This window comes from Vipera berus (assembly GCF_964194415.1).
Source record: "Vipera berus genome assembly, chromosome: 3".
NCBI classification, from domain to species: domain Eukaryota; kingdom Metazoa; phylum Chordata; class Lepidosauria; order Squamata; family Viperidae; genus Vipera; species Vipera berus.
The window spans coordinates 127,788,987-127,910,882 of record NC_138204.1 but is presented as its reverse complement, the minus strand read 5'-3'; the positions used below and the strand labels follow the sequence as shown (position 1 = coordinate 127,910,882).

The 121,896-nt window shown below is 38.9% G+C and overlaps 1 protein-coding gene across 1 annotated transcript; it reads right to left on the bottom strand.

Moving 5' to 3' along the window:
• Window positions 1-2,150: 2,150 nt before the first annotated feature.
• LPCAT1 (lysophosphatidylcholine acyltransferase 1) lies at window positions 2,151-48,808 on the bottom strand (the record flags this gene model as incomplete). The annotated part of the gene is made up of 14 exons (XM_081322154.1): window positions 2,151-2,326; window positions 4,467-4,605; window positions 10,350-10,448; window positions 11,714-11,867; window positions 12,591-12,716; window positions 14,519-14,601; window positions 17,955-18,009; window positions 19,432-19,466; window positions 22,962-23,020; window positions 25,079-25,139; window positions 29,302-29,414; window positions 34,544-34,758; window positions 37,272-37,414; window positions 48,659-48,808. The coding sequence occupies 14 exons, from the start codon at window positions 48,806-48,808 to the stop codon at window positions 2,151-2,153; spliced, it is 1,608 nt and encodes a 535-aa protein (XP_081178280.1).
• Window positions 48,809-121,896: the final 73,088 nt, after the last annotated feature.

The window sequence follows — 121,896 nt, the reverse complement described above, 5'->3', positions numbered from 1 at the left end:
GGCACCACACTGCCAGAAAAGCTGTAATAAAACATGTCTCAAAATAGAATTAGTTTTTTTTTAAAAAATATATATGATATTTTTATTCTTCTTCATCTATGTGTGAGATATACTGTATACTGGTGTTTTTAAAAAAACTTTAATTGGTCTATAATTATATTAAAATATAAATTTAGTCATTTCGCCAAATTAAACGCTTCCATTAAAATGTTTTTGTGGATGTAAATTTACAGAATAGCCATTTATAATGGAAGCATCCAGAGCAGAGGCAAAGTACTGTGCGGCTGATAAATTACAGAATTGCCTTGGTAAAATTGTGACTGAATTCCCGGAAAATAAACTAAATTAGTGGGAAGAATAAATAGTGATAAGCATATCCCATAGACTAGATTAAGAGAGAAGGAAAATTTTTATGAAGTTTTTTTAAGACTAGGTGAAAGCAATGTATATGTATTTTTCAGGATTTGATAAAAATATGATCACATTAAAAAAGGAAGGTTTATAATCAAAATTATATAATCCTTTTGGTTATGGAAGGAAAGAGATTCATATACAAAAGGTAATAAGCCAGTAAGCCAACTTTTATGTAACATTGTAGTAAACAGCACTAACATTAGTGTCTTGTGATAACCAGGAAACTAGGTTTTCACTAGAGGTATTGAGTGCAAAGTTAACTTGAATTTGAAATCTTTTTAGCTTAAACTCTATTCTGAGTTTGAAACAGTTGCTCTGACTCTGAAACAGGCCATTCTGACCTTATCACACTTCCATTTTGAGACTGAAATTCATTCCTAGAATAGCTGAACATCCCACTTCGAAACTGAAACAACTGTTTTGTATTATTATTTTTTTGCAAACCTGCAATTTTTCAATGAAAAGTAGCTTCAAAGTCAGGAATTATATAAAAAAAACAAATCCAGTACCAAAAAAGAAAATACTTTCACTCAAAATTATATAGCTAAAACTGGTGGCCTGTAAGAAGCCATATGACAAATATTAAGAAATTATAATACAGCAAGTTTATTTTATGCCTGTTCAGTCTAATACAAAATTTCATTCTGTGCAAAAAGCCATTAAAACTGCTTTTTAAAATGACCCTTGTTTAATTATCATTGCCCAGAACACGCAAATGCAGCAGTGACAGAGAAGACAGGGAAATAGCAAGGCTGTGTGTATTCCATGACCCACCCAGAAATATAGAAATTCTAATTTAAGTGCAGATTTTGCTATCCTGAGAATTTTAAACTTTAAAAAGGCATGTTTCTAGATCTTAAGGCTGAGAACTGTCTGAATTTCCAATTGTCAGAGGCAGTGTTTCTTAGGTCTGCACCCATTTTTTTACCTTTGTTCACCTACTTTTACCCATGAGCCAATTAACATGAAATACAGAAATATAACCAATTCATAAGATTGAGAAAGACTTTGGAATTCAGCTTTTCTAAAGTATAAAATCTGTGTTTCTGTGCTAAAATCTGGGGTTTTAGCACAAAATGCACACAATCCTGATAACTTCCCTTATTCTTTTTGATATCGAGATGGATTGAAAAGTTCAAAAGAGGTCATCCTACAAGGAAACACAATAAAAACAATTCCCTAGGTAAAAATATTTTTGCATACTTTTTTCCTCTTTAGCTACCTACTAGATTACAATGAAAAAGGTGAAACTGAGCTTGCCTTGCTCTGAAGGCCATTGACAGTAGCAGTCAATGTTGCCTTGTAAAACAGGAAAGCAGAATCTGGCCCACAAAGAATTCCCTAAATAGGGATAACACTAATCACCGAAGTGCACTTGACACCATAGGAGCTACAGTATTTTTTTTTTCACATGCACACTTTGTAGGACAGTTTGTACATGAACTCAAACAATGAATATAAATATGCAAGCATCTTGTTTTAAATATACCAATTAAAGTTTGTTTACATTCTTTACTTTCCAAGTTGCTGATGGAAAAAGTGATCTTTCCAATAGGAAGCCAAAGATGCTCATTAATGCAGTAAAATATTCATACACGCCTTTCTTTCCTTTCTTTCTTCACACATCCACACATCCAGCCTTCTCACACACTTCAGGTTATATAGCTGCATGACTATGAAAAGCCCTAGATAGGACATACTCCTCTCACCACAAGAGGATGACAAAATTATTAATATTAATTCATTTTTTTCTGTAGGGAATTTCTTCTATTTTCAGTAATTTCTGGGCTGAAATCTGCACAGAAGCCATTAGGAGCAGCAATTTCCAAATAACTTTTAGACTCCACTTGATCAGGATATAGGTACTCTTCAGCAAAGTTTGGGAATGTTTCAGTAAAATAATGGAAATCATCTAGAAATGGAAAAAGACAGTTTCAACAATCATTTTAATTACTATCATAAGTAGGATTTTTTCTGCATTATAAGTCATATTAAAAGTACTGTGTATAATTAGCTGAATGAAAATTTAGTTATGCTTTAGGTCTTCTGAAATCAATGGAAACTAAGTTGAACTGATTTCAGTAGGTTTTCCCTCAGCATGGCTAAGTTATGGTTTATCTATCTTTAGGAAACATGTTTAAGGTGGAGTTAACTTAATAATTGTTTAGAATTGTAGAATAATTGGAGCAATACATTGTAGAGTGCATAACAGGGCCTTGTAGACATCATCATCATCATTCTGAAGGAATCAAAGTTAAAGAACAACAGTAGTGTAAGAGTGCTTTACAAACTATTTTTGTTTTCCATGTTATACATCGCTTCTCTTGATCCACAATACCTTCCAAAAAGATACATACATAAACAGCCTTATCTTTCATCAAAGGCAACTCTCATTTCTATTGCTTATAAGATTTCAAATTTTCTCTTCTCGGACGACTACTCTTTATCTCAAGTTAGAGTATACACCCTAAGATTACATTATATTTCCATAATTGCATGCTGCAGAAAATTGTGAAAAAAATTATTAACAAATGTTCAGCAATTATATTTATTCACTACTGCCTATCTTTCTAGCAAGAAATCCCAAGATGCTTCAGAACTCTTTAGAAAGCAATTCAAAATCTCAATTTATGCATATCACCCCCATCATACTTAAGGGTAATTTTCAAAATCAGAGAGGTGGTTAAAAACAGTGGCAAAAGAAATTATTATTTTTTTATTTTAAGAACAGAAAAAATAAATACTATGTACTTTTTCTATATTAAATTAAAGACCAGGGTAGTAGTTTTTTTATTTTTGTATAAATAGTATAGATTTCTGTATAGCCCATATAAGAAACTAGTGTCTAAGCAGCATGGATATATGTTAATTGTTTTAGCAGGGACTAAAAGAACTTGCAACTAAGGAAGATATAGAGAAACTTAGGAAATGTGGTAGCTGGACTGACCAGGAGTCACAGTACTGGTTTTGCAATATTAATTGCAGGACTGCCATAAATGATTCTCTCTCAAGAACACCTCTTTATTTCATTGATATGGAATGTGGGCAATTAAAAGCAATGGGTAACACTGCAAAGTAGTTGCATTCCATCTTTTAGTATCAGTCAAAATGTAGTAAGGCTTCAATATGAATGAATAACACCAAACAGCATGCAGTGCAGTATATTTTGTATGCTATCTATTTATTTACAGGGCATAAATAATCAACCCATAGTCTAGTGATGGCGAACCTTTTAGAGACTGAGTGCCCAAACTGCAACCCAAAACCCACTTATGTATCATCGGGTGCCGGGTGGGCGTGGCCCTTTGGGTGGGCGTGGCCCATTGGGTGAGTGTGGCTGCAGTGGTAACGGCAGACTGGGTGGGACTAAAAAGTTCAATCAATCAATTCCAATTTTGCGAGATCTTTTTTTTTTCCGGGAGAAGTTGAAATTGATTGATTTATTTTTATTTATTTTTATTTTATTTTAATTCCATTTATATCCCGCCCTTCTCCAAAGACTCAGGGCGGCTTACAAGCTTAGCAGATTGAACGAACCTTTTTTTTTCTTGCACATGGTGGCGGAGGCCTAAAGCGAAAAGGTTTTATAAAACCCAGCTACAGCCTAGGACTAGGGCAACGGCACATGTGCCCACAGAGAGGGCTCTGTGTGCCACCCATGCCATAGGTTTGCCACCATGGCCATAGTCTATACAAACAAACAAGCAAATGCAGGCTCCAAATGCAATTATAACAAAAGAAGGAAAGGCACAGTAGCTTTGAAGTTGTTCCTTCCCTTTCTGGCTCTAGTATTGAGCCTCAATATTTATTCAGGTACCGCTAGAAGAGTATAGATTCATTCAGGGTTCAACTGTAGAGTTCTTGTTGCTGTCTTGAGATTAGCTGTTCATTTGCAGACCTTTTATTACCTGACTAGCTAACATCTTTAGATTGCCTTGCCTGCTTTGATGAAGGCATTGTCTCCTCGATTTGGACAGGGTTCATTTCCAGATGCCCCGCCCCCGTCTGATTTCCTTTCACAAAAATCTTTGGAAATTGGTTCATAGACTTACCATATGCAATTTCCCCTTTTTCTTTATCATCTATAGCTTTAAATAGATTTGACACATTAAGGTCTGAAACACCCATGACGCTCTTCAGAATGGAAGTTAAATCTTGTTCTGTTATACCACCAGTTTCTCTTTGATACATCTGTAAAATATGGACACCTATTATTTGATGTTCCAGAAAAGAACCATGTTTATTACTAAACATGAGACATGAACTAAAATATTAAGTTTACCACATGAAAACTATAAAGCCTCACTTCATTTCCAAGTACACAGGTTCCTTCTGCCCCAGGATGGTGTGATTTTTTTTCCTACCACTCAATATAAACTGTCTAATTAATTTAAGTGCAAATATGCACTTTCTTTGCTCTCTGGAATTGAGAATGTTTATAAATTTCTCTGCAGATTGAGAACCATTTATTTAATAATTTATTAGATGTCTTCATATTGCAGGTAGTGCTTAAGACAGTACAATTAAGAACTATACTGCCTAAACCAGGGGTAGGCAACCTTGTTTCTTTTATGACTCATCGACTTCAACTTCCAGAATTCCTGAGCCAGCATGGCTGGCTCAGGAATTCTGGGAGTTGAAGTCCACAAGTCATAAAAGAGCCAAGGTTGCCTACCCCTGCCCTAAACATACTAAAGCTAATGCAATACTAAATGTCACATAAAATGTTGCTCCTTTAAGGCACTTGGAGGAGATGCTGGTAAATGTAATCTTAAGTTTGTAACCAAGTGTGACAATGCACAACCATGGAAGAAGCAGACTTGGAGGCACAGTGGGTACGATGGTAAGCCCGCACCAACTTACTGCTTTGCTGTATATGTAGTTTCTGATGGAAGGCTTGCATCAATAGCTTTTTACTGATCATGCAACCTTGTCCCAAGGGATGTGCTGGTACTTTTGACAGAATACTAGGGAGTCATCCCTTTGTATCAAGCTTCATGCTTTCTCTAGATAGGCATGAAGTATCTAGACTGATGGAACAGAAACTGGCAATTGTTAGTCCAAATCTGCATTAGTTCTTAGTGTGGCATCAGACTACAGGATCCTTTCTCAAGCATGTCTGAAGGTGTGCTGAGGGTTCCTTTCCCTTCATTCCCTTCCCAGCAGGCAGGTAAGTGGCTGCCACTAGGTTGGGGAGGAAGGGAGGCACTGCAAGAGCAGCTGGAGACTGTCACAATATTTTCCATATGAGCATCACATGGCTGCAACTGCAACCCAGCAGCACTGAAGCAACCACAACTTTCCCAAATTTCATTCCCTCAGGAGTTATATGTCTCAGATTCTGTAAGTTAGCTCATTAGATTAGGACACGGGTGGTCTTGTCAATGTTATCTGGGAGGAGTTCGATCCTGTGACTCTGGAGGAAGTGGACAGGATTATGGGGAGGCTGAGCTCCACCACATGTTTATTGGACCCGTGCCCTTCCTGGCTGGTTTATGCGGCCTGGGAGGGGACACGAGGCTGGTTCCAGGCGGTTATATCTGCATCTTTGAGTGAGGGTAGTTTCCCCGCCGTCTTGAAGGAGGCGGTGGTGAGACCTCTCCTCAAGAAGCCTGCCTTGGACCCATCTGTGTTAAATAATTTTCGTCCGGTCTCCAACCTTCGCTTTCTTGCGAAGGTTGTTGAGAGCATGGTGGCGCATCAGCTCCCTCTGGTTCTGGATGAAGCGGATTATCTAGACCCGTACCAATCGGGCTTCAGGCCCGGGTACAGCACGGAGACGGCATTGGTCACTCTGGTGAATGATCTCTGGAGGGCTCGGGACAGGGGATATTCCTCTGTCCTAGTCCTATTAGACCTCTCAGCGGCTTTCGATACCATCGACCATGGTATCCTGCTGCGGCGTCTCAGGGGATTGGGAGGCACAGTTTTTCAGTGGTTCTCCTCCTATCTCCTGGGACGTTCGCAGTCGGTGTTGGCAGGGGGGCAGAGGTCGACCTCGAGGCCTCTCGCTTGTGGAGCCCCTCAGGGGTCGGTCCTCTCGCCTCTCCTGTTCAACATCTACATGAAACCGCTGGGTGAGATCATTCGTGGTTTTGGAGTTGGTTATCATCAGTATGCTGATGATACCCAGCTTTTTATTTCGACCCCAAACCACCCCAGTGATGCCCTCGACGTGATGTCCCGCTGCCTGGAGGCGGTTCGGGTCTGGATGGGGAGGAACAGGCTTTGACTCAACCCCGACAAGACTGAGTGGCTGTGCGTACCAGCATCTCGGGATATTCAGGATATCCCATCTCTTTCTATGGGGGGTGAGTTATTACCCCCCCGTAGATAGGGCTCGCAACTTGGGAGTCCTCCTAGACTCACAGCTTTCTTTAGAAGACCATATAGTAACTGTGACTAGGGGGGCCTTCACCCAGGTTCGCCTGGTGCGCCAGTTGCGGCCCTATCCAGACTGGGATGCCTTGCATACGGTCACTCATGCACTCGTGACCTCTCGTTTGGACTACTGCAACACTCTCTACATGGGGCTGCCCTTGAGGACCACTCGGAGGCTCCAACTGGTACAGAATGCAGCCGCGAGAGTTGTGTTGGGAGTTTCCCGATACTCTCATGTTACACCTCTGCTCCGCGAGCTGCATTGGCTTCCAGTTGTCTTCCGGGTGAGATTCAAGGTGCTGGTAATGACCTACAAAGCCCTACATGACATGGGTCCGGAATACCTTAGGGAGCACCTGCGGCCGGCATCAACTTCCCTCCGCCCAGTACGCTCCCACAGAGAGGGCCTCCTCAGGGTGCCACCGGTCAAAGAATGCCGACTGATGGCCCCCAGGGGGAGGGCGTTCTCTGTGGGCACGCCAGATTTATGGAACCATCTTCCGGTTGAGCTCCGGATGGCGCCCAACCTTCGCTCCTTCCGGCGCGATCTAAAGACTTATTTGTTCGAACAAGCTGGCCTGGCCTGATGGGATGGGGTCGGGTTTTATTACTGTTCAATGTATTTTAACCTATTGTTATAGTTCTTGGGCACCTTGTTTAATATCTTTTAATTTTTGTATTTTTGTCTTTTAACATGTATTGCCCTGTTCACCGCCCTGAGTCCTTCAGGAGAAGGGCGGTATACAAATAAAATTATTATTATTATTATTATTATTATTATTATTATTATTATTATTATTATTATTATTATTATTATTATTATTATTATTATTATTATTTGAGGTACCCTTGGTTCAAAAATCATCTTCCTATGATACATTGTTTCGCCCAGTTAAAGATTATGGGAATAAGTGTTTTAGTAGTACAAAGATGAATGAAGGAATCAGGAAATTGCGCCTTAGTTACATGCTCAAGAAAAAAAGAGGAAATCATTGCATTGTTGATTCTGCCTTCAAAACAACTACGCTTAACTTCTATTATGTAACTAAACATAGGCAGAGGCCAGAGCTAGCCTATGCAAAATCACCAAGAGTCTTCTGTTCCGTTAGAGTAAATGCTCTAATGCTTAAAGGCTTGAACCAAAGAGACAATAGTATATGTGTTATAGAGGCATATTTGCTGACAAAAGGCCTTCAGATGTAAAGCTCCTCTGACAGAATAGATTATGAATATGGGAGAAAGAAGTAGGTGTGCTAACTGAGAAAGCCAGAGTAATAGATACTATGAGGAAACTCGCAATCCTGCTCAAGATTCATTATTAGACAAAAAACAACAAAATGCTTTATATTTCACAAAAGTATCTAGAAAAGCCCTGTTTTTGCTTTGGATTCATGGATCAGCCATGTCTGGAAATTTACCATTTTTAGTTTTTGAGGTGGTGACAGTTTTTGGATGGAATAAGTATAAATTTGAGCTTCCTCCTGGATTTATGACTCTCCTTTGATGATCAAGTGGCAGTCAGGACCAGGAGGGCTTTTGTGCAGATTCCTCTTTTATGACATTTTTGTCTTTTTCTGAATTGCTTATAGTCACTTCTCATTTAGACTACTGCATTGTGTTTTATGTGGCTTGAAAACTTCTCAGAGCTGGCTCACAATAGAGTTCCATGAGTAAATTATATGACACTATGGGACATCTCTACTGCACAAATTACTTGATTTCTGAGATAATCAAATTCAAAAGTGAACATCTACCAAGAGAACAGTGGCAGTCTGCCAGGTAAACAAAGAATAAGGAGAATGCCAAAATATATTTCTCAAAATATGAACACCAGAAACAGGAGATAAAGAGAAGGCAATTCAGAGATGTAAAGTACTACAGATTACGAGCCAATATCCCCGTTAATTGGGCTGCAAAGCACTGGAAGCACAGAAATTAAAGCAGGAGCTCCAGAACAGCAACAAGCCAATGGAAATGAAAAAAAAGAGCTGAATCCATGGCTAAGGTATAAAAACAGTAACTATAGATACAATTTGAAGGAAGGAACAACCATCTTGAGGGAAGGGAGCCAATGGGATAGATAAGAGGTACTGGAACAGTTATTCAAATTAGCATTTGGAAACTGTAGAAACTTGAGATTTATGGGTAAGCCTGAGAGGGTATTAATGATCAATATGGATAACTGAATACAGAACACATGGCCATGAAGAGTGGAACCAAAGAGAGTCTACATATGAGGAGGACAGGTTCTATGTGAATACTATGAATCCTAAACAAAGTGTTGATATTGGTTGATACATGGAGTATGTGGAAACTTCCAACTGTGAAATGGTAGCACTATGCATATTCAAACAGTAATTGCGATGAAGTTAACTTGGCCTGAGAGAAGGAACCATCAGGTTTTTTTAAAGATATACAGAATCACACCTGAGGATCAAGAACGGGGAGCCTTGAAAAGTATGGTGATGGAGTTGGGAATTTCAAAGATGGTAACCAATGGCATAGTGCCAATCACTGGAGCTGAAGGAGAAGGAACAGAGGTCAAAATTGGTTGATTTGTTGCAGTCAGGCAATTTGATGAATCAAAATTTTGAATTATGTAAAACATATAATGCATTCAAACCTCCACAATATCAGCAGTGTTTAAATTCCCATAACTGACTTCCCTGGTTTCAAGAGCTCTCCAAAAGTCACTGGAGTATTTGGCTTGGAGTGAGAGAGAGGCGATATAGTGCAATAGAACATCAATGTTACTTCCATCAGTAATACAGCAAAAGTTCAGCAAGGAAGCATCTGGAACTAGCACTGCTAGATCAGCCTGAAGTCTAAACGTGTAGGTTTATTAAGAGTCATAACATGAAACACTTTGTGATCTATGAAACTTTAAGAAGTGCAGCTCTACCTATAAACACAAAAGTCAATGGAGATGGCATAAAGAATGTAAAGCTCCCCCTCCCTCTTGAAAGATGGGACTTGAGGCCATTGGCTAAGAAAACTTTGGCAACATATACTGTATTAAAGTAAAAATGTAGGGGGAAAAAGAGATGCAATGGTAGTAGAAAGAAAAAGAGAAATACAACAAGATCGAAACCAATAAACAGGGAAATGTGATTAACAATGGCCAAAAGGAAATAGAGATGGGGATTATTTCTCATTGTGTGCTGCTAGAGACAAAAAAAAAGAACCAATTTGTTTGATATGTCTCTTGATATAGATCTGCACATTACGAAGTACAATTCTGCCCCAATGCTCAGCTTTAAAATACTGTGGACTGAAGGCCTGTCCAGATACAAAGCCATGTTGTCATGCAAACAAACCTCCCCCCATCCCTTCTCATTTTGCTTGCACAGACAAAAATGCCATCGTGTTTCTACAATCCAGATTGCTGCTATGATTTTTAGCATATGGTAACATTTAAGAACAGTTGTAGTCAGTACTGAGTTCTAGATATAATGATATTGCAGTATGTGACCTAATGTCTACCTATGTTGGAAAAATAACTTGGTTTTTAAATAGCCATTAATTAAGCATTTTAAATAAAAACTGTTACTTGCCTTAAAAGCCAACTGCATTGTTTGCAATGTTTTCGAAGGTCTACAGACTACCGACAAAGCTGTTATATATTCTCGTATATCAATTAGGCCATCTTCCTTCTGTTGAAAAAATAAAGGAACGTGCAGAAATTCTTATCTAGAGAATATATGAAATTTCTGCACTTACAGACACATTTTTTCTAAAACGGATTAATGCCACTGCTATTTAAATGGGGGCCAATCCTTTGAATTTCTGAAAATCTTATGTAATTTTCTCTTTTTCTTTATCAGAATGGGACTTAGAAAGTTTGAAGAGTGTATTTATTTATGGTTTCATTTTTCAGCAACTTACCCTCTAAAGATGCGATTATATAAATATAGGCAATTTGATTAGCATATCTCTGCAATTTTTTTTACTGCAGAGTGAAAAATTTTGTAGTGCAGGGATGAAATTTTCTCCAGAAAATATATGTAACAGGACTAGTAGGTGAGATCATCTCATACCCACACACCTATTTCCAGTTTCCAAATACACTCTCTCTTATATGCATCCTCAGGGAGTCCTCAACTTACAACTAATCACTTAACAACTGCTTGAAGTTACACTGGACTTTAAAAAGCTACTTACAACTCATCTTCAAACTTATAATTGCTGCACCTCCCCATAATTACACAATTGTATTTCGGGCATTTGGTATTTATAACTGGTTGCAGTGATTTGCAATGGTTTTGTTGCTTCCAGCAGGAAATGGCAAAAAACGCCCCTTGTGTATGCTGGATTCACTTAATGACTAGGTACTTCACTTTACAACCTTAATATTGTGCTTTATGACCATCATAAAAATTGGTTGTAAAATCGAGTCCAGTCATGTGGTCCTTTGACTTACAAATGCAACAGCTCATGACCAGAATCCTGGGCGCCACTGTGCAGAGGTCTATCTGCACATTCTCACTCATTAACTAAACAAATCAGGAGGAAGAGGCTTCAATCTTGCCACTGAAGGAAGAGGATAGCTAATAGGCTGACTGTAAACCGCTTAGAGAGCTGTAAAGCACTGTGAAGTGGTATATAAGTCTGGGTGCTATTGCTACTGCTATTTCTAACTGCTGTTCGTAACAATAAACTTATTCTCTATTAATAAACTGATTGTTGTATCAGCTGAAAATTGGCATGGCTTCCAGGATGTGGATAAAATGATCAAGGGTGACAAATTGTTTTTATGTGCTGAGGCAAAGCAAAGCTATTTCCTCCTCCAGCAATTTGTGTGATACCACCCATTCCCATTCTTTCGGCACATGGACACAAGTTGATTTTACTCACAGTAACATTTTGTACCATACGATAACTTTGGGGCATTGCATTTCTGGTCATAATGAATACTTACCTCTTCAAAAAGTGCAAAGATGTTTCCTAACATATCTGAAACTTGGATTTCCAAATACTCTGCAAATTCCTTGAGAGTGACTTTTTTGTTTTTCAATTTCCTAGCTCTGTCTGAGTATGCATCAAATTCCTTTTCAAGTTTTTCTGGCTTTAACCTTAAAATGGTAAGGAAAACAAATTATTACTTTTTGAAAATAATTGTTTAAGCAAAAAAAGAGAGGATTCCTCTCTATTCTTTATACTAGCCTAAAAACCCATAAAAATGAAAACTCAGTTTCAATTGAAATTGTTTAGGAAAAAAACCCCTGATTTCAGTTAAAATTTATTTTCAACTGAGCAATTTATGTTCTCTTTTACAAAATACTAGATCAAGGCTGAGATCTTTATACTGTCTATCTTTTCTTCCTGCAATACTCCCCTACATATTTTTGTTCTCAATGGAAGTGCCTTACAAATTCTGTATCCTGAATTGTATATATTGTATATAAAAACTTTAGCTATAAAAAAATTAAAGTGTATTTCAACAGAATTCTTATTTTGTAAAAAAAATTAAATACTTTTAGTAGAGAAAATAATTTTATTCCAACAAGCATAAATTCTTAGGTTATAGTAAGTGATGTGTATACAGCTATATAAAATCTCTATGATATACTAAATCTGCCATTTTTTTAAAAAAAATCACATTTTAAATCACACTTTTTTTGCATCTAAGAGCATGAAGAAAATAAGTGGTCTTTCATTTGTATCTGAATCAAAAGAGCTCAGAAAAGCAGTGGCATGCATTTTATAATCAGTTTGCCACACAATTCTGAAAAGTATTACAAAAGGTTTTTTTTTTGTTAAAAATGTGCTTTATTATGTATTGATAATTTACTTACCCAAGATTTCTTACAAGTTTTGCAAATTCTAAGAGACAGGTATTTGATGGGAGATGGAGTTGTCCTTCAGCCAAAGCCAGCTGGCAATCTTCAAAAGTATAGTCTGTTACTGAAATTCCTAAAGCCCTTAAATAGATAAAAAATATGTACATGTATACATATATAAACATACACACACACAATTTCATAAAGCATCTATTTGATGCACAGTTGAAAAGTTCAATCATGGCATGGCATGGCGGTACTGGTGAGAGAAGTTTTCTTATTTTACAAACCTTTTGGATATTAGAAGTGGAGGCTAAGAATTGAAGCAGCGGTAATGAATTGAGGATACTATGTTGGATTTGCATTGAAGAGACTACAACCCAATTCTATTTAACATTTTCATTTCTTGCAATCTCCAGATTGCATCTTAATTTATAACTGAAGCACAGTAGGTTGCCATATTTGGTTATTTTGTAATTTCAGTCTTTTTTGTCCAATGAGATCCAAGAAGTGGTTACTCAGAATGCTGCCTCAGCACCTTGCATAGTGTAAATTTCCACAGGATTCATAGTGGGACTATTAAATTTAACATCTGAGTCAGGATTTGGCAGCTTGGTTTTCTGATCTCAGCAAATCCATGCAACGAGTACTGTAAAACCATTTTCCCATTGCAAGATCTTGGTGACTTCTTAAAGTATATTAGTTTACCCACAAAGGTAGTTAGCAGTTAAGCGTCCTGAAGCATGTGACAACACTCATTTCTATATTTATCAAACACTTGGGTGATGTATCTATTCTCAGACAGTACTTGGAAACTATAATCAGATGGATAAGGATTAACAGATTGAAACTAAATCCACTGCAAGCAAGATTTGACAGTAAAATATTCTCGGGTTCTAGAAGGCACAGGTCTTGCTACAACTGACAATATGGGTTTAAAAGGTTTAAAATGGGTTTTAAATACAGAATAGCAATTTTATAAAGTAGCTGTAATCCATGGAACTCTTTTTCAGCCATGCATGATAGCAATAGCACTTAAGATTTATATACTACTCCATAGTGATTATAGCACTCTCTGAGCAATTTACAATGTCAGCATATTGTCCCCAACTATCTGGGTCCTCATTTTACCAATCTCAGAAGAATGGAAGGCTGAGGCAACCTTGAGTGGGTCACGATCAAACTCCTGGCTGTGGGCAGAGTCAGCCTGCAATACTGCATTCTAACCACTGCACCACCATGACTCATGATGTACAGTTTCTATCTTCTCTTGAATAGAAACTTTTGCAGTGCTAATTTTCATCTCTAAAAAAAATAATCTCATGCTTGACTATTAAAATATATTCTCTTCGGTAGGGACCAAAGATTCTGACACTTCAGTTATTTAAAAAGAACTACTGTGCAACATTTAGACAGTTTTGCTCTTAATGTATTAGTAAAATGTTTCTGAATTAGCACTATAAAAATATTTTACTCCTAGATATGTGCTTGAGGAGCACCTCTTTTTATAGGACTTTATTAGCCTTCTTCTCACCTTCTAGTCTGAACCTGATTTTTACATGAAATATAAACTGTCAATGAGACAGAGGACCTTAACAACAAGAAGTCTGACACTATGGGGGAAATAAAATCTTATCTGCAGTTTTTCACAACCACTTAATTTTATTAATATAGCATAATTACCCATATTTCCGATCTCTCTCTCTGTTACAAGCATGCAAATATTTAGTTAGGTCCTTGGTTGCCTCTACAATATTCCCAATTTGTTTTTGTTTGTTTGAAACACAGCAGTAATTATTTCCTACTCCTAATATTTTCTCTATCTTCTGACATCAAGGCACAGAAAAAATATTTTTCTTACAGTATTTCATACATAAGTAAAAATGTTGCTACTATTTGAAACTATGCAGTCATTGTGCTATTTGAAACCTTAGTTTACTCACTCTGCCATTAAACGTCTCACATTGTTTGCATATAAAGATGGGTTTTTCTTTTCCTCTTCAGATGGTACGTACACAGGTAGGAACTATACACAGGAAAATAGATTTTAATGCAAAGTCATTATCACATTGCACAAACACATAATAATTGTGTTTTGAAGATGAAGAAATGTGATGAGAACAAGCATTTAAAAAAACCTAACAACCTGAAGCCTGAATAGCTCTCATTGAAAAGAAACCAGAATGACAAGTATTTGGTTTTCATTTCCTCCATTAGCATGTTCTAAGAACAAATGTAACCCTTCAGAAAACAAATGACCATTTTTGCTCAAATTATGTCTCTATCTTTGTACTAAGATTTCCTGTCACTACAGTTATTCTACTTTCCCCATCATTCAAGCCTTTAAACTGGGAAAACCCCTTTTATTTAAAAGAGCACTCAGATGTGAAATGACTTTCTTTCCTGCCTCTGGGTACAGAACACCACTTTTAAGGTACACAAAAAAATAAAACATTGCAATAAAAATCAAAAACCAAAAGCATTCCCTAAAAGCAAGCCAAAATAATGTTATCATGTTTGCGATAGTGGTAAATATCTGTAAGTTGGGTGTAGGATGAGTGTGGAGGTTCATTCTCTGAGCTTGTGGGTTGGTTTCCGAACATTTTGTTACCAGAATAGGTAACATTTTCAGCAAAATTTAGGGGCTTTCAACCCTCCAACAACCCATGCAACTTCTCCAACCAGCATTTCACCTCCCAATGACCCTCACCGGACATGACCCAAACCTGACCCACTATGAGACCCTCACCTGATGTGACTTTCACCTGACATGACAAGACCCACTGACCACACAAAGTCCTTATAAGAAGAACGCCGACACGAATGAACCTCCACCCTCAATATTATCATGTATCAAATCCCTGACAAACTAATTTGTTTCTGCATATCTTAAGCCAGTAAAAGTTGATATCACTCTGGAAATCCATAGTTGGATACTGCTACAGAAAATAACTTCTCTCATGTACTCATCAATTTAACTCCCTTTTATGAGACATACACTAGGAAACATACAACAGGAACTCTAAGAAACATGTAAATGATGGCCAGGCTTGTGGCAATAGACGAACAGCAACCGGTATTTTGGCCCAAGGTAATTTAGGCTCAATTCTTAATAACGGTTGATTCAAACATAGTTTGTAAAAGAAACTTCTGCCTGCCAAATTTTATAGAAGCTAAAATTGCTGATCACTTTTCAAAGGCAACCCCGAGGTGAATATTGTAATTAAGACAAGGATCACTTTGGCTTGATATTTTCCTCTCAAGAAATGTAGCTATGCAGAACTGGACAACGTCACTCTGAATATAATAGCTGTCTGATCCTTCCAGATCAATACAGCATCTAAGAACACTGTTTAGATGTGAATCGCTTGCACTACAGGCAGAACAAATTCATCCAGAATAGGCAGAATCCAATTTAAAATGAGTTTATAAATTGATCAATAAAGCCTCCACTTTTTTGGGATTAAGTCTCAATTCATTTGTCCATTTCCAAACAGTATTTCAAAACTTTCAGAATTTTCTTGGCACTCACTAATGGGACTTGGAAGAAAAATCTCTGGATTTCTTCTCCTTATTTCATATTAAAAAGTGCAGGGAACAATACCGAAGCCTGTGCAATTCCATAAGCCAAGAGTAATGTGATTTAAAGGATGTTTTTTCCCCATTTCTTCTTACAAAAGTTAGCAATAAAGGCCAGAGATATCATACAATAATGACTCAAATCCAATATCAGTTAAACATTTCAGAATATTACTTTGTTATTGCTTAAGCTGAACTTAGATTGGAAAGCTTTCAAATGATAAACTTCATCCAAAATCATCACAATCAAGAAAGCCACCACTTTCACTACTCATTCTAAGATCTTGTTTATAAACAAAGATGGGAAATTAGCTGAGTAGTAGTATTTAAGAGGACTTCTTTGACAAAGGTCTCAAAATATTACTTTAGAAAGGATTTTTCAAAAGAAGCTCTTACAAAACTCATTTCCCCAGCAGCCTTCTCTTGTCAGCCAGAAACATTATGTAAGTTATCAAACATTTGCTGGCCTTTAAACATCTTGTCCTCCTCCAAATAGTTTACTTATCAGAATTAGCTAAGTGATTGCTTCCATTGCCTTTCCAATATCTATCCAAAATGTAGAGATGAAATTCAAGTGATGCAAAATAATTTCCTTAGCAATATTTTTTAAAAATTAGAATAGTGGTTTTTTCCCCCTTATTATCTCAGATTCAAAATATAATAGACATCTGAACTAACCCCAGTGAATGTTTGCAAATACATTGGAGACACAGAAGAATATCTCCACTACTTTACTATCAGTCTAAATTGTCACATATGCTAAGAAATAGCTACACAGAAAGTCTATAAATTACTAATTTGCTTCAAATTACAATAAAATTTGTTATGAATTTAGTGCAGAACTGAAAATATTTAATACAGAATAATTAACTATTTTAAAAGCTATAGTCTAAAGAAAAAAACACAGTTTTGCAAAAAATATTTCCATATTGTAGGGACTCTACCATGATAAAATAATTAATAAAGCAGAACATAAGGAATATTTCTTTGAGAAAAAATCAAAAGCAACTGTTCTTTCTGAGAATCATTAATTCATATCATGAAATTGGAGTAAAAGAAAGTCAAACAAAATTTATTACTTTTATATTTTGGTGTTAAGAATTGTAAACAATTCAGGGATAAATGAATAATTAAAATTCCATTAGTTAAGCGTGTAATGACAAAAATGACATTAAAAAGTTATCTGCAGATAGACAATGTTAGTTATAAATGCACCATTTTACCAAGAATATGGTTTAGATTCCATTAGCATGGGAAGTATGTTAATTTATAACATATATGACCATGATGTTTCACTTTGTTCTATCTTAATATTAACAAAATTACATCCTGAACAGGTATGAACAATTAGTATTTAGAAGTGTGTTGCTGCATATTTTGACAGAAAAAATATTTGCTTCATTTTCATGAAAAGAAATATTCCTTGAAAATAACTCTATTGGATATTGAAGAAGTCACATGTCTCAGAAAAATCTGATAGAAGAAAGCCAAATGTTAAATGTAAAGCTTTGGCTTAGCTACAGTAATGTTAACTTTATTAAGTAGGAATTCATCCCTACCAACAAAACTCTTCAGTTCCTTACCCCATCCATAGATCAGTTTCATATCTGATGAAACTGATTTTATTACTCCTCTGATGTTGAGTAAAAATACTTATTATACAAAAAAGTCATAAACATTATGATGCTGTGCTGCACATAAATGCACTCTACTGCAAGGAAGTTGTGTGTTTTTTATTTCTCTCTTCCAATATCTATGCAGTAAAGTGCAGATTAAATACACTTGTGTTATTATACTTACCTCTATTTCCACAAAATTATGAAACTGACATAAGGTAAGCCACAAAATCGTTAACCTTAAGAAGAAGAAAACATCTTGTCATTTCATAAATTCATATACTATGATCGGTTTTGTTGTTAACACTAACATTTTTTGATCTTGAAACAACTAGTGTTCCACTGTTTTTGTTTTGTCTATTCTTGAAACAAAATTCACGACCTTTCAAATCTATGGGTTCTTTATGTCTCATGATTGGTACATTTTGTGACTCATTATTGGGTTACTTTCTTTCTACCCTAGCAAATACATCAACAGGCACTGTCACGCACCTAATGCAACTGATCAGGCGTAGGCAGCCTTGGCTCTTTTATGACTCGTGGACTTCAACTCCCAGAATTCCTGAGCCAGCCATGCTGAGGGGAAAGAGAGAGGTTTCCAAGCTGAGCCATGGTGGCTCAGGAATTCTGGGAGTTGAAGTCCTTGAGTCATAAAAGAGCCAAGGTTGCCTACCCCTGGGTTACAGGCATCTCATGAGGTGGCATGTTAGAGAAACTGTTTTCTAAACTACATGGTTTAGCACATGAAAAGCCATGTTGGGCTCTGTTCTGTTGCTGGAGAGAAAATTACTACCAATAATTTATTATGACTAGAATAGACTGCTACTGCAGCTTTGCGGAAAAGTATTCTGATATCTGAGTTAGGCAATCTTGTCTATTTCCCTGCATTCCATTCTAATATTGTGCTTTCATTTTAGTTCCAAATTAAAAAAAATCAATTTAAATCTTTAAAAATTCTCCCATTACAGATAAAAACATCTCTCCAAACTTCCTCAATCTTTGTACCATGAACCTGCTTTTAAGGAGAAATTAATTATTTCAGCTGGATGCATACTAATATTGCTATCTCTGCTATACACATTTTAAGGAGAGCCTTTCAAACACAGATGTACAAAGCTCATGTAGTACCTTTGTATTTTCAACTTCCAGTCTCAAACAGCATTAGTGACCCTTATTAAAATATTACCATAGCCAATTCTAATGAAAACTGTGTAGCAAACAGCAGTCAGCAGTGAATATCACCCCCTCCCCCATTGTAATATTAGAATAAGGAATGAGGGAGCAGTTCCAAGGTCCCATTTTTCCTATGGTTGGGATATTTGAAATATTTCAATGAAAGATAGACAGTTCAGGAAACTGAGATGAGATTTTCAAGTTGCGATACTTTCTCTGTGGTTAAAGCAAATTGCATTTTTCATTTCATATACAATCCTACAGGTATTAACAATGCATTCTATTTGTTTTAAAAGTTATTTCACAGAGAACACGCCTCAAACAATATTAACAGAATAATCAGATCAGTTTGGGTCCCAATTGTTAGTTTTTATTTTAAAAATATTAAGTCACTGCCATTTACATCTGAGCAAAAAGTAATTTAGAGGGTTAATGTCACACTAAATCTTAGAGTAATAAATAATTCAAATAGTATGTCACTGACTTACGCTCCTGGACCTTGCCATGTCCATGTAATTGTATCCTATAAACAAAATAATTGTTTTAAATATAGGTATACAGTTTCTTATTGCCCGACTCTCAACATATTAACAGGCTTCTTTTTAACAGTAGATATATATGATACATTAATCACAGTATGTGTCATTCAGTTTAAAGATTTTGAAAATGATTTATTTTTTGTAATTATAAATATAAAGCCAGGAGTTAAACTTCACATGATAATTTTATGTCTTCCATGAGTAACATTTCTATTACTGTAGTGGAAGTAAAAATTTAATCTATACTCTCAGAAATAAGACTTTAAGGTAGATAAAATAATGAAACATTACAATGGATATCTACTCCAAAAAATGTGGGGCCCAAGTCCAGGACCCGTCAAATGGGAGACCCACAGAAAATGCCACAGGCAGTAACGGCATGTCAGCATATTATCTAACAGAAAATTGTCCTGACTGGATTAATTCTGCAGTCATGGGCTATTTTAATCTGAGGTATCTCTTTCCAGTGTGGAAGACTGGCAGCACTGGTATATGGTGCTAGCATAATATAGGCTAATTCCATCACCGCTCCTATGTTCTTATTGGGGCCTTCTTCCCAGGCTGGAATGAATATTTCAAAGACACTTTTTTAATACTATGTAATCATCCACAAGGAAAAATGTTGAATGGGCTAGCAGAGGATCAGAGGAGGAGGAAAAATTAAGAAGGAAATTGAGGGATGTGAATGAAAAGTAGACGTCAACAGCAAAAATGAAATATAGTGCTCAATAAGAAACTGAAGAGTCAGCCAAGCAGTTATGGAAGAAGACACCTTGCCTAGTTCTGTTCAAAGGCACTGTACCCCTCTACAATTCTGATTACCACTGGAAACATCCACCCCTTTTTTTTCTACTCGGGTTAAAAAAGTGTGAAGAAATTCTGCCCAAATTACAATCCCATTTTTAATTTTTCTTGCTCTATGCTTGACTGCTATTCTTGGAATATGAAGTGAACATCCCTTAATTTAGATTAAAATATCAGCTGTACTTACACCAAAACAATTCTCTTTAGCCATCACAATAAATGTTATCCGCTACCCAATGTGGCTTCCCTAAGACTGACTATTGCTTAGAAAAAGTGCTAAACTGGTATGAACAGGACTTCTGATTGCCCATCACAGATAAAAGCTAATATTTTGTTTCACTTTTTTTTTTACAAAAGTCCCAGTCTTAGAAGGGATTTAACTCTGGCTTGTTGCAGTGTTCCCTTTAGCTGTCTTACAACAATTTTTTCAGAATGATTGTGCTTTTGTAATACTGGGCAAGTTGAAAGCACTTCACTTGCTCTGTTTACAGTAATATTTCTCAACCTTAGCAACTTTCAGATGTCTGTACTTCAAATCCCAGAACTGCCTATCCATGAGTAGAAATCTAAATATCTTTGAGTTATCAAAGTTGAAAAACACTGATTGACATTACTTATTTTATAAAGATATTCAAATTCCTCTTCTTTTCCATCATCTTCTAGGCTGCTTGGCTATATAAGCAGCTATAAGTCCATGAATATAATTTTCTTAAATAATACAGCTAAACCTTGTGCAGCCAAATGCAAAATTAACTGAGATCTAATTGTTAACTTATACCCACACTGGTGTTCTCAACCTATAGTACTACAGGTTTTGCTATTAGCAAGTGCTATTTTATGTTACTATTATATAAGTATCATTTAAATCTTAATTATAATTAAGCTGATAATGTCTAAAAGATGTTAGCTTAATTATTTTTCCAATAATTTTTAATTTTGCATCACTATTTTTTAAATTTATAGTTACTATTTTCAAACTTTGCAGGCAGATTGTTTTTAATGGCATAATTATAACTGAATTATAATTATGTAGTTATATAACTATAACTGAAATCGATTAATGGCCAAAAATATTATTAACTTTGTAAAATGCCTTATTTCAGGGGTGTCAAACTCAATTTCATTGAGGGCCGCATCAGCATTGCAGTTGCCCTCAGGGGGCCAGGTGGGCATGGCCTGGGTGGGCGTGGCCTACTGGGTGGGCGTGGCTAGAGTGCGTTTGGCCTACTGGGTGGGCATGGCCAGCTCTACATCGTTCGCATCAAGGGTGCCTATGGGGGCCTGGGCAGGAGTTGGACAGATCTGGGGGGTCTCTGGCAGAAGGAGGGTCTCTGGGCCAGGGCCAAGGCAGTGGGGGCCATTCCCTCACTGTTTCCAGGATGGCTTTGCGGGCCGCATGAAACCACTTCGCGGGCCGGATCTGGCCCCCGGGCCTTGTGTTTGACATGTCTGCCTTATTTGCTCTCTCACACTGAAGAATTAAGCCAGTTCATGATGTACTGTTGAGTATTTGTCTTGCAATAGAACATTTTAAAAAAATTCAACACTTATCTAGTCAAAGTATTGGTCCCTTACTTTTCAAGGAACAACAACAACAACAACAATAATACTAAGTTGGAAGGGACCTTGGAGGTCATCTAGTCCAACCCCCTGCTCAGGCAGGAAACCCTATACCCATTCAGACAAATGGCTGTCCAGTCTCTTCTTAAAAACTTCCAGTGTTGCAGCATTCACCGCTTCTGGAGGCAGGTTGTTCCACTGGTTAATTGTTCTGTCAGGAAGTTTCTCCTTAGTTCTAGGTTGCTTCTCTCCTTGATTAGTTTCCATCCGTTGCTTCTTGTCCTGCCTTCAGGCTTGACTCCCTCTTCTTTGTGGCAACCCGAGATATTGGAATACTGCTATCATGTCACCCCTAGTCCTTCTTTTCATTTAACTAGACATACCCAATTCCAGCAACCATTCCTTATGTTTTAGCCTCCAGTCCCCTAGTCATCTTTGTTCCTCTTCTCTGTACACTTTCTAGAGCAGACATGTCAAACACAAGGCCCGGGGGCCGGATCCGGCCCGCAAAGTGGTTTCATGTGTCCCACGAAGCCATCCTGGAAACAGTGAGGGAACGGCCCCCTCTGCCTTGCCCCTGGCCCAGAGACCCTCCTTCTGCCAGAGACCCTCAGATCTGTCCCACTCCTGCTCAGGCCCCCATAGGCACCCTTGATGCGAACGATGTAGAGCTGGCCATGCCCACCCAGTAGGCCATACGCACTCTAGCCACGCCCACCCAGTAGGCCACGCCCACCCTGGCCATACCCACCCGGCCCCCTGAGGGCAACTGCAATGCTGATGCGTCCCTCAGTGAAATTGAGTTTGACACCCGTGTTCTAGAGTTTCAACATCTTTTTTACATCATGGTGACCAAAACTGGATACAGTATTCCAAGTGTGGCCTTATCAAGGCATTGTAAAGTGGTATTAATACTTCACATGATCTTGGTTCTAACCCTCTGTTAATGCATCCTAGCACTGTGTTGGCTTTTTTTGGCAGCTGCAGCACACTGCTGGCTCATATTTAAGTGACTGTCCACTAGGATTCCAAGATCCCTCTAATACCTTCCAATAATTCCTCTAACACACAGTATTATTTCAGATATTAATATATAAGATCAGTACAATACATACCAGCTTGTTTGGATAGCGTAAGATCACTGGTTGCACAGGTACTCCAGGGATAAATGCTCCTACAATATGCATGGGGTACATTTCATTATAACACTCTCTCACTGTAAGCTATTATGGTCTTAAAGAAAACTGAATGGATCTAAATCCAAAGAAAACCCACTAAAATCAATGACCATTAAATTACTTACATCTTACTTAAGTACCGCTGATTCCACTGTGTTCTAAGCCTGAATATGCCTGGACTTTGAATTGCATGAGCAATAGAGTATCTGTGTTAACTAATACTTTAACAGTGTTTATTTTCTAGACCAGGGGTCAGCAACCTGAAACAGTGAAAGAGCCACTCGGAACTGGTTGCCTCACAAAAGGAAAAACTGGGAGCCGCAAAAAATGTGTGCGCATGCGCGTACATGCGTGCATGTGCAGAACAGGGTTTGACTGAAGAGTGGAGCCAAGGCGAGATATGCATGTACCCTGCATATTTGAATTGATTGGTTGAACTTTTTTAGTCCCACTTTTTTTTTTGGACTGCACATAGCAGAGGACTGGGAGCCGCAGGAGACGGCTGAAAGAGCCACATGTGGCTCCGGAGCCGCGGGTTGCAGACCTGTGTTCTAGACAATATAAACAATTGTCTACTGACAGCAATATTTCTCCTGCCAATATAATCCCTTGATGTTGATATATGTCTGTGGAGATTTTTAGTCCTCCAGGTTATGGTTGTTCCAAAAGTGCTTTTTTTCTTTCTTGTTCTCCAAAAGGCAACTAACTGGACTTTGTTTTTTCCCCTGAAGACATCTTTCCTTGATGTTGATATATATTTTCCAGAATGGACAGAGCAAAAGTTCTATTACAAGCCTGTTCATTGGAATATACATAATGTTTTGAATAAAATACATTACAAGATGAAACAGGTGCTTCTGCCCTTTTTAGAAGAGTTTTGAGTTTTAAAGAATTCTGATTTGAGTCTGAAATAAACATTTTGGATTCAAATTAGGGCCATTGCAATGCAAGAATACTTCCAGAATGGATGAAATAATCCATTTTATGCTCAATGTTTTTTGAATTTGAAATATGTTGCATATCTTGATATTTGTTTGCCAACAATACTTTTTTTTTAAAAAAAGGAAAAGAAATCTGCTTTATATAAGTTTTCCACATAGATTTTATGTTTATGGCTTAAATATTTATGTGAGTATAACTGACATTATTACTGATCTCAATGGAACAGATATTAGATGGAAAAAATGCATTATAAATCAAAGTAAAACTGGAAAACCAGAAAGACATCACAAGTGAACAAATCAAGACTGTTTTATGTGTTTTTCAGTTTCTCCAATGCAGAAATTAACATCACCTTTGAAAGATTGCTAGTGCCCTTCTAGATTTGTATTATTAACATTCATATTTTGGTTCATTATTTTACCTTTCCCTAGAGTTCATCAATTTACCTATAGGAATACAAAACTCTTTGAAGTCCTCTTTCCAAGTTCCAATGAAAGAGGACTTAAGACTTTTACAATAAACTTTAATTTCATCTGTATGTTATCCGGTTCTTGAAACTGTTAATGAAATCTGTTAAACGAACATTTCTCCTTAATTAAGAAGTTTCCAAATTTTACTTTTACTTTTCTTTTTCTGTGAGAGCTTTAGGTCATGCCATTGGGGAAAAGACCAGAAATTGGTAGTATTAGGAAAGATTAATGCAATGCAGTCAATTATTAACAATACACAATCACAAGAACCTGGATTATAAATTCAAATTCAAATATATTTCACAAGTTATTTTAAGATATTTTCTTGAACGTCATACCGGTAAGTAAACACAAAAGCATGTACATCAAGAACAGCCTTTGTATTTTGCCAAGGAACAGTCATAACAGAATATTTAAATTTCTTAAACAGGCCAAGCATTTCTGGTCAATTAAATTCTACAAGGCATAATATTTGCATATGTATAAGTGTTACAAAAATACTCTCTAGGTACCCTGCAAAAGAAGGAAACAGAAAAGGGCATATTTGTTGTAATGTAGGAAGTGAAACTAAGCAATAACAAATACTGAATTTCATGTTTCAATATCCAAAATCCTTAAAAGAAAGTTGTACAAAATACATACCAGGTTTGAATGTAATTAGGCAGGATCGATTAGTGCAGGTTCCTTCTGGGAATATCATTATCTTAAAAAAATAAAAATGTCTGGTTAATATTTTCTAGGCATCTGGTACATCCTCTTAGGAAACATATTTCAAATGCAGAATTTATAGTCTTGAATTTGCTACTCAAGGCACTTATAAAGGGAAAGTAGTAATCTCTGAAAGAATTCATGGAATGAGGTCTAGTGTCCATATAAGCACTCTCATCTTTGGCACTCTGAAAGGCAGGAAGTACAATGAAATGTTTTCTCTCCATACACCCATTCCTTCTTATCTAAGAAGACAGCTCTTTACTTCTTAAGAAGAAAATACACTGGCATAGCAGCCACTAATCTATCTCCTCAGAGCCCATGTTTGGAATTCCTCAAACTGCTTCCAGTTCAGGGAACTGACTTCTAGGAATGGCTGAAGCACCCTTGCAAAGACATAGTCTGGAAAAGGAACAGAACATTCAAGAGTGTTGCAAAAAGTTCTCTTCCCAAATCACTGAATTTTGCAGAAAGGACCCAAATTTAAGCAAGAGATCTATATATGAAAAAAGTTGGGTATATTGAAAATATAACTGAATGACAATATTAAATATTATTAGAACTTCAAAATGCATGGTTACTTTTCAATATTTAATTCAGGTCTAGTTGTTCAATCTCAAAAATGATATTACAGATAGCCCTCAACTTACAATAATTCATTTAGTGACTGTTCGAAGTTACAACCGCACTGGGGGGAAAAATGAAATTTTGGGTTCGTTTGAGGTTTTAAGTTGAGGACTACCTGTATTAAATTGGAGAATATTGAGAAAAAGAGGGTACAATGATCACTATATAAGAAAATGCTAAATTGCTGGTTCATTCAATTCAGAGAAAAAGATAGTTGATTAAGAGACATAATTGTATGAATCAGTAAGGAGATCTTGGGGAAAAATAGTCGTATTTTCTAAGCTCACTTTACTTAGAAATGAATAAATGCTGAGACCTTTCCCTTTTGAAACACACAATTGCTCTAAAATCATTCAAATATTAACTATGTTTATATTATACTAAACAAAAATGTTCATTGTTATAATTGCAGAAATGGGAGGCCTTTGTAAAGTCATGGATATTTTATTACTAGGCTCTACGTACATTCCATAAGCAAAGTGGTGCCATTAAAAAGCACAACATGCGATTACAGACTTCTTTTACAAAAGGTAAATACCGTTTTTCAGTTACAACCTTTGTAGCATCCCCATGATCTTGTGATCAAAATTCAGATGCTTGGCAACTGGTTCATAGTTATAACTGTTGCAGTGTCACGGGGTCATGTGATCGCCTTTGGTAACTTTCTGATAAGCAAAGTCAATGGGGAAGCCAGATCCACTTAACAACCAGGTTACTAACTTAACAACTGCAGGGATTCACTTAACAATTCTGGCAAGAAAGGTCGTAAAATGGGGCAAAACTCACTTAACAAATGTCTCACTTAACAGCAGAAATGTCAAGTTCGAGGATTACCTGTATAGGAATACCTCTCCAGTGATCAGCAAATTCTGGTTCATTTCACAAGCTGGATAAGACAACCCCAGCCCTCCTTCCAAGGGCTCAATGAATACCGTTGAAAATACTGCTGACAAAGAACTATACCAGTTTGCCACACTGACCTCACTCATATGTCACATTCAGATACGCTTATGACTGGAGAACATGCCAGCTATATGTCTTCTGTAAACAGATGTAGTTAATGCCTAGGCTTTGTTAGCGAATATATTATAGTGCCCAAATAAAGAATCCTGGTTTTGATAGTAAGAAAACAGAGAATTAAGCTATTAAGCAAACCAAAACTTCACTTCTAGATTTCCTTTCAACTGATAAAGTCCTATGTTCTAAATCCTGATAATTCTGATTAATCAAATGACTAATCAAACCAGAGAGTATTAATTTAGGTTGGTTTATGAGAAAAATCAGTAGCCTGAACTAATGGATCCACCGATAATGCAAACTCAGAAAAGCACAGAAAAAATCAAGTGACCATATATGAGAATTATAAGACTTATGTACCCTTCACTGCAGAATTGTAATTACAACACAATACTGTGCCGAGCATAATGTTCCACATTCAAGGCATCCATGTAAGAACCACCTGTCAATGGCTTTCTTAGCTTCAAACAAACAGACATTTAGTTGGGATGATATGACTTCACTGATAAGACAATTTACATTTAAATTTCTATGGATCAGAAATTTAACCTTAAACCCTAATTGTCTATTGTTTCCAAAACCCTACTAATTTCTTTATTTTTCATGGAGTCCAATATAACAGTCATATTCAACTCCTATTATTTTAAAGACCTTCAACACTTTTAATGGATTTCTTGTCTTTTCTTTCAGCATATAAGCCTAGAAAGTCAACCAACGACTTTTCTGTTTAGCACCATGCTGGATACTTGGTTTTCTGCTCTATTTTCTCCCTCTTTCCTTTCTAAAAAGAAAAAAGAAGTATTTAGCAAAAAATCCTTTCAATCAAGCCTATAACTGACCACACCAACTGGATACTTCACATTCTTTTCGGCTCCAATAAAAAGCAAAATAAACATATGCTAACTGAGGCCCTTAAAAACGGTCTCTACTAGATTCTTTCCTCTACCTTTCTTTTAAACCAGAAATACAGTGGAAAAAAGTGCTTCTCCTCAGTAACTCTCCTCTGAGTGCTTACTGTGAAGACTGTCATGGCTGTCAACCACTTAAGGCAACAAAATGAAGAAAATGTGGTTGGAGATGATATACAGAGCCAGAAGTAACATGAGAAGGAAGATGAAGTCAAGCACAAGCCCCACAATGTATTGTGAAATGTCTAGGGGAAAAAAGAAGGCTGAGTGAAGATGAAGAGAATCTGATGAAGGGACAGGACTGTAACTCAGACTTCCTGGTCAACTCAATATGCCTGGCACATACATTCTTTGCTCATCTGCCTTTGGGTTTTTTTCCCCCCCGTTTTTGCTAATCCTACATTAGTACATGAGCACAATTCCTAAGACAAGGAGGCATCTGTGCAAAAATACAGGTTTTAAAATAAAAAAGATCATTCATCTTTCACAACTATGTGTATGCATATTTAAAAAAAATGACTGCAGGAAAAGTACCACATTTGCCCAAGAAAAGAAAAGAAAAAAGCTAAAATGTCCTACCATATGCAAGGAGGGGAAAAATGCAAAATTGATCTCATAACCTGAAAACTCTCTCACCACTATTTGTAATATACTAGACTGAAATAACTTAGGGACACGGTGGCTCAGTGGGTTAGGACGCTGAGCTTGTCTATCAGATGGTCGGCAGTTTGGCGGGTCGAATCTCGAGTGCCGCATAACAGAGTGAGCGCCTGTTACTCGTCCCAGCTTCTGCCAACCTAGCAGTTCGAAAGCACGTAAAAATGCAAGTAGAAAAATAGGGACCACTATGGTGGGAAAGTAACAGCGTTCCGTGCGCCTTTGGCGTCTAATCATGCCAGCCACATGACCATGGAGACGTCCTCGGAGAAGCGCTGGCTCTTCGGCTTTGAAACGGAGATGAGCACCGGCCCCTAGAGTTGGAAACGACTAGCACGCATGTGCGGGGGAACCTTTACCTTTTTAGACTGAAATAACGATCATTGTAAGTACCATATAAATAGTAAGATGAACGACCACTATAGAAAAGGGTATCACGATTCTCAAAGCTCTCAGATATCTAATAAACAAAAGAACTAGAATGCTAATGAATCAAAAATTTCATTCAAATGAATTATCAATTATGTCAAATGTATTATTATAAAATAATAAATCTGTATGTAATCAAAACTATAAACAAAAATAATACTTCCTTTGCCTGCCAACATTTAGAGAAGACAGTTTAACATCCTCCTTTGTAAACATTCATGGGCAAATTGCAGGTTTAGAAATAGAAATATGGACTAAAATTCCTAAGTATTATTTAAAAACAGCATTTTTCTGTTTTTATAGGTAGGTTTACCACTTTAAATCAAGTTAAGTATAGGAGAGAAGTAAGAGTATGCTAATTCAATAGGACAAGGAAAATTCTGAATTCAAACTGAAATTAGTCTTAATCACTTTTGGGATTTAAAGTGGAGATGGCAATCATGTTGAACAAAAATAGCTTATTTATAGTATTTCTTTACAGGCAAGAAATACAGTTAAATTAAGATATTTTATTGATACCTGTGGCCATTTGCCATTAGACTGAGCACGCCGTCTTATTTCCTCAACAGTTTTTCTGCGGGAATCCTGATCCGATCGAGATACAAACACAGGTCGAATATATTTGATTAAAGCTAGAAAAAAATACATAAATGTCAACATTCCCAAGTTTGTTCCTTTGATATTGTTTAGATTATATAAAATGCATCAATTATTAAATAAAGCAAAACAAAATATAATCGATAAACATTCTAGAAAAAAGATACTGTAACTGTTAAACTTGTATTCCGGGCAACAGCAACCACTGCTGAGTGCTACAATAGTAGCAATTCATTAAAAATAAACTATTTCGATATTACTCTGCACACTGAACCCTTAAATTGAAAGCATTTTTTAAAATCCAATTTAACATACCCATTATATTCTCTCTTTTTTGGAAATTAACTTACTGAACTGAGTACAGTTTGAAGCTTCAAACATTTGAGACAATTACTTATTCTAGATGAGAGGAAAACTTAACTAAAAAGCCAAAGCATAGCACCTTAGGGAAAAGTTTATAAAGTCAACACCATGTAATTTTAAAATTATGTTATTTTGGTTCGTGACTGCTGTTACATCACATTTATGTTTATAACTTATCATGGAGTTATTTTGGACTGCACTGTTATTATAGCCTGTTTCTTACAGGAAAAGCTAATTTAAAACAATCTTCTTACCTGACTCTCTAGATAGTTTACTTGAATTTCCAGATATACACTGAGAATTCTGAAAGTTATAATGCAATACTTTTGGAAAGCATTAATTTGGAGAACATTATTAGGCCATCTCCCAGGAACTTTATTCAACATTATCAAAGAGAGCTTTGAATTTTTACTGGAGACTTTTCAAATGTAAATACAGCATGGCAGCACTCAACGGATACAGCAAAAGCCAATAGGGTTGGAACTAGTCATGACTTGTAAGGGCAAACATCAAGAACACCATGGCTATAGATTAGATTAGGAAGTCAAAACAATATTTAAAAAAAAGCAAATGGCAAACTATTTTCTTGCTATTCCTAAATGGAAGAAAAGGACAAGTCAAACTATTTTCTTGCTATTCTTAAGAAAAGGACAAGAATGTGCGGGTAATCTTCATTTAGTGACTGCCTCAGACAATAACTGTTCACAGGTATGACAATCCACTATATGACCAATGCCAGCGTTTATGACCTTTGCAATGTCTCTCTCAATCATTACAGTCAGTTAGTAAGCACTGTCCTGTGCCTGACTGTTCCATTCCCCCCCCATAAAAAAACCAGAGAGATCGTCTCCTCCTGAGATGCTTTTCTCCACAAGACCTTAAAAAGGGCTAGCTACAAGTTAGCTCTGTGGTTTAGCTGATTACATCCCTCTTGCCTGGTCTCAGCTGCTGCCTGAAACTGACAAGACCCTAATCAGTTTCACACTGAAGACTTTCCTTTCCCTCCCTAAGTGGCTCTAGTTCGTAGCTGCCAGGGCCCTAAGTAAACAGGTCATACTAACTGCATTCTTTTTGATGTATTCCCTACTGTGTATCTGCTTATTCTCTGGTAATCTCTTTTTCTCCAATCAATGAAAATATAAACCATTAATTCTCTTTTTCCTAATTATCCCAACACCAGGGTGAGCAGTCCCAAAGGTCAAGGGGGAAAAAAAACTGCAAGATTTGCCCTTTCATCCAACGTCCTTATAAACTGAGTTACCAAAACCTTCCCTGCTATTTAGGCTCATCCATCTGTTTTGGGTCATATCCTTCTAACACTGTAAAGCACTGGTGTCAAACTCGATCACATCATATGACATATTGTGATGCATTGCGACATTTTTTCCTTTGCGGAGCTGGGTTGGGCATGGCCTAAGCATGATGCATCCAGCCCATGAGCCACCAGTTTGACACCCCTGCTGCAAAGTAAAATCATAAGCACTGTCACATGATTTTTCATTTAGCGACTGAGTTACCAATCCCAATTATAGTTGCTAAATGAGAACTACTTGTATCCACAGAACTATCAGGAAACAAATAAGACAGGTTTTACTTATGTACAAGCAGCTTTTTTTCCTGCCTCTCATTCTCCCTACTGCCTATGAAATATATTCTCAAATTTACCTACCATACTCATTTGCCAAACTATTTTACTATACTTATTTATAACATCATGGACCTGCATGGTATTGTGTTACTTGTGAAGCAAAAGAAAAATAATTGTCTAGGAAAGTTTCCAGTGCTTTCAAGAGGGGTTTAGGAAAGAAGACAATAGATTTTCTGAAAAAGCTAGGCTAAGGAAGATTGGTTGCCATCTTTCATCTGACGCTCACCTTACAGTGTTGTTTACAAGAATAGAACTGAACAATCTCTTAGATGCCATCTTTAGAATACAGAGATAGGGAAATGCAAGAGTCTTGGTGGGTTGATAATATTGTAGGTTATTTTTCAAAACAGAGAAATGTCAGCTTAAAAATAGGACTGGGCTACATCTCATCACATTTCAAACTTTCTACCATGTTTGTTTAGGATGCAAATTGACTTTCCTTATCTGCTTCTCTCAGGTAAGTAAGCCGAAGCTACTTGCTCAGCGGATATCTTTCCCAAATGATTGCTTGTACAGTTCAGCTAAAGATGTGAGTCCAAGGCAGAATGTCTATTGTCAAAAGTATTCCAAAATTGCTAGCAAAAAAACCCCCCAAAATACATACGCAAGAGCTTGATTTTTTTACTTCTTGTGAAGAAAAAAACCCCAATTAAAATATAATATTTTTCATTTCCACAACAGGCAAATAAGTGTTACACTCAAGATGCAAGGGCTCAGCAATATTCAACAAGTTTTTGGGGGGCATAATCATAAAAATTTGAAGAGTTTATCCTGAGCAATATCTAATAATTGTGTTTCTGATAATTTGATCCCAGTTATAACTACAAATGTTGCAAGCAATCTAGCTACCTGAAAGAAAATTACATAGCAATTTTAAATTAAGAAATGTAGTTGACTTCTGTTTATGGAATCACTTACGGAATGCCAACAAGTATCATCAATCAAAGTAGTTATCTGAATTCACAATCTAAGACAAACACTGATTAACAAACAAACAGAAAACATACACACACTGAACAAATGAACAAAATACTTTTAAACTAATATACTAATAATCGGAAAACCTCTTAACTCATTGGAAAATATATTAAACCAAACATTTTCAAGCAATTTCTTGTCCAGGAAGGGCAAGAACGCTCCAATGCCACTTAAAAGCTTTTTCCTATAGATGCCTTTATGGTCTAAGGCAGACATGTCAAACTCGCGACGTCATGTGATATCGCGTGACGTATTGGAGCTTTTTTCCCATTGCCGGCAATGGGGTGGGCGTGGTTTTGTTGTGATGCGTCCGGCCCGCGGGCCGGCAGTTTGACACCCCTGGTCTAAGTTAAAGTAAGGGAGCCTCTGAAAAGAAGCTATGCTGAACGCCTAGAATAGAAATAGTTCATGCAAAAAATAATACATCAAAAATATGTGGGTTTTGCCAAAGAGCCATTAGTAAAGAGCCCTACCAAAGAATCTCTAAGATAGCCCCCATCCATCCAGACAGGCAAGACACCAGAACATAAACTGACAGCAAACAGCACTCCTTACTAGCACTGATGATGTTACCTAGTTAGGGTAATGAAACATCTACAAGAAAACAAGCAAGCTCAGAGAGCACCGAGGACCCTTGATTCTACTGTTCTCTACATCTACAAGTGGAGGAACATGAGTCCTTCGGGAGAAGGGCGGTATACAAATGAAATTAATAAATTAATAAATTTTAAACAATTGTCAACTTGCACAGCATGCTAGCCTGAAAACAAAGCACAAGGTGCTGAATGAAGTCTCTAACTCTGACATTTTATTATGTGACTTTCCATAGTACTCTTGCTACTGCCGATATCAAAGTACATGAGTCTACCATAAGAAAGAAGCTTCATAAATTAGATCTTACATAGGAGTTGTGCCAAAAGGAAACCTTTGCTGTCCAGAAAGAACATCAGAACAAGACAAATGTTCACTCACTTCTGGAACGAAATGAACTGAATAAATAAGACAAACATGAGAGCTTTTTGGCCATAATACTAGACGACTTGTTTGGAGAATACCAAAGACAGAACCCAATGCCAACTAAAAAGCATGATTGTGGCAATGTTATGATTTCAAGCTGCTTTGCTACATCAGGGGCGGAGCAACTCACTTATCACATAATTTATTATTAATTTTTCATAGTATTAGACGATGCTTGAAACCTAATATGAAACAATCTGTCAGAAGACTGAAGCACCTTGCACTTTGCACCATTACAATGACCTGAAACATTCCAGAAGATTTGTCAAGAGATGGTCGCAAACAAATAAAAGGAAATGGAGGGTAATGGAAAGGCCAGGTCAAAACTCAGATCTAAATTTCACTGATATGCTATAGAGCGGTTTGAAACAGGCTATGCAAGAAATCCCTCAAACAGGCAAAAATTCTGGAAAAGTGGGAAAATTTCCCCCCAGCTGATGTTAAACATGCCTAACATGATGTTGTTTCTGCCAAAAGGGATATATAAGGTATTAGAATTAAGAGTGTGCTTATTTTTTATACAAAAGTATATTAATTATTTTCTTGAATAAACCATTGCAAAGTCAGTTTTTCAGAGCTCTTTTGTTCAGTTTTGTCATCCTTAACTTTATATACTGTTTGAAGACAAAATGTTATTATATCCAAATATTTTTAAACAAGAATAATAGTTTACATGGGGTATATTTACTTTTTCACGTTACTGTAGTTACAAAGAAATCTTGGAATCAATGGTAACCCATAAAATATTATAGGTAACTTCAACAAATACTGTATAAGTGAACCTTATAGCTATGGAGTTCTAAACCTACTTGAGTAGAATAGTGGTCCTTGAAGTGATTTGTTAATACATTCTTTGATCGATTAATAATACATATCCCAACGATTTTGAAGGGAGCAACTAAGGGTCTAGTTGACAGATTCTCAAAGCCCAAATATGACCCTGTGAGAATGACTCACATATAGTAACAATGTATTAAAAATATGAAGTGTTTTGCAGGAGGGGCCCCCCTACAAGATTTTGTTTAAAATTCTGTTCTTTACATTTAACAGGTAATCAATAGTTTAGCTTAGTTGGTATAATGTTTAGAATAGTTTTTCAGTTACCAAAACTAAATGCAATCATCTGAATATTACTTGGAAGATAATATTTTTACTTACTTCCCCACACAGGAATATCTTTGCTTTCAGCTTTCATAACAATGGAAGCCATAGTCATTGTCACTGGTATTGCATCAAAATACGATGAATGTGGAGCCAGGGTCAGAATTGCTGCTTCAGTGGGCAATGCCCGTCTACCCTTCACATTTATCCAATGAAATCCACCAGCAAGCCACATTGTTCTCATAATTGCCTTCAGCAAGATATCAATAATTCTGAAAACAAGTGGATACAACAGATGCAAAAGCAAACTTGTTATTTTAAAATAACATGCTAAGCCTTCCTAGTTGACCAAAAGTTTTGAATTTATTAAAAAGATAAAAGTTCTTGCTTCTTGAGAATGTTTTTAATTTTAAAGTATCATATCTTATGTCAGAGGATTAAAAGTTACTTAAACAGTAAAATGTGACCTATGTGCCCAGTGATTCCTGTGACTGATTTTATTATACATACTTCCAAAGGCAGATGGTTGCAGCAGATCACTATAAAACAAAAATTACTACTGCTTAAGATAAATTGATGGTGTGTAAATTTGGGGACCAACAACCATACTTGGCATTTAAGTAGCATGCCAGGGCATTCAGTTCAAAAAAAGGGGGTGGGCAGAAATGGATGGAGTTATGACAAAACAACTGATTTAAATTCAATAAAAATTAAGTTACAATGCTCACTACCTGTGTTCAAAACTTATAGCAGAATGTTCCACTGTCTTCATACCATTCTGTGTTCTCCCAGAATGTGCTGATTTGGGGACAGTTTACTGCTTTCTAGAAATGATTATTCCAGAACTTGGAACAGTCCTAAAGTTTCTAGGGCCGAAGGCAGTCTAAGTTACTGGAATAAATAACTGCTAAACCAATCCTGCTTTCTTCTGATGTTACTATTCATTTTACCACCTCCTTGCCCAACACTGCTATTGTTTCCCGAAAATCAGACCCGGTCTTATTTATTTTTGTCTCCAAAAGAGGCACCAGGTCTTATTTTTGGGGGGTGTCTTTTCCACTCACCTCGGGGCGTCGACAGCCCCGCCCAGCCGGCCAACTTCTTCTGCGACCAAAGGAAATGTCTCTGCAGCTGAGAATGGAGCTCCGGCCTGCATTTTGCCATCAGAGGTCTTTCCAGAAGGCTTCTGCAGCCGAGAAACAAGCTATGGATTCAATGTGTAGCTCGGTTCTCAGCTGCAGAGGCCTTCTGGAAAGGCCTCTGATGGCGAAATGCAGGCCGGAGGATGCAGAAGTGGCTGGCAAGGAGAGGCAGGCTGCAACGGTAAGTGGGCATGGGGCAACTCCACACCCCCACCCCAGCTTGAATTTTAGGCATGTGCCTCACTCTAAAACTAGAGCTTATTTTGGGGGGTAGGGATTATATTAGGCCCACCCTCAAAAATCAAACTAAGTCTTATTTTCAGGGTATGTCTTACTTTCGGGGAAACACAGTAGAAACTATAATCAAGTCTCTTCCGAATCCAAACAAAATGACTGGGAGAGTCAGGAAAATAAAAAAGCCAAGTTTCACAATCAGATCAGCTTTATGAAGGCCATTAAATAAGAAGTGAATGCATATTTGACCCTCACCCTGTAAATATCCATCATTGATGTTCAATCAAAGCAGGCAGTTACATTTTTATGCATAAGGACCTTGGCCACAAAGCATTCTCTAAAGGTGAGCGTCTCTACTTTAAAAAATATTTAAACGTGCATATACCAGAACTAGGCATTTGAACAATCTCTTTTTCTTTTAAGATATTATGATGAAGCACTCGGACAACAGAAGGCTATTTTCTACATTATTTCTCATATGACTAAATGTGAAAAGTATGAATGAGGAAAGGCTAAACTGCTCAGCAACTGTTAGAGTTTGATCCAATCAGATGTACCCTATGTTAATCCTGGTATTAACATTGCACGGCAGAGCACACACAGAAATATTTCCAGAAACAGCAGTGCTCTCAAAAGCTTATCAACATTTTCAGCAACTCATCTTCAAATTTAAAAAGAAAAGTAATGCAAATGGATGCAATTTAAGTAATTCAGGAAGATTCTAAACTGAAAAATAAGTAGCATTGTAGGATGAAGTTATTCGTTGTAAGCAAGTCTATCTTGACTGTGTTGCCTGATTTATGTACTGAAAACCACATTCAGAAGGGGGAAATCTTCAGCACACAACCTGGGAAACACAGACACTGAACCATCAAAAAAAAATTCTATTTTATGTGAACGTATTACTCCAGAGGCAATATTTTAGGGCACAGCACAGTGCATCTATTCCTGCATTATGTCTTTAACCAATTACTGTATCTGAGACAAGAAAGAAGAATGCACTCAAGAACATGCTATGAATTGAATTCTTATCATATAATAAGAACCCTTATGCCTTATTATGGAAGTATACTTTCTCTGCAGTATATTCATTTTAGAGTCATACCAAGAAATAAGTATTTTAAGTTACTGATCTCAGAGTTGCAATATTTGGAGGCTGGAGGCCACAATTCAGTTTTTCATGCTTCTTAAGGGCTACATACATTATATGCTCCCATCCTGACCCTAATGTTACTTTCACTGAAATAACATCACTGGAAATAATTGCCACATTCTGGGGCTGGGCTAGTAGGAGGGTGAATAAGTGGGGTCCTGGGAAGCTGAATGGAACCCACTTTGCTCATTGCTGTCTTATACCAATTGAGGTATGGCAAGAGATACTGGCAAATAAAATAGACATAATAACTTACTTTCGCCACCATGATAGAGGCTTTTCTAGCTGTTTCTCAGCAGATCCTATTGAGGCAATGAAGGCAAATGGCCAAGCCAGCAACATCATAAACGCAGCAAAAAACAGCCGGATGGGGAACAGAGTCAAGGTCATGAAGACAATCTGCAAAATTAAAAGGATTCATTTCAAAGGATTTGGTTTGGACACAAGCCAAATAATATCTGATTGATGAGCATATAAAACAATTAGCAAACCTTTCTTTTTCTCTCTCTGGTATACAAATGTAGTAACAGGTAATGTTAAAGATGCCTTAATTTGTGGTTCCAAAACTTCATTTTGTACAGATGGGAAAACTTTAAAGTGACTAAAAGGGGCAAAAAAATATTTGTAATTCTATTGATTGTTCAATAAAATTCTGTCATATTCTTATATATATAAAACTTAGTTAGCATGGAAGAGCATGTATAATTAAACACCGAGTTGGAATATATAGTTAGATGTTTTCTATATTTTGTTTAAAATCTAAATTTTGTCATAGCATTTTAAAGTAAAATTAGTTGCAGAAATTGACTAATAAAGATACGCAAAAGTACTTTTGCATATATTGTATAGCTTTCACAGCACAGGCACCCATAACTGTTTGATCTAGGGCCAAACTACATAATCCATGAATTGTCTGTGACTCCTTAGCCTATTTTGACAACTGCAGAGCACTCCTAACCTGCTATGTTGGATTAGTAGCATACTTCATACTAATTTTGCCCAAAGAAAAGAATTTGTGAAAGAATAACCATTTCATCCTTAACCTTCCTCTTCCAGGTTTAACCCCCTGATATGTCAGATTTGGAGAAGTCTCATGACTATAACGATAGCTGAATACTAACTTAAAATATCATATACAGCTTTTACAAGAATTGAACTGTGGAAAAGCACAAATTTGCATTCTATTCTCAACGTTTTTCTAAACTAGTTCCAATGTATCAGAATCTGTGCCCTGCTTTGCAGGTAAACTCACAGCAAAGTGATGTATACATCATCTCAATTGTCCATATTTTTATTTTGATCATCTATCAAGGAACTCCAAAAAGCCACCATGGTATTACTTAGTAGCCCACATATTTCATTTATTTCAATGTCTTTTAATTACATAGGTCAATATGAAATGCAATTTTGATTTGCTTTGCAACAAATTTCTCTTCATTTTAATGTAAAGAAAGAGTGGAGGAGTTTTCTTCAATCAAAGCTGTAATTTATATTTTTATTTGCTTCCAAGGGCAGCATTTGTCAGTTTTGGATATTTTGGCTCCACATTTTTAGTCCTTTTTTGGATATTTTTTGGGAGGGAGTTGGTTTCAGTAGAAAATTAACAGTTATCTGAATATACATACTTATACCAGGGATATCCAATGATACAGATTTTATGTTCAATACATCTTACCAGTATTTTGGTTAGACAACTATCAGAGATATCTTTAAGAGTGTAGAATTTATTATAATTCAACTCCTACAATTTCATTTACTCGTTCACTTAAAAATCCTTTGATTTTATATATAATGTGTTAAAAATACTTTGCTTATATATAGTTTGAAGAAAAAAATTAATGAGATAATGATAATTAAGACAGGCTATACTTTCAAAAGTGGATTATGATTAAGAATCATGTTACTTTAATGAACAGGAAAAATGAATCTGTTACATAAGAACCTATTTCACTTTTTATGCTTGGAAACTAAAGAAATAAGTTTGTTAAATAGAAGAACATACAAAGAATGAAAATAACAATTAAAAAACAGGCATGTCAAAACACATGGCCTGTGGGCCGGATGCGACCTGCACAGGCCGCACCTACCCCAGCCCAGCAAGGGCAAAACAAGTCCCAATATGGCCCACGATGGAATCAGGTTTGACACCCCTGAATTAAAGGATATGTGAAATATGTAATTTATCACAAGTAAAATAAATAAGTTCTAGAGGTAGATATTAGTTTAAATATGAAAACTCTAATTTATTTCTTATATTACAGAAAATATTGTAATCATTTTCACCATGCAGATTAATAGATATATAAGGTTAGGTTCTCATTATAAATGATAATATAACACTTCGAAGTAAGTCTGAGTGACAGATATAAAATCATAAAAATACAATCACATTAAAATGTGTCAAGAATCTTTATTCTGAGGCATCAATGATATCTAATATATACTGTATGGAGAGCTACCTTTAAACTATTCATATTCTACCTAAATTGTAGCATTTAATACTATTATATAAGTTCTTATGATTTCTGAGCTATATCAAAGCTTTCTGGATTACTCAAAAAGATTTTACTCAAAGCTGGAAGTAGAAGACAAGAGATATCAAAGACTATTTTCAAATCTCCATGAAAAGAAAATTTGCTTGAAACTGACAGCATTAGCTCAAACAAAAAGGTGTAGCTTTCTGATTAAGAAACAACATTTTACTCCTAAGAATTTCATTCACCCTTCCTTTTTATTTTTTCCATGACCAATATTTTCTTATTTATTTCTTTAGTTATTAATCATAAGAATTTTCTGCTGGATGAAAAAATGGTTGGTGGGGCATTTTTACATTTAATATTCTCTTTTAAATGGCATGTAGATGTTGTTTACCTCTGTGTGTCTACTGATGGCCAGTTTGTCTGAGTGCCAGGTTTCCAGGAATTATTGGACTTGCTTAGTCTAGGATACTCATAGTTTCCCAGTTGAAACTAGGGTTAAATCTATCCATGTGTTGTGAAATTATGGAGTTTTCATTATGTCTTCTGACTGCTGGTTGGTGTTCATTGATGTGTTCTGCTAGTTTTCTGCCTACCGTATTTGTCCTACATAGTGGCTGTTACAGGCCTTTCACTGTATGTTGTGGAGGACTTGTTTTTTCTTCAGGGGCTGCTGGGTCTTTTGGTCTACTTAGGATGTTTTGGAGGACTTTAATTGGTTTGTGTACCTGATGATGCCATGTGGCTCTAATGATGGCTTCTGAAATATTTTTGACGTATGGCAGTGTTATGCTTTTTCACAGCTTGTGTTGGTTGTGATATATTGTGTGGGTACCCATTTCTTTTTGGAAGATGTTGTATAGATCAGAGGTCCCCAACATTTTGGGCACCAGGGACAAGTTCCATGGAGAGATTTTTCTGCAGACTGGTTTTGTGTGCTGCCTGCATCCCGCAGATGGGGCTTTGCTTGTTGGTGCGGCCCAGTTGCTGGCATGCTGTGGCACGTTACTGGTCCACAGACTGGGGGTTGGGGACCCCTGGTATAGATTATCTGTTTCCTTTTTCTGATGTTCTGCAATATTTTCATAAAGCCTTAAAAACATATGGGGTTGAGAGGTTAATGAAACCTGTGAAATGCAAGTATTATAGTGACTGTTGTCCTCAATTGCTAATTACCGGTATTATGGAAAACTTTTATTGGGCTTTAATTTCTATGTTAGGTGTCCCAAGTCACTCTTGTGAAATGGAAGCCATATACCTTGCTTGAACAAATACATAAATAAATAACAAATATATTGTGTCCCAGATTTTCAGTTTAGAGGCATATGCAATTTGATCACTTTTATCAATTGTTTAAAAAAGTGTTTCATGAATCATCTTATATTTCAAGCAGAAATTCATATCACAGATAATTTGATAAACATGTCACCTTACTACTTGCAGATGGATTTCTAGAGATTAATATCATTTGTTGCTAATCCAAAGTAATTTAAAAAACAAATAATGAAGTTAGCATGTAACTATTAGCTAAAACTACCAGACAACACTGAAGATACTGGATATTTTTGCTATATTTCTATTAACTAAAACTATCAAAAAGTACTGGAAGTGTATTAGTGATCATTAGCTTGAAGTTATCATATTGAAGATGAGAATATAGGGGGGTGGGGGGAGACCAATCTGAAAATATTTTTAAACCATGTCTTTTAGAATGGAATAATATAGCCTGTTGATATAATTTTTAGACTATAAGAAGTTTGTGTTCCAATAGATTCTGCAACAGCTTAAGCATTGCAAACAATACTAATTTCCTGTTTTGCTTGCTTGAGTTATGAGGGGGACAAAATCTTGCAATAGCAGAGATAACCATGAGAACACAAGCATAGCTGATAAATGATATGCTGTCCTGAAGGTTTTCCCTCCTACTACCTTTTTATAGAAAGTTAAAATTAAAACTGAATGTTTAATTTCAAGACTGAAAAAAATGAGTGAAGGAAAATAAATTTTTGAAAAAGGCATATGAGATTATAATGGATATGTTTCAGCTTTGACATCATCTATTTTCCAAATTGTCCTACACCTTTCATAAGGTTCAAAGGTGTCCACAACTCAAAGAAGATGGTTGCCATTATACCCTATTGTTTTCTCTAGATAACAATTTTATCCTCTTATAAAGCCAGCCCTTGAATTAGAAGAGTTCAAAAGGATTTTGGGATGGCATGCATGTGCTCTGATTAAAATCAAGGGGTGCCAGAAGAATTGTGAATTTCATTGTTGCACCCTCATTGGCAAACAGCTCAGCCATTTTTCTTCAAATAGCAGGTCTTTGCCAATCAAACAAAATTCACATGTAATCCTCTGAACAACGGGGGTTCTTCCACAGTTAGGCACCAGAGACTATCGCTGGCAGCTTTCAACATAGCAAAAAGGAAGAAAAACTCTTTTGCCATGACATGGATATAAAATTCTCACATTTAGTCTGGATTCTGTTTAACAACACAGACACTGTTTATGGGCTTTTTGCCATTTGGCTGGTTCCTGTTGAGGAAAAACAAACTCTTTTCACATCAGCAAAGAACTCTTTAAGATATCATAATCACTATGCTATTCTAGAATGGTAAGACACCAGCAGATGCTAAGTAGTAGCTGGTGAGAATAATTCTTATTCACTGTTTAGTAAACAAAGCACTACCTACACTTTAACCTTGAGTTCATAAGCAGCAGAGCCTCAAATTGCAAGTTTATTTATAACTCTATTAGATTTTCAGTCAGATCAGGACTGGTGTTACCTAACAAACAAGTATTTTATATTCTGTCACTGATTAATCTACCAAGTTTGTAGAAACAATTCAAATAATTATGGACTGTCTTTGATGGTAACTAAGACCCTAGAGACAGCCAGTTTGGTGTAGTGATTAGGGCATCAGGCTAGAACCAGGGAACTGTGAGTTCTAGTCCTGCTTTGGACCCAAAGCCAGCTAAGTGACCTTGGGTCAGTCACTTTCTCTTAGCCCTAGGAAAGAGGGAATGGCAAACCACTTCAGAAAAACCTCACAAAGAAAGCCACAAGGACATGTTCACACAGTGTCCAAGAATTAGACCCAAGTGAATGGAACAAAAAAAAAGTCCCTAGATCACATACCAAAGAAAACAAATAGTATGATAGAACATTACAAGATGGACTATCTTGCAAATAGAATTATTGCATGCAAATTGTACTAAGACTCATTGGATAGCTCTTGAGGGGACAGATGGATTTCCGGGCAAAAGAAATAGTAGTTAAAGTTGAACATAAACTTGAAATACTTCCTCACAAATTATTACTGTACTGGAAAAAGAAAGACATGATTACAGATACAACTGAAAACTGAACTAGCCACAGCAAAAAAAAAAAAGCGAATGCTTTTACTGCATTTTAAAAAAGAATACATGTAAGGGGACTTTATGCCTAAAATAAGTTGATGAAAAATTAAACAAAAGTTGTCTTCAAGTCACACTGAACTCCTGTGACTTCATTTAGTTATCTCTGCAACAATATGGAAGAGATTTCTCATTGCCTTTTTTAAATTTTGGAATAATTGCTAAGCACATTTGATTTGTGCTTAGATTGTAAGCCGCCCTGAGTCTTCGGAGAAGGGCGGGATATAAATGGGATTAAAATAAAAAATAAAATAAAATAAAAAAATAATAATTGTCTAATGTATGTTAATTTAACATGTACGATTACATACTCGGGAGCCCCATAATTGTGTTCACTTTCTCTGAATATGTACATCGTTGTTTATGATTGTAAGATGTACCTTATTCTACCTGGCTCAGAGGTTTGCTTAAGAATCTTAATAAACTTTAATAAATGCTTGCCACCACACAACTTTATCTCTGCCCCAAGTTGTTTCACTAAACAACTTTAATAGCATGTTAAATATAAACAAACACACAAAGGAATTAAAATTAAGGTTTTGGTTTAATTCAGCATAAATATAACAATTTTCCAATGAAATTAATGGAATTTAAGGCAACCTAACTGGTGCATTTTGAGGGTTATATTAAGCACTTCTCTTGTCTGGTGAGGACTCATCTGTTAGAGACCACAGATGAGAAATATGCTATTTAGATCCTGATGATAGGATGACTATGAAGCAATGTGATTCAACAAACTTTTTTTAAAAGAAATGAGTAAAAATCTATTTAGTAGAAGTTAAATTTGAATCATCTGAAATATTTTCGTTCCATAAATACCAGCTCTATATCTACATTAGCAGTTAAGCAAAACAATCTGAAAATTACTCATACCTATAATCCCCTTTGCCTTTTCTTCTCCCCTTGAAAAGCAGTATCCATCTCCCTCCCACCCCTCATTTATATTAACAGTTATATTGGTATATGAAAACAGCTGAGTGAGCCAGCAGAAAAGATGTAATACAGATGCAAGGCAAGCCGTTTTGCAGCTGGTCAACCCTATGAGATGATTAGTTTCCTGGGTTCAAGAAAAAAGAAATAGCTACAAAAACCAATTAGAAAAATTGTGTTATGTTATGTTGTTAATCTTTATGAAACATATAGAATTCTAGGATTTTTTTCATGCAAATTATAACTTTTATCCTACCTTTATAATATGGTAACATAATAATTCAAGGTGACAAATATACCTAATATCTATTTTCCACACAACAACCCTATGAGGTGGGTTGGGCTAAGACTGAGTGAATGGCCCCAAATCATCAAGCAGTGTTCAAGGAGTAGGCTAAAACTCACAATCTACAGCTTTCTAAGCTGGCTAGTTCTCTTAAAACTCTTATATGCCTAAAAATCTACTACAAATATCTTTGTAGTAGAAAGGTAACAACAATTGAGAAGAGAATCTGCTACTCAGAAAAGAAACATAATACATTTAGTTTACTTTTAATCATAGAAGCATATAACTTAAGAATAAATGTTTCTAAATAGTTAGATAAAATAAACATTGATAGGATGTTTAGATGCATATTAACACAAATGGTATTATCGACCAATTCATAATTATTCAGGAACTATATGAAACTGAAATGGGAAAATGAATTTAATTCATGCTTTTTAGTTTCATTTGTTATTTAATATTTTGGGAATCCTTCTCATACAAACAATAAGAACAGGATTTTTTAAAAAAACACTCAAAAACATACATGATGTTAAGTGCTTACTAAATTCACTATTTTATTCAATATCACTTATGCAAAGATCAGAAGGTGAGATTCCCTATAGCCCTCAAACAGTCCCCCAACTCTCAGAGTTTTAGGCTGCAAAAGAAATAGAGGCAAAAAATCTCCTTCACCTGAATAATTTTTTCTTAAGTATCACACCAACGTTCATAATGTCATTTGTTTGATTTTTGGATCTGATTTAATGTGTTGTGTGAACCCAAATAGGGATTGGTTAACAGCTTTGATTGATTTGTAAAGCCAACTAATCACTTATTCAGTAAGAATGTTTAAGCAAAAAATTAATTCACTGTATCTTGGGTTCAACATAACTACCAATCCTGGTTTATTTCTAGCCAGAGGTGAAAGGGGAGGAAGCAAATTAATTTAAAATTTTGCATGGTCTGCTTAAACACTGGTAACATGAAAACATAGCTTATTTTAAGGAACACATTGGGTCTGTCAATTAATATAGGAAATATAACAACATTCTGTGAATAGGTTACTGCTCATTTTTAGATGATAGGTAAAGGTAAAGGTTCCCCGGCACATGACACCAAAGGCGCACGGAACGCTGTTACCTTCCCACCGTAGTGGTCCCTATTTTTCTACTTGCATTTTTACGTGCTTTCGAACTGCTAGGTTGGCAGAAGCTGGGACAAGTAACAGGCGCTCACTCTGTTACGCGGCACTCGGGATTCGACCCGCCAAACTGCCGACCTTCAGATCGACAAGCTCAGCGTCCTAACCCACTGAGCCACCGTGTTCCTTTTAGATGATACCGTTCCCTATATAGTATTCCCAAACATTCCACTACTATACTGACTTGATATACACTTTTCATTTTTTTATGTTGAGACTCAACCTGATGTTTCACTTTCTCTATGCCTTAGCACAAATGGGGAAAGCTGCTGGCAAAGAAAGGTGAATCAATGACTAATTATCATGGATGATTGGGATTAGACAGGTCTGGATGGACACATTTTTAATTTCATGGATAATTCTGGAACTAGAAAGGAGGACATAATAAGCACATTTTTCTAGTGTTTATGCTTTGATTTTTTTAATAATTCAATTTTATAAATCACAGAGAAAGATTTAAGGAAATCATGAATAGTTTTAGCTATCTTAATGAATATTTAAGGAAACTGAAAAATAAGCTAGCCTGTTCCTTCATATTAAGCAAAATGAATGAGCAACAGGATTGTGTGTGTGTGTGTGTGTGTGTGTGTGTGTGTAAGATGCCTGTGTCAATTTCCAATGTTCAGAAAATGTATCTTTTGCAACAGAAGCCAAAATGTAGAAATGAGTTACACAAAAGTAGTACAGTACTGTATCAATTTACAAGGAGTTTTGTATAGTCTTTTTACAATGTGGCCACTACAAACATCACTCTGTGACATAGCACCAGGTATCAATGCAAATTACTTCTGTGATTTCCAGACCACATAACTATTATAGATACAAAATGCCTTCATCATCATGCTCTTGCACACAGAATATTACCAGAATATTGGCGCCACTACTATAAAAAAAGACATGCTACCTACATAAAATATTGTAACTACTCTTGGGTTCTCTGTACATACTCTGAATATCCTGTATTGTTACTGCTAAAAGAACATCACAAAAGAACACACATTACGCCACAATTTGTTTAATCAACTAATTCCAAAATCAATTAATTTTCAGACATATTAAAACCCCCAGAGAAGTTCTGATGCAGGGTTCTCAATCAAATATGAGGTATATATCTTATTTCATGTTCCTATCCTTGGAGTTACAATGAAGGTAAACTGATAAAAATAAAATGGCGTTAAAATGGCCTGTACAATAATTCAGATATTAGGACATTAAGCTAAGGTTTCTTTGCAACTTTTAAATGTTTTTAAGCTTTTAAGCATATGTATGGTTTAGTTATGCTGAAAATCACTGTTGTACTTCTAAGTAATCTTGATTAACCACTGGGTTTGACTAAGCTTGGATTTCAGCAAACCTCAATCATATTCAGTTGCCACAGTAAGTTTGCCACCACCGTCTGGTGAATATAGTAAACCCAACTTTCTCATTTTGGACTCCATAGATATGGAGATTAAAATTGTATTTACTCTCAGGAGAACTTTAAAACATAAATATTAGTAAGTGAAGGATGGTTCTCTTATTCTCTCAAATAGAGCAATTTCTTTGTAAAGATGGTAGGGCAATGACCTCAAAGCAGAGTTCAATTCTTTCTCCCTCTAATAAAACAACAAATCCTACATATCAAGACAGCTTCTGTTCCAATTCACTCTTGAGTTCTGCAGCACATAATTGGTACGTACGCATGAAAAGATGGGGCTGTTTTAAGTACATACCAAGAAGTATCTCTGTCAGTATTCTATATCTGAGATTAGCTGGTTTTCCTAGAACCAGTTAAGATATATGTACTGTATTTGTTTCTCAAAAATGCCATCACAGCCAACTGGTTTACTTAGGACTGATAGTTTTGGTCTTTCATGCCTGCTAGACCCCAAAAAATAGTACCATCAAGAAGTTACGTCTGCTTATTTTGTCAGTTAAAATCACATGGGTGTAGGAACTGAATTGGATACAATGCTCTGGGAGACTCCAGCTTAAAAAGGGAATAATAAATTGGAAAACCCAGGGACAGATGAATAATCCTAGTGAACGCGAATTTTGGTCAGGTACTTATAATTTTTCCTTAATATTGTTTCTATCCGTAATTATTATTAAAACAGCAATCTGAAGTAGCAACAACTTTATGGATCAAGATATGGCAACTGCTTGACTACTGTAGTTTTGCCTTCAACCAAACAAGGGTCTACAAATAATGCTAATAAGCATGGGTGTTCAAAGAGGTGGTTTGCAAGGATCCACCTCGCAATGCTTTGTGTCAGGATTCTGAAGTGCCACAAAAACATTCCAATAGCTATGATGGACTGGGGGAAAAAACTTCCAAAAAAAGAAAAGGGGGAGGGAAGGGCACAAGGAAAGAGGGAGCCCAAAACAGCAACAACTTCTTGATGTTACTATTGTTTGCAGTGGCGTAGTGTGGGGGGTGCAGGGGGGGCCGGCCACACCGGGCGCAACATCTGGGGGGCGCATTAGATGCATTTTACTTTAATTACATCAGTATTTTCATAACAAACAATACATGTGCTTAGGGGGTAAGGGTTTCTTTAACTAATCTAGTGGACGAGACTCGAGTGCTAAAATCCACGGGTTAGGGGGCGCAAATTACTTGCCTTGCCCCGGGTGCTGACAACCCACGCTACGCCACTGATTGTTTGGGTCTAGCAGGCACGAGAAGACCAAAAAATATAAGTCCCAAGTATGCCAATTGGGCTGCGATTTGCAATTTTTGAGAAACACAAAAAAACATATATATAGCTTTGGGGTTTGTTTGTTTTTAAGAACACCTCCTGAAGTTAACTCTACTTATTTTAATAATTTGGCTCCATCTACTGTGGCCTTCAGCTTCCTTTGTTAGGATAAATCAAGCAACTAATACCCGCCTCTTCCCACATGTTAGCTTGCTGCCCTTCCTCCCCTACACCAACCTCAAGAGACACTTAGACGCAACAGCCCCAGCCCCATAGCTACAGCTCTACAAAGGCGGCTTCTAATGCCTGCGTTGGTGGCTTACGAGGCTAACAAAAGACTACCGTTTCTTTCTAACAGACTTGAGCTACCCGCGCTGTTTCCCTTTCTGGCTCTGTTAATACAGCTCCGAAAGGTTTTCTGGACGTCTCAGGCGCAGACACGAGCAAGCAACTGCTGCTTCGCGGGGGCGCGCACACACGCATACTTGTTTGGAGACCTAGGGAGCGGGGGGGGGGGAAGAGGCACCATTACGTATTTGGAGCAGTGGAGTGGCTTTGATTTCCCCCACACATACACACACACACACACCCGACGCCGGCCTGCTTACACGCATGCATGCATGTGTACGCGCGTACACGCATACCCCCCCCCCCGTACACACCCACCTTTGCTTTCTGGAGGGCGCTGAAGTGCAGCCGGTGCACGAAGGGACTCCGCATCGGCGGAGGGGGCGGCCCGCGTCTTTCCCCGCTGCCTTCCTCCCCAGCGCCGTTGCCTCCGCTCCGGGTGCAGCATCCCCGGCCTTTCAGCCGCATGGTGCGATGCGAAAGAGGAAGGGGTGGTGGTGGGGAGGAGTAAATATATATATATATATATATATATATCGAGGGGCGAGAGCGCGAAGGAAGAAAATGGGCGCAGAAAAAAAGAAGAAAAAAAAAGAGAGGAGGAGGCAAAGGGAGGAAAATGTATTTCCGATGAAGGAAAAAGGAAGCGTAAATGTCGGGGTTGCGGTGAATAAACTAGGCCAAGCGGGGCTGCCGTCGACAACGTAGTTAGCGGAGGTGGTGGTAGTAGAGGAGGAGGAGGAGATCTGGTCAGCGACCCACCGCGGGCTCTCCCTGAACCGGCAGGGAGTGAAAGAGGATGCGCGGCTCTGTCAAGACGCCGCTTACCAGGCTTCGGCTTCAGCCCCGCCCTCAAGGAGGTGCATGCGCAATAGGCGCAGTGATGGGGAAGGAAAGCGCGACAGTCGCTTGGCGGTTTTAGGACAAGGGGCGGGAAAAGTAGGAGCAAAAGAGGAGGGGGCCGGCTTCGTCTGGAGCAGGGGTAGGCAACCTCGGCTCTTTTATGACTCATGGACTTCAACTCCCAGAATTCCTGAGCCAGCATGCTGGCTCAGGAATTCTGGGAGTTGAAGTCCATGAGTCATAAAAGAGCCGAGGTTGCCTACCCCTGGTCTGGAGCAAGAGCTGGCCGGCGGGCGCGCGGTTTTCATTTAAAAGGAAGTGACTTATTGATAATCCTCTTCTTCCCATCCTTGGGACACACCTGCTTCCAATCTCTTCCAAGCAGAGCTTTAAGCAAACCTGATTAGGGGACCTTCCAGTTATTCAGTGATTATTTTTTTTTAAAAAAAATTCCTTTTCAAAAACAAGCCATACACGTTGATGTATTCGTGCATAAGATTTTTTCCTAGGCAAAGTTGGGTTTTCATTTAGGTAAGTAGAATCACATGGAATGAGGATAAGAATTTACATCGGTTAGAACAAACATAGATTCTGTAATGATTGGTTAAAGCCAACGGTAGTTATTTAGGTCTAAAATACCTGGAATTAAATAATACTGAATGTTCTTCCAAATAAATGGGCAGGAACGTTTACTAATATTACCACAAATACACCTTGAATTAAGTACCGTTGTCAAACATCTTTTATAAAATACACAGTTGTATTAAATTATGAGTGGCAGTGGGGATAAGAGGTATTGCTTAACTCAATTTTCTAAATGAATTGGAGACAAAAAGCAAGACATGGCTTCTCAGCAATAGTGAGGAAAAATATTCATGAGTGCATGATGTTCAGTAGTGGTGTTGATTGATTTCAAAAGTGTATGTAGCCAAACAATTCTGTTTTATGTAATAAAATAGATAGTTGCCCATAAATTATAGACAGTTTATTTGCACATGGGTACTAGTCCACAGACTGCCAATCTCTTCCTGTATATAGAATACCACTTCAGGTTTGCTTTCTATCAAAATGAAATAAAAATACTACTTGAAAGACTTGGTGGTCTTCTTTTTTGACCTTAGATTAAGATACATCAAAAGTGACTGAAAATTGAATTGTTCCTTGAAATAAGAAAATGATAGTAGCTGTTTCAAATGAACTGTTTTGCAGAGCTAGATCTCTCAGGAAAGTTTTAAGAGTGTTTTTTTAGGTTCAAGTGCAGAGGAAACTTTGTTTATGTATCTGAATTCTACCTTGTCTTTTTATATTGACAAACAGCTCGTACCTGTACTGTGAGTTTCTATTCTGTTACAGTTCACTGATTAACTACAATAAAGACAATGAAGTATGTAAATGCTAGGGTACGTTTCAGAGTGGGACTTGCTGAAGTCAGCCAGGATATTTCATAATCTGCTTTTATAATCCATAGTTCAATTTTTGCAACTTGTTTCAGGAGGCATCACATGGTTGGGGGCCCTTTACAATAAATGTTGAAAATGATGTTGTTAATTTTATGAACGTCCTAGGACTGTTTAGTAAGTTAAGCGTATGCTACTGGGTATTGATCCTTATGAGAAGGATAACTTTGCTCACTGTCTTGAGGGGTTTTAGACTGGTTTTATTGTAGAGCAGCTTTTCTCAACCTTTGGAGCCTGAAGGAGCCCTTAAAGTATTTTTCAGGCCTCAGGGAATCCCTGCACGTTCAGACTGAAATAGAGGCCAGAAGTTACAAAATAATTATATTCGTGTGTAGTCCTGTGTATTTGCATTAACAAAATAAAGGAATGTTTCCCTTCCCTCACCTTCTCCCTTCCCCACTGCTTTATGGGTGGCTCCTGCTGCTGCTCAGGTCAGATCAGATCAGATTCAGATCTCCTGTGCCTGGCCTGAGACAGATTGCCCACCCTGGGCCACCTGGCCCAAAGAAAGGCAAGTATATGCCTGCTGCCACTGGTGCCCAGGCCAGGCCAGCCTTAGATCTCCTGCGCCTGTCTTAAGACAGAGCCCTCCCCCAGCCACTGTGACTGCAGAAAAGCAATCCTGCATCCTTAGAAAGGCAGGTGTGCACCTGCAGAAAGGCAGGTATGTGCCTGTTGCTGCTGGTGTCCAGCCAGCCCAGCCCTAGATCAGTGCCTGCCCTTAGAGAGAGCCCCTCCCTCTGGGCCTCTGCAGTTACAGAAAGGCAGGCAACACCATCAAGGAGAGCCCCAGCACAGAGAGGCTGGTAGCCTTTCTCTCATGTGTGCTCTGTACTGCCTGCTGCTCCTCCTCTCTTAACTCCTCTTTTACATTTCAGTTTTCTTAGCATCCCTTCAGGAGCCGGACACTAGGCACACACAGTGTTAAAGGGAGGACTTGGGTTAAGGAGAGAACTTGTTTCCAACAGCAAGGCAACAGGAGTTAGCATATCAGAAATCTTTGTTACGGTCACAGATGAGCATTGAAAAAATAAAATGCAATTTTAAAAGCTAAAAAAATAAAAAAATGCAAAAGCAAGAAAAAAAGCAGTTCCTTGCAGATAAGAACTCAGCCAGGCAAATGTGAATTCCAAGTCAAGCCATCCAAAGTCAAGCTGAAGATTTACAATGCCAAGTCAAGGGCAGGACAACGGCTTAGTTAATTAAGCCAGAGTAGTAAATAACTAGATTCTAGGCAGAGTCACAGAACCTGAACCTCAATGCTCAAGTTGCTTCCTGCAAGGGAAACCCAGTTCTGTGAGACTTAAATCCTCTCCCTGCCTAGCTTGCACAGCAGTTGTCAATCTTTGCTAGTTAGCCTTGCTGCTTGCTTGTAAGTTGCACACTTTGGCAAGGTACAGAGGTTCCAGGAGGAAATACTGGGAGGGGGCCAAGTGAGTGCCTGAAGCAGCCTGTGTTGCAGCTGAGCTGATTCTGAGAGCTTGATATCCTCCCTTCCACTTCTTGGCTTGGTTTGCTCCTCACTCCTCACCTTACGCTTTGCTCATCACCCTGCTTGTGCGCAAACCACAATCCTGCCCGGGATCCAAGCATGCTCCAGTGGAGTTTAGAAGGTTTTTGTTTTGTCTCTTTTTTAAAAACTAAATCATGATTTCCCAAGGAATCCCTAGTGCTCCAGTTGAGAATCTGGTCTAGAGAAGGACAGAGGAGACTTTGGAAAAGGCATGCATTGGTTAGCAAAACATGATTTAACTCCATGACGGGAACAGACATTAGAATTAAACTTAAACTAGGTCTGCCTTAACTATCTTTGGTATCGGGGGATCAGTGCCAGGCTTTTAAGACTGATATTGTCCTTTCATGGTAGGCCATGTTAGGAAACTAACTCCATTAAAAAATATTGGAAACCTATTTTAGTAATACAAGCTATGGTAACTATCTCGAAGGCCTTTTTCCCCCTTCCTCTTATGCTAAAGATCGTTAGGATGGAGTCATTTTATGCTTCTAACACGATTTCTTTTCCTGGGCTTAAAAAATGTTTTGCTAACTGTAACATTCCATTTCCAAGGCCATATTTATGATTTTCTACAGATCTATACATTTAAATTAAAGGTGGATTAGTTGAGTGTAATCCTGCATCCATTTGCCACATGCAAGACTTTTCTTGTGAACCTACTGCTTGTGTTTGAAGTTATCTTTGAAAATAAAACTGCAAAATACTAACTTAAGAGAAAGATATATTTATTAGATTTATACCCTGCCTTATACAACTCAAGGTAGTATACCCAGTGCTCCCTCCTCCTATTTTCCATAACAGCAACAACCCAATGAGATAGGTTGGGCTGAAAGAGAGTGACTAGCTCAAAATAGTTCAGCAGACTTCCATGCTGCCACCCATTTTGACTTGCTAATTTTCTTTATGGGCAGGGAAGTGTTCATAGAAGAAAGAATTGTTCTCATCTACCATTATGTGATTTCTCTGCCTATACAGAGGGCATTATTTTGGGGCCCTCTGTGTAATTTTAAACTATTTTTCAGTCTATTTTTCAAAGCACTGTTGTTAGACATACTATAGCCGGGGTGTCAAACTTGCAACATCATGTGACGTGTCGCAACGTATCGTGACTTTTTTTTCATTGCCGGCAATGGGGTGGGCGCGGTTTCACCATGACGCATCCAGCCTGCGGGCTGGCAGTTTGACATCCCTGTTAACTATACTATACTTTTACATATATAAAAATCCTGTTATTCAGAGGTTTTATAAGCAGATTGGTTAATCTGTAGTACTTCTGCAAAATAGTGTAAAGCTTTCCCTTATATCATGATGATGATGACTTTTTAATGGAAACTTTAGACATAAGAGTGCAGGCATCTGTACATTCAGGTTTTAACTAGGGAATTTGGTTTAGTTTATCAAAGGACATAAGCAGCGCCTGATATCTGAGTCATAAGTGGCTTCTTCCCCAAAAATAAACATATTTTTGGAGATACTCATACTCTTAGATATACATACCCCTCCTTCAAGAACCTAAAGTATCACTTATCCTGGAGAACAGAGAGTGCTAGAAATTGAAGTATTTTGCTGGTACTTGATTTCCCCTCTAAAAAAGCATACAGTATTTATAAATTACAGCTCACTCAACCTAATTTACCTTCTATAAGTAGAGTAGTCAGTTGTGAAAGAAGAGCATTACATGGTTAATTTACATGCAAGAAAGAATGTCAGCAAAGGCGGTTTGCACTTCTGAAATTCCATCATCTATAGTACATTGGTTTTAAAAGAATCTTCTCTTCCATTTAGCTATTCTTACCACAGAATATTGGGGCACGTCTGAAGATACAGATTTAGCAGTAATCATTTGCCTCTGTGTCTTTACAATGCATAAAAGGTAAAGGTAAAGGTTCCCCCGCACATGCGTGCTAGTCGTTTCCGACTCTAGGGGCTGGTGCTCATCTCCGTTTCAAAGCCAAAGAGCCAGCGCTTGTCTGAGGACGTCTCCGTGGTCATGTGGCCGGCATGACTAGACGCCAAAGGCACACGGAACACTGTTACCTTCCCACCGTAGTGGTCCCTATTTTTTTACTTGCATTTTTACGTGCTTTCGAACTGCTAGGTTGGCAGAAGCTGGGACGAGTAACAGGTGCTCACTCTGTTATGCGGCACTCGGGATTCGACCCGCCAAACTGCCGACCTTCTGATCGACAAGCTCAGCGTCTTAACCCTCTGAGCCACCGCGTCCCCTTTTACAATGCATAGAACATGTATATTAATATCAGTTTGGATCCAAGAAAATCAAGAGCATTAGGATTGTTGATCATCACAAGCTCCTCGTTTCCTACCAACTACTTCGTAATTTTAAATCTTAAATTTGTTATATGAAATAATTTCAAATTGGCTATGGAATCTGCTTTTATATTATCTAAAATTATTTGGGGGGGGCTTGATGCACTCTGAATTTGGTTGTTTTCTTACAGATGTTTCATTATCCAGACTAGGTAACACCATCAGTGCTAGTGACGTTTAGTATCAGAAGCGAGTGCTATCATTATTTTTACATTCTAACATTCAAGTGCATACATAATTAGCTGTAAATCGAGCTGTGACCAGTGAGATTTAGTTTGTTTTATAGGTTTTGGTGGCTTACTTGACAATGTTTAAGTGAATTAGTCCAGCTGCCAGTGTTTGCATTATACTGTACTGTAAACCAGCGGTCCCCAACCTTTGTGGCTTGGTGGCCCATCCAGGTGGGGTGGGTGAGGGTCTAGAGGGGAACCAGGCTGCACAAACAACAGGCTGGCATGCACATGCATGCACACACAGCTTGACTATTTGACCTGTGCAGGCATGCGTGCTGACCTCCCGCTCCAAGTCATGCTGCGCAAGTGTGTGTGCGCTGGCCCGGTTGCAAATAGGCCACGGCCTGATAGTGGGCCATGGACTGGGAGTTGGGGACCCCTGCTGTAAACCATAAAGTTACCATATTGGCCATAGATTGACATAGATCACTTAACCTGATTATTTGAACAGTATTTTTACCTATGTTTAACATACCAGTTCCAATAACACTAAAAAAAAGTGACTTATGACTTTTTTCATACTTATGACTGTTGCAGCATCCCTATGGTCACGTGATCGAAATTCAAATGCTTGGTAAATGACTCATCTTTATGATAGCTGCCGTGTCCTGCAGTCATGTGATCGCCTTTTGCAACCTTCTGACAAGCAGTCAGTGGGGAAGCCAGATTCATTTAAACAACTTGTTACTTAACACCTGCAGTGATTCATATAACAACTCTGACAAGAAAAAAAACTCACTTAACAAATGTCTCACTTAACAACAGAAATATTGGGCTCAGTTGTGGTTGTAAGTCAAGGACTACCTGTAGTTATTAGTAAGTCTAATCAGAAAATTAAATAACAAATCAAACAATATGTATGTTATGATGACTAGCAACTATGACAAAAGCTATTGTGTAAAGCATGATATTGTTACCTGTTCTTCCTGATTCAGTGACAAAGGCCATAACATGGTAAAAAAAGTATGAAATAATAAAATATTTGGGGAAGAATATTAACTAACTAGAATTCATGTACAATTCATATGTGTGTATATTTGCATGTAGCTGTTTTATTACTGCAAGTAATAAGCAAAAATGTTTTATTATTATAAGCAAAAATGTTTTATGCAGTAGGATGAAGTGTTAAAAAGGATAAAGAAGCACAACATTGAATATGGATGCCATTTTGGATTTGGTCTTATGCAGCTTGCTAAACCCCAAACCAGATTTAACAAAATATAGTTTCTGTCAGCTCTTTCAGGTAGTCTAGACAAGAAACCAAAACCACGAGTAATAATACTACCTTAATTGTAAGGTTACAGACAGCTTTTTCTTCCTCTCCTTACTTTCCTTTCCAGACAACTAGGAAGGGTCCCTTCACACACATTCTTCACCCTCTCTTGTGGGCTTTTGTGGCCTGAAATGTCTTTTATGTCACCTGTGTAGCTCTTCTTTCTGTTTCCAAAGGTTATTCTCAGAGCCTATTACATAACATAGTATATGCAAGCAATTGACCCATTCTACTGTTTAGCTGTTTGTAATTCATTCATTTATTTATTTTTTATTTTTATTTATTTTAATTCCATTTATATCCCGCCCTTCTTCGAAGACTCAGGGCGGCTTACAAGCTTAGCAGTAGCCTTCATTCTATGTATATGCCTGCTTATTAGGGCTTTCGCCCCCCCCCCAAGCGGCATTATTACAAAGTCAGCTTAATTGCCCCCAACAATCTGGGTCCTCATTTTACCTACCTCGGAAGGTTGGAAGGCTGAGTCAACCTTGAGCCTGGTGGGATGCGAACCTGCACTAATTGCAGGCAGCTGGTGTTACTTAAGGAGGCATTAGCCCACTGCTCCACCAAGGCTTTAATCTTGTCTCATCAGAATTTGGAAATATAGCATCTGGACTGGATTAAAATCAAATAAATAATAAACTATGTAATTAGAGCATATATTCATGTAACATCAGAATGATTGCTTGATTATGTGCCATCAAGTCAGTATTAAGTCAGAGCAACTACATAGATTTTCTTCTTGATCTATCAGTTGTGTGCCATCAAGTTGGTGTTGATTCTTAGTGATCACATGATAGATTTTCTACAATCTACCATTTGTCCTGAACCTTCCTAATGTAAGTCTTGAAAATGTAGGGAACAAGAGACTTGGTTTATTAGATTGGAATTAGATTGGAATTACTCTGATCCAAGAACTGCCCAGCTGTCCAGAAGAAAAGATTTAGAGAAGCTTTACTATTTTGTTTTTTAAATTTGTGGTAATAATCTTCGTAACTATTTATGTTTTAGTGTTCTAGAACAGGGCTTTTCAACTTTTTCACCCATTGTACCACTTTTAGGATATGGCAACATCCGAGTACCACCAGTCGCCTAGCAAGGTTCAAAAACTTGATGATCAAAAAAAAAAGGAAAAAAGTGATAAAGTACAGGTAGTCCTCAACTTACAACAGTTCGCTTAGTGACTATTCGAAGTTACAATGGCACAGCTGAGCAAGACACCTGCCTGCCTGCCCTCCTGGCGGCGCTTTTCCTCCTGTCCGAGATTTTCACTGTTGTGAGCATTTCTGTTGAGGATTGGCAGCGGGGTAGGGTGGGAGGGTGTTTGGTTTTTATTCTCCCCCCCCCCGCTGGGTGGTTGCAGCAGCTTTCGGTCACTTCACATGACCCTGGGACACTGTGACCATCATAAATATGAATCAGTTGCCAAGCATCTGAATGTAAATCACAAGATCCTGGAGATGCTGCAATATTCCAGCTGATCGGTGCTTCTTCTGGGCTCAGCAGAAGCGCCAGGATCAGCACCGAGCTCTAGCTGGAGCCTGGCACTTCCGCTGAGCCCTGACAGCCCTGCAGCTCCAGCCATCTCTCTCTCAGGCTTGTGTGGTGCTGCCACTGGTTCAGCTCATTCCCCTCCCCTGCTATCACTTTTCTAGGATGGTCGCGTACCAGCTGCCAGGTGCCATTGTACCCTAGGTGGTACCCGTACCACTGGTTGAAAAGCCCTGTTCTAGAATACTTAGAATTTATTTCAAATAAGAGCTAACACAGGCTTTCAGTTTCATAGCTAGTGAAATCAGTGATATGTACTATATTTTGACAGAATTCCAGTCCTAAACTCACTCAGGAGCATCAACCTCACTTAATTCCTTGGAATGTAGCTTTGCTTAGGCTTATCTTATGTGCCCTTTGCTTTTTGGTTTGCGAAAGTGGGAAATAGAACATGGTATTAGTTTTCTACAGAACTGCTCAGTTAGAAACAAGTTTATACCTGACTCACAGTATTGTAGTCAATGAAAAGAAGGTGCATGAGGTGCTGACAAGCATTTGGTAAACCACAGTAATGATTAATTTAACTGGAATCAGATTGTGTAAGTATTGCATTTACATTACTTTTGAAATGTAAAGTTTTTTGTTTTTTCTGTTTTGTGTTTATGGATGAAACAATTGTCCACAACCATAAAGATTCCTTTAGCTCAATGTCTCCACAGTTGTTCCCTTGCAGCATTTATTAAGATGTATATGAATTTTAATATTTTATTGTTTTAACTTTCCCTTAGATATCCAGATTAAAATAAGATCATGGTAATCTGTACATTTCTTCATATTTATATAAATATTTATATAAATATATAAATATTCATATATTTCCAAATTCTGATGAGACAAGATTAAAGCCTTGGTGGAGCAGTGGGCTAATGCCTCCTTAAGTAACACCAGCTGCCTGCAATTAGTGCAGGTTCGCATCCCACCAGGCTCAAGGTTGACTTAGCCTTCCATCCTTCCGAGGTAGGTAAAATGAGGACCCAGATTGTTGGGGGCAATAAGCTGACTTTGTAATAATGCCGCTGGGGGGGGGGGGCGAAAGCCCTAATAAGCAGGCATATACATAGAATGAAGGCTATTGCTAAGCACATTAGTTTGTGCTTAAATTGTAAGCCGCCCTGAGTCTTCGGAGAAGGGCGGGATATAAATGGGATTAAAAAAATATATTTAATCTGCTGCTATTAACACAAGAATCTTTATTATGTTGCAATTCTTTTGTTATACTTCCTACTTTCTGCCCTTGAAATCCCCTATTATTATTATTTTTTTGAATAAGTAGAGGAACCTCCAGCACATTTGCAAATTCCAGGAAACACAAATTGTTTATACTCTTCTAAATGTATTTTTGGTCAAAAGATTGGGATAGTGTTGGAATTGTTTCACAGGTCATCATTCAGAAAGCAGTTCGATTTTGTCACTAAAATAATTTAAATAGAGTATTCATGAGATATAGGTATCTACGTCTGGCTCCAGAGATAGAAAAAAAAAAGACAAAATAGCTACTGTATTGTGCCCTTTCTTACTTGCATTATGATGTTGCACATGTATGTAATGGGAGGAGTATGTGTGGTGAGGCTTGTCATCTCCTTCTCACCCTTATGCAGATGCCTATGTCTTTCTATTTACAGTAGTGGCCAAAATTGTGGAAACCTTTTGGGAAAAGTATACAGTAGAAATGCTACCTCTGGTTAAGTCTCCACCAATTTTTCTTCTAATTTCTTTATAACTGTAGCCTTGTTCACTTAATAATACTATTTTACATCGCTTTCTGGGCAACCAGTCAACTCTTTGCACCATTACTTTAATTTTATTACGTTTTACAAGTTCACTAAAGGAAAGGAAAAAAAACACCAACCAACTTGATAGCGATCATATAACACACTGACAAATGTCCTTCTCTCAGCTTCAATACATAGCATCAATAACTGAATCCTACTGTGATCTGATTGGCTCATTGCCAAAGCAAGATGATGTCTGATTGGCTCTCTAAACACTCATGCTCATTGGCTACAATCAAATGAAGGAAAGCTACCTAGGCAAGTTGTGCTTCCTTTTTCTGCTTATTTGGCTATAACTTTTCATAGAATACAGTACAAATCATTGAACAAACTATGTTGCATTACATCCTTGATTAAATTATCGTTTCGTTGATATATAATTTTATGGTACTACTCCCCCCAAAAAGTGGTGTTATTAGTCATCAAACCTCAAACATACACTTTTTTCAAAAGGTTTCTACAGTTTTGGCCACTACTGTAGTTTACTGCATTTATTTCCTGCCACATGACATCCAAATCAACTCTCAGCAATCACAGGATCCTCTATAACCTATATAATAAGGGGCAAAAATATAGACATAGGAAAGTCTCTATTGGGCTGCAATACTAATGTTTAGGCATCTTCCCAAATAGTTCTCCCAATTGTTTTTCTATTTTGTGAATTATAGTGTGTGTGTGTGTTCCATTTCCCCCCCAACTCCATATTTTTTTCTGTGAGATGCCCTACGTACAGTCACCCACGCACTCGAAACCTCCCGTATAGATTACTGCAATGCTCTCTACATGGGGCTGCCCTTGAAGACCACCCGGAGGCTTCAACTGGTGCAGAATGCGGCTGCACGGGTAGTGATGGGAGCTCCCCGATACTCCCATATAACACCTCTGCTCCATGAGCTGCATTGGTTACCAGTTGTCTTCTTGGTGAGATTTAAGGTGCTGGTACTTACCTTTAAAGCCCTACATGGCTTAGGCCCGGGATACTTGCAGGACCATCTGCTGCCGGGAACGACTTCCCATCACCCAGTACGCTCACACAGAGAAGGCCTCCTCAGGGTACCGTTGGCTAGACAATGTCGGCTGGCGACCCCCAGGGGGAGAGCCTTCTCTGTGGGAGTGCCAACCCTATGGAACCAGCTCCCCCCTGAGCTTCGGATGGCCCCAGATCTCCAGTCCTTTCGCCGCGGCCTCAAAACACTCCTTTTCCACCTGGCTGACCTGGACTGACAGGGATTTTAATTATGTTTTTAATTTTTAACTCTAATTTTTAATTTATTTTAATTTTAATTTTAATTTATTCTACAGGGGCCATTAATTTAATTTTTATTTTTTAACTTCTGTATTATTGTATGTTATTGTTGTTAGCCGCCCTGAGTCCTTCGGGAGATAGGGCGGCATATAAGTCCCAATAATAAATAAATAAATAACTAGCATCTGAATGTCATTTTCTGGATCCAACGAACACAGCAATAGTGATGGTACGGGATGCAAATAGTCTCTTCTTAAGTTTTTAGATTACATGTAGTCCTCGACTTACAACAGTTCATTTAGTGAGCGTTCGAAGTTACAACAAAACTGAAAAAAAGTGACTGATGACTGTTTTTCATAGTTACGATCATTGCAGCAACCCCATGGTCACATAATCAAAATTCAGACGGTTGGCAACTGACTCATATTTATGACAGTTGCAATGTCCCGGGATCATGTGTGATCATCTTTTGCAACCCTCTAACTAGAAAAGTCAATGGGGAAGCCAGATTCACTTAACAACCATGTTGCTAACTTAACAACTATGGCAAGAAAGGTCATAAAATGGGGCAAAACTCACTTAACATATGCTTCACTTAGCAACTGAAATGTTGGGCTCAACTGTGGTCGTAAGTTGAGGACTACCTGTATTTATGAACAGTATCCCTATAGAAGGGAGTCACTGCAAATTTGGTTGTTCCCATGCTGCCAGGATATCAGATAAACCCAAAAATTGTTGTTGGTTTTTTTAAAAAAATATGGGGTAGGTTTTGCTAGTTGCCATAAAATTAATTTTCCTCTTAATAGAACAAAGGAACAAAAAGCAGTGGAAATAAATTCAGAATGTAAGAGGAAGCCAAACCAAATACAGTGTGATCTTATTTGAAAGCACAGTCTTAAACTGTTCGTGCAAGAATTATCAAATCATTCTACAGTATTTTAGAAAAGTGGTAGATATCTTTAAGGAGAACGCAGATATACTTTTAAAAAAATTATTTATTAAATTTGTTTGCTGCCCATCTCACCACAAAGCAATTTTTTATTAATAGAAAAATTAAGTCCATTATGCGAGAGAGAGAGAGAGCATGGACAGTAAGCACGGCAGTTGATGGCTACTAGGGAGAAAATTTAGTTGCCTAAGCTTTACATTTAGAAAACAACATATACCGAATACACAACTCTTCTTCTGCAGGCTGCCACATTTCAAATGTCATGGCCTTCAGTTAGCTTGGTTATCATACTGAATTTGAGGAGAGGAGGGAGGAATCTTATGGAGTATGCCACCTTAGAGAAGGTGGCACTTTACTAGAACTTATAGCACAATGCACCTTCATAAAAGAAGAACAGTCTTTTCATGAGCCAAAGTAGCTACATATTGCAGCCTAGTAAATGACTGTTACAAGGGACTGTTGTTCAGATTGTTTTTGAATAGTAGGTGTGACTGACTTGCAAACTTTAAAGTATTTTGTGATTCCTAAACTCAGCATCAATCCACACTGTACATTGTATAATACTTTTAAAAGGGAGTCATTTATACATTAAGCTGAGAATCATCAAATGTAGTAAAACAAAGTGATCACTCCAGGATGCAAATACATTAGCAGATGGATTCTGCTTTGTATTGTTACTTCAATTCAGTTTTGTTTTATTTTGTTGTAGCATAAATTATGATTTCAGTGTATTTAATTTTCACATTATTTTCTTTCCCAGTTATTGACAGACATGTGAAAATGAAGTCATATAGCTATACATAGTGATTTGTGCCTTCCTTCCTCCCTCCCTCCCTGTATTTGTGGGAAGTAATTAAAGAAGTAAGAATGATTTACTACATGAGAGCTTCTCAAAGTAGGCTATTGAGCAGAAGAGTGTTCTGGAAATTTTCAGATTAGTAGCCAGCAAACGTTAGAACAAAGACTTCTAAAACAAATTACAAGTTGATTCTCAAAAGATAAGTTGATTCTCAAAACATGAGATGGTGAAAATGTACAAGAAGAATGTGTGTAATTTAGCTTCATCATGGTTTGTTAGAGTTGCTGCTTTGGTCAGGTGTTGTTGGAAACACTAAAAAGAGATTGGAAATGTAGAGGTAGAGCTATCACAGGGCACAAGATACCACGAACCCTATTTTTCTGGAATTTCAGTGAAGTAAGGGTATGCTTCTGTGTCCAAGTAAATCAAGCTCTTAGATCAGAAAATGAACAATAAATGTAAATTTGAATTTGTTTTCATGTGTTTTGCATCTCTGGATAAATAAGCAGTTATGTATCAATGGAAGATTATATCTCTTGTTATTTATAAATACGTTATGTCTCTTTCTATGGCACACAGATACCTTTGCGCATAAATGGAATAGAAAAAAATTAATGTGTGTATCCCATCACATCAGAATCCTTTTTGGCCAATGCTTCATCCAAATACCAAAGTACTTTGGTAATATACTTTATAAGGAAATTTATTTGTGTGACATGCAAATAAACAGAAGAAAGTAGAACTTAAGGACTTATATGTATAATAAGCCATAATAAAATAAATGTCTTTGAAAGGTAGGCGTTACCACATTTTTGGAAAAAACACCATGAAGCCAGTGCAATGTCTTTTCTAAGTAAATTGTAAAGATGACTTTATTAAGTATTTTTGAAGAAAAAAAAATCAGTATAACTTTTGCAAAGGAGAACTTGAGTGTTGTTTGAGAGAAACATGGGGATAGACTTTGCTTTTTCAAAATATTTCGAGAAAGTCAGAATTGCTAATAAACTTAGTAATCATGGATTAAGAGAATAGTTTAATTATTTAGCTGGTTAAAATAGTGAAAGCAAGACTAAATTGGCATTTTCTGTATCAGATGGACTATGGTGCTTTGGGACCAGTGTCCCAAATAAACTGATACATACTGTACAATGAAATGGTGAGGTTTACTAACAACGCTGAATTTTTAAGTTGGCACACACCAAGAAAGGATAATAAGCTCTAAAAATATATTTCCAGAAAGGTAAAAGGATCATAATGCAAAACAATACGATGGCAAGTAACCGCCAGTCCATGCTCTGAATATATTTTGCCTTTATTGCGAGCTATGTGAGCTTGTTCTTTAGACCCTGTGCCTGCTTCAGGACATACTAACATTAATCACATATATTTTTTTCCACTGTAAGCTATTTTCTGCCACATTCCCAGAATCAAAACTTATGGCTTGCAGTTCCTAGGCTATTCTTCCTGGCTCTGTGTTCAGATCTTAGACCTGACAGCTTTATGTTTGGCAACTGTTTAGTTTACAAGCAAGAACACATTTCTATGTTAGCGTTTCTAATGTTTTCCTGGTAGTAAATGGAAATGCGATTGCCTTCATGTATTACAATCACAGCAAATTTGACACAAAGCCAACTTTATGACAGTCTACCGTGAGCTCAGCTGGCTTCCTGTTTTTCTGCCTCCTTCAGAATGAGGTATTTTCTATTACATGCAAGAATTCATTTAGAGCCTTGAGATGGCTTTAGAGCAGACATGTCAAACACAAGGCCCGGGGGCCAGATCCGGCCCGCGAAGTGGTTTCATGTGGCCCACGAAGCCATCCTGGAAAACAGTGAGGGAACGGCCCCCACTGCCTTGGCCCTGGCCCCTTCTGCCAGAGACCCTCAGATCTGTCCCACTCCTGCCCAGGCCCCCATAGGCACCCTTGATGCCAACGATGTAGAGCTGGCCACGCCCACCCAGTAGGCCATACGCACTCTAGCCACGCCCACCCAGTAGGCCACGCCCACCCAGGCCATACTCACCCGGCCCCTTGAGGGCAACCGCAATGCTGATGCGGCCCTCAGTGAAATTGAGTTTGACACCCCTGCTTTAGAGGGATTGACTGGGAGTAGAGGAACAGCGAAAGGAAAGAGCAAGTACACGGTCTTTTCCTTACATTCTAATTTAAAATCATCCCTGAAAGCTACCTCCACACAACTTGGGAGAATTTTAAATGCACATTTGTGCAGCAGGTAATTAGCTTCTGGGAATATCAAATTATTGGGACCGGACATTGTGTATACAGTATTTATTTATTTATTTATTTATTTAAATTTGTATACCGCCCTTCTCCCGAAGGACTCAGGGCGGTGAACAGGGCAATAAATACCAAAAATACAAAATACAAAAATTAAAAACAGATTAAACCATAGTGCCCAAATACAATAAATAAATTACTTAAAAACAATAATTAAAACCCCAAACCCATCAGACCAGGCCGGCTTGTTCAAACAAATAGGTTTTTAGATCACGTCGGAAGGAGCGAAGGTCGGGAGCCATCCGGAGCTGAACCGGTAAACTGTTCCAAAGGTCAGGCGCACCCATAGAGAAAGTCCTCCCCCTGGGGGCCGCCAGTCGGCATTCTCCGACCCGTGGCACCCTGAGGAGGCCCTCTCTGTGGGAGCGCACTGGGCGGAGGGAAGTTGATGCCGGCCGCAGGTACTCCCTAAGGTACTCCGGACCCATGCCATGTAGGGCTTTATAGGTCATTACCAGCACCTTGAATCTCACCTGGAAGGCAACTGGAAGCCAATGGTTGCATGAGTAAGAAGCTAAGTAAGCTTTATTGTTTCAAGGTACACATAAATAAAAATGGAAAGATTCATTTTAAGATCCTAATATTTACCACAAAACTTTCCTCTTTTAAAGGGACCAGGATTCTGATTTGGATTTGGGTGCCGGTTAATTCCTTTTGGTCTCCTGCTCAAATTCTTGTGCTGACATATAAAGTGCAAATTTCATAGAGAACAGTTCAGAAACTAGCTTTATTGGTTTCAAAATGGCTTAATCCTAGAGAAGTTGATACTCAACTTAATTGGTTACTGTGCAAAATAAATACGTGGCTAGAAGATATGGTGCATTTTTTAAAAGTCTACTTGAGACCATCTGGTTAGAAAGAGAGAATAAATGCCCTAACAATACAAATGTTTTTGGCTGGGGCAGTTAACGATCATTACTGGTAGTTGTTTTTGTTTTGACTTCTGCACTGGATGAAATATTCGAATAGCAAAAACTGGGTTATTTGTAACATTTTGTAAACATTGCAATAAATAGTTTGCCACTTAACAATAACAACAATAACAACAAAGCTTGCACATGGATGGCAATATAGATTAATCATTTTTAATGCTTACTCGCATGCTAAAAATAATCCAATTTACCCTCTTTGGCCTTTTGAGAATCAAGATCCAGTGTATCTAATTATTGGAACCCCAAGAACATAAAAGAATAACAAGTAGTGGACTTATAAATCTGTTGGAATAACTCCATGTTTTCTGATTAAATTGTGTTCCTGGTGGTACCCAGCAATCATGTTTGCCCTGTGTTCATAGTAATTGCATGTGTCAAAGCTGAGGGCTTGTGTAAACTGCACCAAATGAATTACAATTTTAATTTAGAGAAAGATAACTGTATTTGCCCCTGCAGGCAGATTTCATCAGGTCACTATTATACAACTAAGTAAGAAAGGCAGGGGGTGGGTAGTGGTAGTGGAAGAAAGAGAGAGCCTCCAGGGCTCTCTAAGTTAATAGTAAGTGTGAAATGTAATGAAGACCGTATCACAAAACCCTTTTCTTTTAACAAGAGAATAATTTACAAACACAAAATGCACGGCAGAGATTGTTATGTTCTGTCTATGCAAGTGTCCAGATGTACATGTTTAAAATTCTTTTGGGTAGCAGGGGATGGCTTAATGAGAAGCCTTGGCCGGCAGATAAAGTTGCAGAAGATTGAGTATAGTCCCCATTAAGAATATTAATGGATCCCAAAATTAAAAAACAAAAACAAAGAACCAGCTGTTCTTGAACATGTATGAGGGTGCTATCCTTAGTTTATTGTTATGGGCGACTAATTCTGTATAACATTTAGATGAGAAAAGGCACATTCTAGCTGTTTCAGCAAACCCCAGATTAGCTTCAGGTGCAGATATGCAGTTTACTCTGGATTTGCTCCTTAGCATCCATGTGTATTAGTCTGGAGACTACCACAGTTGGATCGAGCAGGTTGATATGGAAATATCCCATTAATTTCAGCAGCGTTTTTATATCTGCCATGAGTTTAATTCAAACTTAACTTACCACTTGCAGCACCAATCTTAGCACTATTCAATGTGTAAGATCATGATTGCTAGTTTAGATTAACAGCCACTTGTCATTTCTCTTTCTCATGATATGCCTGTAACAGAAAAAAACAAAACATTATTTTCAGGATGGTTTTGATCTGGGAAGAAAACTGGATATGCTAGCTACTTACTTACTTACTTACTTACTTATTTAAGTAATTAATGCTGTTAGATACCATCCACTTCTGTCTTGGGTGAAAGAAGACTGGAAATAAACAGAACCATGGTAAGACTTCACCCTGGTGGCTATCATGAATAACACTGGGGGTTTGCTGCAGAGCAAATGACCTAGAAAAAGAGTAGGGTCAGTATTTCTGAAAATAAAAAAAGTGTGCGAGGTCCAGACAACTGGCACTCAATATTATATGGATTATTTTCAGCAACTCCCGTGCATTCTTCATGTTTGCAAGAACAGGAACATTATAATGAAGATACCTCGTGAAAAAGCAGCTTTGGGATTATAATGAAGATATATAATAAAGATATAACAAAATGAAATTATCTGATCCTCTGGCACTCTCTCTTGGGCATTCTTTATCCTCAATCACCAGCAAGCTGAACCCAATTGAATCTGATATTTTCTGCTAAAATTTCACTTCTGGGGGCAGCCTTAAGTCTCCAACCCCATTTATGCCAAGCTGGGTGATCCACGAGTTTGCCCAGTTGATGCACTGAATTTTCATTTGAACCTTCAATTCACAGTACAACTGTCTCCCCTTCGGAGATAAACCATCTTCTCCAAAGCTGAAATCAGAATCAAATCAATGACTTCTCTTTTATGGGCAAGGTCTTTTTAAATGAAATCACTGCTGAGACTCTGGATAGAATACAAAAGTTTAACAATACGTATTACTGCCATTTCTGGAATGTACATTCTGTCCGTTCTAGACTACCCTATGCATGGACATAACAGTGGCACCAAAGGTGACCTTTTATAGCTATGCACCAATAAATGGAACCAGTGGATAATTACAGAACAGGTGCATTTCAAGCTCAAGACTGGGATCTGAGCAGCCAAGAATCCATTGCCCAGAAGGTAGAAAGAAACAGTGTAAAATATGAAACCCCGAAACTGACATACTGTATATACATACATACATACTTGTGTGTGTGTGTGTGTGTGTGTGTGTGTGTGTGTGTGTGTTTCCTATGTTCCACATCAGGCAGATCACCTGCATGTATAGGGCTTTATCTTGTCTGCAAATCCCTGTCACTTTTGAGTCGCTCAGGTTTGTGTGTTAGCCAGACCCTAAATGTGGAGTTGTGTTTCTGGAGAAAAGGGATCTATTGTCCTATGTAACTTGAAATCTGAGCCTTTGACTTAACTAAGAGGAAACGGGAGACATTCCGTTCTGGAGTATGTGGATGACTGCAGCAGGCAGGCTACAGCAGAAACTGTCTCAGAAGGAGGTATCTTTTCAAAAGGCAAATTGTTTTCTCTGTTCTCCATACTCTCCTGCTTTGGAAAATAGCCAAAATTTGGCAGAATTTCATAGATTGCATCCCTCCTTATTCCATGGAGGCTTGTTTGTCCTTTTTGCTTTGCTTGCCCAGGCTTGTTACTCTGCAGTCCCTTCAAGGGAGGAAAACAACACCTGTCCTTGGATCTCATCATACAAGAGCTCTGAAATCTTGCAGTAACTGTATGGCACGAGAGTAGTGAATGGGACTTCCTTGAGGTGGGGAAGCTGTCTCTAGAGAAGGATTACAATTGCAAATGAAAAGAATCCTTATTTGCTAAACAGGATCCTTTCTCAAGTAGAATCAATCTCAATTCCTCATCTCTCTCTAAAGGAAAGGGGACTTTTCCGTTCCAATATTATGCGGATACTGGCAGCAGTCTGCTTTTCAAGCACAACTGATAGGCTTTCTATTTTGTGCACACCCTAAGACTGGGCATTTTCTTAAGGGCATATTGCACAGATATTACTTAATTATTCAGTGCTTTCTTGAAGCTTAGCCAAAATATCCCCTATGGTATTAAGACTGCTTCTGATTGTTGGCTAATGTTACATGTGCCTGTAGACTTGGAACATGGCAGGTCCTCAGCCAGGAAAGCACAACAGCCTGTAACCCTCAAATTTGACTTTCCCTATTGGATACAGGGATGAGGTCACTCTCTATTTTGATCCATTCTTCTGGCTTTGGTAATTTCTGAACTGCATGTAAAACTGGATCTTATATTCCCAGTATTCTCTAGCCCTCTACATGCTGGATGTATTTGCTGTTCTTCTATCTCTGCAAAATGTCCAGGTTAGTGATCCTTGCCTATTCATACACTGTGGGATATCTTATCCCAATGACTCTTAAATGGATACCATCTCCTTATGTATGCTGCCCCAAGCATAGCTAAGGACATCCATTACAGTTGATTTGTATCCAGTTTTGCTACAGTGCTCAGGAACATTTCCTGTGAGATCTTGGTTGTTTGTTAAACATTACAAATTGAACATATAGTCCAAAAGGGATGCAAATTTTGGCATCCTGCCTCAGTGATAAGCAACAAGCTCCCTATCGACTAATAACATTTGTATTTCACTCAGATGTGTTATGCAGAACCTAAACGAAGGATAACTGGTTCTTCACATGGTTATCACGAAACTTTTTCACCAACCTATTCAGATGGTTCTTTTTGCCTTGGCTCCTGGGTTCAATTGGCAACTGGAAAAGGTTGAAGAATATCACAGCAGCCATACTCACATATACAAGGTGTGTCAAAGTCAGGCCCCATAGACAATTTATTATATAAGTTACATTAAATGGTTGAATTGATTGTTTTCTTTATTTTTTCTAAACACACACACACCACACCAAATTGTGTTTACTCTATGAGGCCTGTATCAAGGGATCGGTTTTGTACAAAAACTCTTACACGTTTCCGAGAAAACTACAGTGCAGGCATCAATATTTGTAAAATATATGCCTAATTCACAAATCCATTTTCATAGTTATAGGTAAATAATAATTACTATTTCTCACACCCAGATATTATATACAGTTTCAATAAACAAAAACAACATAATGTTCATATAGTTTTTGTTCGGTTTAACTTATCTAATATTGATTTACTATTTTTAGTTGTCCTTATATTTTGAATGACAAAACCTATTGCATGGAAATTAATAGCTGGACAATGGTAAAAGATTCCTCATACTCTTTTTAATACTAAACGACGAGTCTTGCAACACTGGAAAGAAATTTATGGTCTCAATTATTTGGTGGATTGAAGACCTGATGTTATTTGTGATTCATGAATGAGTTGCATATACATATACATATACATATACATATACATATACATATACATATACATATACATATACATATACATATACATATATATATATATATATATATATATATATATATATATATATATATATATATATATATATATATATATAAATTCTTTTTCTTATTGTTGGATTTTTTCTTTGTTCTGTTTCATAAAATAAAAAAAATGGTAGCAGAGAAGTGAAAAAGTTTTGTACATCTAATAACATTGACATATTTAAAGAAATACATTCATTACAAGAATAAATAACAGAAATTAAGAAAGACTGAGGCGGTAGTGATCTTAACTTTCCACTGAGAACGTGATGAAAATAGCATGTCCATAATACTAAGTCAGTTCCTGCTTCAAAAAATTATCTGGACGAAATGGCTCAGAGTTCAATGCCTGTCAGGTCATCTTTTTCTCAGAAGCGTTAGAGAGATTCCTGAGAATTAACATGGACAGACAAGAAAACAAGCCAATGAATTATTGAAAAAATGAACCCAGAGTTGTTACTTGAGGTACAAAAGACTTATCTTATTTGGGACACATTATATGAGGACCTGGCTCTCTGGAGAAGGCTGTAATGCTGAGAAAGGGTGGAAGGAAAGAGAAGAGGATGACCAGTAGCAAGTCTGATAGATTTGAATATGGTAGCCATTGGAAGACCTGAAAGACCCAGGTTGGGAATAGATTGTCATGGAGATCTATCTATATGTCGTTAGTAAGGGATCATAACTTGATAGAACTTGATAGAACATAATCTATCAATCAGTTCTGAACAGAGAGAAAAAGTTCCCCAGCTGAAAAACAGAGATTTATTTCTCTTTCTCCCACCTGAATCTGTCTTCTTCCATTGACTCCTGACTCTCATCTATCCTTTCTTTACTCCTTCTCTCTTATTGAAACACACACACAAACACACACACACACACACACACACAGAGAGAGAGAGAGAGAGAGAGAGAATTATTTCCAACATTTTGAGATTATCCTAGCATTTATTTTGTGCACGTTCATCTACCATCTTTTTTTTCTTTTAAAGGGACCATAGGCCTCCAAATATTCAGATGTTCTGATGTGTTCCAATATTTTCTGCATCAATCATCACACCATCCTAGCCAAATGGCTGTTTAATCTTTTCTTGAAAACCTCCGGTGATGGAATACCAATGATTGCCCTCATAGTACAGAAATTCTATCACAATAAGGCCAAGTTCTCATTTTACCAAAGCACATACCTCTAAACTGGCAGTAATTATTGTCAAAGCAGGAAGAGTAGAGGGATTGTTTAAGGAGACAAACCTGGAAGAATAAAACAGACTATGCTGCAATAAAAATGGCATTCCTTTGATGTTTACTAAGTCCATCTTTCTCCTAATTTTCTTCTGGCAGCAGTTGGGATAGGTGGTATAATTCTAGATGGATGGATGAAATACAGTTTAATTTCTTGCATTTCATTAACATGAAAATACTGGAAGAACTTGTAGAAGAGCCATTTGGGGGAAAAACACAATCCAATAGGAAGAGTCTTCATTGAAACTCACTATTTCATCCAGAGGATTATTATGTTTGACTATCATCTGATTCATGTAAACAATGCCTGTGTCATCCTATATTTAAGATCTTAAAGAACTTGATTACTGCTTCCTAGCTTTCTAAAGCTTATCAGTCAAGACAGCTAGATGGTCCTCAGAGGCCTACTTCCATATCATATTTAGATATTTCTCTTAAGAAATGAAACAATTGCATTTTTATAGTCACCTCTTTGGCGATCTGAGAATTATGCTTCTGAAAGGTTTACAGAAGCCTTTTATGGAGCAGGGGAAACAGTTTTAATGAACACCCAATAAGAAAAAAAAATCCAATCTAAGTCAAACGACATTTGTTTCAGAAGCCATGTTTCTCAGGTTAAATTCTTTAGTAAGCCATTGGTGTTTATTGCACTATCGAATTGATTGGGTCATGTAGGGCAGGCTGTACAAATAACAGCATCATTCACAAAAGGGACCACAATTTGTTTCAACATGTATTGAACTCCTGCTGGTCCTTCAAGCTCTATTGGAAGAGAAGTAGAAGAGATTATCAGCTTCCCCATAAAACCCACAGCATAAGCTTCTCGTTTTCTTTTTCATATATCTTAAATAAGCCCTTAGGCCTATATCCACTTGACTGACAGTTTGACGTGCTGTATTGAGCACACCATGTGAGTATTTGATCGAACCTGTAAAGTTATATGTCAAAACTGATATGACCTCTGTCTGGTATATGTTTTCACAATACTATAAATCATTTTAAGACAGAGATTTTGTATGTACCTGTTATTCTTTGAATCAAAAGGCATAATAATGGCCTTTATCCCAAATGACAATGAAATCAGCCCTTATAACAAACTTTCAATTCCCCAAGTATGTTCTGCAAATACCTATCATTGCTTTCCTAGTAGATAAAGTAATTAAAAAAATATTGAGACCATTGCTCATTTACCAGAGGAATGAGTCCCTCTGAACTCAATGGGACTTTTGTTCAAGAAGTTTTTAGAAATCTTGCTATATAAAATATACAAAGCTTTCATCCTTACATATCAAACTTCTCCAGATGTGTTGGAACTACTGCTTCCAGGGAATTTTAGGAATTGTAATCATAATGTATCTGAAGTGTGGCAGGTACAGGATAAATGCATAGACTTATTTTGAAGAAAAATGTTATTGAATGCAATCAGGCTTATTCCAGAAAAATAAATCATTCAAAACTCCGATAAGCTCAGTAAACTTAGGTTCTTTCCAGTCTTTAGCTCTTTCTGCTGTTGCAGTTTAAATCACCACTAGCATGCCCCATTTTTCCCCTCAGTCACACACCTTATCTGGTTCCAAGCCTAGAAGTTAACCTTCAAACTTCAATTGTAACTTTGTGTTCTGGATTTAAAAAGTAGTTTAAAAGGAGAGACTCCTGCCACAACAAGGGGTATCAACCCAATATGATTTAGCAATCCCTTTTTAGCTATGGTGGAGCAAGTAGGTCAGATGATAGACTTCTGAGGATTGAGACAGGTGTGGAGATATTGAGACATAGGGTAATAAAATATGATGATCACCCTTCTCTCTGGCAATAGGATAGCATCAGTAACTGCCTTTCCTCTTCCCACATTTGCCATCTCAGGATCAGCCTCTATGATTGGTTTTTTTTTCCTGCTCCCAGAAATTTTAGAAATCAACTCTGAGCACAGCATACTTGTTTGGTTTTCATTTCTGTTTAACAGAGCATTTCTAAACTAACACGTCCTGGCTCCAACATCCTCCCCCAATAGTAAGGGGAAACTTAAATATTACCTCTCTAGGCAACAATTATTTGAGGGAATGGAGGCAATTATTTTATGCAGTTCAATCACACCAAGAAACTTGGAAGTAAAAAAGATGCTGAGCTCCATTCAAAGAGGGTTTTTTCTTTCTTTAGTGGCTCTCAAATGAGACCTACTAGATGCCAAATACAACTTGCTGACCCATCAATCTGCTTGGCAGTCACTGTGCACTACAGAGAACTGCAAGGGAGCAGGCAGTTGCTAGGTGTTGGGCAGGTCCAGCCTCTAACATGTTACTTGTTTGGCTGTTGCCAAATTCTGTGTATCCGGCAAATTGCAAACTATTGGGAGAAGATGGAAGGCATCACTTTCTGCTTGCTTTAGGAAGACTCAAAGCTTAATTGGCTTAAAATGAAAGCTATCAGCAAATAATAGTTAATGTGGCATCTTCCAGCTGAAGTCAATATATCTCTAAATTAACACACACAGACATGACAGAGAATGGTCAGAGCACTTTGATGTCCACAGATCTCTAAATAGTGAACACAATGGTAGGCCAATTTCAAGCTGTTTTGTGAGCATTTGGGAAATGGTACTAGATAACTCTGCCAGTTATCTGTATCAGATGTGGAGCAGAATTATCCATCCTCAGCAGAAAAAAATGTAGAGATATCTTAGCTGTCAGAAATTTAAGGAATGCTGCTTTACTACTTATATGACATAAATGCCCAAAGAGGCTTCCACACTAGCTGTTTTCTCTGCAGTAGATATAATTTATTTAAAATCCAGATACCTCGAAGTTGCATTTCAGCCTTCTTCGTGCTGTCTATTTCTTCTTAGACAAGATATGTGGCAATTTTGTATTTTATGTTCTTTGATTGGTGGCTTCCATTGCATCTTAATAAGACACTGAGATCATTATACCAAACATTTCAATATCTCAGAATACTTTTTTGACTGCTCAACCTGAATATTTGAAAAACTTAATTGTTACAGTCTCCAAACTGTCTTTCCTTCTTAATGTGCTTAGCTGCAAAATATTCACTATCTTCATAATGGAGAACATAGGGATACCTGGATCCAGGATATTGGCTCATAAGAAATTATGATTTTCCTGTCCCTTTCCTTCACAGCAGAAGTCCTGTAAAAGTGATGGGATGCTAAAACTGGGCCGCCTACTTAAACAGGAAGTCGCATTTCACTTCCCATATTCTGAAGGCTCAGCCCAGATCTTTCCCTCTACTTTATTTTCTTAAAATGCAGTTTGCAGCCTGTCTACTGTAGACCTTTGTTCTTGAAAATTAATTACTTCCTGTTTACTAAGGGACACGATGTCCCAGGGGTGCCCTTAAATTATCTGATTCCATATAAAAAAGGAGATGCCTAAGTACAAGACCAATTGCTTACTTGTGCCTTTATTCATTATCTTTGGAACTGTAATAGTTCAAAAATAAATAGATACTTAAAGTGGGCAAAAGCAAGCTGGCCGTTTATTTTCCTTCCCATAAGGAAATGACTAGTGAAGGACATTTTCAGCCCTAATGTCATGGCAACAGGTGAACAGGAAACAACTAACTGATACATAAAGAACAGCAAGGAAAGTACCCATTAAAACATGCTAGAGCAGTAAAAAGCAGGATTTTTACATTGGGAAGTGCACAGTCAATTGCTTTTTAACCAGCGTAGAAGTAATCTAGTGTGCAAGCAACCTAAACTTTCATGGTTCATAGTTTATCTCAGCAATGGATTCCCCAGGACTAGTGAAGGACATTTTCAGCCTAATGTCATGGCAACAGGTGAACAGGAAACAACTAACTGATACATAAAGAACAGCAAGGAAAGTACCCATTAAAACATGCTAGAGCAGTAAAAAGCAGGATTTTTACATTGGGAAGTGCACAGTCAATTGCTTTTTAACCAGCGTAGAAGTAATCTAGTGTGCAAGCAACCTAAACTTTCATGGTTCATAGTTTATCTCAGCAATGGATTCCCCAGGACATACTGGGCATCAATTAGTACTTTACACTCAGTGGGCTTTACCTCTGAGTTGCCATTTCTAGAATTTCATTATTTTGGAGCTATCCTTCCTATCCCATTTCATTTACGGATTCTGTTTGTAGCCAATTTCACTTTTAAAGGCAATTAACTCTCCATACAAGTTGAGCCACAGTTTCAAAAGTAGATGGAACTGATACCCACCTATCCAACTTCCTGAGCAAAAAAATCCTTCCTATAAGGGGCATCACAGGCTTCAAAATAATAATAATAATAATAATAATAATAATAATAATAATAATAATAATAATAATAATAATAATAATAATAATAATAATAATAATAATATTATTAATGATGCTGGAATTCACAATGTAACCAGGAACTGGATTAGCTCCTTAGAATCTAATACATTACAGGGGGAAAAAAGCAAAACGCCACCTAGATGTTCTAAAGCAGAAACACATTAATGAACGGGGGTGGGTGGGAGGCAGGGTGGGAGTGCACAGTTTTGCAAAAGTTCTTCTTTCTAAAAAGCTAGTCCCAGCGGTGGGGCGGTGGGGGGGGGAAGAGAGGTTGTGCCTGGGGGCGCCTCTGGACCTGATCCTTTTCCCTCTGTAACATTTACAAGGAACTTCTGAAAAATCTGGGCTGCCTGCAAAGGATAAGGAATCATCAATATGCAGACCATGCTCTATTGTATACCAACAATTACTCAACTGTAGGAGGTCCGAGGTACACAAACTAAACTGGAGCCTTTTCCCTGCAGTGTCCTCTAGTGGCACAAATGCATATTTTTCTTGTTTTGAGAACTGCTTTGAGAAGTACGGTGTTACTTGAATTGTAGTCCAGGATTTGCTTATCTTCAGCTGAGAGAACTTGCAATAATTAACGACTTTTCCTTTTCCCCCCCAATTTTTCTGGGGGGAAAAGTGGTTTTGGGAAAAAATGCAAAACAATAACAACTGTTTTTCCCCAAATTTTTCCATCCCCCCCCCCAGGCCTTCCCATCTTTAGGTCTGGGTAACTTATTTGAGGAAGTTTTGTTATTTTTTGTTGATTAATTTAGTTTCAACTTGACTGTTAATTATTTAGTGGAGATGCTGATTCTCAGATCATTGTGGATTCTGTTAATATTTTAAGGGGAGGATGGAAACAGTATCAAGAATAAAATATATTTGGATATAAAACTTCTCACTATGCTAATCATTTTTAAAAGATTTTAGAAGAAAACTAAGTGAGAATGAGCATGTGAAAGGAAAAGAAACACAATGATGCAGAAATTTAATATCGGTACACAGACAAAGGAGTTTCCAAGGTTGCAGTGTTAGTGTTCAGTATATCACTAAGCATCGAAGAGATAAAGTACATCAAATTCTTTTAACAAAGTTACTACAAAAGATTTGAATCTCTAAGCTGTGTGTCAGTCTTCACTGTCTTGTTATTTAAAGATACACACACCTAGAGGTGTTTGTAAAAGAAAAGCTCCTAAAAACAAATATTTCATTTTCTAATTTTCCTTTTGTTGTACTCCTACTGATACCCAATATTTGTAAACATTTATTTTCAAGTATTTCTCATTTCAATTCTTTAGTCAATTTATTTTCCCCTTAAAAGCCATATTCTAAACACATCTGTCCTGAAGCATAATGTGAAATATATACAGTATATAGAAGCCATTCTTGCTTAAACTTGGCTAAACTTTTATTGTGCATATATGCTGTTCATTTTGCCATTACTGCTTATTCTCTATTATATAGCTCCAGTGGTGGGATTCAAATATGTGAACAACCGGTTCTCTGTGTGGATGCCACTTCCGGAAGGCCATTCTGGGTCTGGGCAACAAAAAAATTAGCTACCGGTTATGCCGAACTGGTGGGAACTGGCTGAATCCCACCACTGTATAGCTCCATCCTGAGTCAGATAGGAGCTGTTGTCAGGGACCTGAACTGGTGCCAAGATTGACAAGGTGTGAATGGGGGAAAAGAGGGTAAGACTGAATCCCAGGAAGATAGAATGGACAGACATAGGACATCCTTAGCTCTACATGGGGTTATGCTCCAAGTCAGATTTAACTCACAATATGAGGGTCCTCCTGGATTCCTACTTAAGTAGCCATGACCCTAAACCAAGACTATTTCTGCTCCAGTTGTAGGTAGTTTTGGATCAGGAAGCTTTACTCACAGACTATGTGTTCCCACAGAGAGGGCCTCCTCAGGGTGCCTCCGGTCAGAGAATGTCGGCTGGTGGCCCCCAGGGGGAGGGCCTTCTCTGTGGGCGCTCCGGCTTTATGGAATCAGCTGCCGGTCGAGCTCCGGATGGCACCTGACCTTCGCTCCTTCCGACGCGGTCTGAAGAACCATCTATTTGAACAAGCCGGCCTGGCCTGATGGGGATACGTTGGGGTTTTAATGGGGATTTTTATATTGTTATCTATTTAATTCTTTTTAATTTTTGTATCCTGTATTTTTTATGTATGCCCTGTTCACCGCCCTGAGTCCTTCGGGAGAAGGGCGGTATACAAATACAATAAAACTAAACTAAACTAAAACAGACACTTGAGCCCTTGTCACTTCATGTCTGGACTAGTACACCTTGTTTTACATGGGATTGTCCTTGAAGATGCTTTGGAAGCTTTATCTGCATGTAGTTACTTGAGTAATCATGGGTACATTCATGTACATCGTTCCGGCAGGGGCTGCCAATTTGCTTTAGGAGGCAATTAAAAGGTGATGGTGGAGGTTCAAAGCCAGAATATAGCCAAGATCACCTTTTCCAGATGGAGAGTGCTTGCTGAACATCCTTCTGCTGGGGATCATCTGCGGGATTCCCATTGTCCAACCTTCTTGATAATGGCCTTCCTTCTGTAAAACAACCTAGCCTTGGACATTGGGACCAGCAGCTCCCAAGCTTGCTTCTCTAGAGCAGTGGAAACATGGCTGTTTAGCAGAGCATTTGAGGACAAATGACTATTTTTTTGCCCTTTGGACGGTGCATCAGGTTGTTGGCTTGTCAGCAGGTGTATTGTTTTCATACAGTATTTTTAATCCTTTATCAAGCTGGTTGCTGTAAATTGCTCAGAGCTTGTGGGAAATAAATGGCATAAAAAGGTGAAATAAATAAATCATTGGACAATAGGTGGAAGTGTGCACATTTCTGGAAAAATTGGGGGAGTTTTTTTTTTTAAATTTAACAGACCAAATTGATCTTTAAGCCAATTCACTATATCTTGTATCCTACCTTCCGCTTTAAAAAATCTAGACTTTTTTTTTTAGAAAAATCCTTTTTAAGTACAGTAGAGATTCGTGCTAAGGCCCTGTCTGGGAAATGTATATTTTCACATTTTTAAATAAATTAATGTTACTGTAGTATACATAATTCTCTTTGAGTGTATGCTAGTGCTTGCAGATGTGACCTGATTTATTTAGTGGGTTTAATAAGTGTTATAACCCAAAGTTATTCCTTGGTTTTTAATAAATATTAGATGATAAACATGGTTAAAGCTACATTTCCAAGTGTCCATAAGAACAACATCTAATTTTGGAAAGAAAAAAAACTAATGAGATTGTGAGATGAGGAATAACTTCTTGAGGGATGTTGTATGAGGGAAACATTTTTTGGAACAGAGTAATATATGATGGAAGGCAAAATTAACCTACTCCTGTTCTCTCCAGCATCCTTTGTGGTCTCTCCAGTTGCTTTTTTCCCCCTGAAAACTTGAAGAAAATATCCATTGCCTAGGGAGAAAAGCTCTTTTCTCTCATTATAAGCGAAATGGCAAAATGGTATTTCCTGTTTAATTAATTTTTCATTGTTTTAAAAGAAGAGTCTACTGTATGTATTTTAAGCATTGTTTAATGTTGGGGATGGAAAAGCATTCTGGGTATAATTGTATCTGGCAATTTTGGATTCATACTCACAGAAGGATACTATTGAAACGGGGGGCGGAAATGAGGGGAGAAAGTAATATCACATTTTCTAGAAAGGAAGTTAATAATCAAACAAACCCCTTGGTAAGGGTCAGGGACTTGGTGTCCATCAAACCAAAATGAACAGAACCAGGCCTTATGTGATCTCAAGCATTTTTGAAGTAGCAAATGTACTTTAGTTAGATTAATTGTTGATATTCTGTTCTAATAAAACTTGCAACTTGTAATCTAATAAAAGCTTGCTAGGCATGTCAGAACTTTAAAGGAAGATAGGTGACAGGTATGGGAGCCCCTATGGGCCAAACAGTTTTATTTGATGAGAACCCAGAGCCTGCACCTTAAGCTTTTCGATAGAGCAGTTTGTGCCATGTTGGATGTCAAGGTAAAAATCACCTTTGTAGAGGGCGACGGACCGTGCTTCAGAGAATGCATGATGTGCATGCAGGAAGGCAAGAAAAACACGACGCATAATCTTACTAAATACCTTTTACTTACAAAAAATATAAAAACTAAATATATATTATACAGAGCTAGCTCACTACATCCTAACGTAACAGACAGTAACAGCAAAGTGAAGAAAACAATACAGATAACAACTCAGAACTTTCTCTAGACATGCGCACTAAACAGACTGAAACCATAACATAGCTAGTCATATGGGATTCACTATGGTTACCAGATAAGTTATCACAACAGGTGCAGAGAGCAGGGGAAAATGTACAGTTAGAAATGAACTTTCTGACGAACAAAAAAAAACGTGCAGTGACATTCCCCTTCTTTCGTCAGCAAAGTGAAGACTCAAGTAAGGCACATCTTCTCACGCAGATACTCATGCTGGGCTGTAGGAAGTGGTTTGTTCAGCATGTCAGCAATTTGATCACGTGTAGGCACATACTGTAATGTCACAAAACCTTGTTTAACCAGTTGCCTTATGTTTTGATATCGGATGTCAATGTGTCTGGACCTTGAACCTGTAAAACGTGTTTCAGAAATATAAACCACAGATTCATTATCTTCCATCACTGTGATCGGTCGAATCGGATGTGTCCAGATATCTGTGATTAAAGCATCAAACCAGGTTAAAGAATTGCATGCATCAGACACACAAGCATACTCAGCTTCTGTAGAGGAACAAGAAACAAGATTCTGTTTACGCACATGCCAGTAAACAGGACATCCATTTAAGAACATCATGTAACCTGATGTACTTTTCCGTGACTTCTTATCACTCGCCCAATCTGAATCTGCAAAACAACATACCTCTGCATAGTCAGTATGTGTGGGTTCCAACAACAACTTCATGTCTTTGGTGTGTTTTAGATACCTCAATAACTTTTTAACACATGTCCAATGAAACTGTTTTGCCTTGCCTACGTGTCGTGATAAAAGATTAACACTAAGTGCAATGTCGGGTCTAGTCCAACTACTAATATACAGCAGCGACCCAATGACTGAGCGATATAGTGTTTGATCCTCGAACTCAGGACTTGGTTCATGTGCCAAAATGTGAAAGTCAGTTTGCATGGGTATACTCACAGGCTTAGCGTCCTCCATGTTACAGTGATGTAACAGTTGTTCAATCTTCTCTTCCTGTGTGAGACTAAACCCCTTCTGAGTTTTGGCAATTTGAACACCTAAATAAGTGTTAATACATCCTAAACACTTCAGTGTGAAGAACCTTTGTAAAGCTTTAGCAAAAACCTCACTCATCTGCTTATTTGGACCAATATAAACAATATCATCGACATAAACAAGAATTATCTCATACCTATTACCGGATCTTTTGGTAAACACGCATTCATCTGTTTCGGACTTAATAAAGCCCATTGAATTTAGTTTGTCAGAAAGACATAAGTACCACATTAAACCAGACTGTTTCAGACCATAAAGACTTTTGTGTAGAAACCAGGTATCCCCTTCTTGCTGTCTGAAACCTGGAGGACCTTTGACATAAATTTCTTCATCAAGATCAGCGTGTAGATAAGCCGTTTCAACGTCGAACTGGAAAACTTCCAGGCCAAGGATAGTTGCAGTGGCTAAAGCAATTTTCACACTTTCAGTTCGCACCGTGGGTGAGTATGTATTTGTATAGTCCTCAGGATAACATTGAGCGAAAACCTGGGCTACGAGTCTGGCCTTGTACAACGACTCACCATTCGGCTTCTTTTTGATCCTGTAGACCCATCGAGTACCAATAACTTTCTTGTTTGCTGGAGGGCTTGCAGGCGTAAACACTTGAAGTTTCTTTAGACTGTCCATTTCAGCCTGCATTGCCTCAAACCATTTATCTTGTTCTGATTCAGGAAGATGTTTGATCTGTGTGAACTTCTCAGGTGGAAGTGTAACATTACAAATCAAAGGTACAGGTGTTTTTGTTACTTGCCACGAATACCGTTTTGGAGGGATTCCCTTTGTGGACCTCTTGGAACGTCTCGGGCCAACCGTCCATTCTTCTTCCGTGTCGTCCTCGTCTTCATCATCGTTGTCGCCAGCAGCAACATCGGCGGCTTGCGAAGACGGAACAGTAGGTTGAGAAGAACTCGTGGAAGGAACATTATCCTGTGAATCTTGATCATCAGGTTGTGTGGCGTCAGCAACATCATCTCTAGGAAAATAAACTCCAGGATCGTTAGAATGAATCCTGGACCAGTCAGCATCTTCCTCAAAAGTAGCAGATTGTGAAACCACAATAACATGATGAGAGTCAATGTATTTGCTCCATTTTGAATTATCATCAATGCCCATAAATCTCATCCTTTTTGCTGCAGGACCCCCTTTCTTTCTTTGGGCTAAAGGAATATTCACCATAGCATAGGAACCAAAAATATGGAGATGTGAGAGATCAGGCTTGTGTCCATACAACATGAAATAAGGGGTCTGATTTATCACACTACTCCAAGTACGGTTGATGATATGGTTAGCATATTTGATAGCTTCACCCCAGTATGGAAGACTGAGGTTAGCATCTTCAAGAAGGCAACGCATCATGGTTTGCAAAACCCCATTTCTGCGTTCTGCCACCCCATTTTCAGCTGGAGTATAAGGAGCGGATGTCTGATGTACTATCCCATTGTCACGCATCCAGTCCTGGAAACGCTGAGACATGAATTCAGCACCACGATCACTCTGGATTCTGGCAATGTTGACGTCGAATTGGGTATAGACAAGACTAGCAAAGTCTTTAAAGATCTGAAAGGTCTCAGATTTTTCTTTCATAGGATATACATATCCATATCTAGTATAATTATCAACGATTGTCAAGAAATATCTTTTACCACCAAGTGTGGGTTCAAAAGGACCAACTATGTCAGTGTGTACCAAATCAAAAATGCGTGTTGACAGGCGTGTAGCGCGTTTTGGAATTGCTGCTGCCTTGGATTTGGCTTTCTTGCAGACAGCACAGTCCAAAAACACCTTACACCCCTTTAGATCCAAACCTCTTGCGAACTCTGGCATCTTCTTCAGAACACGGAAACTGGCATGACCCAATCTTCTGTGCCACTTATGGATACACCTGGAATGCAAAGGTTTACCTGTTAGTGAATTCTCAACATTAGCATTTTTGTTAGGAACCCCAGGCTTGCTGTGAGCAACCTGTGTCTTTTTTGTCTTTTTATCATTATTAGGAACCTTTGGAGTAGCAACAGGATCTCTCTCTGGGACGTCTCTCTCTGGGCCTGTGCTTTTTGGAACGTGTATACTTGCCTGCTCTTGCTGCTTAGACTTTGGTTTTAAGTAATAAACACCACCAATCAACATGGTTTCAGCAACAATATCTCCGTCTTTGACTATATAACTTGCTTTTTCAAGATGGTGGACCTGAAAATGAGAAAACCTAGACAAATGACTCTGACTAAGCAAATTACTACTGGCAGACGGAACGTAGTAAACATTTGGAATGAGAGCATCAAGCTCTTCAATGTAGACAGTTCCTTTTCCCATGACCTGAACAGGATGATTGGAAAAAGAGTAAAGTTCACGAAGTTCAGGTTCAGGCTCGTGCATCTCTGTGTAAAGCTCTTTTCTGTAGGTAACATGTAATGCTGCTCCACTGTCCAAAGTCCAAAGAAGTCGTCTGTCGTACTCTGGTTGAGGCTGTGGATCGTTGGTCACAACCAATGTGACAAGTGGAGCTTGTGGATCACGCTTGGAACCACGACCACGACTTTGTCGTCCGCCTCTACCTCTGCCTCCTCTGGAATCTGTTCCTCTGGGCTGGTATGTGACGGGCGCTGGAACTCGTTGGGGACAATCCCGGGTGGCATGTCCCACACGATTGCAGATGTAGCATCTTGGCATTCTTGTAACGTAGGTCCTTCCACGGAAGGCACGCCTCACTGAAGCTCTTGATGCAGGTGGTTCCCTTAAATGTGGCGCAGCTTGCATAAGTGCCTCTTCTTCGGCTAAGATCCTGCATACATGATCCACTGTGCGTTGAGCAATAGGCACTTGATTGATCTTGGAAATAGCATCTTTCCACTCATGATTCAAAGAATTGATGATAATGCTGATCATTTGAAAATCATCAATAGGATAGCCTTTTTCACCCAGTTCTTTTCTAATACCTTTCATTTTAGTCAAATGTGCTCCAATATGTTCACCAGGTTTTAATCTGGAACCATGGAACTCAGACAAAAGTAAACATGTAGACTCAATTGATGTAGGCCGATAACATGCCTCTAACTGAGTCCAAATTTGTTGGGCAGTTGCATCTTGTGAAAACGTGAGCTGCAATTCAATGTCCATTGACATCAATAATGTTGTGCATGCTCTATTATCCAAGTCCCATATGTCAGGAGTCCATGGCTGGGCAGGAGGATTAAACACCATCATGTGAGTACCTTCTCTGCGTAACAAAAGTCCAACCTCACTGACCCATGCCCTGTAATTCTGTCCTGACTTCTTTAATTTTGAATCACCAGCCAGTGGTACAATGGAAGGTGTTTGATGAGGAATATACAACTGAGGTACTGGCTGTGCAGGTTGTGCAATCCGACCATAACCTGCAGGGGGCACCAGTGGCGTCTGTGCCTGGACATGCGGCAGTTGCATTGAAGCTGCCGGTAGTCTTGGTGCTGGCTGTGACTGTCTTTGAGCTGCTATTCCACCCTGGCCAGCAGGAGGCGCTGGCGCTGGGGCTGGTGCATTAGCATAATCAGCAGATGACACTGGCCTTCGCATATAAGAACCCAGTGGCAATTGCATGTGGGTTAAATATGGCTGTGTTCTGCCAGGTAGAGGGGCTTGCATAGAAGCAATATTAACAGGAGAAGCAATAGTAACAGGAATCCTAGCACCATCAGGGACTGGAGCCTCAGATAACGGCAGAAATCTTGTATCTCTGAGCAAAGACTCCTCCATAGACAATTGCGAGAGTGAGAGCTCCAATTTATGTCTTAATGCAGCTTCACCAGTAGATGGTGCTATAACATTTGCTTCAGGCATCACTGTGGCTCTGTATGGCCTTTGGGACAGCCCATAATCATGTGACATAGGAGCCTCCGGTTCCCATTCGTCTTGCATGACACTCAATGATGGGCGTGACTTTGGCTTTGGGGAAGAAGGAGGCAATATGGCTTCTCCTTGTGGGTGTGGCAATATGGCCGGTTCATGCTCATAATACCTCTCATATTGCTGAACCATTGACACATATTCCTTTGCCTGCTGCAAACGCCTTTCAAAAACCCCAATTTGTTCACAGTAGCCTTGCATAGCCCTATCTCGCATAGTTTGCTTGAGGCTTGAAGGAGCAGAAGGAATTTTCTTCGGCTGAACTTTAGGTTTCACTCCAAGCCTTTGAAATTCATCTTGAGCCCCTGGAGTGTGAACATTTCCAAAAGCAGCTGCCAGGGAGCTTGGAAAAGTAGAAAAAGGAGTGACTGACCTTGCATCGTAGACAGGAGCAGGTGCGTCTTCTCCAAGGCGTGTGGCCGAAGCTATCGGAGTCCTTAAGGTCGAAGGGAGATGCCCAACAGACAAGCTCCTGGCCTCCCGTTTCAGCCGTGGCTTCCTTCCTGACATGTTTCAGCAGTTAATCACCACTGCCTCACTAGCACTAACTAACTAACTGATAACAGCCGCAGAAACATGCATCTCCAAAAACATAAATCAAACCATCCTCGATACCAAAATGTCAAGGTAAAAATCACCTTTGTAGAGGGCGACGGACCGTGCTTCAGAGAATGCATGATGTGCATGCAGGAAGGCAAGAAAAACACGACGCATAATCTTACTAAATACCTTTTACTTACAAAAAATATAAAAACTAAATATATATTATACAGAGCTAGCTCACTACATCCTAACGTAACAGACAGTAACAGCAAAGTGAAGAAAACAATACAGATAACAACTCAGAACTTTCTCTAGACATGCGCACTAAACAGACTGAAACCATAACATAGCTAGTCATATGGGATTCACTATGGTTACCAGATAAGTTATCACAACAGGTGCAGAGAGCAGGGGAAAATGTACAGTTAGAAATGAACTTTCTGACGAACAAAAAAAAACGTGCAGTGACATTGGAAAGCATCACAAAAGCCAGAGAAGAAAAAAAAACCTCAAGGAAGTAGCTGTGAAAGAGGGCTTATATACAGGCTAATAGCTGATTTGACTGATTGTTCTACCAAGGAGAAAACACTATTTATTTTGAACAAAAATTATACTCCTCAATGACTTAGAATTTTTGAATGCCTGGAACACAGCCAAGAGGAAAAGCAAGTTGTTAACTGAGAAATGTCTGGGAAGTCAGGCTGAAAGCTTTAATCAGCTTAGTTTGTAGTACAAAGAATGCAGAAATAAGTCCTATTGTATTCAATAAGTCCTACCTTGGTACATGTGCTTAGAATGATAGCTTTAGTTGATCAGTAAGTGCAACTTGGCCACCATCCAATGCAAAGTTCAGCATACTTAAATTCATTTATTTCAACATATTCACCTAGCACAGGGGTCAGCAACCTGAAACAGTGAAAGAGCCACTCGGAACTGGTTCCCTCACAAAAGGAAAAACTGGGAGCCGCAAAAAATGTGTGTGCATGGGCATACATGCGCGCATGCGCAGAACAGGGTTTGACTGAAGAGTGGAGCCAAGGCGAGATATGCACCTACCTTGCATATTTGAATTGATTGGTTGAACTTTTTTAGTCCCACTTTTTTTTTGGACTGCACATGGCAGAGGACTGGGAGCCGCAGGAGACGGCTGAAAGAGTCGCATGCGGCTCCGGAGCCGCAGGTTGCAGACCTGTGACCTAGCACATAGAGCTGAGCCAACAATATTAGCTAGATACAGGATCTACCTAGACGGGTGGCATTAAGTATATTCTGGTGTCATTATCTCCCTAATTATGGCAACCTGCACAGTGCAGAATTTAAGCAATGCAGTATTGTGGGCTTTGATCAAAAAGCTTTAAACATCTGGCTTTTCAGATGCACCAGAGGTCAGTTGATTTAACAATTTAACCCTATACTTCCAATTAAATAAACTAACAACCAACAAGAGATGGATTTCATCTTAAATTTTAACCTTGCAAAGCTAATTTGCAAAAGTGAATATAAATATTTTAAATTGTGTAATAGTCTTACAGTTACCAGAACAACATTTTGGCATTACCTAAATTATTTGACCCTTTAGGTGAGAGGATTCAGCAGAAAGTCATATAATATACTCACATTTTCCCTTAAATATTTTTCTATGTAAATGAACATTAATATAGCCCTAATTTAATATAAAATCACTGGTAAGTACATACATGTATCTGATCTTGAGATATAATTACAAGAAGACCCGTTTAAAAATGTTCTTAAAATGATCTAACAGACATCTTTGGAAATTTCAATGTACCCAGCTTCAAAGCTCCCTGACAAACTAGAATTCTGGTGTTAATTCATTACAAAGAATGCATAAGTTTTTGTTATGCACCCTTTAATGCCTTTAAGCGTAAAATATAGTTAACAATTAAGAAATATTAAAATATATATAACAATATACCATAATGACCTGTGCACTGATGTCAATGCGACTTGTTTCAATATAACAATACATAAGAATTGCAACTGAAATATTTAGCTTAAAGAACTACAAAAACCACATTCATATGGTGCTCTGTTCAAGGTTTGTGGGTCCAAGGTTATACAATTACAGTCTAAATGAAAATGAGCGTTGTAACTATGAGCTGATTTAAAAGGTGACAACAGATTGATAAATAATGCAAAAACATCTACTGTAGACTGGGGCAGGCTGTACTTGTTCTCTATGAAAAAACGTGAACTTGAGTATGAGAAAAATATCCGACAAATCACAACATATATGTATAAAATGCCAACAATTGGAGAATGTCCTTCTGTAGATGCTCCATAACATTAAGTGAAAGAACTACACTAGTTCTATACTGAACCTCTAGTACACAATTGCAACACTCCAATTTATAACAACTCTACTGAACCTCAAATTAAGTTTTCTTCCTTTCCCAGATCCTGTCAGCTGAAAGTTGATTGTGATTACCCCTTAATTGTTCTCCCAACCACTCAATGTCAGGCCACAGTAAGAAGGAACACTTAGTAATGTTTTCCATAGAAGAAAAGAGAGTCAGCTGGTATAATGTTTAGGTATTAGGTTAGAAATTGGGACGCTGTGAGTTCCAGTTCTGTACAAAGCCAGCTGGTTTATCTTAGGCCAGTTTCTCTCTCTCACTTCTGAAAAGAACACAAGGACAAACTGATTCTGAAATTTTGCCAAGAAAACTACAGGAATTTGTCCAAGCAGTCACCAGGAGTCAATACTAATTTGAAAGCAAAAAAGGTAGGAAGGAAGGAAGGAAGGAAGGAAGGAAGGAAGGAAGGAAGGAAGGAAGGAAGGAAGGAAGGAAGGAAGGAAGGAAGGAAGGAAGGAATCTTAGATAGCACCAAGGTTTAATCCTTTGTGGCCATCTGGTGGTTCTCCAGAATTAAACCTGGAGAAAGTGGCAGAATATTTTGCATGTTAAAAAAAAGATACACATCTTCTGGATGAGGGGACAGGGTTGGATAAGTTCAAGTATCAAACAAAGCCACTGTTTGTTAAATAAGCCACAGAGAGTTATCTTGATCATAATGCTAAACCAAAGCAAAACGAGCTACATTAAGAGTTAGTGTCAGTGGTGGGATTCAGCCAGTTCGCACCACTTTGGCAGAACCGGTAGCTAATTTTTTTGTTGCCCAGGCCCAGAATGGACTTCCGGAAGCAGCAATCCACGCAGAGAACCGATTGTTCATGTTATGAAATACCACGTGGGTTGCTGGAGCAGCTAACGGCTCTCCAGCAACCCATACCACAAGTCTCCTGTGCTGCAATTGGCTATCTCCAGGCGGCAATGGTTGATTCAAACCTATTGGCTGCTGCCTAGGGGCTAGACTATATATTGCAGATAGTTGCGGGGATTTCCCCAGTACAGTTCCAGCACGAAAGAAACAATGAGTTATCCTGTACTCTGTTCCGCGTCTTCATTCCTGCGCCAAAGAACCCACTATTTAACAGTGGCGACGAGGGTGGGATCCTGCTTCACCGAATAAAGAGCTGAAGTCTTCGAGGGAAAGGCAGCACACGCCGGAGGGAAGAGGCATTTTCCCCCCCTCTCTCAAGGTCGGCTAGCAACTACGCTAGTGACCTCGTGCTCAGTGGACTCATTCCCTGGGCCTGAAGCAGGATCCGGAAGAACGCAGGAACCAGCAAGAAAGAATGTCGAAGGTTGGCAAACTGCGAGAATTCGACGTGAAACACCCGGAGGAATGGCCATCATATCTATCGCAAGTAGAAAACTACCTCAGAGCCCATCAGATCGCAGAAGAAGGACTGAAGGCTGCAATGCTACTCTGTGTGTGCGGCCCAGCTACCTTTGATTTAGCTGAGATCCTTTTCACACCGACACCAATCGAAGTGGTCTACTCAGATCTCAAAAAGAAGCTAACCAGGCACTTCCAGCCCAAGATATCTGAAATGGCTTGGCGGTTCAAATTCAACCAAAGAGTGCAGCTTCCCGGGGAGTCAGCGTCGGAGTTCATAGTGGGCCTAAGGCAGGCCGGACGCCTATGCAAATTTTCAAATTTAGAAGAGCAACTATGAGACTGGCTTGTCTGAGCCCTACGGGACAGAACGCTTCAGCAGAGACTATTTGCTAGGACAAATTTAATGTTTTCTGAAGCACAAGATGAGGTGATGGCCGACGAAGCTGCTGGGGGCACCGTTCAAACTGTACAGCCCACCGAAATGGTCTACTGTGAGGACACCAAATGCACCGAAGAACTCTCCGAGGAAGAAGAACCTGAAATCAACCGACTCCAAAAGCAACCCAATGCACTACACCGCAACGACCAGCCACAAGAGGACAATTACAAGGCAGTTCTCTTACTGAGATGTAAGGGGTGTGGCGGCAACCATTTTTGCGCCAACTGCAGATTTCATTCAGCCACGTGTAGAGCTTGTGGACAGGCCACATCGCGGTGGTTTGCAGAGCCCGCCAGAGAGATCGGCCACCCAAACACCTGTCGGAAGAACCAATTAGGAGAGGTACTGGGGCCCAGGGTCCAGTTAGTGTGGGATTTTTCAGAAGCCGTAGAAGCGTATGCTGCACCGGGGCTTGACACCCCCTCAAACCCAAACTTAAGCTCATGGTCCAGCTACAAGCAGTTCCATGTAAGATGGAATTGGACTCTGGCTCTGCAGTCTCAATCATTTCTCAAGACACTTTTAACTTTGTGTGTAGGCGCAGTAACAATTGGGCCAAACTAAGACCCTCAGATATAATCCTAATGGATTTTCAAAATGCTCATATTAAAGTTAAGGGAGAAGCCACCTTATTGGTAAAGTTTAAAGGGTTTTTGGGGCACCTGGATGTAATAGTAGTAGGGGGCCAGAGAACGACTCTCATTAGAGTCGATTGGTTTGATGCCTTAGGTATTCAGATTACTGGCATAAACCTGACACAAACTGCAGACCTCACGTCAGTGTGCGAAGAATACGTGGATTTTTTTTTTATTGAAAAGTTTTAACATACAGTTTATCTTTAACAGTCCCCCCTCCCCCTCCCCTCTCCCTCCCTCCCTACCCCTCCCCCCCTCCCCCCCCGACTTCCCAGAGCTAAATACAAGGTATAGAAAAAAAAAACAATCATAAACAACCATATACTAACAACCATAAACTCTAAAATCCATCACTCTCTAGCTTATACAGGATAATACAAACCTTAATGATATTAAATATATATAGAAAAGAAAAAAGAAAAAAAAAGGAAATAAAAAAAGAAAAAGCGAAGGAAGACTTATTCAAATGCTACATGAAACTTCTTAACCCTATATTTGTTCTGGATGTACTCAACCCATTTTCTCCATTCCATAATATAACGTTCTTGCGAGTGATCTTTCAAGTAAGCCGAAATCTTTGCCATCTCTGCCAGGTCGGAAACCTTTAAAGTCCATTCTTCTATAGTCGGCAATTCCTCTTTCTTCCAATACTGACCTATTAAAAGTCTTGCTGCCGTGATTAAATTCAACATCAGCTTAGTGTCCACAACCGTAGCATCTGTAATTATTCCCAACAAGAAGAGTTGCGGACAAAACTTTATCCTTTGCTTGAAAATCTTCTGCATATTCCACCAAATTTTTATCCAGAAGGCCTTAACCTTTTTACAAGTCCACCATACATGAAAATATGTTGCATCTTCATCACCACACCTCCAACATTTTGGTTGATAATTCGGATACATGCTTGCAAGCTTTTTAGGATCTAAATGCCATCTATAAAACATTTTATAAAAGTTCTCTCTTAGATTTTGAGCTTGTGTAAATTTTACATTCCTCACCCAAATCTTTTCCCACGTGTCCATTGTAATAACTTCTTGAATATTTTGGGCCCATTTTATCATACAATCCTTAACAAGTTCTGTTTCTGAGTCAATCTCTATCAATGCAAGATATATCCGTTTAATATGTGCTGGACCCTGATTTCTGATTTGCTTTATCAGATTTTCATCAGTCATTGTAAAACCATTTTTCTGATCTTCTTTCCACCTGGCCCGTAGCTGAGTATATTGAAACCAATTCTGAACAATCTTCTCATCTCGCAAGAAACTATATGGTTTCAAACACCAGACATTTCTTTCCAAGTTTAGAATCTCCTTGTACGTAGTCACATCATGTTTAAAACCAGCATGTATATTTTCTATTGCGTGTTTTGGAATTGCCCACAATGGTATCTTGCAGTCTAGCTTATGTCTGTACTTCTTCCAAACTCTCAGCAATGCCTGTCTTAAAATATGCACTCTAAACACATTATCTACCTTCTTATCATACAACAAATATGCATGCCAACCAAACAACAGGTCGTGGCCCTCAAGATTTAATAATCTCTCTTGTGTCAAATTAATCCAATCACTTATACCTACTAACGCAGCAGGTTCATAATATAATTTAAGATTAGGCATTTTAAGACCACCTCTTTCACGAGTATCCTGCATAATCTTAAGTTTGACTCGTGGCCTTTTCCCTGCCCAAACAAATTTATTGATACCTCTCTGCCATTCCTCCAAGTTAGAATCTTTCTTAAGAATCGGTATCATTTGAAATAAAAACAAGAATTTAGGCAGGACGTTCATTTTTACTGCTGCGATTCGCCCCAACAAAGACAATTGCAATTTTTCCCAACTCTCCATTTCTTTTTGGATTTTTCCCCATAATTTTTCATAATTATTTTTATATAATTTTGTATTAGAGGGCGACAAAAGCACCCCCAAATATTTGACCCTTTTGACAATCTCAAATCCAGTTAACCCTTCTAAAAGGGCCTTTTGCGATGCTGTCATGTTTTTGGCCAAAATTTTAGTTTTTTGTACATTAACTTTAAATCCAGAAACCTTTCCATATTGCATTATTATCTCCATCAGGTCCACAACAGAGCTCTCCGGCTGGGTCACTGTAACAACCAGATCATCTGCAAACGCTCTCAATCTATAATCCTGATCTCTAATCCGTATACCCTTAATTCTTTCCGAATTTCGTATTTTTACTAATAATATCTCCAATGTTAACACAAATAACAAAGGCGATAGCGGGCACCCTTGCCTTGTACCCTTCTCAATACTACATACTTCTGACAAACTATTGTTAACTATTATTCGAGCTGTTTGTTTTTGATATAATGCCCTAATTGGTTGCAAAAATTTATCCCCAAAATTCATTTTATCTAAAACTTTCATCAAAAATTGCCAATTCAATTGATCAAAAGCTTTTTCAGCATCTAAAAAAATTAGCGCCGCAGGGATCTGGTTGTTCCTTTCCAAAAATTCCAACACATCAACTATATGCCTCACGTTATTTTTCATTTGCCTACCACTAATAAAACCAGTTTGATCCCCATGAATCACCCGTTGCAGAACCCTCATCAATCTATTAGCCAGCACCTTAGCAAATATCTTGTAGTCTGTATTTAATAGTGATATCGGTCTATAGTTTTTTACTTGAGTAGCATCTTGGTCTTCCTTCGGAATCAGAGAGATAAAAGCAGTTCTCCAAGATGGAGGCACCTTTCCCCCTCTCTGGATTGTCTGGAACAATTCCTTTAACGGTTTAACCATCTCTAATTGTAAATTTTTGTAGTAGGCCGCAGTCAAACCATCTGTACCTGGCGCTTTGTCGACCTTCAACTCCTTAATTGCTGTAAATATTTCTTCTTCTGTAATCAATTGATTAATCTCCTCTTTTTGTACTTGCGTAAGAACCGGGATGCTAGCATTCTCCAAATACTCATCAATATCTTTTTCATTAATCTTCTCCTTAGCATATAATTTAGAATAAAAATCCACAAAGGCTTCCTTAATAAAATCCTGTTGAAACACTACCTTCCCCTTATGTTCAATGTTGTCTATATTAGAAGCCCTCTGCTTTTTCCTTAGTCTATAAGCTAGCCATCTACCTGGCTTATTAGCATTGCAAAAAGTATTATGCCTGGCAAACCTCAAGTTGGTTGCCACTTGATCAGCCATTAATTTATCAAATTGTCCTCTTAATAGCTTGATAGCCTCCTTAGTCTTCACATCCAATAGATTCAGAATCAAGGCCTTCTCTTTTTCCTTAATTTCATTCTCCAATTCTTTCCTTCTAGCTTCCAAAGTACGTCTGTATTTATTATTCATATATATCAGCACCCCTCTCATATATGCCTTGCTAGCATCCCAAACCATGTCCATAGAAGTATCCTTATTCATATTAATTTCAAAAAAATCCTTCATCCGTTGTTTACATTCTTCCACATTTTTCTGATTTCTAAACAAGTTCTCATTTACACGCCACGAGCGCCTATCTCTATTGTCCTTATTGATCTCTAACCATACTGGACTATGGTCAGAAATAGCTCTTGCACAGATCTTTACCTTCTTAATCCTGGAAAAAAAGTCGTTAGTCAGCAAAATGAAGTCAATCCTAGAAAAAGATTGATGTCTATCAGAAAAAAAAGTATAATCCTTTTCATGCAGGTGTGTGTCACGCCAAATGTCTCGCAATTCCAAATCATCCTTCATTTCAAAAAAAGACTTAGGCAGTCTGGCATGGCACGGAATACGCTTAAAAAAACCAGCCTTATCCATCTGTACGTCCAAAACGCCATTCCAATCCCCCATAAAAATAAACGATTTGTAGTCCAACTGAGTAAGCTTTGTATGAAGTGAGCTAAAAAAGTCAGCCTGTTGTTGTTGTTGATTAGGAGCATACAGTCCAACTAAAAGCATTTTTTTACCTTCTAACAACAAATCTATCATTACGTATCTTCCATGCTTATCTGCTTCAATTAAATCCGCTGTTATAGCACTTTTAACATAAACAACCACTCCGTTTTTCTTATTCATTGCAGAGGCAACGAATTGCGTACCCAATCTTGAATTCAGTAAAAACTTTTGGTCCATAGCCCTAATATGCGTTTCTTGCAAACATATAACATCAGTCTTAAATTGTTTTAAATATTGAAAAACTTTCTTCCTCTTCTGAGGCGAATTTAATCCATTAACATTGCAAGTTAAAAATTTAGTCGCCATCCTTGTCGCCCCGAAGCTTCTGGAGCACCTCTCCAATGGCCCTGTCGCCTTTGGGCCGCGCTCCTCCCACTGCCTCGCTGTAAGTGCGCTTTGAAAGTTCCATAAACTTCTGCTGGTCTTGTTCTTTTATTTGTTTTGCTCTTTTTAAAGCAGCACGCGTCACCCTTAGCTCTCCAGCATCAGCCAACAAAGTTGTAATTTGATCCCTTCCAGCACCATCCTCCTCTGTCTGACCATCTTCAGCCTCATGAGGTTTTTCTTCACCAAATCCCTTTGCCGCTTCCAAAAGTGATAGTGGGGTTGCTTTTAAAACATTATTGTAGAAATCACGCGCCTGTGCCACAGTAGCCAGGCGGTATCTTTTACCTTCATACATCGCCACCAGCCCAACTGGAATCTCCCATCTGAACCTTATATCACGTTGCTTAAGTTCCTGCACAAGAAATGCAAAGTCCTTTCTTCTCCTTAAAATCTTTGGAGGAATTTCCTTTAAGACCAAAACTTCTTGGTCAGCAACCACTACTTTAGTATCGTAGGCAGCTTGAATAACTTCATCTCTGATTTCTCTCTTTGTAAAATAAACCACCACATCTCTAGGTAACTTCCTCTGTCTGTCAATCCATGAGTTAACACGAAAAACTTTATCCATACATCCCTTTATTTCAGATGCTGGCTGACCCAATACTGCTTCCAGGGCTTCAGAAATCAGCTGCTTTAAATCTTCTTTAATATTTTCTTTTAAGCCTCTGATTCTAACAGCATACTGCATCTGGTGAAACTGAACAAGGCTTAACTCTCTGTCCATTTTGTCTCTTAAGTCTTCATTCTCCAATACCTTTACTTCTAGTACAGCATTTTTTTGAGTCAAATCTTCCACTTTTTCTTCCAAACCTTGCACACATTCAGCCACACTTTCCACTGTAGACAAAATGTCTACCCTCATCGCACTAAATTTCTCTTCCATCCTCTCTTCTATTCTCTCCTCCATTTTTGCCAATTTATCACCCAATGTTTCTAAAATTACCTGGGCATGTTTTTCAAGGGCATCTTGTAAATCCTTCGATGTCAATGCAGCAGGAGGAAGCAAGGCTTGCAACGATGTCTGTTGCACCGGAGAAGTTCCAGCACTCCGAAGGGTTTTTGAGGGAGGTTTAGCCGCCATCTTTTACTTTCACTTGTGACGCACTTTCACTTTAAGTTTAAAAAGTCCATTAAGCTCGAGAGTAAAAATAAAGATCCTCTTCACCTTTTCCTCTTGTACCGCTCTGCCTGCTCCTTTTATTCCAGGGTCTTTCCTTCTGGCAGGGGTGGTCGCAAACGCCTGGCTCTGCTCCAAGAAATCCGGAGCAGAGATGCTGACCAGCTGGGAGCAACCCAGGCTACGGGGGAGTTCGATCCTTCAGCCGCCCAAGCTTTAAGCTCAGGCGGCCCCGGAGAACTCGACCCCTACCTGGGGCCTCACCCCCTCCTCTTCTCCCGAGGAGGGGGCTTCAAATTCACCCGAACAGCTGATCGGCGCTGTTTCGGGTGAAATCTACACAGCTGAGCCGCGGGCAGCCCGAAAAGGCTGTCTCCGGCGCTCCGCCGCCACCGGAAGTCAATACGTGGATGTTTTTGATTCAACCCTTGGAACATACACAGGCCCGCCTATCTCATTTAGGTTTGATCCCAACATAGTTCCAATCAGGGTTAAGCCTCGTAGTGTCCCCTTTGCCTTAAAACATAAAATTGATTCCGAAACTGATAAGCTGGTAGAACAGGGCATGTTACAGCCTGTCGATGGTGGGGAGTGGGAAACTCCTATAGTCACTCCACTTAAAGCCAATGGGGAAATTCGCATTTGTGCTGACTATAAATGCACTCTAAATAAAGCCCTCAAGCAACACGCTTACCCGGTCCCAGTGGTCAACCATATTTTAGCCTCCTTGCAAGCGGGTACTATTTTTGCTAAACTTGATTTAGCACAGGCCTATCAGCAATTGCCGGTTGATGAGGCCACAGCCGCGGCTCAAACTGATCGTGACTCACACGGGGGCTTTCAAAGTTAAACGCTTACAGTTTGGAGTCAGTGTTGCACCGGTTATTTTTCAGGGAATCATGGAACGTACACTCAAGGGTATTCAGGGTGTCTGCCCTTATTTTGATGATGTTCTTATTGCAGGGGAATCCCCAGAAGTGTTGGCCAGTAGGCTCAGGGCTGTTTTGCAGATGCTTTGCGAAGCAGGCCTCAAATTGAAAAAGAACAAATGTAGTATTGGGGTTTCTTCAACAGAATTCCTGGGTTTCTGAATTGATGCTAACAGCATTCACCCCGCTGATTCTAAAGTGAAGGCCATTAAAATGGCTCCTAGGCCCAAATCAAAAGGAGAGCTACAACCATTCTTGGGTCTCTTAAACTTCTAACACACATTTCTACCTCATAAGGCTGCAATAGCAGAGCCCCTCCATAGGCTTCTTGATACGAAAGCTCCATGGAAATGGACTAACTTACATGAAAAAGGTTTCCAGGAATTAAAAGCACTATTGTCAGAAAAGTCCACTGTAACTCACTACAAAGAGTCTAAACCTGTATGTCTTGCACGCGATGCATCTCCCTATGGGGTGGGGGCAGTTTTAAGTCACATTAAAAAAAACGGGAAACAGGTTCCTATAGCATTTTACTCAAGGACATTGTCTTCTGCTGAGCACAACTATGCTCAGATTGACAAAGAGGCCCTAGCCATCGTTGCTGGAATAAAAAAAATTCCATGACTATTTATATGGCAGGGATTTCACGGTCTACACTGACCACAAAGCTCTGTCAGGTCTTTTTACAACGGACAAACAAACCCCCCACATACTATCTCCAAGAATGCTGAGATGGTCTATTTTCCTATCTGCATACAATTTTAAATTAATTCACAAACCGGGCAAAGAAATGGGCCATGTTGATGGCCTCAGCAGACTACCACTTCCACTAATGGATCCAGATCCAGCTCCTGCTGCTAGAATATTGTCCATACAGGACATACCTGAGTTTCCCCTCCATACATGGGACATTGCTGCTGAAACTGCCACAGATAAATTACTTAGTAGAGTGTTGTCTTGGGTATACACGGGCTGGTTGGATAAAAGTCCAGCCTCAGAATTTCAAAGCTATTTTGTCAGGAGGCATGAGTTATCTGCACATAAAGGGTGCATTTTATGGGGATACAGAGTCATAATTCCCACTTCCCTAAGAGACAGGGTTTTACAATCATTACATGAAAGCCATCTAGGCATTGTCAGAATGAAAGCTTTAGCTAGAAGCTACCTCTGGTGGCCTGGCCTTGGTAAGGCCATTGAGGCTCAAGTCCATGGTTGTTATACATGCCAGCAATCTAGGCCTGAAATGCCACAGGCTCCAGTTCACAGGTGCGAGGAAACGCACACTGCCTGGTCTAGGGTTCACATAGACTACGCTGGGCCCTTTCAGGGATAGTCTTATAGTAGTGGATAGCCACTCAAAGTGGCTGGAAGTAATTCCAGTTCCTAACATGACTACTTCTAGGAACATCCAGGTGCTGAGAAAACTCTTTGCCACACATGGGTTGCCTGATGTCTTAGTTTCAGACAATGGGGCCCAATTCACTGCTGCTGAATTTCAGGCTTTCCTTAGAACTAATCTCATCAGTCATGCAACGTCTGCGCCTTTTCACCCGTCTTCTAATGGTCAAGCTGAATGCATGGTGAGGACAACAAAGGAAGCACTCAAGCGCATTGTTACAGGTGACTGACATCACAGATTGGCAGATTTTTACTCTGCCAGCATTCTACACCCTGCACTGCTACAGGCAAAAGTCCTGCAGAACTATTTTGGGGGAGGCGTTTGATTACTAAACTGGACAGGTTGCATCCAGATAGTGGCAGCAGAAGCCTCTCGACCAAAACCCCTGAGGGGGCTGCACATGGGCGATTGGGTTTGGGCCAGGAACTATGGTCATGGGAATCTGTGGGTTCCTGGTCAAATCACCAAGGCATCCGGACCCCTATCTTATGAAGTGGGGTTGGAGGGAGGGCGAGTTGTCAGAAGACACATTGATCAGCTCAGGAAACGATTTCCAGAATGGCCACTAAGTGAGGACTGCATCATAAGTCCCTCCCAAGGTCCTCAAACTTGCGGCCAAGCCAGCCCTCACATAGACTACCAGGACTTTTCCTTTTTAACTGAGGTGGAACCAGAGGAAGAACTGGGGAGCTCTGGAGTGCAACATGGACCCCCTGAAGGAGCAAGCCAACAGAACTTCAGCAACCGCTGTGCCTACTCTGCCGAACAGTCTGACTCTGGGGTGGGCCAACCTGGAGAGGCCAGCCAGAGTGCATCGAATCCCCTTGACTCAGGAGCACAAAGGGACACAAGTCTACCCAGCCCACTGGGAAAGCTGGTAGACCACAAAGTGATAGGAACTCCGAGACGTTCCTCTAGGGCACACAAGCCTCCTTCATATCTTGCAGATTACGTTGTAAAATAGCTATATATTGTTGTAAATCCTGTTGCCACTAGACTACACAAACTAGTGCTATGATGTAACTGTCTAATAGTGCAAATTGTGAAGCCTGTTCATTGAGACGTTGTTTAATCTCATTGTAACCTACATTGTCTTTTTTGTTATTTTTATTATTATTATCACTTTTACTTTAGTGTGTTGGATAATGAGTCTTGACAATTGTTGAGACTACTTGGTGTTATTATGGTCTGATCTAAGAGGGGAGGGGTGTTATGTACTAGGCTCTTGTGAAATACCACATGGGTTGCTGGAGCAGCTAATGGCTCTCCAGCAACCCAGACCACAAGTCTCCTGTGCTGGTAATTGGCTATCTCCAGGCAGCAATGGTTGATTCAAACCTATTGGCTGCCGCCTAGGGGCTAGACTATGTATTGTGGCTAGTTGCGGGCATTTCCCCAGTACAGTTCCAGCACAAAATAAACAATGAGTTATCCTGTACTCTGTTCCGCGTCTTCATTCCTGCGCCAAAGATCCCACTATTTAACAGTTCACATATTTGAATTCCACCACTGGTTAGTGTGTTATGTGAAAGTAAGCAAGGGCTGACTTCATGAACTGCATTAAGCCATAGTTTGTTTAATCATAATAATTACATAAGCATAATTGATTCACATGGCATTATGCCACAAACCACTGTTTACAAACCACAGTCTCTTTCTTCATAAAGCACCTAAACAAAATCAAAGAAACCACAATATTATTTAAAATAAAATGTGTAAATTGCTAAGACAATGGGGAGATATATACTTTTAAAAATGTCCCTCACAAATTGATTGAACTAATTCTAATCTTCCTTCCTTCCTTCCTTCCTTCCTTCCTTCCTTCCTTCCTTCCTTCCTTCCTTCCTTCCTTCCTTCCTTCCTTCCTTCCTTCCTTCCTTCCTTCCTTCCTTCCTTCCTTCCTTCCTTCCTTCCTTCCTTCCTGCAATACTGCATTGTTCTCAGCAAACAAAGGGTGGAGCTGTTGCTTTGAGAATTGATCATGATTCTGTATCTGGCCAGCGAAAGTGAAGATAGGACTGAACATTGTAGAATGTATCTTTGTTTTAAAGTGTATGGGGCAGGGAGAGCCCAGGAATGCTGCATGGTGCTCATACTTTCTGTCAGGGTACAGTCCAGTGAGAGGTCTCCCTGTAAATCCTATTAAATAATGAAAGAAGGACAAGAATATAAGGGTGCAGTTGTCACACACTGCTATTAATCCAATGGGTGATTGTGCTGGAGGACTTCCCACTCCATTGTGTGCTAGAGGATTAATTATGTGCTCTCTAAGAGATACTGTAGTAAAACACTGAAAACGTTCCCAAGTTGACTTGCTGGGAAAAAAAATATTTTGTCATTTTGACTGTTTCAGAAGCACCCCAAAGTATTTTGTTAAGAACTGTCCCATAGGAAAAAAATATTGATAAATATTGATATTTAACATCCTTATATAACATGGACTGATGCACTCATTTAGTGTGAAAGAAGCAAATTATTTGCAAACGTATTCAGGATGAGAGCCTTGCAGTTAAGTGTACCTATGTGTACTAAGAAATAACTCCCATTGAGCTTAGTGGAAGACACATCCAAATACATGTGCATAGGGCTGCAACCTGAATGTGCACAGATTCTGATCTTCATGCAAATTATAATGTGTGAAATTACCTGTTGAAATACTTTCAAACTTTGGCATGTTCTTTAACATTACAAGTAACAGAAACCATGAGCCAGATCTGAAATATTCACAAAACTCCTCTGGAAACAATGAGTAGAAATCACATATAAATCCATCTCGCATTGTATTATACCAAAGGCGTAAGCTCTTGCTCACTGACTGAAATCAAAGGACTTTCCTTATACACCCAACTGAAACATGATAAACTCCATAGATGAGCAAAAGTCTTGCCATATGGTGGCAGCATATTTGTGCAGCCAGTGTCTCTATACTATCCTTCTCTTGTGTTGTGCTTTTTAGATGTACTGTATTGTACAATCACTGCCATAAGAACTGCCACTCAACTGATCTTCATTTTGAGCACAAGTACGAACTAAAAACTTCTCAAACAATGGTCAAGATGCTTTGTGTAAATTCTGGAACAAAAGTTATATTCTCACTAGAACAACTTATCATTCTGCACTACAAGAGTGGAATGAAATCATTGGATTATGTGGAATAATAGAGTCTCTTGACAATGAGAGAGGTGGTATATAAATTAAATAAATAGCGTAAAGAACTCAGGTCAGGAATACTGTGGGTGTCATGTGTATTTGCATCTTTTTTATACTGAGGACTGTAATCAGTGAGTTCATATATTGCACTAACCCAGTGGCCCCCAACCTTTTGGGTACCAGGGACTGGTTCCATGGAGAAAGGTTTTTCCATGGACCAGAGGGGTTATGGTTTTGTTTGCTGCCTGCATCCCATGGATGGGTCTTCACTTGTTTGCATGGACCAGTTGCTGGCATGCCGCGGACCAATGCCAGTCCACAAAACGATTAGTGTAAAACTAGTTCTACCTGCTTTGCAAGAAATGATTCATGAAAAAACCTGAGGGGAAATAAACTTGGTTAGGACTTATATCAAGAGTTAGAAAACCAATAAACTAAACCACCACAACAGAAAATGATGGAAGGCAACACCCAAGTGTTTGCATATTTTTACCAAGAAAATTCATGAATCTGTCTGGGAAATCACCAGAAGTTGAATTTGACTCAAAGGAGACTTTACCACAGGATGTTTCAGGATGATGCTAAGAACAGCTGTAGCAACACTGATTGCATTTTCATTCTTTTCATTCCCTGGCCATTCTGAGTCTGAAATATAAGAACTGAAGTGGGATTTTTGCAATGGCCTACAGAGGCATATCAGTAGCCAAAATATTTTGCACTTGAGCAATTGTCCATTTGTGGGGCTGCTTCAGGGTGCTTGCACTTACCTTTAAATCCTTCACAGCTTGCTATTGGAACACATGAAAGGCTGCCTCTTCCAGGAAGGGTGAATGTGGCGTTCCAGATGTTGCTGAATAATAGCTCCCATCAGCCCTATGATGGTGATTGATGAAGGATGCCCGGAGTTGTAATTCAGTAATACCTGGAGGGTCACAAGTTCTCCTTCCTTAACCTCTCACCTTGTGGGTCTACTCTTCAGTCAGATCATTCCTGAGGGGGAAGCCTCAATGCTGGCATGCACAGGCATGTGTTCTGAGGAAGTATAGTAACATATACTGTTGCTGTTTTGGTTGTTTGATAATTGTGTGACTGCAGGAATTACTGTACATAAGGTACTCTGGTCAATTGTGTTTTGTTTGTTTTTTAATGCAAAAGATAACCCCCCTCAAAGTTCAAACAAACTTGTAGTTGTCTTGAGCTAGGCTTGTGGCATTTTAGTGGCTCTGTGATGATATTCAGACAACCTGAAAACAGATCATTCTGAGAAACTGAGGACTAAATCTCACTTTGCTTTTTATTGCCTGCCCAGGTTGATCATATATATTTCGAGACTTACTGTTCTTTAATGTTGGTCTTCTTGTTTCTGCCTTCATTCCCTCCAGATCTTTCAAGAAAGACCTGAAAGTATCAAGTGCCAAGACACTAGTTTCTGCTCTAAATGAAATGTGGTGGGCCTCTTGGTTCTCTTTTTTCCAAGTTCTTTTACTAGCTGACAAAAACAGAGGGTATCCTTTTCCTCTCCATCTCCATTCTATTGAGGTAGGCTTAGGCAGGTTTCACTTTGATCATCAGAAAGTCCTGTTTGGCCTTCTCTCAGTTAGATTCTATCTAACTTGTGTGAATTCTCCAAGTTCTACTACCATGTTTTCCCGAAAATAAAACTGGGTCTTTTTTTTTGCCCCCAAAAGATGTACCAGGTCTTATTTTCGGGGTACGCCTTACCTCACCTCTGGCACCCACAGCCCCATCCAGCCAGTCCACTTCTTTGGGAGCCGAAGTTTTGCAGCTGCATTCAAGCCTGCATTTTGCAGTCAGGCTTTTCCAGAAGGCCTAAGCAGCCGAGTACCGAGCTATGGATTCAATCCATAGTTCGATCTTTGGCTGCAGAGGTCTTGCAGAACTGAGCTATGGATTGAATCCATAGCTCGGTTCTTGGCTGCACAGGCCTTCCAGAAAGCCCTGTGACTGAGAAATACAGGCTTGGCTGCAGAAGAGGCCTCAAAAGAAGTGGGCTGAGGCCTGCCTGCCAGGTAAGTGGGTGCGGGGTGCATGGGGCAGCTCCACCCCCCACCCCCTAGCTTGATTTTTAGGGGTGTACCTCACCCCAAAACTAGGGCCTATTTTGGGGGGCAGGGTTTATATTAGGCCCACCCCCAAAATCAAGTTAGGGCTTATTTTTGGTGTAGGCCTTACTTTCAGGTAAACACGGTATCTAGAGATTGTGGTACTCCATGGGAATTCCTAGCACTACACGAAAAATATGCTAATGTACTTTTGAATAATTACTGGGTGATTTCAGCTGATATCCAATCTCTTTATACTATAGACAGAACAAAAAAAATGCAGAATTAGAGAATGCAGAATTCAAGATCAATACAAAGTACCTTAAAATCAATGTGTAGAGTTATGTTAGAAGGCAATATCCAAAGAAACAGTCCCAGTCAACCTTGTTGATTAGTTGTTTTAATTTATTAAGACTAGTTTTCTAACACCTATATTATTAGATTCCTTTAGGGCAGGGGTATCAAACTGCCAGCCCATGGGCCGGACATGTCATGATGAAACCACGCCCACCCCATTGCCGGCAATGGGGAAAAAGCTCCGATACATCGCGCGACGTCACATGATGTCGCGAGTTTGACATGTCTGCTTTAGGGCATACAGAGATATTCATATGGGTAGGTAGTGCATGAGGCAAGTTTTGTACAAATAATTGTCAGGAGTTATTTGGGTGTATTTTAAGCTACTGAATTGCACACCACAATTTTTTATAAAAATTCAACCAGCTGAACCGATTAAACATTTTTCTTTTTCATTATTTGATATTCATAGCATGTTAGGACTATCGTTGGTTACCTATTATGTGGCATTCAAAAGGGAACAAGGGCAATCAAATGGCAAAATGTATGTGATGATGTCATCACCCAAATATTGGGACACAGGTACATGATTGCTACAAACGGTGTCACTCATGTCATTTTGGAATCTTCATTTTGTTGCAGGTCTGCCAGTCCTACCAAGTAGTGCAAATCTAACCCACTTTTATTAGAACCAGTGCTTTTTCTGTAAAAGTAAAAGGTGCCGGAACTCACACATGTCATACAACCCGCCTTGCCTCCCCTACAAGGTTCCACCCAAAAAAGGTGCCGGAACTCCGTTCTAAGCATTCTATGACCAAAAAAAAGCCCTGATTAGAACAACTATAGAAACAGAATTTTGCATATTCTCTTCATGAAAATTGGAGGGGTGAGGCATCGTCTGAGGTATTTTCACAAACTATTCTCTAGGCTTGGTTTTAAAGTTCATGTGTGTGACTGTTGCCTTGACAGCAGATCTTCCCTCTGTTTTTCTTTAACCACCACAAAATACTGCTGATCTGTCATCAAATAAAAACTTAGCTCCTGTATGTGGGCTGAAAAAGTGGATGATCGGTAGGTGGCAGCAAAGAGTAGGAGTTTTCTATTATCATTGCTGTTATTTTGCGATCATTCAAATTTTTGAAGCCCTGATAAAACAGCCTTATCTATATGCTTTATTTCCCTTTTTTTTAAAGGATGTGTGGGATATCTTGGAAAGTTCCTGGGAGACTTATGAAATGTATACCATGAGTTACAGAAGCGTGCCTAATTAGTTCTGACAGAATAACTTTCCCGTAGCATGCCTAGGGTATCCCCTCAAGAAATAATTGATTTCAAGACCAGCATCCCTGAGTGAGCATCTGCAGAAGGTATTTGTCTCTCCACCCCTGCAATCTTTAAAAAGAAATCTGTGTTTGTGTACATCTGCTCATGTGCACAAAAATCATAATAAAAGACATACTGACTCTACCTATGAGAGATAGAAATTTAGATTTCTGTTTAGCAGCAAAGTTTGCTTCAGCAAAACCAATACCTCTCAGTTTAACCTGACCGGTTAAGATAAGTTGGGTGGGGGATGTTTTTTTTTAAATTATTCAAAGGACTGTAGAGAATCTATGTAAGAGATAAAAAGAAATTATTGCTCATTTGTAGATAGTGGTTAAAAGATTAAGATGTAAGGCAGACTGCCAGATTACCAATGACACACATAGAGTCAGGGAGTGTATGTGGGAATCAGGGAACTTAAGCAATGGGAAAACAAAATGGTAGGTATATGCAATCCAGTGCTTTGTTTTGAAGGTTGCCAGCCTGCCGGAAAAAAAAGACAAAGTATGCAGATATAATAGAAAACATTTCACAGAGGTTAGGAGTGTGGAGGGACCAACTTCATCAAAAAATTTTGAAAATGGCATTTTGTGACTGGCCATATTTTCCATAGCAGCTGGTTTGTGAAACTTGGGATGGTTTCTCAGAATATCACATCTGCTCATTGGCTCCAAAGGAGGGAGAGCTGTCTCTGACCATTTTACCACTAAAGCAACAGCTCTGTGAGATGTGTTGTGGGGAGAGGCAGAAAGGCGTTAGCCCAAAAGGACCAATGAATTTCGGTGGCTGAAGATGGACTTGAACCTGGAACTCCCCAGTCCTAGTCCAACATTTTAAAATACTGACAATGTACCACACTGGCACACAGACAAGTCATGGGCAGAAATATCTTCAGTTCAGTGTGAAATCCTAATTCATGAGCTCTTACTGTTACGTAATCCTTCACCTCTAAATCTTAGGCTCTGGTTAAGCTTCTAACAAAGGATCTAATGGAAGGTCAAGGAATGTTTTTGGCTGGCAGCCAATGCTGCACTACTTTACATGAAATCATGAGTACTAAAAAAAAACCTACCCATCCATTCAAAATTATTGTCTTTATTAAAATTGTGTGATTTGGCTGTATTACAAATTTTAAACAATCTTTAAACTAAGTAAATGTATTAAACTAAGTAAATGGGCATGAATTACACAACATTTCTGATCCTCACTTTACTGAATCAGCAGTAGAGGTTTCTGTTCCACTTATCTGAAAACCATGCCCAAATCATGTAGATCCTTTTAACTATTTTGAAACAAAAAATCTTTGTTTTTTTCTTTCGAAGGACAAATCATGGCTGCTTGTTTTGGCATAAAAAAGTATATATATATATATATATAAATATACCAAGATTGTTTCTTAGATGAAGGAAAATTATAGTAGCTAAAACATCTTTGAGGGAGATGGGGAATTTAGAAATATGAAATATAAATAAATAAATAATATGCTTCATTTTGTTTAGCATATGGTGTTTGAATTCAGTCATTATGGCTTGTAAATCATAATCCTGTTTTATGGTTTACCATATTATATGAACCCAGTCAATTGTGGTTTAACATAGTCAACTGAAGTGTGGCTTAGCACAATGTCAGCTGGATTTAGTACTGGAAAACCTATGACTAGTTTCCTGTGGACATAGAAAGTTGCCTCTTGCAGGATTATTGAAATATTAGACTTTTTCCATAAAAGAGTAATTTTAAGGAAGTAACTCAAAGTCAATGTTCCAATAATCCTAGAAAATACAAATATTATTTAACATCAAAGGACAACCATGAAATGTTGCACGTGCAAACTGATTTCCGAGGAAGAGTAACAGAATCCAAGAATCTCTGCCTACATATGGGGTTGTCTATCCATGGTGATAAAATGTGGAGAGGCAGTTCTCCCAATTTGCCTAGGGAGACTCATCTAAAAAGGGATCTGTGCTTACCATCAATCTCTCCCTACATGAAGTGTCTCTGTTTAATGGCTGATAGAATATCTCAAAAGGGTCTTCCTTTCCTTTTGTCTTTGTTTAAAATGAAATATAATGGACTTGGACTTATCAGCGTCTCTAAATGCATTTTCTCTGTGTTATCCTTACTAAGGGATTTGGTATATCCTGATGAATATGTGCAAAATTGGTTCTGAGCTTGGCATAATTTGATCCATCAATTTAACATTAAATTAATATGCAGAGAGGTCTCTTTTCTGTTTTAAGCAAACTAGAAGGGAAATGCTTATTAATTTAAAATGGTCTTGAGAAATGGAATGAGGCTGCTCCTATTAGTAACTGCCATGGAGCTCAACCAATACATTGAGAAAGGTAGGTATAAAACAGATCTGTAGTTAAGGAGAAAAGAGGGATCCTGACTGTCCCCAAGTATGAAGAACGAATGTAAAACCTTCCCAGGAATTCATAAAATTACTGAGACAGACTTCCAAAAACTAGAGTGCTGCATTGCCTGGACCTGAACTAGCTATTTTGAGCTTTTTTTAAATGACACGGAAAAAAGGAGACAGGATATTAAAGCAGAGAGGAATTTCCTTGAAAGTTGACCTTACTAAACTTTTGTGCCAAATCATATAATCCCTTGGCTGTTTTCTGTATCTGGATACAGATGTTCCATCCAGCCACACTATGACATTTCATTAGCAGTACTCAAACAAGAAGATAGGTTTTTTTCTCAAGAAAACTGGAGCCTAAATTTTGAGATAGGTTAGAGTAAGAAACATAAAAGAAGCAGGATTAATAGTTGGATGGGATGGGCATGATAATTAACAAGAATCAATCTCTGTGTAATATACAGTATATTTTGTTCCAACTGGAACTTGCTTAAGATTTTTACAGAAACATATTTTACTGCTGAAGCTATATGTGGAATAAATACTGGCAACTAATATTGTTAATGTTCATAAACTGGGAATGACCTTTTGCTCTGTGTAAGTATTTTTGATCCACATTATTATTTATTTATTTAATTATTTAATTAGATTTTTATACCACCCTATTCCTGAAGGACTCAGGGCGGTTTACAGGGCAGCATAACATACAATATAAAGATAATATAAAATTAAAATAGATTAAATTAATTAAGCCCAACAATTAAAACAATATTTAAAAAGTTAAAACCCCTTCAGTCCAGGCCTAATAGATCAAAAAACCAGGTTTTCAGGTCCTGGCGAAATGTACGCAGATCAGGGGCGGTCCGAAGCTCCACAGGTAAATCATTCCAAAGGGCAGGCGCGCCCACAGAGAATGCCCTCCCTCTGGGGATCACCCGCCGGCACTCCTTAACCGGCGGCACCCTGAGAAGGCCCTCCCTGTGGGAGCGCACAGGACGATGGGAAGTTGATGCTGGCAGCAGGTGTTCCCTTAGATAATACAGGGAAACTAAATTTCTTGATATTTTCTATTATAATAGATTCTCCTTTTCTCAGTGGTTGTTTCTTATTTGTCAAGATCTTTCTGGCCAGGGAGATTAGTACGTAGAAGACAGAGGAGAGGAAGACACATTTTGGGTGATAACAATGCAATTCTAACTGATGGAGATTACCTGTAGCTCGGGTGTAGGATGAGGATGATGAAGATTTTTTTTAATTTAGAAGAAACTGATCATAAAAAGAAATGAGAAAGCGTTTTTGGAAAATGAGACAAATAAACACATTCTATGCTAGTTAACATTTGCATTATAGTTTTAAAACTTTTTTCTTCACAGCTTGATATTTCTGAAGCCCTTTCTTACTGCTGTTTAAAATGACATCCTTCTCATTCTTTGGTAATAAATAAAGCTGCTGCCCTACAGTGGATATTTATATTGTGACCACCATTTTGTGTTCACAGCACTTTGCTAACCAAAATTAACAAAGATCTAATAAGAAAAGGTGGGAGGGGGTTGCTCACAGTTCTGAACAACTCATTTCTGCAGGATTCAGCATAAAAACATATCATATCCAGCTTGTCCAGATAGAAGCTACCCCTTGATCACATAGAATCCATGTTGATCTCCATAATCCACATAGAGTACTTTTAGAAGTTAGAAGTCAATAAGAAGCTTGAGGGCCCCTACATGCAGCCTGCTATATTGTTTAATTTTCCAACTCCAAAACCAAATTTGGGAAACTCCAACAAAATAATCCTTAGCTACACATATTTGCTACAATCCCCTATTTTTATATTTTATAAAATAAAAATAAATGCTTGATATCTGATGAGAAAACCTTGCCAGAATTCTGAATTTCCTCGTGAGAACACAGAACAATTTGGCTGTTTAAAACTTTGTAAATGCTTTAAAATTTTTCTTTAAATGGCAGTCACAGCCTTGCGTGACACTGTGTGATGGTGCCTGCTACGTCAGATGGTAAGTCACCTATGGAAAGTTTTATCACAATACTTCTGGAATCATATGAAATGAACTGTGGAATTCAAATGTTGGAAGAGAAGAAGCAAGGGATAAATTCTAGGAGAAATGTGCTTCAGAGACCTTGTTCTTTTATTCTTCCTATTTTACTTTCCCTCTTGGGATAAAATATGTTCTTATCAGGACATTTATCTGCATTTAGTCTTTGAAGAGAATGATCATACTCTGAACTCTAAAGAGGGTTTTTGGCACTAAATGGGTCTTTTGCTACCTCTGCAGGTATTGTTGTATGTGCAGGCAATTACATGAAACATAACTTCTCCCCACTTTATTCCCTTCCCTTTCCTAATAATCTGTATTTTAATTAAAAACAGCAATTTACAGTGCAGTTCATTTATAACAACATAATCCATGGTAATCACAACGCAATAAATTTATGTTTTAAGTAAAATTTTAATGCTCTGAGCAGCTGGATCTCTGAAGTGTGGAAATAGCTAACATTTTTCATTTGGTATGATGCATCCTATAGCCAGCACTACGGTTTAATTACAGAGACACCACAGCCAAGGGATGGAGAATTGAGTTATTGTAATAGTAAAATGAGAAATGATTTCTCTGCAACTAGCTGTAAATCTGGAAAATATCTAAATAATATACCGGTAGACGGATAAATTTGTAATGAGCAAGACAAAAACACATTGGTTGATCAACCACATGCCTTCAAAAAGGGAAAATGCTGAATCAGGTACGTAGTAGCTGGGATGAATTTCACCAAAAATAACAACATATCACTGTCTCTCAAGGTAATGCAGCTAAGAATTCTGTTGGCTTGTGCTTATTCAGCTTAAGAAAAATCACAGCCTTATTTCAGCTGATTTCCTCATATCTGAGGGGAAAAACCACAACAGTTCCTTGCTTGAATCAAACAAAAGAGCTCCCTTAACTGCTGTTGTTTCCTTGTTCTTTTCTTGAGCTTTTCTCAATCAGGAAGCTTCATATGCAGTATGTTGGTCTACAACTGTTATCATATCTAGCCAATGTGGACATACTAACTTGCAATTTGGGGTATTCAGATTATTCATTTTGGAAATGATTGTGCTAAGGGTTTAATAAGAAAGGTATAATTTGAGCTATGATACAATCCAGGCTTTTTAATTCTATCTGTTTTAAGGCATGAAAATGACTGCTTGACTAGAATGCAAATTAAAAGCATATCAAGATGATGTGACATTTTAACTATTATACACAGTGCTTTTTTTGTCATAGAACACACTGGAATGGAGTTCCGGCACCTTTTTTCAACAGATTTTTCCAAGTTTTAAAAGTAACTTTTGAAAATTTGATGTTTGGTTCACATGGACTTGAATCGCCCTGTCAAGTATAGCAGGTCGGCGGCAAAATCATTGTGTGTCGGTTTGTGTGTCAAGTCCGATGCATGCGTACTTCGTGCTGGTTGTGATGGCGCTGTTCAGCTTGTGGCACTGCTTGGCTTGTGATTGGTTGTGTGGTCACATGCTGAGTGCTTACTGCGGGCAGCGACCATTATGATTTGTTACACAGCTGACATGTGTGGGTGTGTGTACAGTGATTGACTATGTGTGAAAGGTAAATAATTTCTTTATTTTAAAAAATCGGTGAACTGAAAATCTTTTTTAAAAATTTTTTAGTGTAAAAGTGTGACCCCAAATTTAAAAAGAAAAAGAAAATTTAATTACTTCTTGTTATGTCAGTAGATAGTTGCAAACATGTAAATAGCTGGTTGCAAAGAAGGTTCTTTGAAGCGGGAGATTCTGGTGCAACTATTGGTTTAAGTTGTCTAGAAGCGGGAAAATAGTGACTGATGATTGGATACAGTTTAAACAGTTCTAGTATAAAAGCCTGAAACATTTGACAGTTGTCAGTTGACTTTTGTGTATTGAATAAACTCTTTCCATTGTGAACCACTCTGAGTCATTGTCTACCTGAACCAAACAACTGGCGACGAGGGTGGGATAGACGGAGGACCAGAGAAGGTTCGGCGGAACAGCTGCGCGTAGGCGGCAAATTCGGAAAGAAGTCACAGTCAACCACAAGCGGCCGCGGCGGAATTAACAATCCTCCGAATGGCGCAAATCGGGTCCTTGAAAGAATTCAACCCAAACTTCCCAGAGGACTGGGAAGAATATGTTGGACAGGTCGAAGGGTTCCTGCTTGTTAACGGGATAACAGATGACCGAAAAAAGGCGGCAGCTTTATTGACCATATGTGGCACACCGGTGTATCGGATCGCTGTAGGACTATGTCAACCACAGCCGGTCTCCAGCGTCCCATATGCCGATCTGTTAGCCAAATTAAAAGTGCATTTCATGCCAAGGAGGTCAGAACTCTTTTGGCGTCGCATTTTCGAAAAAAGAAACCAGAGACCGGGAGAATCGATCCAAAGATTCGTTGCTGCAGTCAGAGAAGCCGCAGTACGATGCAAATATGACAACTTGGAAATAAGAATCCGGGACCGAGTGGTACTAGGCTTGCGAGATGAGCAACTACAGAATAGAATTATCGCCAAGCCCACCGGCGATTTGCAAGAAGTACTGGACGAACTCTTGACTTACGAATCCACCGGGTATCGCGACCCCCCCCCGCAATAGCATGGCTGCGTCTGCCGAAATTAATCAAGAAGGCCTTGTGGACTGCGGGGAGGTGGACCAGCAATGGGAAGCTGACATCGCCGAAGTCACTAGACGGTTTGGAAAAATGGCGGCAAAACCATCCCGAAGCGACGGCCCTGAATCGAACCGCCGATTCCAACCCACAACACCGCAACGACAAGCAACCGCAACCCAACGACAACTGAGTGACACTGCAACGAGACCGCGCGACAACGACAACCGATGTGGCAGCTGCGGGGGCAACCATCCCTGTGCAACTTGCAGATTCCGTACCGCCCGATGCAGATTGTGTGGGAAGACCGGCCACATCCAAGCCATTTGCAGGGGTCGTGCACGCGACAATCGCTTACATGAAGTCGACGTCTGGCCCGAAGGTAAGGTAACCCCTTACTATAGTGGCAAAGAGACCCCTAGACTGAGGGCGAAATTCCCGAACCGCGGGGAGGTGGCGCGAGTCAATCATACTAGGAAGGGAAAAATTAACAATTTTCCGGGAGGAAAATTAAAAATTATAGTCCAATTGCAAGGGATTCCTTGCAAAATGGAAATAGATTCTGGGGCCTCAGTGTCCATAATATCTAGTGAAACCCTTAAAAAAATTGAACAAAAAAGTGGCAGAAAGATTCCACTTAATTCAACCAAAATCCAATTGACTGACTTCCAAAAAACCCCAATAAAAATTAAAGGAAAAATTACCCTTAGTGTTAAATATAAGGGGTTTAAGGGAGCATTAGATTTAATAGTTACTGAAGGCCATAGAACTAGTTTAATAGGCCTTAACTGGTTCCCAGCCCTGGGAATTTGGATAGGGGGAATAAACATAAGACCCTCGAATCAGTCTGCGATGAATTCGCAGACGTATTTGATGGGTCTTTAGGTAAATACAAAGGGCCCCCAATTAATTTTAATTTAGATCCGTCGGTTAAACCCATCAGGCTTAAGGCCCGAAGGGTGCCTTTCGCCCTTAAGCAAAAAATCGAGGCCGAGCTCGATAAGCTTGTAGGCCAAGGCGTCCTAGAACCCGTCGAGGGTGGTTTGTGGGAAACGCCGATCGTCACACCCCTTAAACCTAATGGGGATGTGAGGATCTGCGCTGACTACAAGGCCACCCTGAACCTTGGAATGAAAAAACACGCTTACCCGGTCCCGACGGTGAAGCAGGTCCTCGCCACGATACAGGACGGCGCCATATTTGCCAAGTTAGACTTGGCGCAGGCGTACTTGCAATTAACTGTTTCTGAAGAGGCTGCTGAAGCTCAGACGATAGTTACCCACAAGGGGGCGTTCCGAGTCCACAGACTGCAATTTGGTATTGCAGCAGCTCCAGGCATCTTTCAAGAGGTGATGGAGAGGACCTTAAAGGGCATACCTGGTGTATGCCCTTACTTTGATGATGTCCTGATAGCTGGAAAAGATGAAGAAATGTTAGTAGAGCGGCTGGAACAGGTACTGGGCAGATTTAGGAGGGCTGGATTGAAATTAAAAAAGGAAAAGTGTTCCATTGGGGTTAAGTCCACTGATTTTTTGGGCTTCAGGATAGACAAGGATGGAATACATCCTACCCCTGACAAAATTAAGGCAATTAAATGGGCTCCTGAGCCAAGAAACAAGGCTGAACTACAAGCTTTCCTTGGGTTGGTAAATTTTTACCATACGTTTGTACCTCACAAGGCTGCCATTGCAGAACCCCTCCACAGACTTTTAGATAAGAAGGCTCCTTGGCAGTGGCAGAATAAACATAGAGTTAGTTTTCAAACCCGGTCCCGACGGTGAAGCAGGTCCTCGCCACGATACAGGACGGCGCCATATTTGCCAAGTTAGACTTGGCGCAGGCGTACTTGCAATTAACTGTTTCTGAAGAGGCTGCTGAAGCTCAGACGATAGTTACCCACAAGGGGGCGTTCCGAGTCCACAGACTGCAATTTGGTATTGCAGCAGCTCCAGGCATCTTTCAAGAGGTGATGGAGAGGACCTTAAAGGGCATACCTGGTGTATGCCCTTATTTTGATGATGTTCTTATAGCTGGAAGAAATGAAGAAATATTAGCTGAGCGTCTGGAACAGGTATTGCAAAGGTTTAGGAGGGCTGGACTTAAATTAAAAAAGGAGAAATGCTGTATTGGGGTTAAATCCACTGAATTTTTAGGATTTAGGATAGACAAAAATGGAATTCATCCTACCCCTGATAAAATCAAGGCAATTAAATTGGCACCAGAACCAAAAAACAAGGCTGAATTACAAGCCTTCCTTGGATTAGTTAATTTTTACCACACATTCGTGCCACACAAAGCTGCTATAGCAGAACCTCTGCATAGACTTTTAGATAAAAAAAACCCGTGGCAGTGGCTTGACAAACATAGAGTCAGTTTCCAAACATTAAAAAATATTCTTTCTAGCCAATCAACAGTAACCCATTTTATTGAGAATAAACCAATTTATTTAGCATGCGATGCTTCACCTTATGGTGTGGGGGCTGTCATCAGCCACTTGGACAGTCATGGTATTCAAAGGCCAATTGCATATTATTCCAGGACGCTTACTAAAGCAGAGAGGAATTATGCACAGATTGATAGGGAAGCATTAGCAATCGTGGCAGGAGTAAAAAAGTTCCATGATTACCTTTATGGTAGGAACTTTACCATACTCACTGACCATAAACCATTATTGGGACTGTTTACCACTGATAAACAGACACCCCAAATAATGTCGCCCAGGATGCTGAGGTGGTCAATTTTCCTCTCAGCATATTCATTTTCCCTGCAACATAGACCAGGCAAGGAAATGGGACATGCAGATGCCCTTAGCAGGCTGCCATTAAACAACACTGAGGAAGACCCTGCTCCTGTGGGACAAATTATGTCCTTACAGGACATTCCTGAATGCCCCTTAACAGCTAAAGAGATTGCTGAGGCCACCATTAAAGACCATATCCTAAAAAGAATCATGGCCTGGGTCCTCAGTGGGTGGCCAAGTACTAACCCGGATGCCAAGTACGTTCCATATTTTAGAAGGAAGGATGAACTATCATCCCATTTGGGATGTATTCTCTGGGGCAACCGTGTTGTCATTCCTGAAATCCACAGATCTACAATTTTATTAGAGTTACACGAGGGCCACCCTGGAATAGTACGTATGAAGGCATTGGCTAGAAGTCACTTATGGTGGCCTGGACTTGACAAGGACATAGAAGAATGTGTTTCTGGATGTTATTTGTGCCAGCGTTCTAGACCTGAGCTGCAACACACACATACTCATAAGTGGAAATTGGCCAGGAATCCTTGGTCTAGGATTCATATTGATTTTGCTGGACCCTTCCAAGGGTTAACCTTCCTAGTAGTGGTGGACAGTTTCTCTAGATGGCTAGAGGTAATTCCTGTCAGTTCAATGACTTCAGGTAAAACAATACAAGTCTTAAGGGGCCTCTTTGCCACTCACGGGTTACCAGATGTTATTGTGTCAGATAACGGGCCCCAATTCACCTCTGTTGAATTCCAGGATTTCCTCAGGGCCAACTCGATTAGGCACGCAACATCAGCACCCTTTCACCCGTCCACCAACGGCTTGGCTGAACGCAACGTGAGGACCACCAAAGATGCATTAAAGAGAATCATCCGTGGCGATTGGCACCAAAGACTGGCAGAATTCTTGCTGACCCAACATACGACCCCTTGTACGGCTACCGGAAAAAGCCCGGCAGAGATGAGGTGGGGAAAAAGGCTAACCACCAAACTGGACAGGTTACATCCTGACAGACTGCCATCAAGTGCTGAACCGGACATTCCAAACAGATCATTCAAAATTGGAGATCTCGTCTGGGCCAGGAATTATGCACAGGGAGACAAATGGGTCCCAGGGGTGGTCACTGATATAATGGGGCCTTTGTCTTACACTATTGAGGGGGAAGGGAATAAGGTAAGCAAGAGACATATAGACCAGCTAAGGAAGAGAACTATTGGTAGCATGCCAGTTGAGAGGGATCAAAGTATACACGGGGGGAACATTGCATCACGGCTTAATTATAACAACCTGCCAGTTAGTGGGGAAACAGAAATCCAACCCAGTGCGTCCACAGCTAACCATCAACACAGCCAAATTGACTGGGAGTTGCCCCCTTTGAGCAGGGCCGCATTAGCGGAACATCAACATCCAACACAACAACAATCACAACTTGTTAGCAGAGAAGAATCTGAGCCAACAATTCTAGAGTCCAGATCCACTAGTGTAAGCCAGCCAAGCAGACAATCTGATAGCGATGACTTAGGTATTCAAAGCAGTAGATATCCATCAAGGGTCCATAGACCACCCAAATACTTAAGAGACTATGTCAATAAATAACAACAACTGGGGGGGGTAAGGGGTGTTATGTCAGTAGATAGTTGCAAACATGTAAATAGCTGGTTGCAAAGAAGGTTCTTTGAAGCGGGAGATTCTGGTGCAACTATTGGTTTAAGTTGTCTAGAAGCGGGAAAATAGTGACTGATGATTGGATACAGTTTAAACAGTTCTAGTATAAAAGCCTGAAACATTTGACAGTTGTCAGTTGACTTTTGTGTATTGAATAAACTCTTTCCATTGTGAACCACTCTGAGTCATTGTCTACCTGAACCAAACACTTCTCAACCACCAGTCCTGCTAAGAACTGAATATATAATTTTTTTAATAAAAGATTAACAAGATGTGAGTTCCAGCACCTTTTTTCTTACAAAAAAAGCACTGATTATACACACAACACTATTACACCAAATTTCTCTTAATGAAAGAAATACTTGAAATTCCAATTCTGTAATTAATGAGGGATGGGGGGGGGGAAGAGAAAAAAAAGAGAGCTACAATACAAGGGCTTGTTTGGTGGTGAACTGCAAAAATTTTCAAAGTCCAGGAAACTAAACTTTGCACTGTAGTCTAACCGTTGAGTGAGATAGAATTATTATTAGAGTTTAGTAATGTAGCAGCGTCTTCTCATACAACTCTAAAGTACAATACAACTCTGAGAATTGCCCTTGCCATTCTTCTGCCCCAAGATTGGGGTCAAAGCTGTGGCTCAATCATATGTATTGGGGGAAGGGAGAAAATAAATGTCATAGAAAGTGTGGGAAGCAGAATTGTGGAGACTATTTTTTAAAGAAGACAGATGTGCACATATGAGGCTGCTGTTCTGTTGATTAGTCAAGGATAGATGCAGTTAGAGGGAATCCACTCCTGCCTTCTCCTTCAGCAAAAAAAAAAAAAAACAGATGCAAAGTTGTAGAAAGAATACGAAGACTGTGAAGATGCGTCTTTTCAGGAAGAAGAGCAGGTCAGTCATTTTTGAGCGACTTAACAGCCTTGTATGGGGACAAAAGCCCTTTCTGGGAAATCCAGTAGAAATCTAAAGGACAGGATCTAAATTCTAAGAAGGATATTCTGGAAAGTAAAGTTTCAGTTCTGTTCTATCAGGAAAACCTGTCTGAATCCAAAACGTTTCATCAGGAAACCCAATATTGGGGTAAAGGGTTAAACGAATCTATATGTCTAATCTGAAAAACGTTATAGGCATTCCTAGCTGGAAGAAAAATTAGCTTCTAAACAGAATGTAGAGTAGAGATATTGGCTCAAGCTGAATGTAAGTTTAGTTTTAAGTATGGTTAACGAATTACATTTTGCAAATTTTCTTTAGCTTGATTTTTAAAACTTGAGAATGAGTTTAAATTGAGGAAAGCATATAGGACTCAGTTTCTTACATTCATGGAATGGCACAAGTGCCCAAACCCTCTCTTTAAATATCCATTCCTTCAGCCACTGTCTGCAATCCACTTCCAAATGGAAGAAATGCAGGGACCAGCACACTTTCATTTTCAATGTTCTTAGAAGGAGATCAGTAGCCATTTCAGAGATGTTCGGTGGTTTGTATATCTGCAAATATGTACAAGCTGAACATAAAGCCTCGCAACATGAACTGCTTTGGGATTGTTTTTAATGATGGTAAAGCAGGGAATTTGATCAACCAATCAATAAAGGTTACTTTAATTATCACTGAAGATTTCCTGCACAAAGCAGTGTTGGCTTGTCTTTTATTCCAGCATCAACACAGACTTTCCACTGCACGTTGCCTTTACTTTTATCCTGCTCCTCAGAATGGTTTGTGTGTCTGTGCATGTGTATGTCTCTGAGGAGAGAGTAGTAGGCCTTTTGCCCTCCTATTTTCTACTGAAAATACCCTACTCCCTTTTGAGAGCTAGTATCTCAATTTACAGAAGTCTTAAAGGACAGAGAGAGAGAGGGCAACTATTCTCTTGACCTCCTTCCTCCGCTAGCCTGCTCTTGTATGGTAAGTCAACTTACAAACACAATTTGAACCAGAACTTACATCACTAAGCAAGGCAGTTATTTAATGAGTTGCCCCTGATTTTATGACCTTTTCTGATGTGTTTAGTAGGCGAATTACTATGATTGTTAAGTGAATCGGGCAGTCATTTAACAAATTTGGTATTCCCCGTTGGCTTTGCTTGTTGGAAGCTGGCTGTGAAGGTTAAAAAGGCAATCACACATGACACCCTCCTCCCAGGACACCGCAACTGTCGTAAACACACGCCAGATACCAAGCCCCTAATTTTGATCATGGGACCATGGGGATGCTGCAAGGTTATAAGTGTGGGATCCAGTTATTAATGTAAAAACTGGACTTTTTTCAGCACTTTTGTAACTTTGAACATTGGGTAGACAAATGATTATAAATCAAGGACTACCTGTAGGTCTGCTTTATGAGAACAAATAGCGCTCTCCCTTTTAGAGACAGAAAAACTACAGCTGAAAGGCAGATACCTGAAAGTTTCTCTATAGGCAAGGTAATTTCTTTTCTCCTCCTTTTTGCTGCCATCCTTTTACAGCAAACCGCCAGGCAACAGTGAAAGTCTTTGCCCATCACAACCTTGCAGGAGGAACAAGGTGAATCCGACCTCAGAACTCTGGATTTTTCCAGGCTGGCTTGTCTGAACCTTCTTCCACACTTCATTTTGGCATCAACCCAGTTGTGATGTGAAAAAAGACATATGGGAAGGTACTAGGGCACAAATAGTGCAGAGGGGAGACCCCGTAATTAGCCAAATTCTATAGAGTGGAGGGACAGAAAGGAAGATGTTGTACCAAAAAAATCTTTTTTTTACATTACATTGTAAGAAGTGGTTAAAGCCTACAGATATAGGCAAATAAGCCACAAGCAAATTAGCCACAAAAGCCCAATGCTGGGCCCTGCAGGTAAAAGATGCCAGGGGTAATGGTAAAGGTAAATATACATTTCCAAAAATTCTTAGTGGAAAATGGACTGTGTAATAAGGTAAAGTACAGGTAGTCCTTGACTAACAACATCCGAAGTTACAGCGGCACTGAAAAAAAGTGAGTTATGACCATTTTTCACACTTATGACCATTGCAGCGTCCCCATGGTCATGTGATTCACATTTGGATGCTTGACAAATGGTTCATATTTATGATGGTTGCAGTGTCCCCAAGGATTGTGTGACCCTCTTTTGCGACCTTCTGACAAGCAAACTCAATGGGGAAGCTGGATTCACTTAACAACCGTGTTACTAATTTAACAACTGCACTGATTCACTTAACAAATATGGCAAGAAAAGTCATAAAATGGGGCAAAACTCTTAACAAATTTCTCACCGAGCGACATAAATTTTGGGCTAAATTGTGGTCTTAAGTCGAGGACTACCTATACGCAGTGGGCAAAGGGCGATAGATGAAACATTAGGGTTCCTTCATTTCTGCTCAAGGCGGATCAAAGTGGAAATATCTTCCTCCAGCTGAATGCATCTGCTCATAAACAGTTTAAATATATATATTTCTAAAGATTCTCAAACATACCACATATTACCCAGATATATGTATGCAAAAAATGAACATTTCAGAAACAGCTAATGTATTAGTATTTTTGGTATAGGCATACATTACACTGATATAAGCATTTCACAAGGCAATTTATACAAGTGATGTGCTGGCAACAAATCATATATAGTCCTCAGTATTCTCCTGGTTTGCGTTGTGCTTTGAAAAGCTGTGAAATATATCTGACTTTTGCAGAGCTCTTCTCAGGGAGTGTCTCCAAGGTACTTAAAAGGTTCATTGCTGTACTTAAAAAACAGACAGAGCACTGCAGTGGCCATTATCTTGATTTTTTTTTAAAAAAATCATACCCTGCAGTCATCCAGGGCTGCTTTTTCAAATATATCTTCCACACATAACAAAATAGTTGGTTTTCCTCAATAACAAACTTATTTCCTTTCTTTTTTAAACGATCTGCCATTGACACACTGACAAATAGAAGTCTCCTACTGCCCATTAATTTGTTGGCTACCCAAAGAGAATAAACAGAAAAAAGTAATTTTTAAAATGCATTTTATTCCCAAGTTAACTCATCCCGCCCAGCTTGCCACAGCCAACTCACCCTTGGACAATTCACACGGCCAACAGGGATAACTTGCCGTGGCACAAAAATTCCATAATATTGAAGAAATGGTGAAATAGAATCATTAAAGAAAGGATGCAAAAGGAGGAACAAAATGAAATGTGAATAACAAAAATTAAAATACTTTTAGGATTATTTTAAATAATTAAATAAAATTGTTGATTTGTCCGGGTGCAAGTTTTTCTGTGGCGAACTGGCCACTGCAAATTGTCCTGTGGCGAGTTGGCCATGGCGAGCTGGCCGTGGCAAGTTGGCCATGGTGAATTGGCAGTGGTTAGTTGTCCCTTTCTGAGACCTATTAGCAGGGTTTCCTTCTGGTTCCCTCCCAGTAGGGGTATCAGAAAGGGGCTCCAAAAATATAGACCATTAGATGGTATATATATATATATATATAATAATACTTCACTAGTGATGAAAATTGCACATCTTTACTAGCAGCGAAGATTTTTGCAGCCTTATGAATTGGTCCATAATAGTGCAGTAGGCATCGTAGAGAGAGTAGCCTATTTATTTTCTTATTTAACAGATTTTTATCCCATCTTTATTATGCTGTGTGCTACTGTATGGCATTCATGTTTACTAAAATGGGCTTCTCTATGAGGTTCTCATCCTCATCTCTACTGACTCATTCCAAGATAGATAGGGCTTCTAGTTACTTTGCTGTTGACTGCATTGTTTATTGTCCAAATTCACCAGCAGCCCATCCATCTCTTGGGACTCTTCAGCTATCCCATATTGGCTCCTCTGCAGATGAGGGCAGCATCTAACTAAGCATAACCTTTGCCTCTTTGTGTCAGGCCACAGGACTTTCATCAACCACATGTGGAAAGCCTCTTTGTACAATTCTTTGGCGTTTTCACCAAATTGCTTTATCCGTTGCCTCTGTTTGGGTTTGGTTCTGCAATTTTATTGTTTCCTGGTACTGCTGAAATAGCAGTTATATCTGTTTCAGGAATGTAGTTGCTCAAGAATATCTTAACTCACAGCTCCTGTTCTAGAAACATAATCCTATAGCCAACACCAGTACCGTACGTATTGTACCTCACATCTTGCTAGTACCCAGTAGATCTAGGAAGCAGGTTACTGGCTCTAATTCCACAAAAATCTTCCTTTAAATTTCCATGCAGTAGAATGTAAGGCCCCTAAATACCTGGTTTACATAGATTTCTATTTAAACAAGTCCCTCCAAATACAATTAGCTGGAACAGATGTTGGGTAAAGCTAGTACAGATAGTCCTTATCAAATACAATTGCAACTGGCAACTCGGTTACTAAGCAGTACAGACAGAAAGTGTGATGTCACATGATCATGGTAACTTATAATGTCAGTTCTGCCTACAACTGTTAATGAATCACTGCGGGTGGTTAAACACAACAAGGTCTACTTGTCTGAGACTTGAGAGCCTTTTTAAAGTTTGTCTGCAGTATATTTAAAACTACAATAGATTAGTATTTTCCCTGAAACGCTGTGATTCTGTGGGATTTATGGGCATCTATTTTCCATTTTCAGGAGTTCTGGTCTCAGTGTGCTTCCAGGCTATAGGTTTATGTGGTTGAGGTCTTTAATTTTGGATAATTTTACAGTTCTCCTTCAGAGAAATTGTTCAGTATTTTTATGCTTTACATACCACCAACCAGATGCATACAAAGTAAGATAAGGATGAGGTTTGGATACGGATGTGCAAGCAATTTATTATATTTCCCTTTGATGTGTGGATTGATTGGGAGCAGCCAAAAGTTGGTTATAAGGTGGGCAACTATACAAAAGCTTTAAACAAAGAAACAAACAAATAAGGGATTTCCTCCCCCTCCCCATATCTGCA